We start from the raw sequence: 143,177 nt of genomic DNA, 5'->3' as shown, positions 1-143,177 counted from the left end.
GGAAAAACAGACAGACATCGACCGGAGAACAAAGTCTTGATCATGATCAGCATGCTTCATTGTTATATTGCTCAGGGGAATTCTGATTGCCAAACATGCATCGCGAAGATTGCACTATTGGAAGAAAAAAAAAGATCTCAATCAGCTGACCCATCCGCGAGTGACCTACAACTTTTAAAATATATTATATCCAAAAGGATATATAAAATAATATCATCTTCTCATGATAAGTGTTAATATTCATGTATAACCCCTGTTCGCTTGAACTTATCAGCCATGATATAGTATTTTTTTCTTACAATAAATTAGTTTATGCCGGCTTATCAGTCGCAGAAACCAGCAGCCGAATACCTACGCTATACAAGACTAAAAAAGTAAGTAACTTTGTTTTACTATTATGTTTATCCTGTCCGAATATGGCTGACGTGTGATTTCGCCCAACCACAAAATTGTGATTATAACTCGCCAAAAGATACTCCTGCTTTGCGAAGCTAGATATATGAACCAAACATCCTCAAAGCAGTGTACTTGCCACAATTTTTATCAAGTACTCTAGTGGATGTGGATTCTCGAAATTTGATCATTCGACCTCTTTGCTCCTTCCATTTCTAGTCTAGATTATATATATATATATATATATATATATATACTATGTACTAATATGTAATAATACCGCATATATCCTAATCCAAAGAATGCAGACTGCCTAATGCTGCTTTTAAGCTGCACCACCGATTATTCCCCTTTGAAAAGAAAAGCTCAGTGGCAACTGGCAATAACTTAGCAGCATCTAAAAGCAATCTAGCCACTACGCGTACATTATTTCCATTTCATCTAACGTAACAATCTAACCCTTTCTTTTTCTGAAAAAAAAACAATCTACCCCATGTTCAACACGGCCAGCCAAACTCTGATCTGCGCGTGCAAAACGTGCAGTAACCGAGTCGTAAAAACCTCAGCGCCGTGGCCCTCCTCTTGGACCGGTATATATAGGATGGACCTGTGTGCGTCGCTACTTGCAATTGCAACTCGATCAGCAGTAGACTCAGAGCTCACTCGCAAGCTAAGGAGCGGTCGCCGGCCGGGCATCGGCGTTGAGAGGATGGCGTTCATGCGGTACCGCGCGCTGCCGCAGGGGGAGCTGACGGTGGAGGAGTTCCGGGCGTGGCTGGCGCAGTTCGACGCGGACCGCGACGGGCGGATCAGCAGGGAGGAGCTGCAGCACGGGCTGCGGAGCCTCAACGTGTGGTTCGCGTGGTGGAAGGCGCGGGACGGCGTGCGCGCCGCCGACGCCAACCGCGACGGCGGCGTGCAGGGGGAGGACGAGGTGGCCCGGCTCTTCGCCTTCGCGCAGAGGCACCTCCACGTCAAGATCACCCAGCTCGGCTACTACTGATCTGATGAGTGATGACCCATCGGCCAATAAGCATCGTACCATCGATCGATGTGAGTCTCTGTATTTGTCAGGATGGATTGGACATGTGTGTTGTTATTTTTTTCCATCCTGATATGATGGATGTGTGTTGTTACTTAAACGTTGTACGGGTGCTTCATTTGGCTTTTTATTACATGTCTTGTGGTAACTTTGTGGATGGTTTGAAAAGAGTCTGCGTACTCGTATTTCCAGTCCAGCGCCAAGAACTTAATTTGTCGAGGAATGGTTTATGGTTAAGAAATGTATGTGCCATGCCATGGCCTTCGTGCAGTGTTCGTACGTTTCTCTTGAGAGTTCGAGCTATATATGAGGATTGATTTTCCTGTAAGAAGAATCAACTATTCAGCGTGATAGATCCGATAACAATACGCAGTGAATGTGGTGAAATATTAACACTAGCACCGGTGCAAGTTCAAAGAAAGATCAGATATTGCATAACAAATATACGCATGGTTTGTGTTGGCATAGATACAATCAGTGGCAGCATGGAGAAAGGCACCGAGGGAGAGGGAACCAGACTAAGATAAAGAGAGAATTTCGTGTGTGTGCCATTGAATCGAATGATCAAAAAATTGACGTTGAATCATTCTACGTCACACACAGAATTCTCTCTAAGATAAACATAAGGGCCTCTTTGGCACGGCTTATGTCGGCTTCGGCTTCATCTATTTTGCGCAAATCGAGGCACGGTAGCGTGAAGCTGTTTTGTAAGCCGGGGTTAAAATAAACTAGAAGCCGGGAAAAGCTAGTTTTTCTGGCTTCATCGGCTTTGGCTTCACCGGTGAAGCCATTTTGAATAAGCCGTGCCAAAGGGGCTTAAATATTCTAGTATTTTTTTTCAACTATGTGACTAGTAGTTTAATAAGGTAATAGAAAAAGAAGGGGCCACGGTCAGCTTGGGTCTCAAAGAAGCTTCACACCTGTGTGCAGTCCATATCAGAGAGGTACGCCATGCATCCGTCCCGTCCCAAAATAATAAGCATGTTTGGATAAATAGTAATCAAATTTTATCAATTTTGATCAATAATTATTCAAATTATATATAACAACAAGACATAAAAGGTGCTTCAAAAGATTTATGTTCACCCAGTTGGTGTGGTTTCTTTAGCAAATGGTAACGTGTTATAGTAAAAAAATATTTTATATGACTTTTCTTGATCAAACTATGCTTATTATTTCGTGTACCAACAATTTCACATTCAAGTTTGGGAGATTATTTCGGTCCTTCAGTTTTTAGTTAGCCATAGAATAAGAAAGTGAGGGAGATGGATGATTTGGGGTGGGAGGTGGCAGATGACGAAGGCATAGACGCTGTACTATGCTCAGTGTTGTTAAAGAGTGCCGGGAGATAGAGCAGGAGACAAGAGCTCGTGTGTTGCTCGTCGGGTGGTATCACAACCTAGAAAGAGTAGGGAGAGGGAGGCAACAAATGAACATGCATGCAAGCATGGTCACTTAAGCCTATGTAATGAGATACGGTGTCAAAATGCCCCAACAAAAACATATGGGGGGTTCATTTAAACATTATTAGATATTTTAAGGGTTACAATATCGGGTTTCATAGTTGATGAATTATTTTGTCAACCCTTGATATAGTAGGTAGGGGTTATATAGACCTTTTCTAGTGTTTGCTAACTCACTGTCATGTCAACACCCATATCAGCGAAACCTTCTTCAAAACTACTCCCTCCATCCCAATTTGTAAGTCGTTCAGGAGGTTTTAGCAAAGATTAATGTAAGGTGTAGATAGTCACTTCAGCCCCTCTGCCAATGAAGTTAATGTAGGCAACTTGCGGGTGACAGCTAGCATATGAAGACAATTTCAAATAAAGTACACGAAGCAATTACACATACGCACGTCAACAATTTCAAATCTCTCTCTCTCTCTCTCTCTCTCTGAAACGAAACCTCTGATCTCTCTCTCTCTCTCTCTCTCTCTCTCTCTCTCTCTCTCTCTCTCTCTCTCTCTCTCTCTCTCTCTGAAACGCGACCTCCGATTTCAAATTTCTCTCAGTGCATCTTCCAGCCAGTGCCAGGAAGCCATCGCGCTGGCGCGAGATCCACTTCTTCACGTCTAGCCACTCGCCGGTGAGCCTAGCTCACTAGCGCTGGCCACCTAGCCTCACTAGATTTGTAGCAGAATTAGAGCTACGTGATCACCAGGTGAGCTCCCAAGCCTGATCACCCCCGTCCAGCTGACCTCCCTATAGTTCTCTGCATCCAAGCCAACTCATCAAATGTTGCATCATCTACATCAACAGGTGTGAAATTGAGTGGTTCGATCTGCAATTCATCTCAGATGGCAGAAATTATTTTGCTACACCTTAATTGTACACCTCCAGAAGACTCGGACATCAGAATCATACCTGGAGAAGGCAATTTTGCAGCCCACGAGGATGCCAACACTCTAGCTCAAGATCAAGGTGGTGACTCTGTTGCTGCAGGTATAAGTTCTGCATCTACCTCTTCCTCGCTCCTCTGTTGGCAGGCTTGATGTGTTAAAAATATACTAGAATGTGACTAATGAGTTAGAAATGTTGATCTAGCCAACAAATACAAATCCAATATGCTTGTGGCTAAATAACATCATCATGTTGTCCATTTTCTTGTGCTCTTATAAAAATAACAAGTTGGCTTATCCATGAGTGAGTTCTGAATAGCATGTTGGCATGTTGTTGATTAAATCTTTTAGTTGTTCAATGTCATGAATTAAAAAAACCATTAATCTGAATCAACCTAATTTTTAGACAGCTGAATCATACCTGGAGAAGGCGATTCTGCAGCCCACGAGGATGCCAACACTCTAGCTGAAGATCAAGGTGGTGACTCTGTTGCTGCAGGTATAAGTTCTGCATATGCCTCTTCCTCGCTCCTCTATTGGCAGGCTTGATGTGTTAAAAATATGCTGGAATGTGACTGATGAGTTAGAAATGTTGATCTAGCCAACAAATACAAATCCAATATGCTCGTGGCTAAATAACATCATCATGTTGTCCATTTTCTTGTGCTCTTATAAAAATAGCAAGTTGGCTTATCCATGAGTGAGTTCTATATAGCTTGTTGGCATGTTGTTGATTAAATCTTTTAGTTGTTCAATGTCATTTATTAAAAAAACCATTAATCTGAATCAACCTAATTTTCAAACAGCAGAATCATACCCGGAGAAGGCAATTATGCAGCCCACGAGGATGTCAACACTCTAGCTGAAGATGAAGGTGGTGACTCTATTGCTGCAGGTATAAGTTCTGCATCTGCCTCTTCCTCGCTCCTATGTTAGCAGGCTTGATTAGTTAAAAATATGCTGGAATGTGACTGATGAGTTAGAAATTTTGATCTAGCCAACAAATACAAATCCAATATGCTCGTGGCTAAATAACATCATCATGTTGTCCATTTTCTTGTGTTCTTACAAAAATAGCATGTTGGCTTATCCATAAGTGAGTTCTGAATAACATGTTGGCATGTTGTTGATTTATAATCTTTTAGTTGTTCAATGCCATGAATTAAAAAAACCATTAATCTGAATCAACCTAATTTTCTTCTCTTATTATTACACTTGCAGATGTGGTACCACAAATGAGGTTAAGGAGATGGTTAACTGATGCTCAGAGATACGCTGTGTACACATCTTTGCATGCAAGAGCAGAAATGAGAAACTACCAAAGAATGCAACAAAGGAGGTTGCTACTTTCTTTCATGCTCATATTCGAGTTATCCAAAGGATCTGGAAATGTGCATGTGAGCAGATTGCACTAGGACAAGAGGTTGATGTTTCTAACAGAAGAACAGGTCAAGTGGGTCGCAAGAAAGTTCAACTTGATCTCTCTCAATTGGCCACAATTCCACTAAATAGAAGATCCACCTTAAAGTCACTATCCAAATCCTTAGACGTCAGTGTTTCGACATTGCATAGGAAATTCAAGCTGGGTGAGATAAGACGCCACTCCAGTACATTGAAGCCACACTTGAGAGAGAGCAACAAAAGGGATAGACTGCAGTTCTACATTTTAATGTTGGATCAGAAAACTCTAGGGCATGCAGAACCTAAATTCATTAATATGCAGAATATAGTGCATATTGATGAGAAATGGTATTTTATGACCAAAAAGGGGAAAAATACTACCTGACGTCTGAAGAAGATGATCCTGAACGCACTATTCAGAACAAGAACAACATTAGTAAAGTCATGTTCCTGACTGCTGTAGGTAGGCCAAAATATGATGAGGAAGGAAATTTGACATTTTCTGGAAAGCTCGGAGTATGGCCATTTGTGAAAGAGGTGCCTCCGGCAAGGAGGAGCCAGAGAAAGAGGGACCTTAAAAACTAAATCTATCATAGTCAACAGGGAGGTGATGAGGCAATATTTGCTTGAAAAGGTTATCCCAGCCATCAAAGATAAGTGGCCACAAGAAGACGCAGACAAGACTATTTTCATTCAACAAGACAATGCTAGAACCCATGTTCATCCAAATGACCCAGCTTTTCTTGAAACTGTGGTGGTTACTGGTCTAGACATTAGACTAATGCAACAACCAGCAAACTCCCCAGACATGAATGTTTTGGATCTTGGTTTCTTCAACTCTATACAATCCTTAACTGATTGTGGAAGTCCAGAAACTATTGAAGATCTAATTCATAATGTGGAGGAAGAGTTTGAAGAATATGATGAGGCAATTCTGAACCGAGTATTCCTAGGTCTACAATTGTGCATGAAAGAGGTCATGAAAATTGGAGGAGGAAATAGGTACAAACTCCCACATATGAATAAGCAACGCCTACAAAGAGAAGGGAGGCTACCTCATCGGTTGTCATGCGAGAATGGTCTCTATGCTACTGCACTAGCCCATCTAGCATAATTCGGTTGAGTATCTTAGTGTGTTGCTATAAGAGATTTTGTAAAGATTATGCTAGCACATTTTCAGAGATTATTTTTAATTTATAGAGAGAAACAAAATATTGATTCAGAACCTATGTATGAGTGTCAATACTTATCTGCAAGATTACTCCAAGGTGGCCTCATTCTCTCACTAATCTTTTAGCCTGCACATGCAAGAAAGCAACATTCCACCATTATTTTTCAATCATCAATAGTTTCTCAGCTCAGTTTTCAGTCATAAATAGTTTCTCAGCTCAGAGTTAATTCATGTATTTTTTCTTACTTTTTCTGCTCTTGCGGATATCATAAATGAGCTTCTCAAACAATCTGCTACAGTATCATACTGAACTAACAACAGTGTACGTAGATTGGTAAACTAAGCATCATTGACAGGAATAAAATAATAACATGGGGGCTGCAGACTAAGAATAGTTGTTTTGCTGTCAAGATGAAACTCTAGACTGCTATAGAGTATCATAATTCTACTTCACACAGACCAGTATGAAGCACCAAGGACTATCGACAGTCATAAGCCATAAAAAGCACCAAGGATCACCTCTAATTTTTAATGTCGTTTTATTGCCTACTTTGACACTTTGAGCATGGATAATGCAGGAATCATTTTATGGCAGTCATAAGCCAGTTGTTCGCATTATTAGATTGAATTGGAAGTCACAAAACTTTAACGGCAGAGCGGAGTTGCTTAATTAGCGCAAGATATTCTTGCTGCAGACAGAATAACCAGAGTTCTAGACATTCATTCAGACATGTCTCTACTTCTTCAGGTCTGAATCGTCTGATGTACTGAAAACTGAATGTGTCAGGTTCATAAACCCGGGGTCCCTCGCGGACCGGCTTCCCCGCAAAGGCTTGGCCTAAGCAGACAGCATGCAACTCATGGGCCGGCCCAAGTGTCTAAAACAACATGCCAGGGGGACGGTCCAGTCACTGATCGGTAGGTCAGGCCAAGGAGGAACAGCGCCCGCTTGTCGACTCCAGCCCACGTCTCCGACCGGAGCGCTCACTTCGGTCTCCAGCGCCTCTAGACGGTCTCTCCGACCGGAAGGCCTGGCAAAGCACTACCTCCGACTTTGACCCCATGTCTCCGACCGGGGTATGCAAATACCCTGCTCACTGCTCTTCTTCGACTGGCGCAACCAGAGCCGACTGAGACCAACAGACGACGTCGGTCCAGAAGGGACCAGGGAACGAACGGAGAAAGCAAGGCAAGGCGCTCAAGTCAAACCAGGATACCAGGGACCGTACCCTGTCACCTACTGGAACAGTACTCTATAACCACCCTAACAAAAATAGTATTGTAGGCGCCAACTTTTTCCTCTACAGTATTGTGGGCGCCGTTAAACTCCCATACGGTAAGGCCCCCCACATGTCTTTGGGCATCGATAGTGTTGCGGGCACCAGGATTTACCATACCAAGTGAACATGGTGAGACTCCTCACATGCCTCTAGGCATCAACAATATATGCAGGTGCCGACATCTGCCATACCCAAAATAAGACGACGTAACCTCCCACATACAACCGACATCCAACAGTGTTGTGGGTGCCTACCATCCTCCTGTACCCGCCAGCGTGGGCAACAAGACTTAGAAGCATACGAACTCTCTCCCTCTCACTTGTAAGGCCATCCCCTTCATCTATAAAGGGGATGCGCTCTCTCTCAAGAGACTAAGTGGATTCAAGTTAATACAAGTTAATCCAGATCGATCAAGTTCACTAGCTCACAATCATAGAACCGCCAGGTTCAGACCTCAAGCACATGCTTGAACACTTAGCACATAGAGGAGCTCCTGTCGCTCTTAGCCCTTCCGACCGGAGCCGACCGGACCTCTCGTGCACCCCATCTTTCTCCTTCTCATTTGTAACCCCACTGCAAACTTCGAGCACCTGGGCTTAGGAATAAAGTCATCAACCGACTCAAACTGGACGTAGGGCACATTGCCTGAACTAGTATAAAGCCTGCGTCATTGAGTGCTAGGCCACCTCCGATCACAACGTACGACAAAACTACAAATATTTACTTGTTGGTCACTTTCTGCACCGACAATTGACGCCGTCCATGGGGAAGACGTTGTACGTTCAACACTTTTTGGTCATCGGATGGCCCACTTTTCCGCCACCCTCGCCATGGCGGGCTCTGGCGATTTGATTCGCTTCGGCTCACTGGAGTTTCCCGTGCTTCCACCTATTAGGATGTGGGTTCCACCCATCTTCGAGCCATCCCAGGCCTTCCTCCTCAAAAGTCTAGACTTCGTCGCCGACTGGCTCAGCGTACTACACCTCCGCGAGGAGGCACTCGTCCCAGCACCCGTCGGAGGGGCACCCTCCATCGACTCTGGGACGCACGACTTCAACGACGCAGCATCTGCGCGCCATTCCAAGCACACTCTCTGCTCAAACCCCACTGTAAATAATATGCGTACTGTTATTTACTCTTTATCTACTATCTCCCGCCGATCATCCGAAGGGACCGTACTGCCCGCGCCACGAACACCGTACGTTCGGTTTCCCCACGGCCTCGTGCCCCCCGTGGATGCGTACGCTCGGGGGCTCCAAAGGATGCTGGCACCATCCCCCCTCACATCCAAATTCATGGGAATGGCGAGCTACGCTCCTGCCATTCTCCACGAACTCCCGGATGATGAGGTTGAGAGCAACGGCTCCAACATCGATGACATGGCACCTCGCCACTGTCCGTCCTAGGAGTGCGCTATGGCGGACGCTCTGGGACAGCCGCCAGTGGTTGTGGGATCTACGCAGACTCACACCCCTCTGGACCCGTGTGTGGGGGCCCTCACGTCTGCGCAAGCGCACGCCGAGGAATTATGACAATGGCGGTAGAAGCAGCCACCACCCGCGGTGGCGCATTCGGTACAACACGTTGCGCCCCATGCACATGGCCCAGCGGGTGGCGCCCGGGGTCACGCCCATCGGGTCCAACACGACATCATGAATGAGGGGAATGATCTTCCACAGTTCGCTCGGGCTGGCCAGAACATCGCCGTTGCAGCAATGCTTCTGTGTGGCATTCCTGAGCCCGTCGACCCCTAGGAGCGGGCAGTCTATCGGAACCTCTAGGTTCTAGTAGAAGCCATCGCTGTTCAACAGGCGGAAAGCTCTGCATCACGACTCTGACACGCGCCCTCTCTCCCCACTGGGGGAACGGGGACCCCCTAGACGGATCGCTCCATCCGCTCACCGCTATAGCCGCCAGGTGCGGCTCAGAGGGCGGTAGCCGCGCCACGGTATGACCTGGTGCCTGCTCCCCACCGACCGCTGGTACACGAGTGGCCCGGTCCACACCAGGACACCCGCAACATCATCAGCAACCGGCATCGGGCCTGGCATGATGATGATGTCCACCGGGCGGTGGCAAGAGCAGGCGACACGAATAGCGGCCGAACCATCAAGGGGAGCGGTGAAACTCACCCCAGGCATGGTCGCCGACCGGACGACCGGAGTCCCAGCCTTAGGGTCCGGGGCCACGGGACTTTGACCGGCGTATCCAGAGAGCGCCGTTCCCATAGCGCTTTCGACCACCCACCAACATCACCAAGTACACCAGAGAGACAAACCCTGGTATTTGGGTTGAAGATTTTTGGCTCACCTGCCGAGCCGGAGGGGTGGATGATGACTATTTCATCATTTAGTATCTCGCTATCTCTATGGGGCAACATGTGAAAGCTCTAGTTTGGTTTTGGTGAATTGATGAAACCCTAAGTGCTAACCTAGTTTATCAAGTGATCATGAGATAGTTAGCACACTCCAAGTGATAAAGCAAATGAAGATCATAGCATGATGATGATGATGATCAAGTGCTTGGACTTGGAAAGAAGAAAGAGAAAAACAAAAAGCTCAAGGCAAAGGTATAAACTATAGGAGCTATTTTGTTTTGGTGATCAAGACACTTAGAGAGTGTGATCACATTTAGGATTGATAGCCGTACTATTAAGAGGGGTGAAACTCGTATCGGAATGCGGTTATCAAAGTGCCACTAGATGCTCTAACTCATTGCATATGCATTTAGGATCTAGTGGAGTGCTAACACCTTTGAAAATGTTTGTGAAAATATGCTAACACATGTGCACAAGGTGATACACTTGGTGGTTGGCACATTTGATCAAGGGTGGTGAAGTTTGGGAGCAAGGGTAAGAAACTCCACCGGCGGAGTGTCCGCCCGTAGAGTGCGGACAGTCCGACGGTGCCACCGACGCCCTAGACAGAAAAGATAGAGGTCACTGTGAGTGACCGGACGCTGGCCATGGTTGGACCAACATGTCCGGTTAGGTGTAACAGCGAAGATGCTGGCGTCGGTCAAATGACTGGACGCTAGGTTGCTCTGCGACTGGACGCTGGCAGGGTGCGTCCGGTCAGTGCTGACGTACGCTGACGTGAGGCGCACAGAGGAGACGTCGTCTGACCGGACGCTGACAGGGTCCGGTCAAGCATGACCGGACGAGTCCGGTTGGCAAAATACGTGTTTGGAACCTTACTAGAAACGAACGGACGCTGAGGTCCAGCGTCCGGTCACTTTCTAACTGACGCGTTCGGTCAACTAATGACCGTTGAAATCTGACAAACAGTATTTGAAGCAGGGGACATGTGGCATGAATCACATGACCGGACGCTGAGGGCCAACGTCCGGTCGATTATACCGAAGCGTCCGGTCACCCTGCGTTGTACCCAATGAAAGGATACAACGGCTCTATTTCATGGGGGCTTCTATTTAAGCCCCATGGCTGGTTGAAGCTCATACTTTTGGCCATTTTCATTGACATAGCAACCTTGTGAGCTTAGCCAAAGCCCTCCCACTCATCTCCATCATTGATTCATCATCTTTGTGAGATTGGGAGAGAATCCAAGTGCATTGCTTGAGTGTTTGCATCTAGAGGCACTTGTTGTTCATGTTTTGCTGTAGGTTTTGCTTGTTACTCTTGGTGGTTACCGCCACCTAGATGGCTTGGAGCAGCGAGGATCATTGAGCGGAGGGTGGTGATTGTCTTCGGCTCCGATCGTGGTGATTGTGAGGGGTTCTTGACCTTTCCCCGGTGGAGAGCCAAAAGGTACTCTAGTGGATTGCTCATGGCTTGTGTGATCCTCATCTTGTGTTGGTTGTGTGGCACCCTATTGAGGGTTTGGCGTGTGAAGCCAATTAGCGCGTGAACCTCCAAGTGAGTGAATCACCACAACGAGGACTAGCTTGCCGGCAAGCAAGTGAACCTCGATAAAAAATCATTGTGTTCATCATTGATTCCGAGGTGATTTGTCTTCATTGTTATTCATCCTTGTGATTGATTGGTTCCTTCATCTACACGGCGGTGTAACCTTCTTGATCACTCTCTTTACATTACCGCAAATTAGTTGTCAAGCTCTTTAGTGTAGCTAGTTGTGAGAGCTTGCTTGCTTGCTTGGTGTGGCTCTTTAGTTAGCCTTTGAGAGCACACTAACATAGGGTAGTGTCATAGCTATTGTGTGAATAGATGCTACCTAAACTAGAATTGTGATAGATGGCTTGCTTTTTGAGTAGGCTAGCGCAACACTTGCTTCGCCTCATAATTGTCTAACCATTTTGTTAAGTGTTGATGTAGAAATTTTTGTTAGGCTATTCACCCCCCCTCTAGCCATTAGGACCTTTTAAGTGGTATCGGAGCCGAGGTCACCGTGATTTGAGGCTTAACAACCTTCGGTGTAAAAATGGCTCAAATCAACAACACCAAGAAGCCACCCCAATTTGATGGCTCAAATTATCCTTATTGGAAGGCTAAGATGACAACATATATCAAGTCAATCAATAGGAAGATTTGGAAGGTGGTAGAAACAAAAATTGAGATTGAAGATGAATATGCTCCCACCGCCACCGAAGAAATACTTCTCCAAAACAATGACATTGCTCTTAGTGCCATCCATGATGCTTTGGATGAGAGAACCTTTGAGCAAATCAAGAACATTGAGAGAGCTCATGAGGCTTGGAAGAAATTAGAGGAATCATTTGAGGGCACTCAAGCCATGAAGGGTGCAAAGGCATATATTCTCAAAGAGAAGTTTGCAAGCTTCAAGATGAAGGAGGATGAAAGTGTGCCGGACATGTTCCATCGGATGGAGGTGATTGTCAATGATCTTAAAGAACTTGGTGAGAAGATAGAGGACAAGGATTTCTCTAATAAGTTCTTGAGATGTTTACCCGCAAGATTTGGCATGTTGGTCACCTTGCTAGTAAGGACCGGGTTAGACACAATGACACCAAACCAAATCTTAGGAGATATTATGACCGATGATGCTTATAGAGATGATGATGAGAAGGAAGAAAAGAGGGAGAAGAAAGATGAGAAGAAGGATGACAAGAAGAAGAGCGTGGCATTCAAGGTCACATCATCCAAGGGCAAAGCCAAGCAAGAAACATCAAGTGAAGAAGATGATTCATGGGATGATGATGACGATGAGAAGATGACCCTCTTTGTCAAGAGATTTGGCAAGTTCATGGTGAAGAAGGGCTATTATGCTAGAAGAAAGAAGTCTTCATCCAAGAACAAAGAAGAGTCAAGAAGGTGCTTCAAGTGTGGAAGCAAAGATCATCTTGTTGCTCAATGTCCATACAATAGCGACAATGATGATGACAACAAGAAGAACAAGAAGAAGGACAAGAAGGAAAAGAAAGAGAAGAAGGACAAGATGGCCTTCAAGAAGAAGGGTGGTTCATATGTAGTCACTTGGGATAGCGATGCTTCATCAAGTGATGATGATGATGATGATAGTGATAATGTCAAGACCACCAAGAAGAAAGTTCTTGCAAGCATTGCTATCAATGAGAAGCCTTCTCTCTTCGAATCTTCATCATGCTTCATGTCTAAGGCCACCAAGGTACAATCTTGTGATGATGAAAGTGATGAAGAACATGATGATGAAAAAGAACATGAAAATGATAGTGATAGTGATGATGATGAGCCTACCAAAGATGAATTATTCGACATGCTAGAAGATGCTAAAGAACATTTTGACATTAAGAGAAGAGAATGCAAGAGCTTGAATAAGGAGGTAAAATCCCTTAAGCAAGCCCTTGATGAGCTCAAAGCATCTCATGAGAGGCTAGAGGAAGCCAATGAGAAGCTTGGCAAAGCTCACAAAAAGCTTGAAAAGGCTCATTCCTCTTTGCTTAATGAGCAAAATAAAAAGAAGCATGTTAAAACTTGCAATGTAGGTTTAACTTGTGATATAATTGATGAATCATTATCTATGCCTATCATTGTTGCTCCCACTAACCCTTCTTGTAGTACTTCTACTTCCACCTCATCTAGTAGTGATGGTCTCACTTGTGATGCCTCACTAATGGTTGAGAATGAGAACCTCAAGAAGGAGGTCGATAAGCTCACTCACACCTTGGCTAAGGCCTATGGTGGTGAGGACCGCTTGCTTATGTGCTTGGGTAGCCAAAGAGCTTCTCTCTATAAAGAGAGATTGGGCTATACCCCCAAGAAAGGCAAGGCGGTCTTTGCTCCTCACAAGACTAGTTTTGTGAAGAATAATGGTTGGTTTTGCACTAGTTGTAAGCAAGTTGGTCATAAAGAGCATGAATGCAAAAACAAGAGCAAAAATGCTAATGTATCCTCAATTAAGATTAATTCTTTCTATATGTTTACTAAGGGTACAAATGGTGTAAAGGCTAAGGTCATTGGTAAACCATGGATGGGCTCAAAGAAGAAAGCTATTTGGGTACCAAAGAGCTTAGTAACTAACCTTCAAGGACCCAAGCAAGTTTGGGTACCTAAAAAGAATTGATCTTCTTTTGTAGGTCAATTACAAAGCTGGAGGAAGGCATTGGGTTCTTGATAGTGGGTGCACTCAACACATGACCGGTGATGCAAGAATATTCAACTCAATCAACACCAATGGCAATGATGGTTATGATAGTATCATATTTGGTGACAATGGCAAAGGCAAGGTCAAAGGGCTTGATAAGATTGCAATATCAAATGACATGAGCATATCCAATGTGTTGCTAGTAGAGAGCTTGAACTTCAATTTGCTATCCGTGGCATAATTGTGTGATCTTGGATTCAAATGCATATTTGGGGTAGATGATGTAGAAATCATAAGTGTAGATGGCTCTAATTTGATCTTCAAAGGTTTTAGATATGAGAATCTATACTTGGTTGATTTCAATGCTAGTGAAGCTAGATTATCTACATGCTTGTTCACTAAGTCTAGCATGGGTTGGTTATGGCATAGAAGGCTTGGTCATGTTGGAATGAAACAATTGAATAGATTGGTTAAGCATGACTTAGTTAAAGGCTTGAAAAATGTTGTGTTTGAAAAGGATAAGCTTTGTAGCTCTTGTCAAGCCGGCAAACAAGTTGGAAACACCCATCCCAAGAAAAGCATGATGAGCACTAGTAAAGCATTTGAGTTATTACACATGGATTTGTTTAGGCCAACACAATATACTAGTATCGATGGAAACAAATATGGCTTTGTGATAGTGGATGACTACACTAGATACACATGGATATTCTTTTTAGTGGACAAAAGTGATGTGTTTGCAACATTCAAATCATTTGTCAAGGGCATTCACAATAAGTTTGAAACAACCATCAAGAGAGTTAGAAGTGATAATGGTAGTGAGTTCAAGAACACTAGAATTGATGAATTTGGAATTAGACATCAATTCTCAGCCAAGTACACACCTCAATCAAATGGCCTTGTTGAGAGAAAGAATAGAACACTCATTGATATGATAAGGTCTATGCTTAGTGAGTACAATGTGAGTCAATCTTTTTGGGCCAAAGCTATCAACATGGCTTATTATTGTAGCAACCACCTCTATTGTCACCGATTGAAAGAGAAGACACCATATGAGCTCTTGAATGGTAGAAAGCCAAACATTGCATATTTTTGGATCTTTGGTTGCAAAGCTATATCTTGAAGAAATGCACTAGATTGGACAAGTTTGACAAGAAATGTGATGAAGGATTCCTACTTGGATATTCCACTACAAGCAAAGCATATAGAGTTTGGAATTTGGATAGTGGTACTCTTGAGGAAGTTCATGATGTTGAATTTGATGAAACCAAGGGTTCACAAGTAGAGAATGAGAACTTGGAAGATGTTAGAGGCATTCAACTTTCAAATGCCATGAAGAACATGGATATTGGTGAATTGAGGCCTAGGCAAGTGAATGATGATGAAGATGATCAAGTGCAAGTGCTCTCTAACTCAAATGTGCAAGATGATACAAATCAAGTTATTGCAAGTGGCTCTCATGATAATGAACAAGATCAAGTGGCTAGTACATCATCTCAACCAAATGATCAAGCAAGTGCAAGCAATCAAGTCCCAATACTCCAACCAACCAATATTACAAGAGATCATCCATTGGACACTATCATTGGTGATATTTCAAGAGGTGTGCAAACTAGATCAAGATTGGCTTCATTTTGTGAGCATTTCTCATTTGTGTCATCCATTGAACCTAAAAAGATAGATGAAGCTTTGAAGGATATTGATTGGGTCAATGCTATGCATGAAGAGCTAAACAACTTCACAAGAAACCAAGTATAGGAGTTAGTTGAGAGGCCTAAGGGTCATAATGTGATTGGAACCAAGTGGGTCTTTCGGAACAAGCAAGATCAAGATGGGATAGTAATAAGGAACAAAGCAAGATTAGTGGCTCAAGGTTACACTCAAGTTGAAGGTCTTGACTTTGGAGAAACATATGCCCCGGTTGCAAGATTGGAAGCAATTAGGATCTTGCTAGCCTATGCTTGTGCCCACAACATCAAGTTGTACCAAATGGATGTGAAAAGTGCATTTCTAAATAGGTACATCAATGAGCTTGTGTATGTTGAGCAACCTCCTGGTTTTGAGGATGAAAAGAAACCCAACCATGTGTATAAGTTGAGAAAGGCTTTGTATGGATTAAAACAAGCACCTAGAGCATGGTATGAGAGATTGAGGGACTTCCTACTCTCTAAGGGATTCAAGATGGGAAAGGTTGACACCACTCTCTTCACCAAGAAGCTTGGAAATGACTTGTTTGTGGTGCAAATCTATGTTGATGACATCATATTTGGATCAACAAATAAAGACTTTTGTGATGAGTTTGGAAAGATGATGGCTAATGAGTTTGAGATGTCCATGATTGGAGAGTTGAGTTACTTCCTTGGTCTTCAAATCAAGCAATTGAAGAATGGTACCTTTGTAAGTTAAGGCAAGTACATCAAGGACATGATCAAGAAGTTTGGAATGATTGATAGTAAAGCCATTAGCACACTAATGGGAACCAGTGGCAACTTGGATAGTGATGCAAGTGGAAATATGGTGGATCAAAAATTGTATCAGTCTATGATTGGAAGCCTACTCTATGTGACTGCATCAAGGCCGGATGTCATGTTTAGTGTATGCATGTGTGCAAGATTTCAAGCCTCACCAAGAGAAAGTCATTTGAAGGCTACAAAGAGAATATTGAGGTACTTGAAGCATACACCAAATGTTGGTTTGTGGTATCCCAAAGGAGCAAAGTTTGAGCTAGTTGGTTACTCCGACTCGGATTATGCGGGATGCAAGGTTGAAAGGAAGAGCACCTTAGGCACATGTCAATTGTTGGGAAGATCACTTGTCTCATGGTCATCAAAGAAGCAAAATAGTATTGCATTATCAACCGCCGAAGCCAAATACATATCCGCCGGTAGTTGTTGTGCACAAATACTTTGGATGAAGGCCACTTTGAGTGACTTTGGAATCAAGTTCAAGAAAGTGCCATTGCTATGTGACAATGAGAGTGCAATCAAGTTGACAAACAATCTGGTTCAACATGCAAGAACAAAGCACATTGATGTCCGCCATCATTTCATAAGAGATCACCAACAAAAAGGGGACATTTGCATTGAGAGTGTAGGCACTGAAGATCAACTTGCTGATATATTCACCAAGCCATTGGATGAGAAAAGGTTTTGCAAGCTAAGGAATGAGTTGAACATATTAGATTTCTCAAATATGTGTTGATGCACCCTCCACTCATATGACATGCCTCTCCTTCGAGCAATTCAAGGTAAAAGTTGATTGGCATGACATACATCTTTGCTAAGGACATGATTAGTGCATCTAGTCACATTTTCAATTATTTTTAGGACCTTTCAAGTGGTTCTATTTTATTAGGCTCATTCATGAAAATCAAATGATTTTGATGTCTATATGGTATCACTATTGCTTCTATGCTTGACTTGATCTAGTGGTAGCATATGACATGTTTATGGGCTTGTAAACCTAGTGTTTAATCTAGAATATGAGCTCTAAGTGTTTAACTCAACATGGTAGAAGATAACCCTTATTTAGAGGTGTGAAGAAGCTTGTCCTTGGATCAAACCGAGTTAAATATCTTTGGCAAATAATCTAGATTGGACCAAATTTGGGAAAATGATCCTCACCCCATTGATTGACATTGATAATCTCTACCTATCTATATTTTGAACCTTTGTGGTCATTGATGACAAAGGGGGATATAAACAAAGATATAAGTAATAGGGGGAGAGTTTGACATAGGGGGAGAGATATGACAAAGGAAATGGATCAATTAAAATTTTGAGCACACAAGTAGGGGGAGCAAGCTCATGAACTTGTATGGTGCATTTGAATGTGCATTTCATATGTTTGCTTGCATGGTATAAGTTTTAAATTCAAAATATCCATGCTTGTGTGATATATGCTAGTTGTAAGATTGAATGATGAAATAAAATCACTATATAACTTTCTTTTTCAAGTAAGTTTTTACAAGTGGTATCTTTTCAAAGTATGTTTCCAAGTGGTATAGAACTAACCATGATGCTAAGGATGGTATATTGGTGCACTCCGATTGGTATCACGCTTCAAAGGTCCATCTTTTATACCTTAGCATCATTTGGTAGACATTGTCTCCTATATTTCCTATCTAAGCATATGTGCAAGCTACAATCCAAACTCTTAGCACATATGTAGGGGGAGCAATTGCTACCATTTGGGGTTCATGAAACTTGTCCATATCCTTTTACACATGGTAAATATGCTTGGGCAAGCAACATGGATTCAATTGAATTTCAATTCATATCTTTGTAAAAGGGTTGTCATCAATTACCAAAAAGGGGGAGATTGAAAGCTCTAGTTTGGTTTTGGTGAATTGATGAAACCCTAAATGCTAACCTAGTTTATCAAGTGATCATGAGATAGGTAGCACACTCCAAGTGATGAAGCAAATGAAGATCATAGCATGATGATGATGATACCATGATGATGATCAAGTGCTTGGACTTGGAAAGAAGAAAGAGAAAAATAAAAAGCTCAAGGCAAAGGTATAAACCATATGAGCTATTTTGTTTTAGTGATCAAGACACTTAGAGAGTGTGATCACATTTAGGATTGATAGCCGTACTATTAAGAGGGGTGAAACTTGTATCGGAATACGGTTATCAAAGTGCCACTAGATGCTCTAACTCATTGCATATGCATTTAGGATCTAGTGGAGTGCTAACACCTTTGAAAATGTTTGTGAAAATATGCTAACACATGTGCATAAGGTGATACACTTGGTGGTTGGCACATTTGATCAAGGGTGGTGAAGTTTGGGAGCAAGGGTAAGAAACTCGACCGGTGGAGTGTCCGCCCGTAGAGTGCGGACAGTCCGACGGTGCCACCGATGCCCTAGACAGAAAAGATGGAGGTCACTATGAGTGACCGGACGTAGGCCACGGTTGGACCAGCACGTCCGGTCAGGTGTAACAGCAAAGATGCTGGCATCGGTCAAATGACCGGACGCTGGGTCACTCTACGACCGGACGCTGGCAGGGTGCGTCCGGTCAGTGCTGACGTACGCTGACGTGAGGCACACAGAGGAGACGTCGTCTGACCGGACGATGATAGTGTCCGGTCAAGCATGACCGGACGAGTCCGGTCGGTAAAATACTTATTTGGAACCTTACTGGAAACGAACGGACGCTGAGGTCCAGCGTCCGGTCACTTTCTAACTGATGCGTCTGGTCAACTGATGACCGTTGAAATATGATGAACAGTATTTGAAGCAGGGGACACGTGGCGTGAATCACGTGATCGGACACTGAGGGCCAGCATCCGGTCGATTAGACCGAAGCGTCCGGTCACCCCACGCTGTACCCAGTGAAAGGGTACAACATCTCTATTTCGTGGGGGCTTCTATTTAAGCCCCATGGCTGGTTGAAGCTCATACTTTTGGCCATTTTCATTGACATAGCAACCTTGTGAGCTTAGCCAAAGCCCTCCCACTCATCTCCATCATTGATTCATCATCTTTGTGAGATTGGGAGAGAATCCAAGTGCATTGCTTGAGTATTTGCATCTAGAGGCACTTGTTGTTCATGTTTCATTGCGGGTTTCGCTTGTTACTCTTGGTGGTTGCTGCCACCTAGACGGCTTGGAGCAGTGAGGATCGTTGAGCGGAGGGTGGTGATTGTCTCCGGCTCCGATCGTGGTGATTGTGAGGGGTTCTTGACCTTTCTCCAGTGGAGAGCCAAAAGGTACTCTAGTGGATTGCTCGTGGCTTGTGTGATCCTCATCTTGTGTTGGTTGTGTGGCACCCTATTGAGGGTTTGGCGTGTGAAGCCAATTAGCGCGTGAACCTCCAAGTGAGTGAATCGCCACAATGAGGACTAGCTTGCTGGCAAGCAAGTGAACCTCAGTAAAAAATCATTGTGTTCATCATTGATTCTGAGGTGATTGGTCTTCATTGTTATTCATCCTTGTGATTGATTGGTTCCTTCATCTATACGGCGGTATAACCTTCTTGATCACTCTCTTTACATTACCGTAAATTAGTTGTCAAGCTCTTTAGTGTAGCTAGTTGTGAGAGCTTGCTTGCTTGCTTAGTGTGGATCTTTAGTTAGCCTTTGAGAGCACACTAACATAGGGTAGTGTCATAGCTATTGTGTGAATAGATACTACCTAAACTAGAATTGTGGTAGGTGGCTTGCTTTTTGAGTAGGCTAGCACAACACTTGCTTCGCCTCATAATTGTCTAACCATTTTGTTAAGTGTTGTTGTAGAAATTTTTATTAGGCTATTCACCCCCCTCTAGCCATTAGGACCTTTCGACATGTTTGGGCATGGCTTGAATTTCTCCCATACGACAGCATCCGCAACTGGGCGGACCTCAAGAGGGTCTTCGTTGGGAATTTCTAGGGGACGTATGTCTGCCCTAGGAACTCCTGGGACCTCAAGAGTTACCAATAGGAGCCCAGCGAGTCCTTGCGGGACTACATCCATAGGTTCTCACAACGATGCAACTCCCTCCCTAATGTCATCGACGCGAACATCATCAACGCGTTCCTCTCTAGGACAACATGTGAGTCCCTAATCCACAAGCTTGGATGCCTGAAGCCCCGTACCACCCGCGACCTGCTCGACGTCGCCATTAACCACACCTCTGGGGAGGAAGCGGTCAGAGCGGTCTTCAACGGAGGCTGAGACAAAGGCAAGACCAAGCGCATGGACCAAGACGAGGGCCCCTCCACATAGAGGGGCAAGAAGAACAAGAAGGACTAGCGCCGATCGGACAACACCACGTTGGTTGCCACAACTGATCACATGGGCAAGCAGCCCCAACAGGGCCTACCTGACCTTTTCAACAAGCTCATGGATAGCTCGTGCACCAACCACGCCTACCCCATCAAACACCTCTACAAGGATTACGAGCTCCTCAAACGTTTCCTATGATAGGCCGGCGGGCCGAAAGAAGAGGACGGCAAAGAGGCGACAGCCAAGAAAGGAGGCATGGCGGGCAAGGATGGAGATGGTTTCCTCGACGCTGATGAATGCATCATGATCTTTGCCGGATCCAACGCCATCTGGTCCAAGCACCAGCACAAGGTACGCTATAGGGAAGCATGAGCCACCGAGACGGCCGTCCCCTCCTTCCTCAGCTGGTCAGAATCTCCGATCACCTTTGATCAGAGGGACCATCCCTCTCACATCGTGAGACCAGGATGCTACCCGCTCGTCGTTGATCCCATCATCTGTAAGAAGCGCCTCACAAAGGTGCTGATGGACAGAGGCAGCGGCCTCAACATCCTCTACGTCGAAACCCTCAACGCCATGCGCATCCCCCGATCGGAGCTCCGCCTAGCGAGCTCTCCTTTCCATGGAGTGATCCAAGGAGCATAGACATACCCGCTCGGGCAGATCGACCTGCCCGTCACGTTCGGCAGCCGAGCCAACTTTCGCTCGGAGGTTCTCACCTTTGAAGTGGTGGACTTTCCAGGATCCTACCATGCCATCTTGGGGCGGCCATGCTATGCCAAATTCATGGCAATCCCTAACTACACCTACCTCAAGCTGAAGATGCCAGGACCGAATGACATCATCACCATGAGTAGTGCCTTCTCGCACTCCTTCACGTGCGACCGCGAGCACTACAAGCTCACCACTACGGTCGTCAACTCGTCCGAGCTCCCGCGGCTTGGGGAATCATCAATCCTGGCAGTCTCAGACTGTAACCAACCAACCTCCTCGATGGCCTTCCAACCGCTCGACGAAACCAAGGTGGTGGGAATCGACCCCATCGACCCAACCAAGACGGTTCGGATCAGGACCCAGCTCCCGGCCAAATAGGAACATGAGCTCGTCGACTTCCTGCGTGACAACCGCGATGTCTTCGCATGGTAGCCTTCTGACATGCCGGGCATACCATGAGGGGTCACCAAGCACGCACTGTGCCTCATCCTGGGCTCGAAGCCCGCCAAGCAGCGCCTGCATCGCTTCGACGATGAGAGGCACAGGGCCATAGGCGAAGAGATCGCCAAACTCCTTGCAGCCAGATTCATCAGAGAGGTATTCCACTTTGACTAGTTGCCAATCATGTTCTTATTAAAAAGAAGACCGAGAAGTGGAGAATGTGCATTGACTATACGGGCCTCAACAAAGCATGTCTGAAGGATCACTTTCCTTTGTCGCACATAGACCAAATAGTTGACTCCACCTTGGGTTGCGAGATCCTCTCCTTTCTAGATGCCTACTCAGGCTATCACCAGATCACGATGAAAGAGTTTGATCAGCTTGCAACCTCGTTCATCACCCCATATGGTTCGTACTGCTATGTAACCATGCCATTTGGCTTGAAGAACATTGGCACCACCTACCAGAGGTGCATGCAGCAATGCTTCGCCGACCAAATTGACCCACTTGATCAGCCTGACCAAACCAAGCGGCCAAGACCAACGATCACCATCTATGTTGATGACATAGTGGTCAAAATAGCTCAAGCCTGTGACTTGATCGCAAACTTGGCCATGACGTTCACGAACCTCTGAAGGTTCAACATCAGGATGAATCCCGAAAAATATGTTTTCGGGGTTCTAAAGGGGAAGCTGCTAGGATACATGTGTCCAAGCGTGGCATCGAGGCCAACCTCGAAAAAATCATGGCCATCTCCAACATGGGTCCCATACGTCAAGGGCGTGCAAAGGCTCACAAGCTGTCTGGCTACCCTTTACAAGCTCCTAAAAAAGACGGACACTTTCGTCTAGACTAAGGAAGCCCAGCAAGCCCTGGAGAGCCTCAAAGCATCCCTAACGTCAGCCCCGATCCTTGTCACTCCCGAACGAGGAGAACCCCTTCTCCTCTACATAGCGGCCAGCAACCATGTGGTAAGCGCCATGCTGGTCATCGAAAGGGAGGACCCAAGACACTAGTTTAAGGTCTAGCGGCCCATATACTTCATTGGCGAAGTACTCATCGACCCCAAGGTCTGGAACCCCCAGGTGCAGAAACTCCTATATGTCGTGCTGATGGCAACCCGGAAGCTCCTGCACTAGTTCACCGACCACGAAGTCATGGTTGTCACTTCATACCGACTCGGGGACATCATCTAGAACCGCGATGCCGCGGGACGGATCTCTAAGTGGGCACTAGAACTCATAGGTCACGACATGAGGTACATCCCCCGTACCACCATTAAATCTCAGGCTCTCATGGATTTTATCGCCGAATGGACAGAGGTACAGCTACCGACCCCGGACGTCACCCATGAGTACTAGACAATGTACTTCGACATGTCCGTAATGGCGCCCGGCTCGGGGGCTAGAGTGGTTCTGATCTCCCTGGATGGGAGTAGGCTCCGCTATGCCATCCGCCTCCACTTTTCAGCCTCAAACAACACCATGGAGTATGAGGCCCTCATCAATGGACTACGCATCGCCATCGAGCTCGGTGCTACGCGACTCTACGTTCACGGTGACTCAGAGCTAGTCATTGATCAGGTCATGAAGGAGTCCTCCTGCAAAACCCCACTCATGGTAGCATACTGCCAAGAGGTGCGCAAGCTCGAGAACAAATTCTAGGGGATCGAGCTACATCACGTCCCTCGAAGGGACAACGATGCCGCCGATTTTCTTGCGAAATTGGCTACCAGGAGGGATCCATCCCCAAGTGGGGTCTTCATCAACGACATCCACGAGCCATCCGCCCGCATCCTGGAAGGTCCAATTCAGACACACCCTGACACCCAGCCGACGCTCAGGGGCTCCGACCCCAACGCCAAGCCAGCACCTAGAGGCTTCGACCCCAACGCCAAGCCAGCGCTCGGGGGCTCCGATCCCATAACCTCCATGACAACATCGCCCGCAAACATCGTCATATTGGCACTCAGTCAAACCGACTGTTGAGCGCTACTACTCGCCTACCTCCTCGAGGAGGTTCTCCCGCCCAAAAGGACTGAAGCCCGATGAATCGCTCGACGCGCCAAGACCTTCATCGCGCTCGATGATGAGCTCTACAAATGGAGTCCATTAGGAGTGCTCATGAAGTGCGTCCCCACCACCCAGGGGAAGCAGCCTCCTTGAGGTCCATGTCGGGATTTGTGGACATCACGTGGCCCCAAGGTCGCTGGTCGGAAAAGCCTTTCGCGAAGGTTTTTACTAGCCCACCGCGCTACGAGATGCAGAGGAGGTCGTCCGTAAGTGTGAATGGTGCCAGTTCTACACTCAGCAAACCCATTTGCTGGCACAGGAGCTCCGAACCATCCCCATCACCTGGCCATTCGTGGTCTAGGGCCTTGACATGGTGGGGCCCCTCAAAAAGGGCCCAGGTGGCTTCACTCACCTACTCATAGCAGTCGATAAGTTCACCAAATGGATAGAGGCCAAGCCCATTACCAACATCCGCTCAAGAGGAGGCTGTCAAAATCTTCCTCGACATCATCTACCGGTTCGGCGTTCCTAACTGTATCATCATTGACCACGGGACTAACTTTCCCGGAAAGAAGTTCCTAGACTTCAGTGATGGATACGACATCAGGATCGACTAGGTCTCGGTCGGACATCCACGAACTAATGGTTAGGTCGAACGTGCCAATGACATGGTCCTCCAAGGACTTAAGTCATGCATCTTCGACCGGCTCAACAAGTACGCTGAGCGATGGGTTACAGAGGTCCTAGCGATCCTCTGGAGCCTAAGAACGACCCCAAACCAATCCACAGGGTTCACACCCTTCTTCCTGGCCTACGGAGTTGAGGCAGTGCTATGCTCCGACCTCAACCACGGTGCCCCAAGAGTGAAGGCTTTCGACCGTGACCGAGCCATGGAGGTTCAACAAGACACAATCGACCTACTCAAAGAGGCCCGCGAGACGATCGTCATCCACTCCGCTCGCTACCAACAAACCCTCCACAGGTACCACGAAAGGAAGATCAGAGGGAGGATACTCGAAGTCGGCGATCTCATGCTCCGGAGGACCCAATCAACGAAGGAAAAACACAAGCTCTCTCCACCATGGGAAGGGCCCTATACGGTGACCAAAGTAATCCGACTGGGCACCTACCGACTTGTCGATGGGGAACCCTACGGGCCCCCATGGACCATACTACAGGGAGGTAGACCTTGGTAACAAGGCCTATAGCCCAATCGCCAAGAAGAACGCGGAGCAAAGCAACATGCAAAACTGAAACTCCAACGCAAACTATACAAGGAAAGGCGCCCGAAGCGTAGCTTAGGACTCTGACCTTGTATCCGAATAGGACACAAACAACGCCTCTCAGCGCCTGGACTATAAAGGGCTGTGAGGGTACCCATTGTAAGGAGAGAACGCATACCCGATACTCAAAGCAATACAACGCAAACAGGCTAACGCCAAAACTGGACGTAAGGTTATTCCTCGACCAAGTCGAGGGCCTGAACCAGTATAAATCGTGAGTCTCTTTGCGTAACCGCCGAATTCCGCTATTCGTCGAAGCCCGAACAACTGTCCCGGGTACCCCCATGGTAGGCTATCGGTGGTAAAACATCGACAGCTGGCGCGCCAGGTAGGGGCTTTTCGACGAATTTTTTCTCGAGAGTTCGACGAACCTCAACCTCAAGATGACCTTTTCGGCGGGAACAACCTTTGTCTTCGGATCCTGGATCTACAAGGCTGACGGCGACGACAAGCTTCGTACCCATCTCCAAGAAGAAAAAGAATTCAATGACAAAGTTCAATACAAACTCACCGAGAAGATGACGAAACTCTCAACTTCGGATACAACTCGGAATAAGGAAGAAAGCGGATACGAAACCGACTCTGAAAAAGAGATACAACCCGATTCCAAGACAATCTTCACGGCACAAGAGCCAAGCCTAATTGGACTCGGAGACACAACAACGACCGCGAAGGGATACGACCCGCACAACTCAAAGAAGAACTTGGGAACTTATGGACTGCGCAACGCGGCATCAGTCTATCAACACTTTACCCAAAACAAGATGAACTCAGCAAGAAGAGTACTCCTGGAGGGAGCACAAGAAGGGATGATCATGACAGTGACCCCGCAAGATTATGTGGTGCATTGGCCAGGTTCTTTCACCTCAAGCAAAGTCCAGACTGGCACGCGCATTGAAGAACTACCTTATCAAGAGGGAAAAGAACTCAGATCCAGTTTAGAAGCTACAGACAGCTCAACCAAACGAAGGATGGAATACCGTACAAGAAGAGCTCGGAAGAGGTATACTGTATACATGGCAGAGTAGTTAGAACAACCTTTGGAACCACCACAGATACCAGATATAAAATCTTCAGACAAATCAGAAGGCAATATCTCGCCAGATGAGAAAAGCGACAGCAACGAAAATGATGAGCAAAGACTAGCAAGGCTAAAGAAGAACAAATTGAAAGCTAGAAGGAGGAACCGGGCTAAACAAAGGAAGCAAGTCTGGAATAAATACAAAGCAGAGCTAACGGAATACAACAGAAAAAGGCGGAAAAAGAAGCCACAAAAAATACAAAAAGGGAAAGAATTGAAGAATTAACAAAGGAGTTGTACACCCTCACGAATAACGGGAAAGCAAAGGAAGACCAGAAGAAAGAAGTCAGGGGATCAGAAAAACAACCCAGCGAAGAAATTCCACAGGGGCCACAAAGGGAGCAGCCACCCAAAAAATCGAATTTTCAAAGGATAGGACCAGTAGAAAGTGCTGATATCAATGGAAGGAAGGAACACTACTCAAAGCAACAAGAAAGAGACAAACCAGAATTGAGCCAACACTACCAAGAAATATCAAGAAGATTTGACAAAGAAGATGACTACGGAGAGTCTAAGTTAAAAGAAGATAGGTCTTATTACAGAAGGGCAAGATCGCCAGATTACGGAAGAACGGAACCATACGATAGATTCCCTTGTTTCGCAGGAAGACTACAAACTTTAAAGCTACCGCACAAGTTTAAACCAGCAAATCATTCCAAGTATGATGGCAAAGTCGAACCAAGACAATGGCTAAGGGTTTACTCCCAATCTATTAAATTAGCTGGAGGAGACGACGACATCAAGGCTCTATTCTCCCCAATGGCCCTCGAAGCAATGCCGCTACAATGGTTTGACAAATTGAGGCCAAGATCAATCAGGTATTGGGAAGACTTGCAAGAAGCTTTCTGCAACAACTTCGCAGGCATTATTACCCATCCAATGACTACAGTCGAATTGAAAGGAGTCAAGCAAAGGAGAGGAGAAAGTCTAAGGGAATACTATAGAAGATTTGGAGAATTCAGGGCTCAAGTCCATGACATTACTGATAGGGAGGTAATAGAGGCCTTTGCAGAAGGAATCTGGGCAAACTGGCAATACAAGGACTATTTCAATGAGAACCCAAGAACAAATGAAGACTTCAAGAGGGTTGTTGAGAAGCTAATTTCGTCAGAAGAAAGAACTCGGCATAGATTTGCTACGGACAACCTAGAAAATAGAAGACCCGATTATAGACAGCAAGACAAAAGACCAAGGCATGACAATATGGTGGCAACCACAGACAACAAAAGAAGATACAATGGCAACGGCAATGATAGCAATGGTAGCAATCACAATGGCAACTACAACAATAGCAACAACCGTAACAACAGCGGTTACAACAGTAATAGCAACTATCAGAGTAACAACTACCGAGGAAGAGCACCGAAAAACATAGAAAACATGCCGTGTCACATACACCTAGGGGCCAGAAACAAGTTAGTTGAATGCAGCACTTTTCAGCGGCAATTCATGAAGAGAGAAAACAGGAATCAAAACAACTCGGAGTCAAAGCAAGAAGAATCCAAGAAGGAGGAAAAGAGAGATGAAGGAGATTATCAAGAACCCCAACGCCAATTAGCGGTGATATTTTCAGGTGTTCCTAACACATGAAGCAAAAGACAAGAGAAACTAGCTCACCGAGCCATCATGGCAACTGAACCATCCATCCCAAGATATCTAGATTGGTCAGAGTACCCCATCCACTTCACAAGAGAAGACCAATGGACCAGTGCAGCAAACGCAGGATGCTACCCGCTGATACTCTCAAAAGGATGAATCTGGATTGTGAAGGTCTAATGACACCCACAAGCACACCATTCTATGGAATAGTACCCGGCAGAGCAGCTATGCCCCTCAGACAGATAACCCTACCCATCACCTTTGGCACACCAGACAAATACCGGATGGAATTCATCAAATTCGAAGTTGCAGACTTTGAATCATGCTACCACACAATACTTGGGAGACCAGCTTTAACAAAATACATGGCAGTACCACATTATCCATACCTACTGCTCAAGATGCTAACAATAAAGGGCGTATTATCATTGAAAGGAGATCTAAAGAAAGCACATGATTGCGATGTACAAGCAGTACAAATATCCGAAAGATTACAAGATATAAAGGAAGGAAAGGAGATTGCAATGCTGGCCAACGAAATGAACCCAGATGAGATCAAGATACCGGCTAAGAAGCCAAGCAACTTCGCACCACCAAAAGAAGCCGCTACCAAGACTATTGACCTACTGACTGGTGATCCGGAGAAGACGGCAATCATCAGTGCAAATCTCGACCCCAAATAGGAACTCGTGCTCACCAACTTTCTTCGGGACAACAAAGATATTTTCGCTTGGAAGCCAGCAGACATGCCAGGGGTCCCAAGGGAGTTGGCTGAGCACATAATTGATGTGAACCCATTAAGCAGAAGTTACAAAGATTCGCTCTAGACAGAAAAGCAGCAATCAAAAAAGAGATCACCAAGCTCATGGCAGCAGGATTCATCAGAGAAATAATCAACCCAGATTGGCTTGCCAACCCGGTCCTAGTAGAGAAGAAGAATTCAAAAGAATGGCGCATGCGCATCGACTACACAGACCTCAACAAAAATTTCTCAAAAGATCCATATGTCCCACCAAGGATTGATAAAATCATCGACTCAACAGCAGGATCAGCTCTGTTATCCTTTCTAGACTGCTATTCAGGCTATCATCAAATATCCTTAAGAGAAGAAGACCAAAGCAAGACTTCATTCATTACACCCTTTGGGGCATATTGCTATAAATCAATTCCTTTTGGGCTAAAAAATGCAGGGGCAACATATCAAAGAGCAATTCAAACTTGCTTGGGAAGTCAAGTCAAAAGAAATGCAGAAGCATACATTGATGATGTAGTAATCAAGATAAAAGAACCCGGATCATTGATAGAAGACCTCGAGGAGACTTTCAAGAATCTAAAAGCATGGCAGTGGAAGCTAAACCCCACAAAGTGTGTTTTTGGGGGTACCATCAGGACAACTACTCGGGTTTCTAGTTAGTAACCGAGGAATTGAAGCAAGTACAAAGTAGGTTAAAGCCATCATGGATATGAAACCTCCAAAGAAAGTTAAAGACATACAGAAGCTTACAGGATGCATGACAGCACTCAACAGATTCATCTCCCGACTAGGAGAAAAAGGGCTACCTTTCTTCAAATTATTAAAAAAGGCAGGAAATTTTGAATGGACAGAAGAGGCAGAAGAAGCATTCCAAAAGTTAAAAGAATACTTGGCATCATCACCAGTAATGACACCACCAAAAGACAAAGAGGACATGATGCTATACATTATAGCAACCAAGAATGTTGTCAGCACAGCAATTGTGGTTCAGAGAGAAGAACCCAGACACGCATACAAAATGCAAAGACCAGTCTATTACATAAGCGAAGTACTAATAGAATCAAAAGTGAGGTACCCACATGTGCAAAAACTACTTTATGCAGTGTTGATATCATCAAGAAAGCTGAGACATTATTTCCATGAACACAAGATTATAGTGGTAACCAATTTTCCACTTCAAGACATTCTACGCAACAAAGATGCAACATGTCGGATATCAAAATGGACAGTAGAACTCGGTGCTCTCAACCTAGACTTCAAACCAAGAACAGCAATCAAATCTCAAGCATTATCCGACTTCATTGCTGAATGGATAGAAATCAGTCAAAAAGAACCCGAACCAATACTTGATCATTGGAAAATGTATTTTGACGGTTCCCTAAAGTTAGGAGGAGCTGAAGCAGGAGTACTATTTATATCACCAGAAGGGAGATAGTTAAAATATGTACTACAAATACTTTGGCAGGCAACTAAGAATGAGGCAGAATACGAAACATTAATACACGGTCTAAGAGTTGCAAGCTCGCTTGGGATCAAAAGACCACTTGTCTATGGTGATTCAGCTGTAGTAATCAATCAAGTCAACAAGGATTGGGATTGTACAAAAGATAATATGGATGCGTACTGTGCAGAAGTCAGAAAATTGGAGAAAAAATTCCAAGGGCTCGAAATCCATCATGTACTAAGAGATTCCAACGTTGCAGCAGATGTGCTAGCCAAATTAGGATCAGATAGAGCAAAAGTACCACTCGGTATATCTGTGGAAGAACTCATAGCCCCATCCATCAAACAACTCGAAAACACAGAAAAAGAGGAGACAACAAATCCAATGGAAATAGATCAAGCAGAAGAACCAGACCAGTCAAGACAAATCATGGTCATACAAAGCGATTGGAGACAAACATACATTGATTTTATCAAAGAGAAGAAACTACCCGAAGACAAAGCAGAAGCAACTCGGGTTATACGAAGAAGCAAAAACTACGTTCTGGTGGGGGATAAACTATACAAAAGAGCAGCATCATCAGGAGTACTGCTTAAATGTGTTCCGACAGATAAAGGAAAGGAAATCTTGAACGAAATCCACTCAGGATGCTGTGGAAATCATGCAGCTTCTAGGACACTAGTCGGCAAAGCATTCAGAATCAGTTTCTATTGGCCAACAGCACTCAAAGATGCAGAAGAGCTCATCAGAACATGCAAGAATTGCCAAATGTTTGCTAGGCAATCACATGTGCCGGCTCACAACTTAATATGCATACCGCCGGCTTGGCCGTTCTCATGCTAGGGGCTGGATCAAGTCGGACCACTCAAAAAAGCAAAAGGAGGCTTCGAATACATATTTGTCGCAATCGACAAATTTACAAAGTGGATTGAATACAAACCTTTGGTAAAATACAGTGCAGAAAAGGCAGTGGAATTCATACAAGACATCATGCATAGGTTCGGCATGCCCAACAGAATAATCACAGATCTTGGTTCACCATTTACAGCAAGAGAATTCCAATACTGGGCAAGAGATTGTGGAATAGAAATCGACTTTGCATCAGTAGCACACCCGCAGGCCAATGGACAAGTTGAAAGAGCAAATGGACTCATATTACAAGGTTTAAAACCAAGATTATATGAAGATTTGAAAGATTATGGTGGAAAATGGATCGACGAATTACCAAAAGTAGTATGGGGTCTAAGAACCCAGATCAGCAGAGCAACTGGATACTCACCATTCTTTCTGGTCTACGGATTAGAGGTAGTACTACCAGCCGACTTAATATGGCTATCTCCAAGAATAGAACAATATGAAGAAGGCGAAGCAGAAGAAACAAGGTGGTTAGAAATTGATTCAATAGAAGAAATAAGAGACAGTGCAATCATACAAAATGCAAGATATCAGCAAGGGTTACGAAGACATTATGACAAAAGTACTCAACCCCGATCACTAAAGCCAGGGGACTCAGTACTACGACTAATCCAGAAGAAAGATGGACGACACAAACTACTCAGTCCATGGGAACGACCCTTCATCGTGAAGATAGCAACAGGACCCGACACATACGAGTTGATGACTCTAGATGAAATACCTATAAAGAACACTTGGCATATTAGCCAGCTCAAAAGATTCTACAATTAAGTACAACAGATTATACTCAAGTTTCAAGAGAAATAAAATAGGGATTATTCAAGAAGAACAGCTTCAAATATGAGCCTTGTCCAACGGACAGAACCAACCCGTAATTAGGTTGGGGAAAAAGGGGCTTCCCTGTTAATAGCCAATCCAGAAACGGTTGCGCTACATGGGCAATCTTATCACTCAACCATATGGAGATGGTCTGACTGAGGGCCAACGGCCAAATAGCTTCTTGGGTAAGGAGACCCAAGCTAGCATTTGTCACTCTACCATAAAGAGATGGTACGACTGATAGCCATGTCCAACGGACAGAACCAACCCGTAATCAGGTTGGGGAAAAAGGGGCAGCCCTGCAAATAGCTCAACCCGGAAACGGTTGTTGCTATACGAGCGCAATCGCTTACCCCAAGAGCTGGTACGATTGCTTACTTACCCTGCAAACAGCCAACCCAGAAACGGTTGTGCTATATGGGTCCGGTCGCCTACCCCAAGAGTGGTACGATCGAATACTTCGCCCAAGAAGCAGCACAAGCACTCCAATAACTCGGTCGCCTACCCCAAGAGTGGTACGACCGACTACTTCGCCCAAGAAGCGGCACAAACACTCTGATAACTCGGTCGCCTAACCCAAGAGTGGTACGATCGACTACTTCGCCCAAGAAGCGGCACAAACACTCCAACAACTCGGTCGCCTACCCCAAGAGTGGTACGATCGACTACTTCGCCCAAGAAGTGGCACAAGCACTCCAACAGCTCGGTCGCCTACCCCAAGAGTGGTACGATCGACTACTTCGCCCAAGAAGCGGCACAAGCACTCCAACAACTCGGTCGCCTACCCCAAGAGTGATACGATCGACTACTTTGCCCAAGAAGCGGCACAAGCACTCCAACAGCTCGGTCGCCTACCCCAAGAGTGGTACGATCGGCTACTTCGCCCAAGAAGCGGCACAAGCACTCCAACAACTAGGTCGCCTACCCCAAGAGTGGTACAATCGACGACTTCGCCCAAGAAGCAACACAAGCACTCCAGCAGCTCGGTCGCCTACCCCAAGAGTGGTACGATCAACTACTTCGCCCAGAAAGGGGCACAAGCACTCTAACAGCTCGGTCGCCTACCCCAAGAGCGGTACGATCGGCTACTTCGCCCAAGGAGGGGCACAAGCACTCCAACAACTAGGTCGTCTACCCCAAGAGCGGTATAATCGACTACTTCGACCAAAGAGCGGCACAAACACTCCAAACAACTCGGTCGTCGACCAAAAGAGCGAAACAAGCTATGGCAAAGTAGAAAAAAGCCACAAGGAAAGACAGGGCGAAACTTGTCCATATTATTCAAAGACATCTAAGAAGAAAAGAAAGACAGGACGAAGCCTGCTCACATCTTAAAAATTCAGAGACAAAGTATATTACAAGGACATCAAAAGAAGGTTGACTTTTCACATCTATTCAAGAAGACGGAAGAGAAGGAGGAAGTACATTCATTTGATCAAGAATTTGGTCTGATAGACCACTAAGCTATACTTTGGCCTCCTCCCAGTGTCTTGAAAACTCAGCCATTACAGAAGCTTCAGTAATCCGCTCAAAAGGAGCATCAGGGACAACAACTTGGACATACGAAACCACATTATTGATGCACCTGTAAAAGCCACCCTTCACAAAAATCATAAAATCAGGAAAAAAGCACCGGTAATCCCTGTTTGGCAAAGACCTGAAGGAACAAGAAGAAGTTCCTAGAACTCCACCATGAAGTACTCAGAGGCTTATCAATCTCAAGATCACCGATCCTAAGTCTTTTCAGTACTAGCAAGAACATGAAGTCTAACAAAACAACAATTTATACCGAGTTGTTTGCATGAGAGCCAGACAAAGCACTCGAAAACAATTTGTCAGGACAACAATCTACAAATACCGAGTTGTTTGCACGAGAGCCAGACAAAGCACTCGAAGACAGTCTCTCAAGACGACGTTCTACACATACCGAGTTGTTTACATGGCGCAAACAAAAGCCAGACAAAGCACTCCACCTATCAAAGAGTCATTTCACGACAAATGGAAACAACTCGTCTACTCAAAGCTACGAATATGTACCACGAAGCAACTGCTCGGAAGAAATCCTGATCACTCACACAATTTGTCTGATGAATAAGTAAAGCAGAGACATCCACATAGAGAAACAAAAGAAGCCACATCAAAAGAAAAGGAAAAGAGAAATTGGGGAAACAAAGTTTATGATAATCATAGAAGAACACGACTACTACATACATCAAATCACCAAGATAAATCTACGATCGGACAATCTGCCCTTCGATATCCTTTACGCCAACATCAAAGCGAGGGCTAATGACAACGCATCCAGCCATCATCAGTTCCTCACCGGAGACCCGCTACCCACAGATTCGACATCATCGTCATCTTCGACAGCAAGGGCGCCCCAGTCGACTTCGTCTTCGGCGGCGAGCGCCTCCCAATCAACCTCATCTTCACTGTCACTACTAAGGACGATCAAATCCGCCCTTGTCGAAGTAGCGCCAGCAGCAGAGAGGGGGACAAGAGTGACCACAGGAGCAGCCGAGGGATCCTCCTTCTTCTGCAGAGGGACAACCAGCGTTGATGTCCCAACAAGGGGAGCCTTCCCCACCACCGGAGGGGCTGGCAATGAAGGCGACGACGAAGACCTTCCGCTCGATGACTCCACCACGGCCGTCCTCGGAGAGCGAACAAGCGAAGAACGCGACACCTTACGGACACTCTGCCTATGGATGAACTTCTTCTTCATCATTATGGCTATGGTGAAACAATTGTGGAGTGGCCAGTTAAATAGAGACCAAATCGCCATCCCAGGCAGTTCAACAGCCTCCTCGGGATAAGGATGGAGTTAAAACTTTCTTCATAAAAGGTTAAGGGCGGAGTTAATTCCTTCATCAAAACCAATATGGCGATTCGGCTTCTACCGTCAACCACGCGACGGTCCATTTACTGACACAACTAAAATGATGGAAGGCACAAATCTACACAATGGTACAATCCAACGGGCAGATTTCAGACTTATCCATCCAGCACCATGGCAGAGTTTTCAGATTACTACAAGAACAACCTGTCAACCATGAAGAAACGAAGGGCCACCTCGCAAGGAACAAAAGAACCCAGTTATTAAAGAAAGAACTCGGGAGCCTCATGAATAACCAGGATTATAGCAGAAAAATGAATGACAACTCTGAAGACAAGATTCTTTCCATTACAAATGGCTTCAAAAATAGAAGATTACACATCTTACAAGACCCAATGAACTCGGCACTACGACAAGCAAGGTAGCAAAAAGGAGGCCGGACACAACTAGGCTCTGGAACGACTACGTGCTCCAATTTGCTACTCGGTAGAACAAACCGCGCTCGGCTACACTATTTTCTTCAAAGGACGGACGTAGTGCATCCAAGGCGGAAATCAGTAGCACGATGGGACAACATAGACCAGGGGAAGTTGACAGGCATCTGTCTACCCAAGCCCAACGTGATGTAGGATCAGGTGTTGATCTGCATCAGACAGTCTCAAGACAGACGACGAGGATCAACCCAGAACTGCCGGATGAAAGAACGAAGCCCACATCACAAGACTTCCTCCAACTGCCACCACGTACTTCCAAGTACAATGCCGCTGCGGGATTAGTCTACCTCTAATCCCTATCACAAGACTTCCTCCAGCTACAACAAAATGTACAAGAACTACAAAATACGCCTGGGGGCTGCTCTACTTCACACACTATCATATTCATAACTATAGAGACTTCAGAATAGGCAACAAAAGGCTCGATGAATTAAAACAGCACTCCGGAAGGGCATTTATAGGCAAAAGAAGCGGTGCACATGGACTAGGAGCACCAACAGAAGAAACCTAACAAAGGACACAATGAAAAGATAGAATTCAATGAAAGAGGACTCTGGCGTGAAAGAACGGCACTCAAGGACAAGCATATCTAAGAGAATATTCCACAAGCAACAATACAACCCGTGAAAACATGCATTGAATTCTCCAACAACTAGAATGACAATAGCAATAAGTAACCGAACAAACAACTCGGAGACGTATGAATGATCACATACAAAATTACAATGTCAAAGGATTACAGTCAAAAAAGAACTCGGATAGAGAAAAAATATACATCTCATTGATCGAAGACAAATACAAAGGTTACAGACGGCCAAACAGGACCGGATAAACTCAGACATAAGATAGACACAAGATTCTTAAATATTGCAACAAGGAACCTAGTGGTGGCAGCAGCGGCTGCCCGGACGCAGAAGAACAGATAGAGCAGCATGTTCATTACCAAGCAAGCATAAGCCCGGGGGCTGCTCAACCTCACACACCAGCATATCTACGAATGAAGAAAGAATTGAAGAAGAAATTTTCTACTCAAGGAAGAACCACAACCAACAAAGAAGGTATTTATAGCAAACCAGAGGTAAATAAGGCTAAAGATCACAAGAAAGAAAGAGGAAAAGAACAAAAGAACAAAGCAACAAAGGCGAATAGTACCCAAAAGCAAGATTCCTGACAAAAATTAAAAGAAGACGCTCACTCATGGCTATACAAGACCCATCCGTGACCAGCAAAAGACAAAGATCAAAGGAGTATAAATCGAGACCCTTCTTCCGGCTTCTTTTCAACAGAAAAGAACCCAAAGAAGGCTCGGGGGCTGCAAGTACCTACCACAGAAAAACATATTTTCAAATTTTATGATCCTCCAGCTTTTTGTACCAAAAAACAGAAGGCTCGGGGGCTACACTCAATGAGTGCAATGCAAAATTGCACTCGCTGCACTCAAAGGAAAAAGAACCCGGAGGACATCAAGCAAAAGTGCACATCAGCCAAAAGAAGAATCAAAGAAGACCATCTCAAGATTTCACTTCAAGAAGGACCCAAATCAAGACTACAACAACTCGGCCCTTGAAGCTCAATCATGAAATGCTCGGGGGCTTGTCGATGGGGAACCCTACGGGCCCCCCATGGACCATACTGCAGGGAGGTAGACCTTGGTAACAAGGCCTATAGCCCAATCGCCGAGAAGAACACGGAGCAAAGCAATGTGCAAAATCGAAACTCTAATGCAAACTATACAAGGAAAGGCGCCCGAAGCGTAGCTTAGGACTCTGACCTTGTATCCGAATAGGACACAAACAACGCCTCTCAGCGCCTGGACTATAAAGGGCTGGTGAGGGTACCCATTGTAAGGAGAGAACGCATACCCGATACTCAAAGCAATACAACGCAAACAGGCTAATGCCAAAACTGGACGTAAGGTTATTACTCGACCAAGTCAAGGGCCTGAACCAGTATAAATCGTGAGTCTCTTTGCGTAACCGCCGAATTCCGCTATTCACCGAAGCCCGAACAACTGTCCCGGGTACCCCCATGGCAGGCTATCGGTGGTAAAACATCGACACGACTAGAGGACAACAACGGCAATGTTCTCACCAACACTTGGAACATTGAACAGCTACGTCATTTTCCCCTAAATTTGGTCTTACTGCTTTTTTAGTCAACACTTGCCCCTATAAAGCACCCCAGCCTGAACGCTTTTGGCCCGGGTTGCTCAGGGGTACAATACTGAATACTACCTCTCATTTTTACTCCCTTTTTTTACTGACACACGGTAAACAACTTTGTCCCCGAAACGGAAGCGCATTCCTTTTCCTTTGATTACCCTACGTAACTTTTGTTCTTACTCCTAACCGATCGCACCCCGCCTTTTCCTACGATTATGAGCAGCTAAGCCTCACGGGACACGCCCTGGGCTCCCAAAGCTGTAGCCTATGGAACTAATGGGCAGGTATGAAAAAGAAAGGACAAAAAAAACAAAAGATATGCTAGGTTAAAAACAAGGAATGGATAGTGATTTCTATCAAAGGAAAAACAGTACTCATGTATTCATTGATACAAGGAACACACCAAGAGATAGGTAGGGAGTGAAGGGATGCCCCATGTAGGCCATGCTAACTCTGTCACGAACGACGAGCATGGGTCCCGGTCGAACATTTCTGACTGGAGCTCTCCAAACCCCGTCACTCGAGTCATGAAGGTAACACTACCACACCCCCTCTATTTCTTTATAAATCATTTCATACATCCATATGCGCATTCATTCCATATGCCCATACCTCCCGGATGATTCGGGCCCTAAACCGCCCGAGGGCTCGGGAACTAAGCATCGCACATGCAGCGAAATGCATCACAACGCTCCATGTTGCGTCACGAAGCGGCAGCTGCCTCATTCGACATGAGCAGCCAACAGAGCCAGGGGAGAAAAACATAGATGAGCCCCGTGCGGCCCTCACCCAGTCTGGCAGACAGGGTCATCTCAACCTTCTCATTCAATCCTGAACCTCTCGCCAAGCCCACATAATCTCTATCGAGGGGAGGCCATTAGGCCACCCGGGTTGGTCTCTGGAATGACCTAGGCATCTACCGGGTTATAGGTAAAGGAGCAATGGAATGTCATAAGAGGGCTGTGTTGACCCCGTCATGAACGACGGACCCAGATTCCACTCAATCATACCCGTTAGCGAACTCACCGAGCGCGTTACTCGAGCCCGAGCGATCGAGACAAGCGACAAAACTCAGCCCCTCTAATTATGAGGAACCGAGGACGGAGTAACGCACACAACTCACACCGACCCCTACTAAGGCCCAATAGAGCTCAGGGGCTCAAGACACAAAACGCCTGGGTTTACGACCCCAAACTCGCCCCATCCGGCTACGCTCCGACTACACTCCAAACACCTAGGTCTACAACCCCGAACTCGCCCCATCTGGCTACGCTTCGACTGCACTCCAAACACCTAGGTCTACGACCCCAAACTTGTCCCATCCGGCTACGCTTCGACTGCACTCCAAACACCTAGGTCTGCGACCCCGAACTCGCTCCATCCAGCTACGCTTCGACTGCGCTCAAAAAAACCCAGGTCTGCGACCCCAAACTCGCCCCATCAGGATCTACGAGCTCTGCCTTGCCCGATCTCTAAACTAACTAACTAACTGCCTCGGCTATGTGGGCTGCATCGATGCTAGGATCCGCGAGCATCGCCTTGCTGCCTCGCCCGATCCCTAAACTAACTAACTAACTGCCTCGGATCCCATGGCGCGCACCGACGCCAGGATCAATGAGCTCTACCTTGTTCGATCCCTAAGACTAACTGCCTCGCCCGGTCCCACGGCACGCACCGACGCCATGACTCGCAAGCTCCGTCTCACCTAATCCCTTGAAACTAACCACCTCAGCTGCGCAACGACGCCTTGGTCGACGACTCCGTCTCAACTGAAAAACACGCACACACGCCTGCTAAACAAACACCCCGACACGATTCTGCCCAAACCCTCAGGGGCTCGAGGGCTACACCCACGTGTGCACTCGCGTGCACCCGCCGTCGAGACAAAAAACCCCTGATGATTCTGCCCAAATCACCCAGGGGCTCCTATTGGGTTCATAAACCTAGGGTCCCTCACGGACCGGCTTCCCCGCAAAGGCTCGGTCCAAGCAGACAGCGCACAACTCATGGGCCGGCCCAAGTGTCTAAAACAACAGGCTAGGGGACGGTCCAGTCACCGATCGGAAGGTCAGGCCGAGGAGGAACAGCGCCCGCTTGTCGACTCTGGCCCACCTCTCTGACCGAAACGCTCACTTCGGTCTCCAGCGCCTCCAGACGGTCTCTCCGACCGGAAGGCCTAGCAAAGCACTACCTCTGACTCTGACCCCACATCTCCGACCAGGGTATGCAAAGACCCTGCTCACTGCTCTTCTCCGACTAGCGCAACCAGAGCCGATTGGGACCAACCGACCGGGGACGCCCGCCTAGAAGGGACCAAGGAACGAACGGAGAAAGCAAGGTAAGGCGCTCAAGTCAAACCAGGATATCAGGGACCGTACCCTGTCACCTATAGGAACAATACTCTGTAACCGCCCTGACACAAACAATATTGTAGGCGTCAACTTTTTCCTCTACAGTATTGTGGGTGCCGTTAAACTCCCATATGGTAAGGCCCCCCACATGCCTCTAGGCATCGACAGTGTTGCGGGCGCTGGGATTTACCATACCAAGTGAACATGGTGAGACTCCTCACATGCCTCTAGGCATCAACAATATATGCAGGTATCGACATCTGCCATACCCGAAATAAGACGACGTAACCTCCCACATACAACCGACATCCAACAGTGTTGTGGGCGCCTACCATCCTCCTGTACCCGCCGGCGTGGGCAACAAGACTTAGAAGCATATGAACTCTCTCCCTCTCACTTGTAAGGCTGCCCCCTTCATCTATAAAAGGGGATGCGCTCTCTCCCAAGAGACTAAGTGGATTCAAGTTCATACAAGTTAATCCAGATCGATCAAGTCCACTAGCTCACAACCACAGAACCGCCAGGTTCGGACCTCAAGCACATGCTTGAACACTTAGCGCATAGAGGAGCTCTTGTCGCTCTCGGCCCTTCCGACCGGAGCCAACCGGACCTCTCGTGCACCCCATCTTTCTCATTATCGTTTGTAACCCCACTGCAAACTTCGAGCACCTAGGCTCAGGAATAAAGTCACCAACTGACTCAAACTGGACGTAGGGCACGTTGTCTGAATCAGTATAAACCATGTGTCATTGAGTGTTAGGCCACCTTCGATCACAACGTACGGCAAAACTACAAATATTTACTTATTGGTCACTTTCTGCACCGACAGAATGTGACCAAGTTTTGAAATGGAAAGTGACCTCGGTGAGCTAGGTGAGGAAGTTGGGCGTCACTGGCGTGTCGGGTCGATCTGGTACTTCAGATTTTCTGTCCAGAGAGGACTCTACCTCAACGTGCAGCGAGCAACGTACACAGCAGAAGCAACGGCCATCAAAGGATAGTAGATTATCGTCATGCAGTAGTCCATCAGCGCAAGCTCTCCGAAGAAGAGTACCATCATATAATGAAGCTGCATCCACATCCATACCATATGAACAGAACACATAATTTAGCATCAAGGCACACCAATGACCATCTAATCCGAAACGCACAAATTCAGCATACATACCGAAAGTGTGCGCAAACGTGTCCCAGATTCTCTGTCCTCTGCCATCCGTCTTGACGGCTCCCTCATACTGCAAAGCATTTGTTCATATACTCCATACCCAAGGCCAACTAGCTCCTAGTAAAGCAACCCCAAGCACATCTAAGGCGTCAGTTTAGAAACTGGGACTGTACTAATCTTTTTTTTTGTTGAGATAATGGGACTTCTGAGGGGAGTATGCAGTTAAACAAGTTTGCACGGGAGACTGGAGAAGCTTACGGTGCTGAAGACCGCGCTCGTCCGATCCATAGTCTGCTGCAAGAGCACGAAACGTGCATGGTTAGAGGATTAGAATCAAAAGGAAGGGGAGATGTCAGATCCGAGGCACGGACTGACGCACGCACTGGTGGGGCAGTGGTGGTCGAGGAGGAAAACGAGCGTGAGCAGACGACGAGCGCCGGCACAGCCGCCGCTAGCGCGTTGCAGTGACGCTTGCCGGGCGGCGGCGGCGCACCAGTGGAGAACGCTGCCGATGGCGCGCCACAGGGACTCGTTGAACGCCGTGGCACGGTTGATGACGAGGCGAAAGCTGATGGCGCCGGACACCACCTCGCCGAACCACACGCCACCCGGGCCGACGCCGTGGAGAGCCTCCCCCGATGAGGGTAACTCCTTGAGCAGCAACTTGATGACGCCAAACAAGTCCGACGCATCGCATATTAACCAACCAAATCAGTGAAAATATGAAGTTTTTATCAAACAATACAAGATTCCTAATGAAGATTTGGAGGGGAGGAGGTACGCACACTAAATCTAGATGGGCGGCGGCACCACCGCCTTCTGCCCTTCTTCTTGCACCGCCCAGATCCAGCTCCCAAGCTGCGACCGCATGAGGCATTTGTGGATTCCAGTTTTTAAGGCACATCGAAGCGCTCGCTAGATTAGAGGGGACCAAAGACGCCGGCGATTTTGGGGGAAGGCGGACCAAGATGCCGACGATTTTGGGAAGGCTCGATTTGGATCTGGGGCGAAGGGAGCTAGGCAGTCGACCGGGCGAAAGGCAGGAGCCAACTGAGCGAGCGGAGACGACGGTAATTTTGGAATAGACCGAAGCTGAATGAATACGGGAGCGGTACGACGACTTATAATTTGGAAAAAGTGAACACGGCCAAAACGACTTACACATTGGGATGGAAGGAGTATCTCAAGAAGTTATTTAAATGGTTTTTAGTAGTTTTTGAGTAAAAATATCTAATTTTATAGGTCAGGTGAAGTAGAACAACCACAAATTATGTAGTCTTTTCTGAAAAATAAAAAAACCAGATTTTTCTGATTTTAAGTAGACTTTTCTGAAAAAGAAAAAAAACCCACAAATGTCTGATTTTCTAGTGTTTGCTGATTTTATAGAAGGTCGGGATGAAGAAGGACCGGTTGATGGTGGACCGAACAAGAAACCTCCCAACCCATCTAACCGGGCCGTAACCCGCAAGGCCGCAACTCCCGCACCAGAGGGGCTGGGCTCAAGCTGAACCGAACCGGCCCCGCGCCCGGCGCTTCTCGTCGACGCCGCCGACCAACAAGACGCCACGCCACCACCGAAGCGCCTCTCACCGCTGCAACCGCAACCCACGCGATGGCGCCGCCCGACTCCATCTCCACGCGCCCCTCCCTCCCCCTCGCCGCTGCGCCCATGTCCGACCCGGCCCCCTTCCCCTCCGCTGCGTCGCCGCCTCCAAACCCGCTCGCAGCCGCCGCCTCCTTCCTCCAGCACCATCTCTCCCGCTTGGCTTCCCACCTGAACGCCCCGCGCCCCGCCCTCGCCGCCGCGGCCGCGCGCACGCCGGCCCCCCAGGGCGCCTCCTTATCTCTCGCGCTCGCGCCCGATGAGGTCGCGCGCGCTCTCACCGGCACTCCCGTCTTCACTGTCTGCAATTCCAGCAACGAGTTCGTGCTCGTCTCCGACCCTGCCACCGGCCTCCGCTCCCTCGGCCTCCTCTGCTTCCGTTCGGAGGACGCCGACGCCCTCCTGTCGTATGTATTCCCTGCTCTCTAGCCACCTGTTTTCTTTGGGCTTTGGTTTTGGATTATTCACTGGTTGTTCGGGGGTTTGTGTGGTTTAGGTGAGGACGCGGCAACCGGTGTTAGGGAAGGGGGCAAAAGTGGTGTCTATTACACTTGATCAGGTTGGTTTCATTCTGTATGTCTTGTGGTTGATCATGTCAAGACTTGATGGGCCAATTTTTCATTGAATAGTGGGTTTTGTAAGGTTTTTTGTGTTTTATTTGAAGTATGAAAGCCATTCCAGTAATTGGAGGCATCTTAACTTATTAGCAACGTGAGAGGTAAGACTTCTAACTTTGAGTAGTTCTATCTGGCTTATCGACGAGGAATTGTGGACGCTCTCCTGATTTAGGTAGCCAATTCTTTATTAGCTTATCTTGTTCATGCTTTTAAGGTGCGTTAAGCTTGGTTGACGCCACTGCAGCTTTGGTCATTCTAGTGCATGCATAGACATTATGTTTACCTTGAACCTGACTGATACTCTATTATATGTTTCATAATGCAAACATATACCTCATAACTTTGCTCTTTTATGCAGGTCTATATGCTGAAGGCTGAAGGTATCGCATTTCGGTTCTTACCCATCCCTCTTCAAATAAAGAATGCACTGGAGGTCTGCTCTTTAATAGATTTTTCACTCATTGCTCTATTATCTTATTATATACCTGGACCTATTTATAATCTACTCCCTCCCCTCTCCCTACGATCTGAGTAGAATTTAGATCCATCAGGCAGATTGCAATTGCTCTTGAAAGTAGCAATACAATGATTATTGTTTCAATTATTATTACTTTACTTTCTTGTTATTTTATTACAACTATAGGGATGGAATATGTATGTCCATTTCTCCATATCTTGTAATTAAATGCCGTAATATTTGACTTCCTTGGCTATCATTGGCCAACAGTGGTTGGACTGTGGCCAATCATGTAATTACTAGTGTACTAGCAATATTCCCATAGCACATGCAGAAACTCTACATAATAAGTATGACTTGGCAAAATGCATAACCATAGCTATTGGTTTAACATGTTCCAACATTTCAAAGAAAACATATGTTTGAAAAGATTTTGTTACTTTGAGCAATCCCAATAAATGGGTAAGAAGCCTGTACATTTGTGGATTGTATGTCTTCAACATAATGCATGAATCCTAGACATATGGACATAGAACATGTGAAGTGTTAGTTTTTACCATAGTGCTAAGTGTCGAATCTTTCTGTGTTTTTTTTTCCTGGATGGACTTGTTGACCTAATGACCTGCAATGATTCTCCATAGCGCACATTTGTAAATCTAAGTTAAGTTTAGGTAACACATACTTTTGGCTTTAGAACAAGTTAAGTCTTCATCCTTGTGACATGTATTACCCTTTTTATTTTCCAGATGAAATCGGGCTTAACTGCTTTTGATGGTGTTCCTGTTTTTCAGGTAATATCCTCCATATTGACCTATTCGATTTTAGTTTCTTGTGAGTCGTGTCAATTTGATGCCATGAGTAGCTCTTGTTATACATGCTAAACTCAGTCAAATACTCGCATGTATTAATTCACTAGGATGCCCACAAGGAAACCCTTCATTTGTACCACAAATTAAGTGTAACCTTGGGTAGCTACCTCCATACCTTTGTAACCGGAAACACATCCTAGCAATTAGTAAACATTTTCTTGATTAAGCAAATAACAGTAATTCCTCTCTTGGGAAAATTAAAGACCACTAGCAAATTGTTGATTGATGCCTTGGCTCTAATAATTGCTAGTGCATTTAGCTATTGCTAAATCTAATGGATATTGGTAGAGAAGAAAAGGTGTGAAAAAATTTGAAGCTGTTTAGTTGTTTCTATGATTTACTTGCCCATCCCTATTTATTGAGAATTATTAATTGTACGCCCATTCTGTTCTTAGTCAACTAGTCATGCTGTGCTGTCTCCAATCAAATTCCTTTCTTTTTTTCCTTTCCGAGTTTATTATATTTATTCTCATCTGGAGCTTTTATGCAAAGGGACAGCATAACCCTTTTTCTTCATTAAGATAAATTGTATGTGGTTTCTGGCATGAAAGAGTGACCACACAGCAAAAAAACTACCTATAGAAAGTGAAAATGCATACAAAACACAATCAACCAAACAGCAATTGTTGCATTAGTGTAGATAAAATAACTGCCCGGATGTTTAGAGTTTCATACATTGTCGCTTGAGCTTCATCAGAATGGTGTCTATCTTTTTCCGGGAGATGCTCCACTCCACACTTTACTTTTGAGATTGTTGTGCAGTTCCTTTTAGTTTTATACTATTCTGATATTTGTGCCACTAGACTTCTGTTTTGGGGGTTCATGATCCTCACTGCTACTATGAACCATTAATTGCTGCAATGAAAATGTTCCAATTGCATGTGCAGTCAGATCTTCTGGTTGTGAAGAAGCAGAAGAAGCGCTACTGTCCAATATATTTTCAAAAGGTTCGCCAGGCTGCATTTTATATCATGTTGTGTTCCTTAGACCTTGATTAGGTTTTTAACACTTACCTCGTGGTTCAGGAAGACATAGAAAGAGAACTTACAAGGGCTTCCAAAGGTTCAAGAGGGTCAGCCTTGTCTAAGCAAATTATGGTATGTAGTTATGTTCAGTTATAGCTCGCGTAAATCTCTCATGACAGCTACTTTAACTCTTCTGTGTTTTTCTTCCAGGTTGGGAGTTTGGAGGATGTCCTGAAGAAAATGGAGGTATGATGGAGATAAAATGGCACAATGGATTGCCTGTACAGTTGTGCTAGTTCAACAGTTCTTACCATTCTGCTATTTGATTCTGCAGATAAATGAGAGAAATTCTGGCTGGGATGATTTAATCTTTATACCCCCTGGGAAGAGCCTCAACCAACATATCAATGAGGTATCAGCGTGATTTTGTTCCACGGTGATAGCCCAGAGTTTGAACAGACCATTCACTTTAAATGCTATGATGGTCAGCCAAACAAAATATCAAATTACTGCCTGAGCTTTTTCTTTGGACAGCAATTTTCATGGTTAGCTTGGTGAGGGAAAATTAACTTAGTGATAGAATATGGCTGTGAAACAATTTTGTTGTTGCATCTATTCACAAAAACTAACACAGGTTACACAAGAAGATTTGATGAAGAGTAAGATGCAACATTGGTAAATCACCTAGCAATATAGTTTCATGAAAGTATTCTCAGGATTATACAATAGAAAAAGAGATGAATGCTTAAAGGTCCTATTTGGATGCAGAGTATTTTCGGAGCAGTTGGAAAAGTACCATGATTTTTGAAATGTTTTGGTTTTGGAATGCCAAGGTGTTTGGACGTCACAAACCTTGTAGTTTTGAAAACCATGCTTTTGCTAAAACTATAGTCTTTCTGTTTTTTTAGAAACTCCATTCCAGACCTTTTTCTTCTATGTAAGCCATAGTACGACATCCATAGGCCCTAAACTGTTACTACTCCGTAGACCTTTTCTATGTAAGACGTAGACCTTTTTGGGATAGTTTTTAGCCGAGTGCTTAAGCTGTTGTGTTACAATCTCTGTTTTTGGTAGGCGTAATATATTTTTTTAGAAAGGACAGCAGGCGTGATATATATTTTTTTAAGAGTTAAATGCAAAAGCGGTCCTCGAACTTGTAAGCGTGTGCCACATAGGTCCATGAACTTTAAAAATACATTTCTGGATCCCTAAACTTAGTTAGGTGGTGCATCGTAGGTCCATATCAGCCACGTAGACCTGTTTTTTTGCCGACATGGCATGCTAACGTGGCATGATTTTTTCACTTAACCTCTTATATTTATTTTTCTCTTAAAAAATAAATCCTCCCTAGTCCCTAGACCCGTGCGGCTGGGGCAGCTAGTGGGCGCGCGCCGTGGTGGCGCACGGCACCGAGTGCGTGGAGCAGCACCTCCATGGCATCCTCTCGTGCGTCACCATCGCGATCAAGGCCGCCGTGGAGGTCGCCGGTTTCGACGCCGACGAGATCGCGTGGAAATCGCCGGTTCCGACGCCGATGAGATCGCGTGGGAGAGGCTGTTAATGCTTGCCAACAAGTACAATAGGAGCATGCTCGAGCCTAGGCTCCTGTTCCAGCACGCCTACGACAAGCTATATTTAGTGTCCCAGGAACTCACTACGCGGACGGACACAGTGTGGAAAGAGGACAGGTGGTTGCTGTCACCTGCTCGATGAGATGAAGTTGTTGGGCGGTGCCAAAGCCACTGACGAAGGGCGAGGGAGAGCGCGGCTCGCCGACGTCCTGACCCCGCCGCGGGGAAAGCTGCACCTGGTATCTATCCTGTTAACCGGTGACTACAACATGCGGATTGCGGAGGCGCCTCGGCAGCCACGTGAAGGAGGAGCATTGGATGGAGGAGAGCTTCACAGTGAAGCATTTCAACGGGGACGCCGAGGACGAGGTCTTGATGCTCTCGTCAGTGGCGCACAATGCGTACTGCTTGATTGCTTCCACGATGAGGAGAGCTACGTTGAGGAGATGAGCTCCCTGCGGCGAGCTCAACCCGTCCAACGTGCTCGTGAAGCTGCGGTACTCCGATGGGTACGTGCACGTCAAGGTCGCCGGGTTTGAGCGGCCGGGCATGCATCATCACAAACGACGCAAAGGCATCTGCTAATGGCAATGCAGCCGGTGGCGACGACGGCAACTGCATCTGGTACGCGTGTTCTCAAGGAGAGCCGTGACATGCACATGGAGAAGGTGGACGTGTACAGCTTCGTGATGATCTGCTTCGAGCTGCTGATGGGGGCAAGGTCCCATTCGAGGACAACCACTTGAAGGGAGACAAGAAAGACGAGCAAGAACGTCCACGCTGGCGAGTGGCCGCTTTGTTCCTGTTCTCGACGCCCAAGTACCTGGTCGCCATGACGAAGCGGTGCTGGCACGCCGACCCAGCGCAACACCCGTCGTTCGCCACTTCGCCTCCATTTGCCGCGTCCTTCGGTACCTGAAGCAGTTCCTCGCTAGCAGCAGGGCCAGGCCGACGCCCGGCCGGCCTCTGACTACCTCGACACATCAAGGTGCAGCTGCTGAGGGAGAAGACCGCCGCTAGCACGCGCGCCAGTAAAGACACGGCCACAGACTCCAGCAGCGAGGAGATCATGCTATGTGCCAACGAGAACAGGGTCGGGGCAAGCACACCGGACGACGACGCGTCCACCATGTCGAGCGGCACCGTGAGGTTGCGCTCCGACAGCACCGTGAGGATTTATTTTTCAAGAGAAAAATAAATATAAGGGGTTAAATGGAAAATACGTGCCATGCTAGCAATGCCATGTCAGCCAGAAATATTCACATGGCAAGCATGATCCTGCGGTGCAACACCTAACAAATTTACGGACCCAAAAATACATTTTCAAAGTTCATGGACCTATGTGACACACGCTTATAAGTTTGAGGGCCGCTGGTGCATTTAACTCTTTTTTTAACACTAGGCGTGATATATTTGCATTCCCCAAAATCTGTATTTCACTGCTTCTGGCTGCTATTTGTCACGAGGAGTTGCACTTGGTACCTACACCTTTTGGATCTGGATCCAAAAGTGAACTCAAACCATTTGCTGGGTTGGTTCCTCGTTCTGCATTGAGTGCAATTTATGTTTGTGGCACGGAAGGATAGACGGGGATACGAACGGCACAGGTTTCATTACTTCTTGGTACTAGTACTCTACGTTGTTTTCACACGCTTTTAGATCTTAGAAGATTCAGGAGACAACTGGAAGTCAACATACAGAATTTCTTGGGCCTCTACTGGTTTGTAAAGTGTAGCACGTTCAAATTCGAGTAGTTTCCTTCATGGACTTCGTTTTAAGCTGAATACATTCCATGCTTCAATTCTAGAGTGAGCTGTGAGGCATTACCCGAGTGTCAGCTTTGGTAAATTTCTAAGAAACAATCTACTTATCCTGTTATCCAGCTCCTGGTTTATGGGTACCAAGCTTGGTCATTTTTTTTCTACCACGAATTGGAGTTCCTTGCTGGACTTGTTAATTAGGAGCTTCATATTCTTACGGGGTAGTAATGGTTCAGGCCAGAGCAACTTCATCAAATGTCCTATCTCCTCTCCCTTATAATCAGGCCAGAGCAACTTAAGGAGATGGAGTGCAGGCTGATGGTTTCTCCTCTCCCTTATAATCAGTTGTAGAAGATCTCGTAAAAGCAATTTAAGGAGATGGAGTGCAGAGCTATAACCGATTACTCAAAAACCATCCCTTATATCCATCATGACATTGTGATGACCCATAGGCAGATTACTTTTCTTCTCCCCTCTCTCACCTAGTTCATCTCACTCTTGCATGGCCACACGTAGGGGTAGAGCACGAAAGGCGCACCTCCATGGCCATGTGCAAGGGTCAGCAGGCGGCACGGACAAGCGGGGCGGGCTTGGCAAGCCGCATGCCTTGGTTGTGGGATGGCCAACGACCGACGGGCAGCAGCCATTGAAACATGAGGGGAAGGGTCGAAGAAGCCTCGAAGGCCGAAGGGTGAGGAAGAGGTGGGGCCATAGATAGGGCAGTCGCACCCATGATACCATTTCTATAATCTATATGCAAGGATCTCACAGCTAAGAAAGTAATTCCTTACCATGGTTGACCTCTCGATAACTGGCCGGTGTCCAAAACAAAAGAAACCTGCACTGGACTTCCGCGGGGGTAGCTAGCGTTGGCGTGCCATATGGATTCCGCCAAGGCGACCAAAGGAGAGCGAGATCTGCCGGAGACAGAGAAACGCCGGCCAACCGGTCTGGGCACTGTCACTGCCGTCTTCTTGCTCTCGTTGCCACTGCTGATCCTGTTCTTCCTCTTCGGCGACCGAGCTGTCGCCTCCATCGCCGGCGACTCCCTGGTTTGGCAGCGCACGGGGGTGCAGAGTACTTGCTCCTTTCGATCTCTTGCCTACACGCATCTGATGCATGGTAATGGCCCGGCTCTCACTCTTCCATTCGTTTGCATCGCAGGCTCCGGCAATGCGTCCTCGTCCCCAGTGAACGCTCACCACGACCTGCTCCTCGGTGGGCTTCTCTCGCCAGACTTCGACGCAGCGACGTGCCTCAGCCGGTACGAGGCGTCCAAGCGATGGAAGACGCCGCCGCCGTTCCCGGTCTCCCCTTACCTCGTCCAGAAGCTGAGGCAGTACGAGTCGAACCATCGGCGGTGCGGACCGGGCACCGCGAACTACCGCGAGGCCATGGCGCAGCTCACGTCCGGCCGCAACGGCGACCGCGCCGAATGCAGGTACGTGGTGTGGATCCCCATCCAGGGCCTGGGCAACCGGATGCTCAGCGTCGTCTCGACCTTCCTCTACGCGCTGCTCACCGGCCGCGTCCTCCTCGTTCACGAACCCCCCGAGATGGAGGGGCTCTTCTGCGAGCCGTTCCCGGGGACCTCGTGGATCCTGCCGCCGGACTTCCCCTACAAGGACGGCTTTTGGGTCGGCTCAAATGACAGCTACCTGCGCATGCTTGAGAACAACGTCGTCCGCTACGACGGCGGTGGCGGCGGCGACGCTAGCGCGCTGCCGCCCTACGTCTACTTCCACCTGGAGCAGACACAGCTCCGGCTCCAGAATCACACGTTCTGCGAGGAGGACCACCGCGTGCTCGACAGGTTCAACTGGATGGTGCTCCGGTCAGACAGCTACTTCGCCGTGGCGTTGTTCCTCATGCCCATGTACCGGGCCGAGCTGGACCTGATGTTCCCGGCGAAGGCGTCCGTGTTCCACCACCTCGGCAGGTATCTCCTCCACCCGGGGAACCGAGCGTGGGGGATTGTGGAGAGGTTCTACGACGGGTACCTCGCCGGCGCCGACGAGCGTCTCGGCATACAGGTCCGCCTCGCGCCGTTCCTTCCGCTCACGTTTGAGATCATGTACGAGCAGATCATCCGATGCACGCGGGAGCACGACCTCCTGCCACAAGTGACCGACACCAGCGAGCCGGGTGCCCGGCCGTCCAAAGCCACGGCGGCCAAGGTGAAGGCCGTGCTGGTGGTCTCCCTGAAGCCGGAGTACTACGACAAGCTGCACAGCGTGTACTACACCAACGCGACGGCGACCGGCGAGGTTGTCACGGTGTACCAGCCGAGCCACGACCAGGACCAGCACTCGGAGGCGCGGGCGCACAACGAGCGCGCCCTGGCCGAGATCTTCCTGCTCAGCTACTCCGACAGGTTGGTGACCACGGGGTTCTCGACGTTCGGCTACGTCGCGCACTCGCTGGCTGGGCAGCGACCTTGGCTGCTGATGCTGCCGGACCGGACTACGAAGAGGGCCGCCGTGGCTTGCGTGAGGCCAGCGTCGGTGGAGCCATGCCTGCACTCGCCGCCGTCGCTCGTCTGCCGGGCGGCACAGGATCTTGACCCGGTGGCGCATCTGCCCTTCATGCGACACTGCGAAGATGTGGACGCCGGCGGCGGCCTCAAGCTGTTCGATTGATTTTGCTCCTGCATAGATGCTTGCTTCTGCGCAATGGTGCTATCTATCTGTACATTAGTGGAAATGAACAAATCCGCAGAAATAGCACACGAATTGGAGTCATAAAAAATATCCTTTTCATTATTGCTGTCTCACTCGGGGTGAACTAGTTTGAGCCCCCAGCTCATGTCTTCACAGTGCTGGACATGCGGCACCAGCTTTCCCGTATCAGCGCCGTGCTTCGCCCTGCAGTCGTAGAAGGGCGGCCCGTGCATGCACGGCTCCATCGACTTGGCCCGCCGGCACGGCGGGTAAGGCGTGGTGTGGTTTTCGGGCCTGAACATGATCCATGGCGTGAGCCCGCCGAGACCGTGGCCGACGTAGCCGAACGTCGACCAGCCGCTGGTGACGATCTTGTCGGTCATGCCTAGGAGGTACATCTCCGCCACCGCCTTCATGTCGTGCGTCGTGTAGCCGGAGAGCTGGTGCTCCTCGTGGCTCGGCTGGTACACGCTCACGACCTCGCCGGTGGCCGTCGCCGACTGCCAGTACTTCCACCGGATGTTCTCGTAGTACCACGAGCTCAGCCCGGTCATCAGAACAGCCTTCGACCACGCACCGGCCGTCGACGGACGGGGCGGTTCCTGCGTCACCACATCGGGGAGCAGGTGTTCTTGCGACGTGCAGGCGAGGATCTGATCCAAGATGTGCTGGAAAGGGGTGTCCCCGTCGAACACCCTGACCTGGATGCCCAGTCTTTCGTCTGAGTCCCTCAGGTACGAGCTGTGGAACCTCGTGATCAGTCCCCACACTTTGTTCGTCGGGTGGAACAGGTAGTGCGCCAGCAGGTAGAACACCGAGTCTTTCCGAGGGAACATCCTGTCGAGCTCGTCTTGGTGCACCGGGTTCAGGAACAGCGCCGGCACGAAGTAGCCGTCCGTCCTCATCACCAGCCACGGCGCGCGGCGGAGGAACTGCCGCTCGTCGTCGCAGAAGAAGAGCTTGTCGTGGTACGTGCAGGAATGGTCGAGGTCCACGAACACGTATGGGAGCCTGGACACCAGCGACGCCGCGCTATCGTTCTGCACCAGGTTCCTGTAGCTCTCCCGCACGTCGCCCGTCAGGTTCTGGAGGTTACTGATCGGGAAGTGCGACGGCAGCAGCCATGAGGTCCCCGGGAACGGCTCGCAGAAGATGTCGCCCAGCGACGTGTTCCCGTCGAGGAGCAGGACGCGGTCGGTGAGCACGGCGTAGAGGAACGCCGACGCCACGGCCAGGATCCTGTTCCCGAGGCCCCTGTACGGCACCAGCACGAGGTACCTGCAGACGCCGTCGTTGGTGCCGTCGCGGCGCCAGGGCCTGAGCCGCGCGGCCGCGGCCCTGTACGCCTCGGTGCCCGGGCCGCACCGGCGCTGCAGCGCCTCGTGCTGGCGCAGCCGCTTGATAAGGTGCGCGGACGGCGACCGCGTCAGGTTCTTGCGGTAGAACGCGGACTGGTACCGGCTGAGGCACGACCGCTCGTCGAACCCCGGCACGAGCAGGCCGCCGAGGAGCTTCTCTGCATCGAATTCCGCACGCGGGAAAGTAGATTAGATCTCCTTTCGATCGGAACCGTTCCAAAGCACGCGATTCAGAAGATCCAACACCACGTCACACGGCGGCAGAGGATCGAGAGAGATCAAGAGTGCGTGGATTACTACGTTACCTTGCCGCGCGAATGTCGCCAACGGCCAAAAGGACGCGGGCGTCCACGGCGAGTCCCGCCGGCTAACCGTGGTCATCAGGACGGGCAACGCGACGAGGCAGATGGCAAGCGCTGTGACCTTCTTCCTCGCGATCCATGGCGTTGTATTCTGCTCCACCGTACCCTCTTCTGCCTCGGCACGTCGGGCCGCGTTCTCCACGGCGTCCAGGCATTGCAGCGACGGTTGCTTGGTTATGCCAATGCCGACCACGCCCTCCAGGGCCATTGTTATCGGGCCTGGCGGGCGATGCATTCTTCTCGGGGTCCCGAGATCCCATTCTAAAATAAGACTTCCAAGAGACTACGCACGCATGGGCAATGGCCTCTTTTATTTGGAAGGAACTAATAAAAGGAAAATGAATAAACAAAACAAAGGAAATGTGTCGCGCACATAGACTGATGGATTGATAGCGACATCATGTTTGCTACCGGTGGTAGTACGAAGGTTTTGTTTAAATTCAGCGACTACAAGTATCACGTCGAGGCGTTAGGAGAGTAATAATAAAATAAATTATAGGAGTCCTCGGTACTTAGCGAGACGAATTTATTAAGCCTGATTAATTCATCATTAGCACATGGTTATTGTATATTTACTGTAGCACCACGTTGTCAAATCATGGCATAATTAGGCTTAAAAATTCATCTCACAAATTAGTTGTTGTTGACGGTTGTTAGTGTCAATTATAAACCATTAATATACTCTACATATACACTTAATTCCATCACCAAACATAAGTATAGGGTTTTAAACTCATGAATTCCACAAGTTTTGATGAATATTTGGATGCAGAAAGATTTATCCAGAAAACAGCTCCCGGGACCACTATCATACACTCCAAATAGGCAAACCGACATCAACAAGTGATTCCACTCACAAAACCTGCAAAAGTCGACTCAAAACGGAGCCCAGGACCCACCACCCGAAGGGGAGGCCCATCTGCCACACTAGCAAGCCGCCCGGCCCAGTGGTGAGGCCGATCGGCCCATTACAGAGCCCCTCACCCTTCGCCGCCTCGTACGTCTTCATAAGATCTGGACCCTTGATTTTAAGGCAGTTATATGTCGGTTTATCCAACGGTGATTGAGGGAGTTGACGTGGATCGATGACGTGGCGATTCCTTGCCCCCCTACTTCACCTCGATTCCTTGTCCCCTACTCCACCCCGGCCTATATAAGGACGCCCAGACCCCCTTCAGGAGACACACATCTACACACCCTACGCTCCAGAGCTTCATTATTTTATACCCTAATTGTAGTAGTGTCCCTCTAGATGATTCTCATCTAGTTGAATTATAGAAAATAGGGAGAGGAGAGGAGAGAGATCTGAGGAGAAGCCGGATCTGTCTGATTCTTCTCGACTTTGTACCTCTACAGATCTAATTCATCTTTAAGTTACATCCAGGTTCTTCTATTGGTACTTCTTAGTTCTCTATTTAATTAAATTCAGTTCTTACTATATTTTATTTATAGGAACTCCGCTTGCATTGAGTGCTCTAGTCTTAAGATCTAGATTAGAGTAGTAACCATTAGCGTAAACGTGGTGTCTAGGCTAGTGTTTACCTGAGTTTGCGCCCAATCTCACGGTTAGTTGTGGTAGTCCCAGAGGTGACAGCTCTGTCAGGCCGTTGCAATCCACCACGTTCGGATTGGTGTTTCATAGAGCTTAGGCAGCCTTCCCTCGACTACCTTTTTCTCACCTCCTTCGAGAGTTGAAAAGGTACTATTGCTCGAAAGTAAGTAAAGTATTGTAGGCTTGATCATTAGTTATCTAGTTTGAGCCTAGAAAATCCCTCTCTACCCACAAAAACAGTTTTCTATCTTTATCTTTAGATGACCTTGATTCTTACTAGAGCACTTCGCGTTCCTCATGAAAATCGATACTCTGGAATACTCCCGGGTGAAAGCTACATCGATATCTGTGCGCTTGCGGATTTTTCTGTGTGTGTTAACAAATATCAACAAGCTTTCTGGCGCCGCTGCCGGAAAACTATAGTTGTGCTAGTTTTGAACCAAGTTCGTCCGTATATCCCTTTACCTCTTTCAACCACCCCTACCACATGGATTCCACACCTATCATTCAACTTTCGGTTCCGAAGGGCGAATTATTGGAGCCTCCACCATCGTCGCACCCCATTCTTACTGACGGCTCTGAGCTTCGTCCTACTTTCATAGCCATGGTTCAGGAGCAATCCTTCTCTGGCATAGAAAACAAAAATTCTTACACCCACCTTCGTGAATTTGAGCAATTGTGTTCTTGCCTACCTATTGCTGGCATGACACAAGAGACCATTAAATGGAAATTGTTTTCGTTCTCCATTTTGGGTAGAGCAAAACAATGGTATGCTCATACCGTAAGAGGAGTGAATGGAAGTTGGGATGAACTTCGAGACAAATTTTGTCTTGCTTTCTTCCCCCTTTCTCGAATTGCCGCTCTACGAATACAAGTTCTTACCTTTCAACAGAAGGAGAAGAAGACATTAGGAGCGGCTTAGGCTAGGTTCATGAGCCTTATTAACTCTGGTCCAAACCACTTTTTGTCTAATCATGTCCTTTTACATCACTTCCATCTTGGTCTTAGCAAGGAAGCTGCTCTCCACCTCGACATATCTTCAGGAGGTTCGTTCTCGCACAAAACCATTAGTGAAGGGAAAGCCATTCTAGAGAAAATCCTTAAAAACACCCCCTACACTGGCGTTTTTGACGAGTTTCCCAAAGAAGAAGTCAAGCCAAGCCCCGACCAACAAGAGGAGGCACATGTAACCGAATCGAAAATTCCTTTAAATTCTATTCATGATTTGGTTGCTGAAGAACCTCCCACTATGGGAACACACCACACTTTAGAGGATGATGAACCCCATCCTTCCATGTTCCCCTTTGAAATCGAGGAAGATCTCTTTGAAGATTTTGGTAACACCTCGAATTTACCAGTTCAAGTGAAGCCTCTGGTGCACTCTGCACCATTTGAGGATAACGATGGTCCACACAATGATTCCTTTTTAATGGAGCACATCAAAGGAATCTTAGCCATCATGAACCTTGAGTGGTTGGTAGAAACAAAGTTATCCACTGAGGTAGCCCAAATCATTGCCCCCTCAGATGTTCTAACTTGCATCCTAAAAAACAACCATAGAGGCTCACTGTAGTTCTACCATTGGGATGAATATTATTTCAAAGGCTTTGGCTGAAAAACATTGCCCCAAGGAGTCCTTGATCCCATCTCATAGGCTTTTGAGAATTCCTTCAGGAGTTACTCTTGAAAGTTATGGGGTCATGAGATATATTCCCTTGCGCATAAGAAGATCTGAGTACCATCTAGATTTTCATATCTATGATATATCGGACATGTCCCTCTTGATTGGTGTACCTTTAGGGACACTCTTTCAAGAGAGACCAAAACAAGGTCTCTTGAATTTTAAGTTGGGAAAGTCTCCTATCGTTATCTCGCTTGCACGCTCGAATAACGCGATAGTAGAACCCAAGCCCAAATAAGACCCTATTGAGAATGTCTTAATGGCATCTTTAGAAGACATGGGCCAACCAGCTCTCGATGATGAACATTTCATTCAAGAAGAGGAAGAGCTGGCTGAACCTGTTAAGCTAGACCCAATGGAGGTGCCATCACAACCTACAATTGAGCTAAAACCCCTTCCTTCTGGCTTGAAATATGTTTTTCTCAACAACAATTGAGAAACTCCTGTCATCATAAGAGACAAGCTTTCCCAAGAAGAAACCTATAAACTTGTCATTGTCGTAGAAAGACATAAATCAGCCATAGGCTACTCACTCCAAGACCTCAAGGGGATTAGTCCCACTCTTTACACTCATCGTATCCCTATCGATCCCAATTCTTCGCCATCGAGGGAACCACAACGGAGGCTTAACAACGCTATGCGAGAAGTTGTTAAAAAGGAGGTCCTTAAGCTTTTGCATGTCGGGATTATCTATCCCATACCTCATATTGAGTGGGTTAGCCCTGTCCAAGTTGTGCCAAAAAAGGAGGGATGACAGTCGTAAGGAATGAAAAGAATGAATTCGTTCCTCAACGAACTGTCACCGGGTGGCATATGTGCATTGACTACCGAAAACTTAATAAGACCATTAAGAAGGATCACTTCCCGTTGCCATTCATTGATGAAATGTTAAAACGCCTCGTGAACTATTCCTTCTTTTGTTTCCTTAACGGGTATTCCCGATATCACCAAATCCCGATCCACCTTGATGACCAAAGTAAGACCACTTTTACATGCTCGTATGGAACATATTCATACCGATGAATGTCATTCGGATTATGCAATGCTCCAGCTTCTTTCCAATGGTGCATGATGTCTATTTTCTCCGATATGATTGAGAAAATCATGGAGGTATGCATGGATGACTTTACCGTCTATGGCAAAACCTTCAATGATTGTCTGGAGAATTTAGACAAAGTCTTACAACGGTGTGAAGAAAAAACACTTAGTCCTGAGCTATGAGAAATGCCATTTTATGGTTTGGGAAGGATTAGTGCTAGGACACAAGGTGTCCGAACATGGGATAGAGGTGGATAGAGCAAAAATTAAAGTCATTGAACAACTTCCACCTCCCATGAATGTGAAAGGCATTCGTAGCTTTCTTGGCCATGCAGGGTTCTATAGGCGTTTCATCAAAAACTTTTCCCGCTAGACCCCTGACTAGCCTCCTAGCTAAAGATGCACCTTTCATTTTCAACAATGAGTGCCATGAAGCCTTTCAAATACTCAAGAAGGCACTCATTTTAGCTTCAATCATCCAACCACATGATTGGAAGCTATCCTTTGAGATCATGTGTGATGCTAGCGACTTTGCTGTAGGAGTCGTTCATGGCCAAACCAAGGATAAAAAGCACTATGCTATATCCTATGCTAGCAACACCTTGTTCGGGCCACAACTCAATTATGCTACCAATGAAAAAGAGTTGTTGGATGTTGTCTTTGCAATAGACAAGTTTAGATCTTACTTAGTGGGGGAAAAGATAATTATTTATACAGACCATGCTGCTCTTAAATACCTCATCACTAAGAAAGATGCTAAGCCTCAGTTGATCCGATGGATTCTTCTGCTCCAAGAATTTGACATAGAAATAAGAGATAAGAAAGGAGTAGAGAACTCGGTCACCGATCACTTGTCGTGGCTTCAATATAAGGAAACACATGAGTCACATATTAATGACTATCTGAGGGACGACACACTCCTTAAGGTAACAGACTCTGACCCATGGTATGCAAATATTATGAACTATATGGTTGCAGGTTATGTTCCACCAGGGGAAGATAAGAGGAAATTTAAACATGAAAGCCGTTTCTACTTGTGGGATGATCCATATCTTTTTTGGGTCTATCAAGATGGATTGCTACGGAGATGTGTCCCCATGTTTGAAGCCAAGAAAATCACAGAGAGATGTTATGCATCACCCTATTGAGGACATTATGGAGCATTCCGTACAAATGCTAAGATTTGGCAAAGTGGATTCTTCTGGCCAACGATGTATCAAGATATAAAGGAGTTTGTCAGAAGATGTGCCAGATGCTAGAAATATAAAAAACATCAATGCTCGGGATGCAATGCCACTCATGAACAACCTTCAAGTGGAGTTGTTTGATGTCTGGGGGATTGACTACATGGGACCATTCCCAAAGTCTAGAGACGCTGAATACATCTTGGTGGCAGTAGGCTATGTGTCCAAATGGGTAGAAGCATTACCATGTCGAGCCACTGACTCCAAGCACGCTAAGAAGATGTTCCATGAAGTGATATTCCCATGATTTGGAACACCTCGATTGGTTATTAGTGATGGAGGGCCACATTTTATCAACAAGACCTTCCATCAGTTCATAGCAGAATATGGAGTCAAGCACAATATTGCAACTCCATACCATACCCAAACAAGCAGTCAAGCTAAAACATCAAATAAGCAAATCAAGAATATTCTACAAAAGACCATGGATGAGATGGGGAAGAAATGGAAGTACAAGCTTCATGATGCACTTTGGGCGTATCGAACAACATATAAGACACCCATAGGTATGTCACCTTATCAGCTTGTATATGGAAAAACATGCCATTTGCCTGTTGAATTGGAATTCAAGGCCCATTGGGCAATCAAGAGATGGGACATGGATCTTCACCTAGCTGGCAAGAATCGTCAGATGCAAATATCTAAGCTAGAAGAATGGAGAGAGAAGGCTTATCATAGCTCTAAGATTTACAAAGAGAGAACCAAAAGATGGCATGACAAGAGAATCAAGCACAAGGAGTTCAAGCCTGGAAATAAGGTTCTACTATTCAACTCAAGAGTAAAGCTTTTCGGTTATGGAAAACTTTGAAGCAAATGAGAAGGGCCATTTAAGGTGATTGAAGCCTCATCACATGGTGCTGTCATGCTCCAAGATGATACAGGTAACACCTTCAAGGTAAATGGTCAATGTTTGAAGTTTTTTCTTGAACCTAAAAAATTAGAAGAAATTGACTTGATTGAATTTTTGCAATTTAATGATCCAATTTAGAAAGTTTAATTTTATTCTTATTTCCTTCTAGATCTTAGGCTAATTCAATAGTTTAATAAAATTTTGACTCTCTGGTGTCTCTCACCAGAAGAGTCCCTTGTGTTTTCACCATTTTCTGTCTATGAATAAAAGCTAGGTATAGTCTCGAAGAAGTGGGGGGGTGTGCAACACTCCTACTGTGAACAAAAGCGTTGAAGCACATCATGAACTAGTGAAGGAGCCTGCACACAACTGCTGGAATTCAGTTTGATCCTCTCTCTCACTCATTCATATGCTTCCTGTTTAGCATTTGTTTAAACATGCAAATTAAAAAGAACCAAGTTTCACATGTAAAGTTAAAATTTTGGAAGTGAATATGAATATAGCTCTTTAAGATTGGCCTGCATTATGTTTATTCCTCACATATACTTGGTGCTTGTGGGAAAAAAAATATCATATAGGAAAATCATATTGACTAAGTTGTTGTGGAGTGTGATATAGTTCTGGCTTAGAAATCCTACCGGTTCGAATCAAAGTACTTGGAGAATTTGTTTTTGATAAAATATTATAAAACTATAGTGTCACATACTCAATGGTGATAAATTCCTACCAGAGCTATATACGTACTTGTAGGATACAAACCTTCCACATAAGCTACTTGCTTTGTATTGAGTTTTGTCAAGTCTTGTTGACCCTTGTTGAGAGATTTATCATGCTCCCAAGATCAAGATCACGTACACACCACATATATGTGATGCTTCTATACTGGGAGTACACAAAAACATGCTTTTCATCCTCCTCAAAATGTTTTACTCCTACATTGGGGGTGAACGCAAAAATATGTTTGTTAGGATTCCACCAAATAAATGCTCCAAGTTCTTGTGAATATCTCTCTTGAAAAATTTTGTTGAAGAAAGAGACATGGGCTATGCAAAAGAAGAAAAAATGGACACAAAAGTGTCCGAGATATTAAAAACAATGGGTAGTTAGATGCCCACCTAAAAAAAGAGAAAAAAGAAGAAAGCAAAAATAGCCCCTGATCTCTTGCAAAATTATTTCCAAGTTTCAAGAGAGAGAGAGAGATATGTTTTCAAGAAGCATAGTAGAATTAGGTTAGCCACCAAATATTCCACACGTATGCATATCTTGATCTAAGAGTATGGCATTTCCCTTCTTGGATCCAGGATTTGACTTTACAATATATTCATGGTAAGTATGCTACATATTTTATCCCTACCTAAAACTCCACACAAGCTTTTTAGAAGTAGGATGACACAAAAGAAGGCAACACAATGTTATGCCTTGGTAAGGAATCATACACCATTAAGCGATTTGAGAGTACCATTTGAGGAGTATAAAGTGAACTATGTCTTTCTTGTGAAAATTTTAAAAACTCAAAGTTACTGAGATGAGAATTTGGGAAGATGACTTCGCTTTGAGAGCTGTTCCACTTTTCAACCGCTCAAGGAGATATGTTAGCCACTCCACATATCCCATAGGTACAAGGAATATTTTGGAATAATCCGTATGCTAGTCCTATATCTTGAAAAGCTATGTTTATGTTTATTCTAACCTTTACTCGAGGACGAGCAAAGAACAAGTGTGGGGAACTTGTTGACGGTTGTTAATGTCAATTATAAACCATTAATATACTCTACATATACACTTAATTCCATCACCATACATAGGTATAGGGTTTTAAACTAATGAATTCCACAAGTTTTGGTGAATATTTGGATGCTGGAAGATTTATCCAGAAAAAACAGCTCCCAAGACCACTGTCATACACTCCAAATAGGTAAACCGACATCAACAAGTGATTCCACTCACGAAACCTTCAGAAGTCGACTCAAGACGGAGCCTAGGACCCACCACCCGAAGGGGAGGCCCATCTGCCATAGTAGCAAGCCGGGCGGCCCAGTGGTGAGACCGGTCGGCCCATTACATAGGCCCCTCGCCCTCCGCCGCCTCGTACACCTTCCTAAGATCTGGACCCTTGATTTTAAGGTGGTTATAAGTTGGTTTATCAAATGGTAGAGGGGGTGAATAGGCCTGTCAAAACAAACACCTAAACTTTTATCAATTTCACCCTGTGGCACTACCGCTTCGATGGGCGGCACTACTGGACTGCGGCACTCCTGGGCCAGAACAGCGGCACTGCCGCACCTGTAGACAACTTTGACTCACAGTTCAAAATCAGTGAACGGAAACTTAGATCAGAGAAATTTCTTAGCTTACTACAGGTATGATAGTCACAGATCGAGAGCTAGAAGTAGTAGGAACACCACACATAAGTAGATTGACCAGAAACCCTAGAAATCACCTCAACAACAATATAACATGCAAGTAATGTAAATCAAGAACAAGACACACAATGATTTATCCCGTGGTTCAGCTCGCCACCAAGGCTTTCCTACATCCACGTTGTTGAGGTTAGCCACTAAGGCTTAGGGCTTTCTAACCCTTCCTTATTCTCAAGTCAAGAGACTTAACTCTTGAGATGAGGGATGAGTTTACTATCTTCAAGAGATGGTTACAATCTCTCGGGGCTGCCACACAAGTTGGCAAGCTCCACGGGTGACGCTCTAGCTGGCTAGGAGCCAAGCTCCAAAAGTAACTGAAAGCATCTAGGCCCCAAGTTGGGTTTCGGTGATTAATGACAATACGTGATTACTGTGACTAACATGTATTTTGCAGAGGCAATTAAGTTAGGTCATAGTAATGGAGATCGATTGGGCTATCATGGTGGTCATGCCCCTATGATGGAAATTGTTTCAGTTTTCAAAGGATGGACGACAAGGTTAAGGATGGACTAGTTCTAAGTGTCGTTTGGTGTTGAGGAGACATTTAGAGTAGTTTAGGACTTTGTTTTTCCTTTGGCCATACTATTAAGGGGGGTATGGACAGATAGCTTGACCTAGGTGAGTCTAGTGAGTTAGGTGTGGTGCACACTTGCTAAATCTAGCACTAGGTAGCTCCTAAAAAGCCCTTAGATCCATTGGAGCAAACTTCATTCACATATGATCGAGGGTTGGAAGTGAATGGAGGGTCAAATGCTGACCGGACGCTGGTTCCAAAGTGACCAGACGTTGGCGCAGAGTCCGGTCAGTTCATTTGATCAAGGTGATTTCGTCTGGTGCAACCGGATGCTGAGAGGTGAGTGACCGGACGCTGAGTCCCAGCGTCCGGTCAACTCCAGTAAGGTTCCAGAGAGGAAAAATCATGAACGGACGCGTTCGGTCACAACTTAAAAACTGGAGTTCGAGGAGAACTGACCGGAGCGTCCGATCACCCCGCAGAGGCACATAACGGTTCGTTTTGAACACGGGTGTATAAATACTTCCTCCATTCGTGTGTGGGGGTACTTTTACTCATTCTAACAGCTGAGAAACACCCTTGAAAGTGCCAAGAAGAGCAATGTTCTAGTGAGGTGATTGAGATTTGAGAATCCCAAAGAGAGCCCTCATTAGTGAAAGCAAGAGTAGCAAAGTGTGCATCCACCCTTCTCATTAGGCTTGTCGTGGTCAAGTGAGAGTTCGTGCTTGTTACTCTTGGTGATCACCATCACCTAGATGGCTTGGTGGTGATTGGGAGCTTGGTGATCATTCGGCGAAGCTTGTGGATGACCCAACTCAAGTTGTGAGCGGTTGTGGGTGATTCATCGTGACGAAGTGTTAAAGAATCAACCCGTAGATAGCACTTGATCCTTGCACGGATCAAGGGGGAGCTACACCCTTGCGCGGGTGCTCCAACGAGGACTAGTGGGGAGTGGCATCTCTGCGATACCTCAGCAAAACATCACCGCGTTCCTCCTTCTCTTTTTACTTTGAGCAATTCAATTCTTGTCATTTACATTCATAGAATTGCCATGCTAGAGTAGGATTGAAACAAATGTTGCTAAACTTTTGCGTGGTAGATCAATAGAAACACTTTCTAGGCATAAGGGGTTAATTGGGCTAACCGTAGGACTTGTTTTTTGCAAAGAAATTTAGAATTAGCCTAATTCACCCCCCCTCTTGGGTATCTTGATCCTTTCAAGTAACAAACACATCCGTCGGCTAAAAGGTGAACCTAGTGCTCTTTTGAGTTGAGGAATCAATGGAGCTACTCTCTAATCGAGTTTTGGACCCTTTTCTCTCAAGGATTAATGGGGAAATCAATGGATTTGCTTGAGGGCTCAAGGTCACTAATGGAGGGAGAGAGAGAGAGAGAGAGCTCCTATTCTATTTTTGGACGAGTTGGAATGAGCAAAAGGAAAAAGATAGCTGTTGGGGAGGAAGAGGATGGGTATAAATACCCCCTCAGCCCAAACGGTCACTTAAGTGCGGCAGTGCCGCAACAGTCAAGATAGCAAGGGTAAGAGTGAAGTTTAGGTTGTCTTGGCTGTGAATCTAAGGATGCATGTGTATGTTTGAGCACTTGGTAACACATGTTAGCTTAAGCATTGTGTCCCCCTTTATAGTACGGCTTTTCCTATACTCAAAATCAAAATATAAAAGAATTTAAATCTCCTTTGAGTTTGAAGCCATCAACATTTATAATTGGGGGCTCCTCTCTTTCGTGTAGCATCATCGAATACAAATTCCCTGCTTATCATCTTGATAAATCTTATTAGTTCTCTAATTGCGTGGTCATTATCACCAAAACCCACAATTAGGGCTTGATTATACTTTCAATCTCCCTCTTTTTAGTGATTGATGACAACCCAATTAAAGCTTACAAAAGATATGAAATGAATACTAAGATTTTTCAAGCCATGGGTGTAGAGCCTCCCCCTAAATGTGTGAATAGAGAATTGAATTCTCAAATTGGCATAAGAAGCCAAGATTCACATTTTAGTGAAAGTGATGGGGCTCCCCCTACATCCATGCTCCTGTGGGGTGCCGCATACTATATCAGGTATGTAAAACATGATGCAAATGACAGTTTATGCACAACATATTTTGCTGTTATAGTTGGGTGCGGCACTGCCGCACTAGAGTGTGGCACTGCCGCACTTGCTGTAACAACACAGATCAGAACAGACACCATACAACATGTGATATATATAAAGATATATATTCTAGCACAATTGTATCACAAGCAACAACATAGATTAATATATGTCCATATCCTACACATATATAAAGTACTTAAGTAGCATTATTACATAAATAGAGTTTCTAATGGACTCTCAAACTCTCACCTAACAAAGACTACTCTAAACGGATATGAACATGACTCTAGCTGCAGCAACCTCCTCTCTATGGCATCAAAAAAGTTGTTGACCCCTCTAATTTTCTCCCCCTTTGGCATAAAGCACCAAAAAGAGAAGAAAGGAAGAAAGACCAACACTCACTCCTCATCCTCTTGGATATTGTCCCAATCGACATCATCCCCACTAGCAGCTCCACTAGCACCCACAACGTCCTCCTCTCCATCATCATCATTGTCGAAGGAGGAGGAGGAGGAGGAAGAAGAAGACACCATCGCCCTCCCTTGATGATGACTGGTCGAAGTGTGGCGCTCATGCCTGGTGCTCCTCCTCATAGACTGCAAGGTAGACCTCAAACTCATGTGAGGATCAAGCTCTGGCTGCTCCTGCTCCTCCTCCTCCTCATCCTCTGAATCTATCTCAGAAAGGCTAGGGAGGTCATCAAACCTCGGCGGTGACTGAACTAGAGAAAGAGGTGGCAGCCCTACACGCTCTCTAGCCTCCCGATTGGCTTCACGGTTCTCCAACCAGTCCTGATATGCGATCCTCGCTACATAGGTGCATGTGGTGAAAATAGCCTTGATCCACTTCCCAAACTTCCCCATCTTCTTTTCCTAGCAAGGCCTAGAGCAGGACGACTCCGACACATCCACAACTGATGGAGAGCATCTCACTGCCATGTAGCATCAGGTACATCAGCGGAAATAGGTGCAGCAGCAACTTGAGAAACCACCACTTCAGTGACTTTATCTTCTTATGGTCTAATATCATCAATAACCAATTGGTTGATTGCTTCACATAGTGGATCCTCCTTTCCTACAACATTTGAACCAACTTGCTCCACTTGAGAGCCATTAGATTCATCAAATGTCACGTCTACTGCAATCTCAACTCTCTCGAAGGTTTTGTTGAAGACACGGTAGGCATGTTCATTTGATCCATAACCAAGAAGAAAACCTTCATCAACTTTAGGTGCAAACTTAGAGGTTTTGGGTTTTTTATAAGTATGAAACACTTGCACCCAAACACTTTAAAGTAAGACACCTTAGGCTTGTTATCAGTTAGAAGCTCATATGAAGTTTTCTTCAACTTCTTATGTAGGTAGAGGCGGTTGATGGCATGGAAAGCGGTGTTGACGGCGTCACACCAAAAGATGTCTGGCATCTTGTGCTCATCTAGCATTGTCCTTGCCATGTCAATGAGTGTAAGGTTCTTCCTCTCTACTACACTATTTTGTTGAGGGGTGTATGGAGTTGAAAACTCATGCTTGATGCCCTCTTCATTAAGAAACTCCTCGACTAGAGTATTCTTGAATTCGGTCCCACTGTCACTTCTCACTTTCTTGATGGGAAGACCGAACTCCTTTTGAGCTCTTCTAACAAATATCTTCACCTTCTCTTGAACTTGGCACTTGTCATGCAAGAAAAATACCCAAGTGAAACGAAAATAGTCATCAATAATAACAAGACCATATTTGTTACCCCCGATACTTAGGTAGGCGATCGGTCTAAAGAGATCCATATGTATTAGCTCCAATGGTTGCTTGGTGGTCATGATGCTGTTTGGTGGGTGAGGTACGCCAACTTGCTTTTCGGCTTGACAAGCGCTACAAATCCTATCTTTCTCAAAGTGAACATTTGTTAATCCAAGAATGTGTTCATCTTTTAGAAGTTTGGCCAAGTTCCTCATCCCAACATGGGCTAGTCGGCAATGCCAAAGCCAACCCATGCTAGATTTTGCCATTAAATAAGTCTCAAGCTTAGCTTTACTTTTGTTGAAATCAACTAAGTAAAGCTTGTTCTTTAATTGACCCGTAAAGACAATAGAAGAATCCTCCCTTCTAAAGACTTCCACGCCCTTATCCGTAAAGAGACAATTGTAACCCATCTCACACAATTGAGAAACGGACAACAAATTATAACTCAACGAATCAATATATAATACATTTGTAATTGAATGCTCAAGAGTTATGGCAACTTTACTGAGATCAATCACATCCCCCTTTGAATTGTCTCTAAAGACAATATTTTCATTTGAGTACATCATCGGTGAATATGATGAGAACATACTCCTTTCTTTGGTCATATGATTTGTACATCCACTATCAAGCACCCAGCTTGATCCAACGGAGGAGTATGCCTACAAAATAAGTTTAGTTGCTACATTTAGGTCCCCAATTTGACTTGGGGCCTTGCATGTTAGTCACAAGGATCTTAGGAACCCAAATAGAAGTATTCCTATATATATTGGTTTCATTTCCAACATATTTTGCAACCATTTTCCCACTACTGTTGTTCTTCAAAACAAAGCATGTTGTCAAGCTTTGTCGAGGTGCATAAGTCTTTGGTTGATAGGCATACTTGTTCTTGGTGGCCCACAATGATTCCTTAGGCTTCTGGAAAATATATTTCTACTGGTACACCTTCTTCTTGGGCTTAGTTTGATCAGGAGCAGAATTGGTAGCCTTCCCATTTTGCGGGGCGTGGCATTGCCGCCCTTCACTGTGGCACTACCGCTGTGCGACACTGCCGCTCTGGGACGCTGCACTACCACGGTCTGTGCAGGCTGATCTGTACCAATTTTGCCATTCCTCTCAAACTGCACACACTCATAGCCATTCACTATCCTTCTTCCATTTGTCTTGGCTCCTTTTGTGTGGCCGAGCCCATGCCTGATTAAGGGATGCCTTCCTTGCTTAAATTGTGGCCCTTTTGATTTATCATTCTTCTTGTCATTGAATGGGGTCACACTCACCCACCCTTTTCCAATGATTTCATTGAGCCTAGCAATCTCCTTTCTCATAGCCTCCATGTTTGTAAGGTTAGTGGAATAGGCATTCAAATCAAGATTAAAACATTTTTCACAACCTTGACTGGTGGAGGAAGTAGAGGTTTCCTTTACATTAGAGAGATGTGAGTTGCTATCCCAAAGAATGCCATATTGCATCTCAAGTTCTTTGTGCTTAGCATCCAAGTCACAATACTTTTTCTTGAGAGCTTTATTTGCTTTCTTTGTGATAGCATGGTCCTCTTGCTCTTTGGCCAAGGCCTTACACAAGGATTCCACCTCACTTCTCTCTAATGCAAGAGCTTCTTTGCTAGCAATGTAGAGATCCTCTTGTTCGATAAGAGTCTCTTCTCTATATTTTAGCTCGGCTTGGACACTCTCTAGATCCTCCATTAGCTTAGTGATGAATAATTTGGTCTTTCCATCCAAATTTTTAGTTATCATATTTATTTCTTCATCACTAGATTAATCATCACTAGAGTTATTACTAATATCACTACTAGAGATATCACTAGGAGGTGGAGAATTTTACCTTCTCACGCTTTGCCATGAGACAAATATGAGTGGAGTAGTTGTCATCATCTGACATGTTGTTGAAGAGCCTTGGTGTAGAGGATGACTTGTGAATGGCAACGGTTGCAATCTTCTCATCCTCTTCACTTGTGCTCTCTTTAGTTGAGTCCCATTCATGCCCAATGTGAGCCTCTCCCATGTTCTTCTTGCTCTTCCTCCGGTCAGCCTTGTCCTCTTTCTTGTATTTGTTGTCCTTGATCTCATATGGATACTTGGCAATGAAGTGATCGGTGCTACCACAATTGTAGCATGTCCTCTTTTTATTGTTTGGAAAGTTTCTCTTCACTACCTTGTAGCCTTGCTTCTTTAGCCCCTTGTGAAATCTCTTCATAAAGAGAGCAACATCATCAATCTTCTCATATTGATCATCATCATTTTTACTTTCACTTGAAGATGATATGGTCTCCACTCTTTCTTGAACTTTCTTGCTTGCTTTAGGCTTGCTAGTTGAAGCTTGTTGGTTGATCTTGGACTTGCTTGTAGAGCCTTGCTTGCTTGATTTGTTGGCCTTGAGAGCTACATCTTTGATCTTGATGCCCTCTAGCTTTGCTTGCAATTCTCCAAGTTTCTTCCTCTCATTTGCTTCTTCTCTTTACATGTCAAAGGTCAAGATCCTCCCAAGTACATCATTTGGTGTGAAGTACTCAAACTTCTTCTTGTCTCTAATTAGAGTGACTACAGTCTCATTTCTAGGTGAATAAGCTTCCAACATAATCTTGACAACTTTGTGATCATCTAGCTCATCACAACCATAGCCTCTAATCTTGCCCACCATTGTCATCAACCTATCAAACATCTCTTGTGGCACCTTTCCATCTAAGATTACAAACCGGTTGAGCGTTGACATCAACAAATCAATCCTTACCTTTCTCACTTTGTCAACCCCTTCATGTGCTAGGTGCAAAGTGTCCCACATTTGCATAGTAACATCAACTCTAATCACTCTATTATACTCATCACCATCCAAGGCACTAAGCAACACACTTGTGGCTTGACCATTGAGGTGAATGATTCTCATCTCTTCTAGTGATGGGTTCTTGGGATCAACCGGAGACTCAAATTCATTGCAAACAATCTCCCAAATGCTGGGATGAAGACCTATAAGACATGCTCTCATCAAGTGCTTCCACTTAGCAAAGTTAGTCCCATTGAAATGAGGTAACTTGTCCGTGGGCACATTGATGAAAGACCTCCGATCATGGTTAGTCATAGGAATAAAAGAGTAGTTAAAGGATACTACGATATATTTGTTGTTGTTGGCCTTGCCCTTTCCTTTCTTCTCCTTCTTGTTCCCCTTCGACACTTGGTATGACTCATCATCATCTTCATCTTCAGAACTACTTGATATGCTTGATGATGTACTTGTTGCCTTCTCTTCTTCTTCCTTCTTCCTAGCTTCTCTTCTTTTTCTTCTTGCTTCTCTCTTGAGCCTTCTTTCTTCTTTCCTTTGCTTCTTCTCCTCTAACTGTTGCTCCTCCTCCTTCTCTCTTGCTTCTCTTTTTAGCTTTCTTGTCTCCTTCCTTCTTCTTCTCTCATTATCATTGGGAGCTCTTTCGGCATCGGTAGCCTCAAGATGTGGTAGTATGGTGTTGCTTGCTGTCGATGTGCTCAGCTCGCTGCTGTCCGTGTCGACATCCACCGGCTTCACGCCACTAACTCCTCCTCCGGGCTCCATACCTCACGCGGTGAAGCGTATATGAGGTAACCTCGCTTTGATACCACTTGTAGGATCTCTGGTTGGCCTAGAGGGGGATGAATAGGTCTGTCAAAACAAACACTCAAACTTTTTATCAATTTCACCCTACAGCACTGCCGCTCTGATGGGCGGCACTGCCGGACTACGGCACTACCGGACTGCGGCACTGCCGGGCCAGAATAGCGGCACTGCCGCACATGCAGACAACTTCGAGTTATAGTTCAAAATCAGTGAACGGAAACTTAGATCGAAAAAATTTCTTAGCTTACTGCATGTTTGATAGTCACAAATCAAGAGCTAGAAGTAGTAGGAACACCACACACAAGTAGATCGACTAGAAACCCTAGAAATCACCTCAACAATAATATGACATGCAAGTAATGTAAATCAAGCACAAGAGATACAATGATTTATCCCGTGGTTTGGCTCGCCACCAAGGCTTGCCTACATCCACTTGTTGAGTTTAGCCACTAAGGCTTAGGGCTCTCCAACCCTTTCTCGTTCTCAAGTCAAGAGACTTAACTCTTGAGATGAGGGGCGAGTTTACTAGCTTCAAGAGATGGTTACAAACCTCTCGGGGCTACCATACAAGTTGGCAAGCTCCACGGGCGACGCTCTAGCTGGCTAGGAGCCAAACTCCAAGAGTAACAAACACAACCATCGGTCAAAACGTGAACCAAGTGCTCTTTTGAGTTGAGAAATCAATAGAGCTGCTCTCTAATCGAGTTTTGGATCCTTTTCTCTCAAGGATTGATGGGAAAATCAATGGATTTGCTTGAGGGCTCAAGGTCACTAATGGAGGGAGAGAGAGAGAGCTCCTATTCTATTTTTGGATGAGCTGGAATGAGCAGAAGGAAGAAGATAGCCATTGGGGAGGAAGAGGATGGGTATAAATAACCCCTCAGCCCCAACGGTCACTTAAGTCGCGGCAGTGCCGTACCAGTCAAGACAACAAGGGTAAGAGTGAAGTTTAGGCTATCTTGGCTGTGAATCTAAGGATGCATGTGTATGTTTGAGCACTTGGTAACACATGTTAGCTTAAGCATCGTGTCCTCCTTTATAGTATGACTTTTCCTATACTCAAATTCAAAATATAAAAGAATTTAAACCTCCTTTGAGTTGAAGCCATCAACATTTGTAATTGGGGGCTCCTCCGTTTCGTGTAGCATCCTCAAATATAAATTCCCTGCTTATCATCTCGATAAATCTCATTAGTTCTCTAATTACGTGTTCATTATCATAAAAACCCACAATTAGAGCTTGATTACACTTTCAAAATCCATTGATCAAAACACGATCTACGATGTTTGCCTCTGTGACGAAGAATCACTGGCTGATGTCCTCTTCAGTTGCCCCTGGGCCGGGTGTTTCTAGGATGCGTTGGGCATCTCCACTTCCAGCGACTGGCACGTGAATGATTTGATGAATATACGACATCCTGATCACATTCCAGAGAACCAGTTTGGCACTTTCCTTTTGCTGTGTTGCTGGCATATCTAGAAGCGCCGAAATGCATTTGTTTTTAGAAACGAGCAAATCAGTCTGTTAGGGACACTGGGCGCGTGCAAGACTGAGGCCAATCTATGGGCGGCAAGGCTACCTGAGAAGGACGAACATGTCGCAACTACCTGGTGTAATCTACTCACAAATGCAATGTAAACTCTAGGAGAGTGTGTGAGTCTTTGTGAAGCGCGGTGGCGTGAAAACAACCATGTATTTTGAACCATCTAGCCCCTTGGGAAACAAATTTGAATGAAGTCAGGTCGAGGACCCTCTCCCCCTCCGTTGAATTCTATCCTACTACTTGCCATTTTGCAGCAGTAATCTCTCTATGCTTCCTTTTGCTTGATTTGACACATCTCTATTTTCGTCGAGTTCAAAGTCTCCAAATCAAGGTTCATATTTGAAGAGTTGATGTACTATGTTGTGAAGACTTGAGGTATTTGCTAAAGTACGTGTTGTGAAGGCAATAGCCTCTTGTGGAGGAGATCATTTTCTACATCGACAATGTTCAAGAGTTGTACGCTTCGACGACATCTTCTATTTTGGATTTTTGGATGTAATTCGTCTTTTTTTTCAAGTCTAGTGTGTAGTGCCAACTCTTCAAATGCAACGACATGCATTCACGTTGCATTTGAGAGGGGGTGTTGTTAAGGTATAAGAGTCAAGGGTATTAGTGTAATATCTCTAGTCTAGGGTTTCCCTCTTGTGTCTCCATGTACTCTATATATATCCCCCATTGGGCCTCAATAGAATCATCTAGTTGAGTCTTTCATTATTCGTAACAATCCAAAGAAAACTCGGTGTGAGCTTGTTAGATTGATAGTTCTTCATGAACTCCCTTTCTCCTTTGTTGAGTATGAAGGATTTCATAGTTATTCAGCCAGTTTAGATCCACTTGTTGAGTTTGTTTATAGGACTACAATTAAGGAGAACTGTATAGAAGCTTTTAAGAACCAAAGGTCAACATTCAGAGATGAATTTCGGTATTCCAACTATAGATTCTCATTAACGGCTGATATCTGGACTTGTAATCATACTAGCTATATTTGTGTAACTTACCATTACATCGATGCCGATTGGAAGGTCCAAAAGAAAATAATTAGATTTTGTGTGATCAAAACACCGCATGATGATTTCAATATTTATAGTGTAATGATAAAGACTATACGGTTTTTACAATATTGAGGACAAACTGTGTAGTGTTACACTAGATAATGCGAGTGTTAACAAATCATCGATGGACTTCCTATAAGGACATTTGGTAAAGATGCATACGCTGCATTCTAGTGATAACCACTTTCATGTGAGATGTGCTGCTCACATAATTAATCCCATTCTAAAAGATGGACTACAATAAATTGATGGTGTCATCGAGAATATAAGGAAGAGTGTCAAATACATCAGGGTTCAACATCTAGGAATGAGAAGTTTGAGGAAATAATTGGAGAGTTAAGGATAAATTGTGGAGGCGCCCTTCACTTGATGTTGCCACACGTTGGAACTCGACTTGTGACATGTTAGAGTCAGCTTTGTCGTTTAAGGATGGTTTTCATGAGTTAGGCAGCGATCCCAACTACATTTACTCTCCCTCAGCTGAAGAGTGGCAAAGAGCGGCTGTGATATGCAAGTTGTTGAAGGTTTTAAAAAAAGCTACCGAAATTGTTTCATGTTCAAAGTACCCAACCGCCAATCTTTATTTTCATGAGATTTGGAGTATGAAACAAGTATTAGATGAATAATAATTAAAATAAAAAACACCCCTTTTATCTATGGTTTTAGAAGTGCAAAACAAGTTTGAAAAGTATTGGGACATTTCATACTTGACCAACTGTATTCCTGTTATCTTGGATCCTCGCTTCAAGTTTAGCTTTATTGAATTTCATTTGAAGCAAGCATATGGTGAATTTGCGGGTGATCATATTGCTAAAGTGGATAAAACCCTCGGAAACCTGTTCAATGGATATTCTTCTGAGATGGGAAACACCACTTCTGCTGCACAAGGAAATGAGACATCAACTGCAGCGCCCGAAATAATCAAGTATCAGGTGAGCTCGATAGATATCTTCATGCTGATCTATTTCTATGCGATGATGAGAGCTTCGATATTTTACACTGGTGGAAGATACAGGCATCACAGTACCCAGTAGTGGCATGTAGTCTGCTTTCAGCACAAGTGAACGCATCGTCAATGATCATAGGACTAGGCTAGCAAGCAACGCTGTTGAGGCTTTACTTTGCTTCCAGGATTGGCTTCGGTCAGCAGATAATTTCTTATTTTTTCTGTGAATTCAGTCCGCTTTCAAACATTTAGATTTGTTAAAATATGTTCATTTTTAACTTTGTAAGCTCTTCTTACTTGGATATAATATCAATTACCACTCGAGATGGCAACATTGAAGATTTTTTATAAGAATCAACTACATGGGTATGCTGCCTCTCTCTCTCTCTCCATGTTTTGTCATGTTTTCTGGAAAAAAATAGTGTGTGTCAGTGTAGAAACCAAGTGAAACAGTTTAGTTGTTCTTCAGTAGCCTGTTATCGTCCTAAATTTCAAGCATATGTAGTAGACTCTAATCCAATTTGCAGTTCTAAAATGCAAGCATCTGTAGTAGTAGAATGCAGTTTTGTACATTTGTATTTATTCATCTGGACTGAAATTGAAAGTAGAATAATAAGATAAACATGTAGTAGTAGAATATTTCTTTATGCGTGACACTGATGGATAGTTTTCGTTGTTGGAAAGAATAATGTACTGTTATCACTATATGCAGCATGCTTTGACAATGATGTTGCATTCTTGCAGAAATTCAAGATTGAAATTGTGCCCATTCTACCATGACATTCTCACTTGTCCTGCTTATGCCTCCTCTTTGAAGACCTTCATCCAGTGCTCAGTTCTTATGGTAGTTTACTACCCTGCAGTCCTGATATTTAGTTTAGTAGCTGCCAATGCTCCAAAAATCGCATGTATGCTCATATGGCTATCCATCAAATCTATTGTTAATGCTTTATCTATGTGTACCTACCTCTTCAGTGCTTAGCTTGTTCATGTAAATTATGTCAAAGTAGAATCTCGTGGTGGTTGTGACAGGTTGTGACACCAATCTATGGCTTCTTGGGGTTGGGGGGTGCCCCTTTGAAGAATGGTGAATTTCAGAAGATGTTGGAAATGGAATCATAGAAAACTCTAGTGATAAGCTGCAGTGGTGTGAGTATTCCTGTAGTAGAAGACAAAGCCACTTATATATTGAAGAATATTTGAAATCATGTAATCTTTGTGGTTGATTGTGGTGAATATCTGAAATGATCACGTGAATGACTATTGAGGTATGTTCATGTTTGAGTTGTATGGAGAAGTCTAAATGGTTGGAATAACTAATGAATTAGCCAAAAGGAACAATAAGTTGTATTTAGCATGCAGACGCCTGTAGATGTCTGCAACCTGCTGCTTTTTTCTTCTTCTTTTTTGCCGCAAAGCCCAGCAGAACGTTGCAGGAACTAGTGCAGGCATTAGCAGGCTCTACAGGTATAGTTAAAAGAAATCTTGGGCGGATGATGCGGCGGCCCGCGTGCATCCATAATTGGACATGCACGTATCCAAACGCACGGGTCGCACAATGATTTGTGCTACACTGTCGCTGGCCTTCGATGGCTATTCATATGTGCCAAATCTTAATGACCCATCGCTCTATGTATGTAATGCTAACATGTTCCAAAAAAATGTGGAGTGCATTATTCTTCGCACGTCGCTGCATGCACCTACGACGATTCTCCGAGAGCAGACGTACTGTAGTGCTGAGCACGAAGGCACATCAAGCAGAGCTTCCTACAACGCAGTTGACCTGTACCGAAACCTTTCCCTGTGAATTCGTTGCTGCTCATCAGCCTTGCTCGCGCCGGTGGGACTGATTGCCGATTGGGCGACATTTCGCAGACATGGCGAAGCGCGAGGGACGACCCGTCGTTGTCGGGGTTGTGTTGCTGCGTGCTCTCCGTTCCCTTGCTTCTGTTGCTCCTCCTCTCCGGCGATCGACGGCCGCTGACGTCGTCGGACTCTGAATTGCTGGGCCTAAGAAACACAAGAGGTGGTGAGTTCTGTTTTGTTTTCCCAACAAAAGCATTGATCCTGCATATGTTTATTCCGGTCAATAAGCCGAGCATCGATGTAGTACAATCAAAGCCCAAACGTGCGTGCAACGGTATTTGATCGTTTTGCGGTTTTGCCGCTCAGCTCCCAACGTTGGCATGTGCGTGGTAATAACGAAGATGGTCAAACACTAAACGCGCCAGTTAAAAATATGTCTGCAAGCTGCCAAGCTCGATTTCAGATCGTCACCTAGTACGAGTTAAGTGCAAGTACAGTGCAAAAAGTGCTTTGACACGCATTAAAGAGAGAACATTGTTGTATCACTAAGCATATGTACAATAGACTGATAGAGATGCATGAAGGACTTTGAGCTAATATCCTAGGAGATACAGCAGTCACTTTGAGCTAATATCCTAGGAGCAGGAGCTAGACTTAGTACCACCCATTACAATAGTGTTATTACCTTGTTTGATGATTTTGAGCTGAACCATTTGTCGATGTAATAAATTGAAAGCCAGATAAAAAAAATCAGTACTAGAAACATTTAAAGTTTTGTTTTATAAACATCTGCTGTCTAATCAAATCACTATTATTCCTTCTCCGACATTTACTTCTGACATATGCAGAGGAGATATAGGGGGTGTTTGGTTCTTTAGTAGCTCCTAAAATTCATGTCACATCAAATGTTTAGATATTAATAAAGAGCATTAAATATAAATTAATTACAAAATCAATTACATAGATAGAGGCTAATTTAAGAGACAAATTTTTTAAGCCTAATTAATCTATCATTAGCACATGTTTACTGTAGTATCACGTTGTCAAATCATGGACTAATTAGGCTTAAAAGATTCGTCTCGCAAATTAGTCGCTAGTTGTGTAATTAGTTTCGTAATTAGTCTATATTTAATACTCCATACATGTGTCTAAATATTCGATGTGACAGAAATTTTAGTAGAGCACGTATAAACCAAACACCCCAATACTCTGAATCTAGAGTGTGTGGATATTGTTACAGTGATATTCATATGGTAACTAGAGAATGCCCTTTTTTATACACTGCTGCTAACTCAGGCCCTTTTCTACTGCATCTCACTTTTTGATTTGTTAACCAACCTAGTCCGGTTAGCCAATTCTTACAGGGAAACAAAGCCACATGTGCTAAATATGTTTGACTAGACAACAGTGCAAACTAACTTGATCGGACAATCGAGGATGAGGTGGATCAAGTTGGGCTGTTAATGGGCCAATTTTGTGTGTTGAGCTTGAGCTAGGCTAACATGAATTGTACTGCCTATTTGAACAATTATTATTTGTTTCTCAAAATTTTGAACAATTATTTTAGGGAGTTGCTATATTTCAGGTGCCTGAAATATAACAACTTTTCAGGCGATGGCTAACAGCCTTTAGATGTACATCCATTGGTCAGAATCTGTTGTAGTCGTTTCTGTCACCCAGCCACTTATCGGGTTCGCGAATCAACCCGCCAAACATTAACGGGCGCATGATCTGATACCCGCTAACTGAAGTTGGTGCTCATTTGGGCCAAAATGAAACTATCGGCCCAATAAACACACGTACATGCATACACAGAAAATTACAACTCTGCCACTGCACCCTCCAGCATGCCGATCAAATCTGGATCCAGAAAGAGCACGAGAGTGGAGAAAAGGGTGAAAATTAGTAAATAAATGCACAGAAAAAACACCAAAACATGAAGAAGAAGAAAGGATACGAAGATCAGTCAAGGGAAAAGGTCCTAACCTGCAGAATTTTGTATTTTTTGCCTTCATGTCCTTTGTTCTGTAATGCTCTATAATCTGCTATTGGAGATCACATTGACACACAACACTTTGCACAAAATCAGGCATGGCCCCTCCTCTCTCTTGTCACTAAAGTAGGATTAGTATTTCATGATGATTTGTTGAATACACACTCAAGTATAGATAGAAGACATTACGAACTGCGTAACAATGAAAGCATAATCATTTCTACTGAGTAAAGAATGAACCATCTAAATGATGCTGAAAAACTCAGACCACGCATAAGAAAATTGCACATATGTATTAGTGCAACGGTTACTATTTGATAATGCAAACTTGGTTTTGGCGGACACAAATAAAAAAATAGAGAAAAAGGTGAGTTAGCACAATAAATCAGGATCTACTGACAAGCTCACAGCTTCAGATGACATCCTAGTACTTGAGCGTCATGCTTACAAGCTTATCTCATTTGGTAAGCTGACTTCCAAGAAGTACAAGCTGTCAATCACAAAAAACATGAATTAGGATTGTAACAGAATAGTATGTACCGATGTTAAAAGGCGTGTAGAACAATACAAGCTCTACTGTATTAAATATCAAGTTCAGCGCCTTCGCAACCCTATAGGGCCATACTGTAACTGCTCCATTATATGCACTTTAGAAATGCGAATATTGATGACAGGTGTAACTGTTGGCAATTCCTTGCTGTAATTTAAATAGGTCAACAAAGCTAAATTAGTATCTACTTATAGAAAGGCACTCCAAGTAAAGCTCAAGAAGACTTACATAAAGGTTCTCTAATGCATCTGAACTATTCAGGATAGACATCTACATGGGTAATTGAACAGATACCAGACATTAAAGTGAAAGCATGGAGGTCCTGATGCCAAGTACTTCTTTCTAAATATCACAGAAAATTAGAATGGAAGGAATGTGCCATGTCCTTCATTCTGACCTCTGTTGCTCCAGAAATGTAAATTCCTTGGGTTTTACTTTCCTTGATCAGCAGGTCGTCTTTGGACAAGTCAAGAAGGTCCCTGAGATATGAACAGATAAAAATTGATCCTCTCCATAGCAGCACTTTAAACAACATTTCTAGAGAGGAAGTATGAGAAATTCTCTACCAAATACTCACCTCACTTTTTCCAAATATATCTCCACCTGAGACATGGTAAATAACTTATTTTACTATTCAGCTTCAGCAAACCTAACAACTAAGGGGGGAAAACTAGCAATAAAGGGGCGTACCCAGTGCAGAGAGCTCCCGCTCTGTGCGGGGTCTGAGGAAGGGTGTTAGTGGCAAGCCTTACCCTCGCCTGTGCAATGCGAGGAGACCACGACTCGAACCCGGGACCTTCCGGTCACAGGCGGTAAGTCTCTACCGCTTGCACTAGGCCCGCCCTTAGCAATGTGGATTCTAAATCAGCATGAGGCTGGTATGTTACCATTGACAACTTCACAGTCCACGTGCTTCCTGATGATCCTAAACATACAAAAAGCTCATCCACAACTCACTGTACTAGTCCAGTTTTCTGTTCACAGCAATGCAAGATGCTTGGTCCCTATGTTACATTCAAAATTACATAAATGTGTAAGGTCAGGATAGAAGAGACACGATCAGTAATTATTCCATAAATTAAAGCTCAAGGACATTTAATTTACAAAAATTACAAAACAGGAATATGACAATTGCACGTTTCAGATAGTATAAAAACTACATGTTGTTAATGCAATTATACTGTATGTGTATATAAATACAGAATTCAGCTCATGAAAGAATGACAAACTGGAAGACAACCTCACATATGAGAGAACAATTTACATATCTCATACTGCCAGATTCCAAAGGTTCACACAATGAGATAATACAATTTCCAGAAGCACAAAAGAGGTAGAAAGAACCTTAACATGAGCCTCCAGTAGCAGCCATATTTGGATGACACCCTAATTCCTCAACCAAGTACTTGCACACCTCTAGATGGCCCTGGCATGCTGCTCGATCACCATTTCCTATGCCAAGGTTCCTTATGATACCTTACGCACAAATCACAAGAGACAATTTTTTTCTATAGAAGGACAAGGACAAAAACTTGGTGTGAACAGGCACAAATCACAATAAACAGATGAAAATGAGTGTTAGCACAAAACACAAGAAACAATTTTTTTCTATGAAAGGACAAGGACAAAAATGTGGTTTGTGCTAGCACCTTAACAAGATCAAATGATGACCAAACCGAAAAGGTTGCGTCCCTGTACAAATCAGTCAAGCCAAGCTCTCAAAAACTGAAAAAAATAAGATGCCGTTGAAGCTCTATACTGAAACTTTGAAACACATTGCAGCAGAGCTATTGCTGCTATGGATTATAGGAGTTTTAGAAACAGAATAGCTACATGAACTAGGAAAACAAGGCAACAAGAGCTAAGTCACAAGCTGATAACTTACTCTAAAAACTGTCAACTAGCTACAACAGTTTGACTGAACTGCTGTAGAAACCAAATGGATGCCCAAAACAAGAGGAAACTGTCACTGAACAATTATTGCCTATTTTCAGTGAATAAGTCTGCAATTTAGCAAATTAGTAAGATAGCAATTAGTGTGAAATATTCTTACTAAATCTATAATCATCCATTAACCTACAAATAGTTACTGATTTGTTAACAAACAGCCATTGACCACAAGATCATGTTACTTGTAAGATAGACAAGTCAAATAGCAATTTAGCCTTCTAGTTCTAATGTCAACAAAAGTAGCAGTGACTGGCAAATTTAGTTGCAATTTCGCCTTTGCACCTGAGGTAGGGTGAGAGCATAAAGCACTGGTAGGTAATGAGCAAATGCCTGCCACAAGTAATGCCTTCGCACCAATCTGCAACCATATAAACACACAGCCATAACTCGGAAGGTACTTTGCCAAAGGGGCTTTCATCATTGACATACCTGGACAAACTCAAATGCATTAAGACAATTCGGTTACAGATCAAGCAGGAGCATGATTCTTTAAAGCAGTTTGAATGTAAATATTAGTTCTGGAGGTTGAACATCTTAAATTATAAATGAAATATCTGGAGGGCTGCATGGCTCCCACGCACAACTCTTTTTAGTAGCATAGCAAGTTCACGTTCATTCTTGTATGTATTAAACTAGTTGGCAAAGAGACCAAATTTAGACATGACACTGTACTACCAAAATTCTGGGGTTTTTTTGAGGCTCAACAGAGAACCGTACTCTGATGGAAGCTCACTACCATACAAAAAGAAAAATTAAAATTGATCAAGTTATCGAATAACTCACTGTAAATCAGAACTAGTATCTGAATCTGAAATGAACAAAAAAGAATGGAACACACAGTTAAAAGACTGGATATTACACATGCTAAACACCATAATTACAGTAATTTAAGTGTGCAATTTACTACTTATAAATGTGCAATCAAGAAATGGATACTACACACATATTTATTGTACAGTATATGCAGGAGCTGCATTTTCAACCAATTGATTTTCTTTTGAATGACTACATGACAAAAATATATTTAGATAATGGCAAACTGTGGATTAGCAGCTGCTATGAACCTATGAACGATTCACTCAGCAAATCATAATTGGAATTTCCGAAAAACAAGCAAACAAACAAAACAACTATTGTCCAGTATGAGCACGAACTCAGTATTTTATTGCTTACAATTATTTTTAATCTTAGTCTCCTACCAGGAAATAAGTTTATTGGCCTATAGTTAGTTTGTTGCACATAATTTTTCACTCTATACTGATGGCTTCGCCTTATTATTTCTACTCGACTATCTATTTGGTGGCTGCAATATGAAGGCAGAGTGCAACAGATAGTAGGAAATGCACCAGTAGCGTCCAAAGTCAAATTGGATAGCACCCCTAGAATGCCAACAGGGAGAGGAGGAGAGTGACAAGCAGGCAATGACTGGTGTTGGAGAAAAAGACAAGCCATGACAGAATGAGGTGAGTGACAGGTAATGGGTGAATGAAGCATTGAAGCTTGTTCGGGTAACTGAATGAAGCGAAGCTCCCATGTCCTCCAACAAATCCATGGACTGACAGAATGTGGATCCCTCCCATGTCCTTCTACCTTCAGAAAATACTTTCCTGCACCAAACACTAACAGAAACAGAGCTACACTTGAGTCTTGCTTTAAGCTTACCGCTGAGACCTCCTGGTTTGCCCAATCCATGCTCGCGCCCTTGATGCACTATTGTTCCATTTCCCAAATCAATGCGCGCACTGCCACAACCTGGGCTCTAGATTTGCTCAACCCGAAATTGACTCGGAAATTGATTCTGCAGCAGAGGGTGAACTCCTCTCCTTGCTCACAAATCTCATCCTAGGACAACAAAACAAGCTCCTAGCACCCAGAGGGAGAATCACGCACCATATCAGGAAAGGGGATCGAGCAATCGAGCAAATCCACACCACATCAGGAAAGGGGATTGGATAAATAAAGCAACACATGAGGACCACAGAAACGAAGAGGAAGAATAGGGACAAATCACACACCAGAGGTCCCGGCCGCCGTTGTCCTGCATGGCGTGGAGGAGCGTCTGGAGGAGCTCGTTGGCGATGCGGACGCGGGCGTGGAGGCCCACGAGGTCGGCGCGGCCTGCGTGGCGTTGAGCCGCGTGGAGCGCTGCGTAGCCGTCCCAGAGGTGGACAATGGTAGCCGCAGGCTTGCTGTAGCTTCCATAGCGGCGGAGGAGGGAGGGCCCAGCGCCGGAGGAGACGGCAGCGACGGAGACGGCATTGGTGAATAGGAACAGGAGCAGCGTGGCCACCGTGGTGCCGCTACAGCAGTAGCAATGGAGCTGCCTCGCCGGAGCTCCTCGAAGACCACCGACAATGTCAGCGACAAGGACCCGTGGCTCCACCGGAGGAATCGCCGCGCCGCGATGAGCTCGAGGAAATAGCCCCCAATCCTCTTCCCTGGACGTGCTTGAAGGAATACGAACAGTGTCCGAATACGATGGATTAACGGGTAATGGATAGCAGCTGATTGGATAAAAAACCCAATAGATAGCTTCCATGGCGCACAAATCATCAAGCACGATCGACGATCCACACGTCGCCTAAACAAAAGTTGCATTTTAGGCGACTGTAGTATAGGAAAAGTGATTATTTTAATAACTGATGGTTTTCTGACCAATGCTGTACTCCATGTCGCTGCAAACTTTGTCGTGAGTTGCAATGCAAGGCCTTGTTTAGATTGGGGTTAGGAATCAGTATTTGGCACTGTAGCACTTTCGTTTATATTTGACAATTATTGTCCAATCATGGCCTAACTAGGCTCAAAAGATTCGTCTCGTAATTTACAATCAAACTGTGTAATTAGTTATTTTTTTATCTATATTTAATACTCCATGCATGTGTCCAAAGATTTGATGTGATGGAGAGAGAGTGAAAAAACTTGCAATCTAAACAAGGCCCAACTGCAGTGGATGGGGTTCACTACTGAATGATGCATCTGACGATTTTCTTTTGTTGTGTCAATTTCAGGTGATAGATCATACGACAAGCTCCTTGGCGGCCTCTTGGCAGACGGATTCGATGAGAGATCCTGCCATAGCAAGTACCAGTCCGCCATGTACCGTCGCAGGCCTGGCAAACAGCCTTCGGCATACCTCGTCTCCAAGCTTCAGCAGTAGGAAGCCCTACAGAGGTGGTGCGGGCCGGGCACCGTCTCCTACAGCGACGCGCTGGAGCAGCTCAGGTCGGGTAGGAGCGGCGGCGGCGACATCATCGCCTCGCCCGAGTGCAAGTACCTGGTCTCCATCTCGTACCGGGGCCTCGGGAACAGGATCCTCGCCGCTGCGCCGGCGTTCCTGTACGCGCTGCTCACCGAGCGCGTGCTCCTCGTCGACCCCAGCAACGAGATGGGCAAGATGTTCTGCGAGCCCTTCCCGGGCACGACGTGGCTCCTGCCGTCGGCGGGCTTACCACTGGCGAGCTACACCAACTTCAGCATCAGCACGGCCGAGAGCTACGGGAACATGCTGCGGAACAAGGTTCTCAGGACCGGCGGACACCAGCGGCGGCGCAGCAGCGGCTGGTGTTCTTGTTAGAGTAAATAGGCAATCCATAAATAAAACATCAGCATGTCTCTGACGACATATATATACATGTGTATATCACTAACAAACGCTACAGCATACAAGTATGACATATAGATCGATACAGTAAGAACGCAAAGTGTGGTAATCACAGAGTTAAGATCGTACCTAGTGGAGGGTCCCATGCCGAGGGCATCGGAGGTTCCATTCGCACTAGTCGACATAGTGCGTTGCTCGAAGTCGTAGACCATAGTCGACGCAGGAAAGTGTTCGCAGTGTAGTCCCACGAACGATCACCAGGAAGAAGACGGGTTCCATGATCGATCACGAGAAAGAAGACAGGTTCCGCGAGCGATCACCAGGAAGAAGACGTCGGACGAGCAGTCGTGGAATCGCTGCTCAAAAACCTAATCACCGCACACCCCGTGCAAGGTTCGTAGGTGGATGAGGGTTCCGGAGGCACCTGCTCTCCCGCTACTCCATGCGGCTGAGATGTGGTCTCTCGGAAGCGAAACGGAAGAATTGGACTGACGGAGGACTTTAGATTTATGGCTGCGATGGGGGAGACGGTAACTGGCGCAATCAGTTCGTCTCCATCATAAAGGAGAGAAACTCCTGTGATTATGTGAATTAAGTGGCAAAACCTGGCCACGCCCGCTCGCTCGCCGCCCGCCTGCCTGCAAAACCTGGCCACGCCCGCTCGCTCGCCGCTTGCCTGTCTGCCACGCCCAAGCCCGGGCCCGGCCCGGCCGATGGCGGCAGCGGCACATGCGTGGCACTCCTTTGTCCTTTTCTCAGGTTCTCAATTAAGATGGATAATTTTCAACCAAATAAGCTGAGTTAACATTCAGTCAAAAATTCCATACGGTATTAAACCATACAACGCTTAATGTTACGTACCATAGAGTTTTATTTGATTTATTAAATATTATACGGGCCAAGCCCATAATATTTTCAACAATCCCCACCAAACTCTAGGGTTTGTAATAAAATTGTCTCAGAACCATATTTCTTTTATATACCAGTGTTTCGATAGAGACTGTTAAGTTGAACATTCATCTAGAGCAATAGTTTCACTCAGTCACAACTGAACAATGGACTAAGCCTTGAATTAATAGTTTTGTGTGAGATAAATGACACTAAAGTCCTTAGCTGATACTAGGCTGCAAAATGCATCCCCTCTGTTTGAAGCATATAAGTCATACTCCAGTGCCTTTCATGAATATTTAGAGATCACCCAAATCTCATAGACTGTGACCAGCAGTCTGACTCATATAGGTATGTTCCTCAAAAGATGTTATGTAGGACATCTTTGCTTTAGCAAGCCACTTGGAACACATTAAGGTAAAAACCAACCTGACTTACAGAAAGAAAAGATATGCATCAGAAATGAGTCTTACTAAAGATCTTTCCTCACAATTTACTACTACCTTGTTTCACCATCCTACTTCACGGGATCTCCGATCATATAGAACAGGTTACCACTATAGTAAATTGCATGTGGGTCTCAAACCCATCTCTCTCGATGTACTTTCTATCACATTGCGTGACAGACCCTTAGTGAACTGATTTGCCAAATTATTAGACGTGTGAACATAGTCCAACGCTATTACTCCAGAGTTTCTCAAATTTTTGATAGATTTTAGTTGTCTCTTAACATGCCTTGTGGACTTCATGTTATCCTTAGAACTGTCGACCTTCATAATCACAGTCTGGTTATCACAGTTCATAGAAATAGTCGGTATGGGTTTTTCAACAACCGATAAATCCATAAGGAGAACACGAAGCCACTCGGCCTCAGATCCAGCGGTGTCTAATGATGTGAGTTCTGCTTCTATTGTAGACTTCGTTAAGATAGTCTGCTTGCAAGACTTCCAGGAAACAACACCACCTCCAAGCGAAAACACATATCCACTTGTGGCATAAAGCTCATCAACATCAGAAATCCAGTTGGCATCAGCCTTCTAGCATCTTCGGATGTCCGGTATAATGAATACCATAGCTCATAGTGCCTTTTAGATAGCGCATCACTCTCTCAAGAGCACGCTAGTGATCATCTCCTGGGTTTGACACAAACCGGCTCAGCTTGCACACAGCAAATGAGATGTCAGGCCTTGTTGCACTTGCAAGATACACGAGCGAACTAATAATCTGGGAATATCTCAATTGATCCCTTGCTATTCTCTGATTTTCCTCAATAACACACTAGGGTCATAAGGTGTAGGAGCAGGTTCACAGTCACTAAACCCAAAGCGACTTAGCACATTTTTCACATAGTGGGATTGTAACAGAGTTACCCCACCATAACCTTCTCTCAGAAGCTTGATATTAAGAATAAGATCAGCCTCTCCCAAATCTTTCATTTCAAAATTATTAGATAAAAATTACTTCACCTCCTCAATTACTTTGAGGCTAGATCCAAAGATCAGTATGTCATCAACATATGAGCACAAAATAACTCCTTCACCCCCACCATACCGATAATACACATATTTGTCAGCTTCATTCACAATAAAGCCAGCAGATGTTAAAGTTCTATCGAACTTCTCATGCCCACTGCTTAGGAGCTTGTTTTAGGCCATATAATGACTTTAATAATTTACACACCTTGCTTTCTTGACCATTTGCTACAAACGTATACGGCCGATCCATATAGATCTCCTCCTCTAACTCTCCGTTTAGGAAAGTTGTCTTAACGTCCATTTGATGAACGATATGACCATAAGAGGCTGCCAGGGAAAGCAAAACTCGAATTGTAGTCAATCGGGCAACCGGTGAATAAGTATCAAAGAAATCCTCACCTTCTTTTTGAGTATAACCCTTGACCACAAGTCTTGCCTTGTACTTCTCGGTAGTACCATCAGGCCTAAGCTTTTTCCTAAACACCCATTTGCACCCTATAGGCTTACACCCATAGGGACGATCAACTATTTCCCAAGTTCCATTAGACATAATGGGATCCATCTCACTCCGTACTGCTTCCTTCCACAAGTTAGCATCAGGAGAGGAATATGCCTCTTCAAGGGTCGTTGGTGTGTCATCCACAAGGTACATAATATAGTCATCACCAAAAGACTTTACAGTCCTCTGTCTCTTACTTTTTCTAGTGACTATAGTGTCATCCTCCTCAAGATTTTGCATATAGGGTTCCTCAATTTGTTCTATCGGAGTAAAAGTTTCATGATCATGGAGAATTATAAATTCATGACCAGTCGTTCTAGGTGCATTTTTCATAGGAAATTCATTCTAAAAAATATAGCATCTCTAGATTCCATGATTGTATCAACAGTCATCTCAGGGACACTAGAATTTATAATTAAAAATCTATAACCCACGCTGTGGATAGCATAACAAAAAAAACACAATCAACAATCTTTGGTCCAAGCTTTCACTTTTTGTTTATTGGCACATTCACCTTTGCCAAACAACCCCAAGTTCGCAGATAAGAGAGATTTAATCTCTTCTTCTCCCATTCCTCGAATGGTGTAATTTCTTTGTTCTTTGTGGGCACCATATTCAGGACATGACACGCTGTCAATATAGCCTCACCCCACCATTCCCTAGATAGTCCTGCAGTCTCTAACATGGCATTAACCAAATCAGTTAGAGTGTAGTTCTTTCTCTCTGCAATCCCATTAGACTATGGTGAGTATGGTGGCGTCCTCTCATGAATAATTTCATGCATCGCGCAAAACTTAGAAAATTCATTTGAGAAATATTCTCCCCCACGATCGGACCGCAAACGCTTGATTTTCTTCTCAAGTTGATTTTCTACCTTAGCTTTATAGACTTTAAAATAATGCAACGCTTCATCTTTAGTTTTCAATAAATACACATAGCAAAATCTAGTACAATCATCTATAAATGTCATGAAGTATCGTTTATCGCCTTTAGTGAATTCACCATTCATTTCGCATAAATCAGAATGAACGAGTTCTAATGGTGCCACCTCGCCTCAGCAGCCTTGTGAGGTTTGCGCGGTTGCTTTGATTGCACACACACCTGACACTTAGAATCTTTGACTAAGTTAAATTTCGGGATTAAATTCAGATTTGCAAGCCGCGTGAGACAACCAAAATTAATGTGACAAAGTCATGAATACCATATATTCGACTCATCCAAAATATTAACATTGTTCACTACTTTATTACACACATCATCAAGCAAAGATAAGCGGAACAAACCTCCACAATCATAACATTTTCCAATAAATGTTTCATGTCTCGACACAATACACTTATTGGACTCAAGCACAATTTTAAAGCCATCGCGACACATTTGAGAATCGCTAACAAGATTCTTCTTAATAGAGGGGACATGCTGCATGTTCTTTAATAGCACCGTCTTTCCCAAAGTAAACTTTAAAATGACCGTACCAGCACCAAGAACACGCGCATGCGAACCGTTTCCCATCAGCAAGGCTCCAATCCTGCTGGCCTAATAGGAAGTAAACAAAGAAACATCAGCACACACATGAATATTAGCACCACTATCCATCCACCACTCAGGTGAAAGACAAACTGAAAGAACAAAAGGTAAAGAATTACTATACCCAGATGTTCCTCCTCCAGTCTCGCTAATCACCACGTTTGCTATTTCTTTTCTTGCTTATATTTGCGGTCTGGGCACGCACTTGCCCAATGCTCATCACTCCCGCAAACAAAGAAACCTCTACCTTTCTTGTTGTTTTTCTTCTTAAACTGATCAGTTTGCTTAGGCTTTGTATTGTTGTTCTTTTGCATGTTCTTCTTCTTTTTATTACAGGATGCAAATGAGTTTTTCTTCTGCACCATATTGGCAGCGGAAGACTCAACTCCTTTTTCATAGTTGTCTTTTGCTCTCGCCCTCTCCTCAACATCAAGAGATCCAACAAATTCAGCCACGCTAAACTCTTGTCTCTTGTGTTTTATAGAAGTAGCAAAATCCCTCTAATAAGGTGGCAGCTTAGCGATTATACCGCTGGCCACAAACTTGTCAGGCAACAGACATGGAAAATGTTCTAGTTCCTTTGCTAGCGCCTGTATCTCATGAGCCTGTTCCACTACAGAACGGTTTTTAACTATTTTGTAGTTATACGGCTGCTCCATAAGGTACAGCTCACTACCAGCATCAGAAACTCCAAACTTTGCCTCAAGAGCATCCCATAACTCTTTGCCTGATGTGCAAGATATGTAGTTTTTCTCATAGTTAGAATGAAGTGCACTAATCACGGCGTCTCAAAACAGGTTATCGGCAGCCAAGAACTTTTGCTCCTCCTTAGGAGTAAATTGTTTAGGCTTCCCCTGTGTGGCGTGATAGCAGTTCATAGCAGTTAACCACAAAACCATCTTGGCACGCCATATCATGAAATTCTTGCCATCAAAATTATTTGGCTTCAAAGCAGCAGCAAAACCACTAACAGAAAATTGCCTAACATTAGGTTTTTGGATTGTTAGAGAAATAGGCATTTTTATGGTCAATTTAATCCAGAAATAAAACATAAGCAGGTTTGTGACGACATATATGTGCATGTATATATCACTAACAAATGCTACAGCATGCAAGTATGACATTCAGATCGATATAGTAAGAACGCAAAGTGTGGTAATCACAGAGTTAAGATTGTACCCAGCGGAGGGTCCTATGTTGAGGGCATCAGAGACACCATTCGCACTAGTCGACATAGTGCGTTGCTCGAAGTCATAGACCATAGTCGCTGCAGGAAGGTGTTCGTAGTGCAGTCCCATGAACGATCACCAGGAAGGCGATCGATCACCAGAAAGAAGACAGGTTCCATGAGTGATCACCACGAAGAAGATGTCGGACGAGCAATCATGGAATCGCTCCCCAAAAACCTAATCGCCGCACACCCCGTGCAAGGTTCGTAGGCGGACGAGGGTTCTAGAGGTACCTACTCTCCCGCTACTCCGTGCGCGTAGAGGTACGGGATGGGGAAACCCAAAGGGCAGCAGAGATGTGGTCTCTCAGAAGCGAAGCGGAAGAATTGGACTGACGGATGACTTCAGATTTATGGCTACGACGGGGAGGGAGAAAGGCAGCGGAGGAACCTAGGAGACGGAGATATGAAGAGACGGTAATTGACGCAATCAGTTTGCCTCCACCATAAAGGAGAGAACCTCCCATAATTATGTGGATTAAGTGGCAAAACCTGGCCACGCCCACTGGCGCAATCAGTTCGCCTCCACCATAAAGAAGAGAATCTCCCGTGATTATGTGGATTAAGTGGCAAAACCTAGCCACGCCCGCCCGTTCACCGCACGCCTGCCTCGCCTCGCCACGGCTGAGGCCGCGCCCACGCCCATGGCCCGGCCTGGCCCGGCCCAACCAGCGGCGGCGGCGGCACGCGCGCGTGTAGCACTCCTTTGTCCTTTTCTCAGCTTCTCAATTAAGATGGATAATTTCCAACCAAATAAGCTGAGTTAACGTTCAGTCAAAATCCCATACGGTATTAAACCATACAACGCTTAATGTTATATACCATAGAGTTTTATTTAATTTATTAAATATTATGCGGGCCAAGCCCATAACATATCCAATAGTTCTCATATGTCCACCTCCACCACGACGCCACCGAGCAGGATAGGTTCTTCTTCTGTGATGATGACCAGAGGGTGCTCCGGAACATCCTATGGCTGGTGATGAGGATGGACTGCTACATCGTGCCAGGCTGTTCCTGGTCATGGGGTTCTAGGAGGAGCTCAGCAGGCTATTCCTGGAGCCGGACACGGTGTTCCACCATGTCGGCCGATACCTGTTCCACCCGAACAACCACGTCTAGGGCCTCGTCACGTGCTACTATGACACCTACCTCACGACGGCGCAGCAGCAGATGGACATCCAGGTGCGCGTCTTCGGCACCCAGCCCAACTCGCTGGAGCTCCTTGAGTAGATCACCAAGTGCACGCAGAAGGAGAAGCTGCTCCTAGAACTACCCACCATGGCAGAGGCAGAGCCCCTGGTGCTGGAACCTACCCGAAAAACTAAAGTCGTCCTCGTCACCTCTTCGAAGTCCCGGTACTACGAGAAGCTCAAGGGCATGTACTGGGAGCACGCGGTAGCCACCAGCGGCGATGGCGAGGCGGTGAGCACGCACCAGCCGAGCCATGAGGAGTTCCAACATTTTGGCGCCAAGTCACACGACGCTAAGGTGTGGGCCGAGATATACCTGCTGAGCCTGATGGATGTGCTGGTGACCACGATGTGGTCGACGTTCGGGTATGTCATGTAGGGGCTCAGCAGCATGAGGCCGTGGGTGATGTACAGGCCGGACAACGACACCCACGTGCCGGATTCGCTGTGTGGAGGGGACTTATCAATGGAGCCGTGCTTCCACGCGCCGCCGCGGTATGACTACAGGCTAAAGCGGGGGGGGGGGGGGGGCGACACTGAAATGATTATGGCTCAGGTCCAGCACTGCAATGACACGAGTTGGGGTTTGAAGATTGTTCATTGTAGCTAATACAGGCTGATTTTTTTATTTTTTTAGTTTTTTTTAAATGTTTTCACAAATATGCTCCTGGAGGTAAGATTTCAAAATATGGACCCTTAGTTGGCGCCATCGTTGCTGGCACCGAGCTTACACTTCTCAGCGCCAGTGTTGATGGCGCTGAGCTCTTGGGCTCGAAGCAGACATGGCGATCACATGGCAGGCTGCTTAGTGCCAGTAACCCTGGCGCCAAGCTCGGCGCCATAGTTCCTGGCGCCAAGCTCGGCGCCGTAGTTCCTAGCGCCGAGCTCAGCGCCGTAGATCTTAGCACCGAGATTGGCGTCATGATCTATGGCGCTGAGGTGGTGTTTTAACCCTGGCCCCAACATTCCTGCCCGAGCCTTCTTCCTCTTCTTTCTCCTCCCTCTTGGGTTTTCTTCTCTCCCCACTTCGTCCTACCTCACGAATTGTCATATTGGACCTTGGAAACTTTGATTTGATCCGTAGATCTTCGAGAGCAAGGTATCCTCGCTGCCCTCCTAGTTTTTTTTGCATCAATTTGGTATATATTAGTCAAATTTTTGAACCTAAGAATCGTCATTACTTAGGGTTTCATGCAATTTTTAATATTTGTATTTTACCTAGGTAACCGCAGCGCATGTTGTTATGTTATGGGTTTATTGTTGTGCATAATATTAGAAACCCTAGGTTTAGGATTTAATGTTAATTGCTTTTGGTTCTTAGAACAAAATTGGTTGTATTGTAGTTATGGTTCTCATTGACATTAATTTGTGATGTTTTGATTTTTGTTTGTTAAATTACATCCATTTTGTTAGATGCAAGAAATGTATCGGGAGGAGTTTTGGTGAAAACGGGGTCGTCCTTGAGAATTATACCCCGACACGTCTAGCAAAGATGCCCCCGTCCCACCTAACCTCCCTATCCCTAACTGTGACTGTGGTTTCCCAACCCACGTGTTTCAATAGAAACATCCGAACACAGCGACGCATTGCTTCTACATATGCAGTCGTTTTAATGTAAGAAATTGTTTTCACTATCTTTTTTTCTTTATTTGTGTAAGTATACTACTAATATTTTGTTGGAATATTGTTGTGTAGGACCATGAGAGGTGCTTTTTCTTTCAGTGGATCGACGGTGCAGACAAGTTTGACCCTAGGTACCTCTTTTTCGACGATTGGTTTAGAGGGAGACATCCACATGAGCACTTCAAGCAGTGGGTTTTACCCCCTAACCCCCACCAATGACAGCTAAGGAGAAGCACCTAGCCACAGTTAGACGATTCGAGGAACCTCCTCTGTGCGAATGCGAAGATCGAGCTGTAATAAACCCTGAGAATACGTTGGAGTTTGTGTGTTCGAACAAACACGAAGTAAGTGGAAAGTGTATCTGTTTAAATGTTTAGCTCTATGTGTGCGTGTACTAATGTCTCCTCTTTTAGGTGTACGGATTTGCGAAGTGTTGTTTCAAGGAGTGGCTCTATGGTCCTAAGAATCAATGGTCGGAGCCATCAAAGGCAAAGGAAAAGAAGAAAAAAGGTTAATTTACAAAGCACCTCCAGTCAAGTGTGAATGTGGTGTTAAATCCAACTACGGTCTAGTCCCTTTAGAGCTTGGAATAGGCCATTATTGCGGCCATATGGTTGACTATGATGATGTTGGTTATTTTTGTGGTAAACATGAAATCGTATTTTGTTTCTTTTACTAAGACATATATGATATAATTTTTTGTTTGAACAGAGCACTAGGAAATGCAGATGGGAATGTTATGATGGTTAAGCTAAGCTCTTGGATAAACTAAAGGGGAGGCAAGTAATTGCACGAAAGAGGGGATATGGACCTGACTACGTCAACCTATTCGTTAAACATCACAAAGACAAGATGCGTGAGTTTGCTAGACAGCGCGGTATTCGTAACCCGATCGATGTTGGGCTTGACAAATGGGGATTGGAGAGACGGAAGGTGTTAGAGGAGGAGAGAGCAAGGAAGGAGGCAAGGAGGAGACAAGAGTACAGATGCAGGTCTTGAACGAGCAAGTTGTTGCATTATGTGCCAGTGAGTGCTTCAAAGCCATTTTTTTCGTTGCCTGATTTTAAATGTAATATAATCGCGTTGCTAACTGATTGCATTTTATATATGAAGGAATTGGATGCAACGAGGACCATGATGGAGAGGTGGCTCATGCAAGGTATGAGGAAAAGAAGTTTGATGAGCACAGAATGCGAGCTGGTCGCACCGTTCAATCATCGATTGTGTTGTCTGATGAGGGGGAGGAGGATGAGGACGACACTACCAGACTGAGTGAGCTCATCGCTCTAGCAGAGGTGGACTTGCAGGCGGAGGAGGCTAAGGATCACACTAGCAGACTGAGTGAGCTCAGCACTCTAGCAGAGGCAGGCTTGCAGGCGGAGGAGGCCGAGGACGACACTGGCAGACTGAGCGAGCTCATCGCTCTAGCAGAGGCAGGCTTGCAGGCGGAGGAGGATGACGACACGTTCTTCACTCAGGCTACAGGGGCCGTAGATGAAGTGGAGGCCGCATACTATAGGCGATAGACAGGTCCGAGCAATGCAGGTGAGCCTAGCCACAACAATAAGGTTGTTGTAGAGGACTAGTACTTGGATGATGAGTTGCTTACTCAGTATGTTTTAGACTGACGATTTGAAAGTGCATTTGCCCCCTATGTCTACTATCGGCACGTACTTCTAGTATTATTATGTTATTTAATGTGGCATAGTATTGGACTTTTCGTTATATGGTTGTTTTCATTATTTGTGGTCATAATATTCAGCTTAATATTACTGACGTAGTGAAATTTGATCACGTGTTGCAAACAAAACCTAACGAAGTAGGGCATTATATAATTCAACACACAAAACACATGAAATGGCATGTGAGAACATGTACCAAACTAGGGTATAGAGTTCCTTTGACTAAACCTAACATACCTTAGGTAATTAAACCAAACAACAAACATGTAGATGTGGCATGTGAATAAGATAAAGTCATCCTAGTAGTGTGGCCACATAGCAAATTGTGTTGCACCTTCTCCATAGTAGCCTCCCATTGTTGGTGGTGATGGTGGCGGGGGTGATGGGGGAGGCCCCTTGTTCTTGTAGTTAGGGCAGGTGCAATATGGATCATTGCAGAGTGCCTCCTATGAATTGGCACCATTGTTGTTGTCGTCCTGTTAGTCGTCCTTGTAACCGCTGCTAACTTCCCTTTCTTGATCGAAGATATGGTCCTGCAGGTAGTAGATGTACTCCGCATGCGGATAAATAGGTCGATGATCGACCCACCTAGTGAACCCACAGTTTTCTTTGGCCAAGGACAACTACAATAAGTATGTCATGTAAGTTGTATAGAAGAGGAACATATTGAAGAAATAAATAGTAATAGCAATTACCCATGCTCGTGGGCATTTGAAGAAACGACGACCTCCATCTATTCCTTCGGTGAACATATGCACTAGGCAGTCCTCACCATGCATGCATTTTGGCCACTCTTCTTTCTGTTCATCGTATCCTCTCAGTGGTGCCTCTTTGGTGAAATCTCTTTTTCTCTCAACTGGGAACCTCTCATAAAGAGCTTCCTTAAAGAAATCGGGACCAAGAGAACCCTCCCACACAATGGTAGTTCCCTTTCCCTTTTCTCTCCCTCTGGATGACCCTCTAGATATTGGTACTGCAACAAAAGAAAATACTAAGGAGTGTTCTTCTTCCTTGTTGTGTATGTGAATGAGAGGAAGTGAGGGGTTATTTATAGGTTGAGAGGAGGAATGGAGGCCTCTCAATGTGCCATGTCAGCGATCCGTGTGCCTCTTCACCTTAGCCCTTGGATCAAATAGTCATAAGATGGATAGTGGAGATGGAGTGGAGTTGTGCTTCCTTGCATGTCAGTACTATGTAAGTGAAGTGATAAATCGCTGTTGTCATCGTACTCCTTGTCCTTGTAACTGAAAAGTCTATTTTCATTGTCTGAAAAGCCTAGATTCGTTCACTGTTACTTCAAAAGCCTAGATTCATCTGTAAAGCGTCTATATGATACGATTGGACTATACATGTTCTAATGAATTTATATTTAATCTGTGTACTACATTTGTGCCTTTTTAGCAGTGTAGTATGATTAATGATTCACAGAAAAAATTCGCAAGAGTTTCCCTTATTTCAGGAGCATCCACAGTTATAAACAGAGACATCATTATATAATCCAAATATTTAATCATCCAAAGAGCACAATGCAACCACAATGAACATCACAATCAACATAACATGTCCTACATAGTCCAAATAGTCCACAATGTCCATACAGTCCCAAGTAGTTATAGGAAAGTAAATACAAAATGTATAATAGTACATACTAACATCTACCACAACCCACACTGCCTCCTAGTCTTACCCTTACCCTTGTGACCGAGAGTGCTCGTACCTGGAGTGTAAGGGTCAGGTGGACGGCGTCGCCTAGTGCCTGGAGGCTGTGTAGGCTGAGTTGAGGGAGCGTCATAGAGCTGAGAGGGGCCAAGCTCCTTGTGCCTCTAGTCCACGTCGTCGTCGTCCTCGTCCTAGTCCCCTATAGCTGCTTGGCTAGAGGAACCTAAGCCTCCTCTACCTACAGAAGCAATGTACATGTCTTGCATCGTGTCTGTCCTGCAACCACAATGACCAGCCGCACGGCATAGCCGACGTGACAGCCTCTGTTGTACAAAATTATGTTAACTGAAAGAATCTAACGTATTAATAATATGTTTGAAAGAATATTTTGAATCTTACATCTAGGAAGCTACGCATGTCATCGTCCCTGACTCTCGGATAAAAGCCCTCAATGTCTTCAACAGAGCATTTTAGTGTATTGCCCTATAACAAAGTTCTCAGTAATAATACTTTTGAACAGATAGCAATAGGTTTTGTTTTCTTTTGTACAAGAATCTAACGTATTATAAGGATGCTGCGGCTCGAAGGTGGCACTAACTAAAATAGATACCTCTAACACCTAATGTATTGGTACACAACTTAATGTAGAAAAATAAGACAATTGACTTACCACTCTATCCAAGATCGGTCCTGCCTCCACCTGCCTTCCTGCACAAGTAGATTGGTCATACGTCGTGTCTTCATCGTCGGAGGACTTGATGTCGGCGTAGTCATCTTCTGTCCACTGTACCCTTAGCCTACAACGTGTCGCATGTTGGTACCAAGCTTGGTACCGCCTGAACTCATGGTTCATGTGCGGCTCGTTGTTCTCATCCACGTTGTCATGCATCTCCTCCCATTGCTCAATGTAGAACTAGTGGTGCTTCTCCCAGTCAAAAATCTTTCTGTTCTTCTGATGATCCAACCTGCACATATGTCATCGTTACTTGAATCCATGTACATGTCACCATATTAATGGAAATGGACCATCACAAGACATTTGAAATAGCAAAACACTTACTTGTGTAAGTCAACGCTAGTCGAGAACGGAGCCGTTGGCCAAAACTGTCTCACTCTAAATTGGCGTGCAACTCTATCTGGTAGGTGGAACTCGACAGCATAGAAGCAGATTAGAGGGCACCTCATCCAATAAAAGTCATCGTCGAACCCACACATGTTGCTCAACTGAAAAGGAAGTGCCCCCTCTCCATCGTACGGCTCCCACTCCACCCGCAACATGTCCAAACAAGATGTTAGATGCTATACTAATCCATTTCAAACCAGCATGGAAAATAAAATTTACTTACACTAAATGCCATGAGCATGTCTAGCTCGTTCGTGAACTCAATGTATGCCCGCTCTAACCTCACATGTGGAACCCTGACGTGGTCCCAAAGGTACGCCCACATCGGCTGCCGACGTGGAGGCTGACCTGGGAACCACTCACGACGAGCCAGAACCTTAGGACGGCCAGCTAGTAGACGAGCCCACATCCACAACTAGAGTAGGTACACGCATCCACCAAGTGATGTTGTGGATGAAGTCCGACGACACCCCTCGCAAAGCTATCGGTAAAGGAAACCCAAGACTGCAGAGCCCCAGCTGTACTGACCCGCCTGGTCCCAGTCACTGAGGCAGTGGACCCACATCCACGACGTAGTGTCACCCGTGGCATTGGGGAAGAGAACGTAGGCAAACATGTGTAGGATCCATGCCCTGCAGTAGTACCCAACTGTCTCCTCATCTGCCTCCTTGGGGCACTGTGTGAACTCTTGTCGGAGCCAGGAGATGAGAACTCCAGAAGTGCGAGCCCCTTGCTCACCAACCTCACGCCCAAGGAAGGCATCTACTCGTGCTCTCCAACCTTCTAACATGCACTGCCCGGTGACTGTGTTGCCATGAATCCTCAGGCCTAGCATCTTCTGACAGTCCTGGAGTGTGACTGTGATCTCCCCGAAAGGTTGGTGGAAGCTGTGAGTCTCTGGCCGGCACCTATATTTTAGACAAAGCAAAATTACATGTCAAAAAGGCAAGCGCATGAATAAAAGGCCATGAATGGAGGCAATGATTGAATATAATACATGTCAACCAACGCAGTTATGGCCGCTGAGTTGAACTTGGGCAACCCACGATGAACCTAAAAAGAGATGACATCCAGGCCAGCTCTTTGTAGGAAAGGAGTGTACCTGTCATCGTACTACATGTCCAAGAACCCATTATGGGTTCTAGGACGAAGGAGCAGAAGGTCCTGCATGGAATAAAACATAGTCTCCTGTTACTTCACGAACACATGTACGCTCACCAAAATTTGAACAAAACGTATAGGTTATTACCTGCCCCTGCGCTATGAGACATCCTCGGTGGGTCACCTCGTACGTCGAGTCGAGCAGGTGGAATTGCGCCATCCTACAAAAAAGTCAATGAATTAGAAATTCAATATACAATGAAACATGAACTTAGAAATGTACAAGTAATTGACACAATTACATGCATAAATTGAGACATGCATAATTAATTAAATGAATACGGCAAATATGAAATAATGAAATCAACCAATAGTCGCACCTCACTAATCTGCCAATGGCAACTTCGTGAATTGTGGCCAAGTCTACCATACTTGCTGCACTCGTACTGCTCGGGTTCAGTAACAAATGGGGTTCCTCTCCCATGCCCCATTCTTCTAGGTATCTGATCCATAACCATCCTATGCCTCGTCCTCTTCCTTGATCCACGCTTGTTCCAACGGTAAGCTAGATCCGCAATGTGCTTCAGCCCATCATATGGAGGCCACTCTCCAGGGTCTTGGAAAGGCACAAAGCGGGGGCTCCATGTGTGCACAAGCGTGTCGACACTGAACTCGTGAGGTATCCTACTCTCGATATTATAGTTGCGATGCCTTGCTGCTGCCACCAAATGGGAACATAGAAAGTGGTACTGCTTTGGTTTACCACAAGTGCATTTGAAATCTTAAAGGATAACCACATGCATCCTCAACTCTCGGACCTCGCCATCAGACGTTGTACCGCCCCTATGCTCCACCTGATAAGTCCCTATGGCGTGGTCAAAGCATGTAACCTCATGTGTGCTAGCCCTTTCATTTTCCTTCTCTAGGTGTGCTTTTGGTTTCGGAGACCATATCTCTCCATCACTCCGCAACTTCAATGCATGGGCGTGCCTATCGTTGAACCAGACAACAAGCTTGTAGAAGGTGAATTGAATTATTGCATTCATGGGCATACCACGTATCCCCAATAGCAACTTATTGAATGACTCCATCATGTTGCTACACTAAAACTCGTACCTCCATCCACCGGCGTTGTGAGCTCTTGTCCATTTCTCTAAATCCCTCATCAAACATGTGAGCCATTGTCTACCTTCTACATTTGATGCGGTTCTGACCTGCTCCAACTTTTTCTGAAAGTACTTGTCCTCAAGCTGTCGAGCAGCATCTTAGAACAGATCAAAGTTACCCTTCACACTATCCTTCCGGAGTAGATTCTCGACAAGATGCTGAGTACACCAACGATGGTGCAAAGGTGCATACCCCTCTATCTGCTCTCGCATGGCATTAAGTATGCCCTGGTGCCTATCAGATATGACACCAACCTCCCTGCCAGGCCCAACCACATGTATCCGGACTAGCCTCAAGAACCATCCCCAACTATCATTGTTCTCCTTCTCAACCAAAGCAAATGCCAAAGGAACCAACTTGTTCGCGTCACAGGATATGGCTATAAGAAGTGTGCCCTGGTATTTGCCAATCAAGAACGTACCATCAATGGAGAAGATGGGACGACAGTGCCTAAAGGCCTCGACACACTGAGGGAAGCACCAGAAAGCATAGAAGAATATCTACGTCACATCCTTCCATGCATTTGGTTTTGGGATGTACTCATAATGCTTGCCTGGATTCACCACTTTGATTGCATTGAAGAGTACTGGCAGCTGCTCATACCCATCCTCCCAGTCCCCATATATCATCTTCCACGCTCGCTGCTTAGCCCTCTAAGCTTTACCATAAGTTATCACATGACCTCCATACAACTCCTCAACGGTCCTGATAATTGTCCTAACGTTCATGTTGGGTTCTCCCTGCAATATTCCCATCAACCGCTTAGTAATGAGGGTAGATGTCAACTGCCGATGCCTCAGTGTCAGCACATGGTCAGCACAATTGTGTGGCCCAACAACTTTTCGGTGACCTTTTGCTTCCTTGCACAAACCCTCCATGGGCAGCGTTCCTTGTCACACACAACTATGTAACGGCACTCCGCATATGAATGTAAGACCTTGTAAGCTCTCTTTAGTATCACTACAAACGCCTACAACCACCTCTTCAATGCAGGGAGGTCCTTGAACACCCTCCCATTCTCAATTACCATGTTAGGGCCAGCCTCAGGAGCTTCTAGGAGCTCATCATCAGTACCTTCTGCACATGCCTAATCAAAATAAGCAAGATCGCTGAACTCGTGAACTCTTGGATCACGGCGGCCGGGAAAGATACGCCTCAGCATCTCAACATCACTCTCTATCAGCACTCCAATAGGGCGATCATCATCAAAATCAAGAGCCCTTGCCATCTCATATGGCTTCGAATCATGCATAATTTCAACACTATTGGAGCCACAGAATCCATCTTCATAGTGCACTTGCGCAGCAACAGGGGGCACATCCACATTCTCAGAAATGTCTCCTGCAACATAAGTAGAGAAATGAGGAAAGAATGAAAGAAATGGATGTAAGGAAGGAGGTAAGCTCCCAATAACCATGCGGTTAAGACACTTACTCAGATGATTCTGTGTCAAAGGGATCTCATGAGGAGGATATGCCACAACAACATGAGTCTGACAAGCATCTCCAACTACCGCATTAGGGCAGATTGAGCATCGAGAACCGTAGGTGCAACCTCCACATCCATATCAGGTTCCGGGATGGGAGGGTCGATGTGTGCCTGCTGACCCATTAGTGGGGAAAACCCATGAGGGATGGGATCGACTAACACCTGACGCACAACCACGTCCAAACATTGCAGCTGGCTCTTCATAGCCGATCTCACATAGTTCTCCCACTGATCCGCACAACCAATTAGGATCATTCGCCTGAGGATATTGGGAGAACCTAGGTGCAGTACACCCTCAACTTCAATGCCATCATCTCCAAGGCAATACAGCTCCTCCTGAGCCCTTGAAACCATCTCACTAAATGAAGGCATATCATTCAATAGCACATGCATGCTTTGCATGTCAACAAACTCAACATATCCATAGCGATCGTATTCAACGGTGCCTCCATGATATATGGTCACTAGGTTGTTTATCTAGTTCAAACACATAACGAAACACATATTCTTTAGTCCAAATTAGACGATAGATAGTACCTAACAAGTACTTTCTAACTATAAACTAAGTAAATAAGATAATAACTACATACATAGATACAGTGTACTAACTAAATAGCTAGATCCTATTTAGTTAACTAAATATGTAACTACCTATCTAAGTAGCTATCTAACTATATCTATGTACCTATGTATCTATGTTTATATCTATCTACATATCTATCTCACTAGATCAATAACTAAATCAACTACTTGAGTCATCACATTAACTAGTAAATAACAAATGCCAAAACTACTACACTACAATTAACTAAGTACGCACATTGCAAATTCACAGTTTTTACCTGTCCGACGATGGAGTCGCAGACGTCGACGGAGTCACAGCGGACGCCGGGAGTGGGTCAGGCCGACGAGCCGGGCCGGCGGTGGCACAGCCAGGCGCTGCAGGTGCTGGGGCTGGTGGGGGCACGACCGAGGACGGCGGTGGCACGTGGCGGGCGTGGGATGCCTGGCGCTCCGCGTGGCAAGGCCGGCTCGACGGGCCCGGCCGAGGCCAGTGGTGGCGGGCGGCACGGTCACGGTCAAGGCACCGGCGCAGCGGGGCGCGGCCAAGGCGGCCGCGGGCGCGGGCGGCACGTCGGGCGAGGTGAGGGCGCGGCGCGGGCATGGGGACCGGCGCGGCCACGGGGTCCAGCGTGGCCTCGGGGCACGGCAGTCCGGCGAAGGCGTCGGGCGCGGCGCGGGCGGCCGGGCGCGGGGACCGGCGCGACCACGGGGTCCAGCGTGGCCTCGGGGCACGGAGGTCCGGCGAAGGCGCGAGGCGCGGCGCGGGCGGCCGGGCGCGTGGTGCGGCGAGGCGCGGGCGCAGGTGGCGGCGGCGGTGCGCTGCTCGGGCGAGGGAGGTGCGAGAGAGAGAGGGAGAGGAAGAGAGAAAGGATTGTGGCCCATACGTAAGACAGGCTCGGCGTCAGTAACCCTGGCGCCGAGCTCAGCGTCGGTAACCCTGGCGTCGAGCTCGGCGTCAAGATCTACAGCGCCGAGCTCGGCGCCAGGGTTACTGGCGCCGAGCTGCCTGTCATGTCACCGCCACGTCTGCTTCGAGCCCAAGAGCTCGGGGCCAGCAACGCTGGCGTCTGGCGCCGAGACGTGTAAGCTCGGCGCCAGCAACGATGGCGTCGAGCTAAGGGTCCAGATTTTGAAATCTTACCTCCAGGGGCATATTTGTGAAAAAAATTCAAAAAAGGGCTAAAAAATGGTAATACAGGTTGTGTACCTGGTAGTAGAAAATATACATTGGTGGCTTCAGGGCAAAGATAGAAGATTTATCATTGGAAAGCACAGATTGCTGTCATCACATGCGTCTAACACCTGAAGACACGTGGTGAAGAAGAAGAAGAAGAAGAAGAAGAAGAAGAAGAAGAAGAAGAAGAAGAGGAGGAGGAGGAGGAGGAGGAGAAGGTGTTAAGCTAAGCCAAGGAATTAGTTGATGATGGCTCTATGAAGTTCATGGTGATGGATGCAGTGAAGGGCACACCGAACACGAAAAGAGAACAATTAGTTGATGATGGCTCTGTTCGGCTGATCTATAAGCCGCTTGTGCTGATTTATACGGCTGATTTGTTGGGAGAGAAAAATATTGTACCATAGTTGATAAGCCGACTTATAATGGCAGCCGAACAGAGCCATAATCAATCAATCAAACAAAAGTATTTTGAAGATTATTTTTCAAGTAAAAAACAACAACTTTAGAATCCGTTCAAGCTAGAATTGAAAGCATGATAGCATCGATCCTCATCGAGCTTCGGTGACAAACTTTATAAATTAGAATGTCATTCTTAGCTTGTTTATTAAAATAATTGGTACTATTAGTTGATAGTAGTCAAATGATAAGAAATCTTAAATTTGATAAATATATTAACAAGTATTATTATTAGTTGAATCATGAAATTATTTTCTTAATAAATTTACTTAGAGACACAAATATTAATAATATTATCTATATATCTAAATAAACTTACAAAAATCAACTTAATCTAAATCTAGGATGCTAATTTTTTTTGAACGGAGGTAGTAGTCAAATGATAAATTGAACAAGTTGTGTAAACTACATTTCTCTAGGTTCCATTTATTTCACAGCCCAACTTGCCGCGCAACGTCGACGCGCAATCGAGCCCCAAAAGGCACGAACCTCAACACCAAGAAAAAGACCAAGTTATTACTGTGGAGCGTTTACTTTGAACATTATTAGAGTTAATAATAAAGACACTTACCTCTAGCATAGGGATGCGTGATGCCCTCAAATATTTTGCAGCAATTCCAAAATTCATGCGCGCCAGTCTAACTAAGGACTCCGAGCACGTCAGGGCAGCTCCAACCATCGACTTTTAAGTTAGCTCTAAACATTTTTCTCATATTTTAATAGAGGAGAGGGAAAAACTAGCTATTGGCCAAGAACTAAGCTCTTACACACATTTCAAAATTGTGCGAGAATGTTATTAGGGGTTTCTTGTTAAAAAATATCTGCTAAAAGTTTATATTATTGGAGAAGTTGGCTTACAGCTAACTAGCTCTAACCATTGCCCTTACAGAGGCGCAGTTGACTTGCGTTGCAATTTGCAATACGACCGTACTTACGCAGCTGATCACACCGGCGGTCAGAAAGCAAAGCATATATGTGATGTGTGCCAAGCAACGGGCGCAGACGGCGGCACTGGCGCCTGCAGAGTGAAGAGACGCTCTGCTCTGCTCGCGGTTTATCGACGCGAGTAAGATGCAGGAGGTGATGGATTCCAAGCGACGGAGCTGGATGGTTAGCGCCGTGCTCACCGCTGTCGTCGTGACCACCATGCTCATCCTGGGTGGGCGCAACGTTGGAGCGCCGGGGGTGTGGACTGCAGTAGCCAGCTTCCGCCAAGGTATGTATATCTATCAATCTGTGTTTTTTCTTTGCACTAGATTTTTTTCGCCATGGTGTTGTAGCACGTTTTTTCATTAAGGCGAGGAGAAGAATAGCTAGTTCATCAGCTCTAAAATTCTAAAATTATCTGTTGTTTCGGCTTTCACATAGATTATTATGTATCTGAACATAAGATATATAGAAAAAAAAAACTATAAAGCCAAAACAACGTACTCATTTAGCATGAAAGGAGTACGAGACTTTTTTGAGAATTGGAGTATAAGAGACTTGTAAGCTAGCCAAGACAACCTATAAGTCAGATATTTTATTAACAAACATTTCATAGAGATGCTAATGCCAATGTTAGAACTAGCAACATAATTCTATTGGGGCTTTTATGTTCATATAGGAGAAAGTTCCTTATGCCTTTTAGGCATCCACGTATTCTTGTATTTCAAGTGCCCTTCATATACTCGAGTCATCTGAAACTTTCAATGCTTGGTCGATGTGATTTTGAACTTCTGATGGTGAGGTATGGAATCGCCATTTTGGATTGAAAATTAGAAAGTTCGTCGAAGAGATGCAATGCAATTCAATGACAATAGTAACACATAGACAGCTGAAAGTCTAAAAAGTCAATTGTTATCCTTTTAAGAGCCACCGATATGAGTAGGCCGGGCAGGGATTAATAGAGAAGAGTCAATTGTTATAAATAGTAGAGTTAAATGCACCAGAGATCCATTAACTTGTGTGGAGATTTCAGTTGGGTCCATCAACTTCTAAAGTGTCTTTTTGGATCCATAAACTTTTAAAATGGTTCACTCCAGTCCATACCTATTTATTTAATCTTAAATTCAAAGCACATTTGTAGAAACCCCCTTCCCGCACAACGTAAGTACGCGGACGGCTCCGTGGCGCCCGTCGTCGCTGCTGCGGGCGCGCTGGCCAGGCCCATGCCGGAGCAGGCGCGGCGGCCGCTCCCGAACGGCATGAGCTGCATGTGCTGCCCCTTGGGGTCGATGCCGGCCCCCGCGCCGCCGGGCATGAAGCGCTCGGGCAAAAACTGGAGCGGCTCCTCCCAGCACCACGGCGTCCAGCTCCGCGCGCAGCTTCTCCATGCAGTCCGGGTGGTTGAGCGCCAGCGCCAGCGCCCACTCCACGCTGGTGGCCGTGGTGTCGGAGCCGGCCGTGAAGATGTCCAGCACGAACGCGCGCTGTGGAGCCCGCGCTGCGCGAGCTGTGGGAGGAATCCCGGGACCTGCTGGGCCTCCCTTCCCCTTCTCTGGACGACACCGCCGTGCCGCGCGTCGACCTGCCCCGACGTCGCTCGCGTTCCTCCGCGACCATGTCTCCCCGGGCCGCCCGTTCCTCGTCTCTGCCGCGGCCACCCGCCACTGGCCCGCTGCATCGCTCTGGCCCACCGCCTCCTACCTCACCGACGCGCTCCGCTCCACCGTCGTCTCCCTCCACCTCACCCCCGACGGCCGCGCCGGCGCGCTTGCCTCGCACCCGCACCCACGGCGCCCCGGACCCTCGAGGTGCTTTGCGCCTGCGCACGTCCACCGCGTCGACTTCCCTACCACGGTCCGACTCATCAGGGGATCCGACCCGGCCGCCGGCCTGGTAGCGTACGCGCAGCAGCAGGACGATTGCCTCCGCGGGGAGTACGCGGCAGTCGCCGGTGACGAGGATGCGCACGTGCCCTGGGCCAGTGAGGCGCTCGGCTGCCTCCCCAAGGCCGTCAACCTCTGGATCGGCAACGCCCACTCCGTCACCTCCTTCCACAAGGACCACTACGACAACATTTACGTCGTCCTCTCCGGCGAGAAGCACTTCCTCCTGCTGCCACCGACCGAGCACCACCGCCTCTACCTCCGCGACTACCCCGCCGCCCACTACGTTGCCACAGAGCAGGATACCGAAGGGGAGCATTAGTTCAGGCTTAAGCTGGAGATGGAAGAGCCCGAGAGGATCGTGCCGTGGAGCAGCGTTGACCCGTGCCCTCCGTCGCCGGAGGAGATGGCCGTGCAGGCGTCGTCGTTTCCGCTCTACTTCGACGGGCCGGCGCCGATACGGTGCACGGTCCGGGCCGGCGAGATGCTCTACCTGCCAAGCATGTGGTTTCACCATGTCAGCCAGAGCCCAGGGCCGAACGGACTCACCATTGCCGTGAACTACTGGTACGACATGCAGTTTGACATCAAGTATGCCTACTTAAGCGCGCAGCTTCTCCATGCAGTCCGGGTGGTGCGGGGTCTCCTTAAGCGCGCACTGACGGCGCCGGCCGTCATGGTGCGGGCGTGAGCCGTGCGCGCGGCGCACAGGACGGCGGCAACCACGTGGCCGAAAACCACGGCGATGGTCGGTCCCGACGTGTGCGCCCCATGACGCCACAGCGCGGACACTACCGAACAGCCGAGCTCCGATCGCCGACCTCCATGCCTACCCCAAACCACACCGCCGTTTTGGCAGACGCCTACTACTTCCAACACTGGCCGCGGCGACTTCGGATGTGCCCACGACGCCGCGCCATCTTCCTCAGCCTCGCAGGCCCCGAACGCCGCCGCAGACCGCCCGCGACGTCATCCAGGAGCTGGTGCCGAACCTCACCACCGGACACCTACCTCCTTGCCGTCGTACTCTGCCGGCTGCGCCACTCGGACTGGGACCACGCGCCGACGCGAAGAAAGCAGGGCGGGGCAACTGAACTGGTGCTGGCCTAGCCATCAACGTCAGCCGCCACCTCATCAGCATGTCCAACAACACCATCATGCGCATGGTGGCCAGCGCGCTGCCGGGCCACATGACGGAGGCGGCCAGGGACCGCGCCAAGCACGTCGCCGAGCTCGTGGGGGCCTTCAACGTCGAGGACTACGTGGGGCTCTGCCGGGGATGGGACCTGCAGGGGCTCACGCGGAGGACGCGCGAGGTGCGGGACAAGTTCGACGCGCTGCTGGAGATCATGATCACGGGCAAGGAGGAGACGCGGCGGAGGACGTGAACGCCGAGGTGAAGCTGACCAGGGAGAACATCAAGGCGTTCGTGCTGGACATCTTCACGGTCGGCTCCGACACCACGGCCACCAGCGTGGAGTGGGCGCTGGCGCTGGCGCTCAACCACCTGGACTGCATGGAGAAGCTGCGCGCGGAGCTGGACGCCGTGGTGCTGGGAGGAGCCTCTCCAGTTTCTGCCCGAGCGCTTCATGCCCGGCGGCGCGGGGGCCGGCGTCGACCCCAAGGGGCAGCACATGCAGCTCATGCCGTTCGGGAGCGGCCGCCGCGCCTGCCCCAGCATGGGCCTGGCCAGCGCGCCCGCAGCAGCGACAGCGGGCGCCACAGAGCCGTCCGCGTACGTGACGTGGTGCGGGAAGGGGTTTTCTATAAATATGCTTTGAATTTAAGGTTAAATAAATAGGTATGGACTGCAGTGAACCATTTTAAAAGTTTATGGACCCAAAAAGACACTTTGAAAGTTGATGTACCCAACTGAAACCTTCACATAAGTTAATGGATCCCTGGTGCATTTAACTCTAAATAGTATATAATATTTGATTGGTGGTCAAGAAATAGGGGTGAGATACTCGTAGTCACGAGTGGTATCAGATTTGATAATGGAGACACAACTGGGATGTGGTGGGGAAGAGGAGTGGGAGGGAGGAAGGGAGAGAGAAAGACTACACTACAAAAAAATATATAGAGAGAGGTCGGAAGGATCATGATGTGGCAGCGGAGATACGTCCACTAAAAAAAAAGTTTAATGTGGACAGAGAAACTACTCGTGTGGTTCAGTCTGATATTGATTGTTATTTGGAATGAATGTATCACTGTTCATAAATTGTTTTGAAATCAAATCATGCGAAGCTTATTGATATTTTGCCAAGAGAAGTTTCATCCATATTATTCTACGAACTGTAACTAGTGAACAAATAGTAATATAACAGCATGTAGGCGCTTCCCACCATTTCCCGCTTTTGACATGACCTGTGACAGGTTCCTTGCATCCGACGGCCGCGCACCGCGATAGGCTGTACAACGGCCTAGTCATCGACAGCTTCGACGAGGAATCCTGCCACAGCAGGTACCAATCCGCCATGTACCGCGGGAACCCCGGGAGGCGACCCTCCGCGTACCTCATCTCCAAGCTGCGACGGCACGAGGCTCTCCAACGACGGTGCGGCCCAGGCACCGCCGCCTACAGCAACGCCCTGGAGCAGCTCAAGTCAGGCAAGAGGAACGCGTCACCGGAGTGCGCGTACATCGTCTCCATTTCCTACAGCGGCCTCGGGAACCGGATCCTCGCCGCCGCGTCGGCGTTCCTGTACGCGGTGCTAACCCACCGCGTCCTCCTCGTCGACCCCAGCAACGAGATGGACGACCTCTTCTGTGAGCCGTTCCCCGACACGACGTGGCTGCTGCCGCGGGGCTTCCCGATGACGAACTACACCAGCTTCGGCGTGGACACCGCCGAGAGCTACGGGAACATGGTGAGGAACAAGGTGATCGGGAGCGGCGGCGTCGCCGCCGATGCTTCGACGGCGCGACCGCCTGCGTTCGCGTACGTCCATCTCCACAACGACGCCACCGTCGAGGACAACTACTTCTTCTGCGACGACGACCAGAGGCTGCTCCGGCGCATTCAGTGGCTGGCGATGAGGACGGACAGCTACATCGTGCCGGGGCTGTTTCTAGTGCAGGCGTTCCAGGACGAGCTCGACCTGATGTTCCCGGAGCGCGACGCCGTGTTCCACCACATCGGGCGGTACCTGTTCCACCCGAACAACCACGTCTGGGGCCTCGTCACGCGCTACTACGACGCCTACCTCGCGGCGGCGCAGCAGCGAGTTGGCATCCAGGTGCGTGTCTTCGGCGTCCAGCCGAACTCGCCGGAGCTGCTGGAGCAGATCACCTCGTGCACGCAGAAGCAGAAGCTGCTCCCGGAGGTGCTGGCCACGGGAGCGCCGACAACGTCGCCAGCGTCCCGTGCCAGGTCCAAAGCCGTTCTCGTCACCTCGCTCAAGTCATGGTACTACGAGAAACTGAAGAGCATGTACTGGGAGCACGCGGCGGTCACCGGCGAGGCGGTGAGCGTGCACCAGCCGAGCCACGAGGAGTACCAGCGCTCCGGCGCCAGGTCACACGAGCACAAGGCGTGGGCCGAGATATACCTGCTGAGCCTGACTGATGTGCTGGTGACCACCGGCATGTCGACGTTCGGTTACGTGGCGCAGGGGCTCGGCGGCGTGCGGCCGTGGGTGCTGTACAAGTCTACCAACAGCTCTGCCGTGCCCGATCCGCCGTGCGGCTGGGACGTGTCCATCGAGCCGTGCTTCCACAAACCACCGAGCTATGATTGCCGTCTGAAGCAGTGGGCAGCAGACATCTCAAAGGATGTGCCGTACATCCAGCACTGTGACGACTTGAGCTGGGGGCTGAAACTTGTTGGTCGGAACAAATAGGATGTCCCAAGGGGACTCAATATAAGGCTAATCTGAATAGTAAGTTTTATCCTGTTATTTCTAAACGTGTGATATCATGTAGAGTCAATTGTGAGGATGAACCAAACAAGATCCTGTAATGCATAGTTAAACTTTTTTGTTTCATAAACTACTCATAACATTTAATTTGGGGATTGTCTGCTCAGCACTCGGGTGTTCTAGGGGCATGTGACACCCTAGCGTGGATGGCACCTAAAACACCCGAATGACAATAGAAACAAAAAATTGAGTGTTTTTCATCCATACAACACTCAGATTATCATGACCATTGGATCCAGATCAAATGAACCAAAAAAATTATTCAAATAGTACAAAAATATTAAACAAACAAAAAGAAAAAATTAGCCGGATTATAGAAGCTAAATTGAAAATTTTCAAAAGGGAACCAAATAAAACATACATAAAATAAAAAAGCTAAATAATAATCAGATGTTCGAGTAATTCTGACCATACTCATCTACGAATAATCAATTTACACAATTGAACACAGAATTTACAACTGTTCGTACTAAACGATTGAATCTGCATGCATGGGTGGCAAGAGAACAGGTGATGTGACCGTGACCTGGTCACTGCAACTGCTGCAAAGCAGCATGCTCTGCATCGGCCACGCAGCATGCACTCCACCGGCCGCGCATGGTCGCAGCAGCATGCACTTGCGTCTCCACCGACCGCGCGCGGTCCCAGGAAGGCGCCCGACCGCGACCACCTTGCCACCCCGGGCCCCGCAACCGCTTGGTGCGTTTCACCGGTACCATCACGTCCATTCACAGCGCAGGATCGACGGCCACCGGATCAAGCGCGCTGAGCAACTCAAACACACCGAGTGTGATAAAGATTTACCGTTAATTTGTGATGCAGGATAGGAGGAAATGAAACTTTTGTCCCTCGATGTGTATTGGAGTGGATTATGATAGAACTTAAACTAAGTTTCACCTCAAACCCACTCTAGCACATACGGATTAAGTGGATAAATGCACATCCAAACATGGTCTAATATGGAACTTAAACTAAGTTTCACCTTAACCTATTCTAACACATATCAGGTTAGTCGTGGTCGATGGATCATCCAGTGGTGTCTATGCCAGTTAATTTTTTTTGCAATTGCTCGTAGCCTCTTCACCGTCCATATAAGTGTTATCCCTGGTGCGTATAAACGGTCATCCAAGCAAAGAAGTTAAGATTGAGAGTTGCCCTAGAGTGTTTTCGGTGTGTTTTTGGTTGAGTTTTTTCTTTAAGTTGAAGTTGAATACTTGTTACTCTTGATGATTGTCAATACCTAGACGGACCAGTGGAGGACTTAGTGAAGTTTCTCGGTGGAGTTCTGGTAGAGGAGGCTCTAACACATGGTCCTGAAGCCTACCATTCCATGGTAGAGATTGGGCATTCACTAGTGAACGAAAGCTAAACTGAGTCTTGGTGACTCTTCAATGCTGCAACGTGATTAGAGTGTTATGACAACACAACCCGATACCACGGAAAAAAAATTCAGTTGTCTCTTTGCCTTTCTCTAGTTCTTGCATTACTTCTTGTTTACCTCTTTCTTACCTTGTTGTATGCAGGTTCTCTTGTTGAGTGTCAACTAGGATTGCTTTGGTAGAATGCTTAGCAATTTTTCCTAAGTTTCTTGTTTTTAAGGATAATATCTCTTTGTGTGATCATGGTCTTTGATCTTAGCAAGATTGTGATGATCAACCCGTGAAAGATTAAATCTGTTGTTAAAAAAATGTCAAGCTAGGTTGCGAAATCTAAAAAAAATGAACTGGTTGTTTGTTTCACCTAAGTACTATAAGTCCATAGACCATGATCCCTAATCCCTAGCAGAAATTGGATCTAAGGCCTCCGAGTCAAATTAGAGGAGCCAAAACTTATATAGTAACGTCCATTGACCATTATGCACTGCAATTAAAGGTCTGATGACAGAATCGAAGTACTAACAATCTCCCGTTGATTTGTAGTGCATCCCAACGCTAAGGAGACAAAGCCACCGACCAAAATAAAGGACAAAAAACAGCGACCAGAGGGGGTGAATGGGAGCCTCAAATTTCTTTCGAAACTTTAAGCCACTGTCCCAAAATCATGATCCAAGAGCAAAGGCACTAGAGAACGGATGATCAGAAGCCAACGGATGGCTCGGGACCTTTGGCGATGACCAACGATACAACGGATCAACCAAGAACAGATAGAAACAAGTGCTCGAAAGAACGAGAGAAAACAACACAATCTACACAGGCCCAGACTGTCTGCCGTAGGGAGCCCGGACTGTCCGTGGGTCAGGTCCTGGATTGTCCGGAGTTGAGGGCCGGACTGTCCGGCGTTCAACTCCCGAAAACTGAACGATGAGAAACAGTTTTGACCTGGGCAGAAAGAAGAACGGCGGACTATTCGCGGTTGAATCCCAGACTGTCCGCAAGTCAAACACCAGAAAACGAACTTGCTGAAATAGTTCTGGACATGCTTCAGCAGCCGCCTCGGACTGTCTGCTGGAAGGCCCGGACTATCCAGCGTTCAGAGCAGCAAAACACGACCAAAAGAAGACCTTCTGCTCGTGAAGTGAACAGTAACAACGGGCTGTCCGGGGGTCAGGGGCAGACTGTCCGCGAGTCACGAAATCAGCACAAACAAAGTCGCCCGAAAAACGCCTGAAGCAAGGAAAATCCCGATTTACGACCAAATCAAAACCAATTGCAACCAAATTTTAACCACATGGGGCAATAGGTGAGCTAACTCTAGGAGATCATCGCCCAACTTGAAGCCAAAAAACAACGGTTTTCCAACACTAGAGCTTGATTCACCCTAATCTATGAACTCGTGAGGAATTAGATAAAACCCCTCGGTGGAAAGGCTCAACTCACGTCCTAGTTCATCTCAGTGCAAAAGGAACGAATCAAAACGGTCTCAAAACGACGAATCGAACCACATAAGAGAAGGGAGAAAGGAAGAACGCGAAGAACACAAACGCGACTCACAAGAACAACTCACAAATCGAATCCCGGAGGACACGAGGAGGTTAGGCCTCCATTCCCTCTGCAATCTTTGGTTCTTACACAAATTATTCAATTTGTGGACCTCTCACAAGAAAACCTAAGGAGAGGGGAAAACCTAGAGAAGGATGAAGCAAAATGAAAGAGGTGAGGGAGATGGGAGCTCACCCATCCTATTTAACAGGGCTATTACACAATCCCAGTTTTGCCCTAAGATATTTTTGAGTCGAACCACTTAACCCGAGGGCACTATGGTCCAACCCGAGATAATCTTCGTCCGACGGCCACCGCGCCCTTCATGAGATAGCTTCGCCTCGACGCGTACTCCTCGATGCCACCACGTGTCGTTCGTTCCTCCTCGGAACCTCCGCTCGGGTTTTGAGGCCCAAACCCGTGAAACTGGCCACCGATGGTTTTGAGGCCCAAACCCCCAAACCGCCCGCGAGTAGTGTACTCTATACGCGTCCCCCGCCGCTCGACACATGTCACCGCCGTCCTTGATTGGTCGTCCGCCAAGTCCTCCTGAGCCCCGCTCAACTCACACGTCCGCCGTATTGACTCGGTCAACACGGTCACTCCCATGTACACTTGCGCTTGTCGATGTCCCAGATGTCAGTCACCGTGGCTGGTCACCTGGCCTTTTGGTCCCTCAGTCCAAGCCTCACGTTCGTCCTTCACCACTCCCGGTCCATCGGCACGGTACGTCCCTACTTGATCTTCACCTCACCGCGATCACCGCCTTTGAGTTCCACACTTGCACACCACAAACCAAGATACACGTCGCACAACCCAACTCATGCCATGGTTAGCTCATAAACTCAACCTAGGTCGTGGATCACGTTGACAATCACTCATCACAAAACGAACTACAAGGGCACATATCAACCTTGTGTTCGCACAAAATACTGTAAAAAAAAATCGCGACTTGTTACTAGGAGTTCAATATTTTTTTTCAGAGTTAGTGGTAACGAAGACATTTCACATGTAGCTTTTGCATAGACTCCATGTTGAAGTGTAGCAGCATTCTCAAAGTCCATATTAAACTGTTATAGTGTTATATATAGGACTCCAAACGTAAAATGAGAGTATACTAGTCCTTGAGATTCGAGGTTGCTGCATCATGCAGATTGCTATTGCAGACTTGTGGTTGATCTGCTTCGCAATAATATACTACGTACACAACATTCGTGGCCAATCCGGCAGCCAAGAAGCATTTTGGTATGGCGTAGCACGGTGTCCGAAGGGAACAGCAGAGCACGTACTTGCAGTAGTTTGAAGAGGCTCCAGTGTCCGTCGAAAAGCGGAGATGGCGAAGCTGCTGGTCGACGTTAACGTCAAACGGCGGAGCTGGGCGGTCAGTGCCGTGCTCGCTGCCGTCGTGATGACCGTGCCTCTCCTCGTCATCATCCTCAGTGGGAGCAATTTTGGAGCACCGGGGATTTGGATTCAGACTGCCGTGGCCGGCTTACGCAAAGGTCAAATTAATTCGATGCGTTCGCACGTATGTAAACTGAGTTGTCTGGCCTTTATCCTTAGTCCTGTTTGTTTCTGAGATCACTTGTTTGCAGGTTCGAACGATCTCGCCATGCAGCCGAGGTCGTCAGCGCGGCGCCACGATTGGCTTCTCGGCGGCCTACTGGTTGACGGCTTCGACGAAGAATCCTGCCACAGCCGGTACCAATCCGCCACGTACCGTCGAAACCCCGGCAGGCAACCCTCGACGTACCTCATCTCCAAGCTGCGGCGGCACGAGTCCCTGCAAATGCGGTGCGGCCCGGGCACCGCCGCCTACAGCAACGCCCTTGCGCAGCTGAAATCCGGCAAGAGCGTCGCGTCGCCGGAGTGCAGGTACATAGTCACCGTGCCCATCGAAGGCCTCGGAAACAGGATCCTCGCCGCAGCGTCGGCTTTCCTGTACGCGCTGCTCACGGACCGCGTCGTCCTCGTCGACCCCAGCAACGACATGGACAACCTGTTCTGCGAGCCGTTCCTCGGAGCCACGTGGCTGCTGCCGCCGGAGGGCTTCCCGCTGGCAAGCTACGCCAACTTCAGCATCGACACCGCCGAGACCTACGGGAACATGCTGAAGAACAAGGTGATCGGCGGCGGCGCAGACGCCGCCGCCGCCGATGTGCAGCTGCCCGCGTTCGCGTACGTCTACCTCCACAGCGACGCCGGCATCCACGACAGGAACTTCTTCTGGGACGAAGACCAGAGGCTGCTCCGGCACGTCCAGTGGCTGGTGATGAGCACGGACAACTACATCGTGCCGGGGCTGTTTCTTACGAAAGCGTTCCGAGGGGAGCTCGGCAAGATGTTCCCGGAGCGCGACGCCGTGCTCCACCATCTCGGCAGGTACCTGTTCCACCCCAACAACCACGTCTGGGGCCTCGTCACGCGCTACTACGACGCCTACCTCGCGGGCGCCACGCAGCGCGTCGGCATCCAGGTGCGCGTCTTCGGTGGCCAGCCGAATTCGCCGGAGATCCTGGAGCAGATCACCTCGTGCACGCAGAAGCACAAGCTGCTCCCGGAAGTGCTCGCCGCGGGAGAGCCGGCGACGTTGCCAGCGTCGCGTGCCAAGAAGAAGTCTAAAGCCGTTCTCGTCACGTCCCTGAAGCCCTGGTACCAGGAGAAGATCAGGAGCATGTACTGGGAGCACGCGACGGCCACGGGGGAGGTGGTGAGCGTGCACCAGCCGAGCCACGAGGAGTACCAGCGCTTCGGCGTCAAGTCGCACGACACCAAGGCGTGGGCCGAGATCTACCTGCTGAGCCTGACCGACGTGCTGGTGACCACCAGCCAGTCCACGTTCGGGTACGTCGCCCAGGGGCTCGGTGGCCTGAGGCCGTGGGTGATGTACAAGCCGGCCAACGGCACAGTGGTGCCGGATCCGCCGTGCCGCCGGGACGTGTCAATGGAGCCGTGCTTTTTCCAGCCGCCGAACTACAACCTCTGGCAGGACCAATGGCTGGATGCCAGTAAGATTGTGCCACACGTCCAGCGCTGCCCCGACTTCCCCTTGGGGGTGGGGGGGGGGGGGGGGGGGGGGGGGGGGGGGGGGGGGGGGCCTGAAACTTGTTGGTGCGAATGAATAGCTTCGGACACGTCTGAGATATACCAAGTGACAGCACGATGTAGTCTGATGTTTTTTTCACTTTCACATTTTTTTAAAGTAACAGTACATGAGTTTGATGTTCTTTTTTCCACATCGGAGCTATTTCTTTTCAATTTCATTACTGAACAAGGTTCGGAGCATGTTTGGAGGGGCTTCTCCTGGCTCCGGCTCCAACTCTGGCACTGTAGCACTACTTTGGCGGAGGCCGGGAGAAGCTCCAAATGTGAGCTCCTCTTCTTTCTAGTTAATTTCTAGGGGAGATGGAGCCATTTTTTTGCCAGCTACAGTACAAACATTGTTGCACAGTGTATTGGGAACCGGAGCTAGAGCACCGAGAGCCGCACCAAACGCGGCCTCACTTTCACACTTTTTTTTTGAGATATGCTAAAAGTCAACCGGTTATTTTTCCGGCTGTGGACAACCGATTTCTGGGCCGTCCGATTTGGGCACGGTTCGGCGCTGAGCTGCTTGACGACGACGACGTGCGTACTGCGCGCAGCGGATCGCAGCGGCCGGTGGTGAAGAAGGCAACCTGTTGCGGCTGGGTCACGCCATCGCATCTGTCCACCAGCCTCAGGAACTCGTCCCAGTACTCCACGATGGAGCCGGTGTACTGAAGTTGGATGAGCTCGTCGAACGCATTGTTCCCGGCCCGCACGTCGGGGCACCGAAGCGGCGGCGCACCGAGTCGGCGAGCTGCGGCCAGGTAGGGACGCCGCGGTTGTGCGCTCGAGCCTGCAATACCAGATCTGCACCGCAATTTCACGGAAGGGAAGGGAAGGGAAGGAAAGGAATGTTGGCAAGGGTGGGTCCCATCGCAATATGCGAACAATTTGTAATTTGTTCTAAAATTGTGAACAATTTGACATATACTTATTTCATATCTGCAATCTATAGAAATAATTTATAATTTTTCTAAAAAAATTGACATATATTTGTATTATCCTCAAATTACACCTCCAATAAATTACTCTGCAGAAATCATTGTAAATATAGTAATAAGACAGTGTAAATATAGCTACGAGATAGTAAAGTGCATGAAAAAATTTAGTTGACAGGAGGGTCAAAACAACAGAATATCACCTAGACAGATTTTTTTCCCCCTACATCTTCTAATTACATGCGCAAGAAATCGATGCTCTCCTCGTGCCAATGATGCTCACCTTGTTCAGGAGTGGTTGCGCCCTGTGGCGTTAGAAGGTGGCTTGGAAGTGGCATGCCGGCCAAACAAAGGAGGTTAATGCAGGGGCAGAGCAGCCAGTTGGCGGGCCGCCGTTGGCCGCGTGCAAATGAAGATGACGGTCAGGCTAGGGAAGTAGGGAGGTCAAGCTTTAGGATTTTTTTTATTTTTAATCCTTTTTTAATTAATATTTTAATAATAACCGCTTCTAAAAAAAATTGCACAAGGTAGCGCTTTTGGTCGCGCCAGCGCAGACAGCGTGACTGCACCACGTTGTCGCGCCACGTGCACCGGCGCGACAAGGTAAGCCACGGTGGCGTGCATGTTTGACCGGAGCTGGCGTGGCTTGGCGTGGCGGTGCGTGGGGCCCACCCTATCGCACTAGCGACTCCAGCGCGACAGGATGTTATAAGGCCGCGTGGCCTATCTGCTTTCTCCTCTCTTTCCCTCACTCCCTCAGTCATGTGAGAAGGGCGTGAACCTCGGTTCTCCTCTTTCTCTCTCTTCTTTTTCTTCTCATTGTCTACCTCTCTTTGATCAAGTTTGGTTTTGGATTTTTGGTTCCTTTGGTCTAGTGCATGAGGTATGCCTCTCTCATCCTCTTTTGTTTTTTTGTGTGGTTGATGGTTCTAGACTGCTATGGTTTTGACTGCTGTGTGCAATACTGGCTTTTGCTTTGTTAGTTGATACATTGTTGCCCTAATCACGCGTATTATTAGGATTCCATTGTTAGATGTTAGACGGTTGGTAGTGGTTGGCACTGCTCTAGGGTTTGAATGCAATATTTGGACAGTGTCTAGCTTGGCCTATGCTAAATAAAGTTACCTCTAAGTTTGTGATTTGAAGTTAATTTGTATTGATTAGATGTATGGATGGGTTGGACTGTGTATATACAGAGATGGTTTGAAGTCCATGAGGTTGTGTCTAGGGTTTCATATCATGTTTTGATAACTTTGCTTTGTTCAACTACTCTGTAATAGGTTCAATGGCGGTTCCAAATAACAACCAATTCGTGTACCATCCAAAGGATCATGGTACTATCGGTCCTTTCTTACCAGCAGAGCCAACACCGTTGTGTTACTATGGTTTACCGGCATTTGTGAAGCAGTCAAGGCATCCCGCGTCAGCTGGGCATGCTTTCTACTGTTGCCAACTTAAGCGTCGTCCCCCGACACTTGATACCTACCTAGAGGGATGCAGCTTCTATCAGTGGATCGACGGCGATGAAATGTTCGATCCGTCGATTATGTTGTTTCCTTATGACCTCTGGAAGAGCGTTCCATATTCTGAATTTGTTTGTTGGGTTCCACCGCCACCGAACCCTCCGGAAATGACAGAGGCAGAGAAGGTTGTCGCTGCTTTGTGCCGTCTAGCCAATCCTCCTAAATGCAACTATGGAGTGTCGGTGCTACTAACTACTCCCAGCCAACATGGAGCATTCGCTGCCTTCTATCGCTATGGATTGCCAGATTATGTACGTTGTCATGAAAGCAATCTATCTCTAAGCTTGTATGTGTTTTGCACATACAATGTTACACTTGAAACATTTGTTTTTTGCAGAGAGGGTTCCCATCTTGTGACTTTGAGGAGTACAACTATGGACCTAAATCGCACTGGCCTTCTGACTATGAATTTGCGGAGTTTGAAGCGGGCATTAAGCCATGGCCATGCATAAAGATGCCGGAGTGTAAGTGCAAGTGTGGCAGCAAGGCTCGCGAAGGAGTTGTTCCGTCTGAGCTAGGATACGTATACTACTGTGGCAATGCTTATGGAGGGTCGTCTGAGTTATGGGTGAGTTGACTGAACCGTTGAAGTTACTACATTAACATAGGCCACTTGTTTGTTTGCTCATTGCTTTGTGTTTGCTTAGGTGGGGAGGACATGCAATTGGGAGAACTTCCCTGGTCGTGGAGAGTTACTAGAGAGGCTGAAGATACATTCACCTCTCAAAAAAGATTGGAAGCGTTGGATGCAGGAGGAGAAGCAGATAGAGGTGAGGACGAGGTACGGGGTAAAGATGCCATCATGGAAGACCCGTAACAGGATTTTAGAGGACTTTCCTCAAGTGACCGGTCGACAGCTGAATTATTACAATAATGAGGCCGAGTTGATGAGCTTTTGGTGACAAAACAAGGAGGCCAACGACTTTAAGGAGGCCGAGGATGCGAGGGAGATGGCCTTTTTCCACAGGCATATCCGTCGCTTATGTGAGTAATTGATTTCAAAATTTGTTTTGACTTGTGCATCTTCTTACAATTGTTGGCAATGAGACATTATTTCCTTCTTGTAGTCCCCGATGTTGCAACGAACGATGGCCATATCCCCGCACCCATGGAGGAGGACGATGACAACATGATGATGAGGACAATGAGTAGTGTTTCCTCTCAACCGATGCTGACAAGGTGCACTACATATTTTGCAAATGCCAATAGGTTTGGCATTACGTAGGTCTTGTATATGGTAGATGGAGGACTGGTACGATAGCGCTGCTTCTTTTGTGCAAAGGCAGCAGGATCTGTACATATTTTGCAAATGGCCATGGGTTGCCATTTGGTAGTACTTGTTCATGGTAGATGGAAGACTAGTGTTAGTAGTAGTGGTTGTATATGCTAGATGGAACACTTATGTAAGTGATGATGATGATGATGACCTTGAGTTGTACGAACAATGGTTCAAACTCCTGATCGTGTGTAATGCTTCGAACTTGTTATGGTCTGACTCCTTATGGTGTGTAATACTATATGAATAAAATTCACTTTTAATGACGTAGAGAGAGAGAGCGCACCACAGTGTTTGTTGGCTGCTGCTGCTGGCTATGCACTACTCCTACAGTACGCTTGATGCACTCTACTTATCTCTATCTCTTTGCAAACAAAAAGTTTAATACTACCTCAAAGATTTTGAAAGGAGAGAGTGTGTGTACATGTGTGTGGCTTGTGACCTATGTGGATGCATGAGACGAGAGAGTGCAGCAGGTTGGTAGGGCATGTTATTTCTAGGACTGTCGCGCTAGGCTAAGTGGCGCGACAAGCCTATCGCACCGGAGTCGGTGGCGCGATAAGGCTATCATGCCAGGCATGTTGGCGCGACGAGGAGACGCCGGCCAGGCCAAACCACTCTGGTGCTGAGGGCTCACTGGTGTGACACTGCCACACCACTCTCAGTGGCATGACGCTGTCACACCACTACAGCTGGCGCGACACTGTCGCGCTAGTGAGCCCCCGTTACCAGTTTGGTTTTGCCTAGGGGGTGCCTCCTCATCGCGCCACTGCGTCTAGTGTGACAGCCTTGTCACGCCACCAACTCTGGTGGGACAGGTTTGTCATGCCGCCTAGCCTAGCGTGACAGTCATTTGCACAGTGCTACATCATGGCAGTCGCACCAGCATGTCTAGTGCAATAGGCCTGCAAACATTTTTTTTGTTTTCTTCCACACTTCTTAACACAGAAATACAATTGACACGTGATACATACCATATAATAGTTCATAGATGCCCAACATGGGTCACAAGTTGACAAATAATACACAACCAACGTAGCATATAACATCAAGTTCACATAGTTCATACACGACGAACTTAGTCCACATAGTTGACACAGTCCACACGACAAACATAGTCCACCAAATGAGCACATAGTCCACATAGTTGTACCATGACCAACATAGGCAACAAAAGAAGCACATAGTTCACAAAACATGCTTGAGATTAAGGGTTAGGCATGAAAGGCTCTCGAGGACGACGTCGGTAGCCTGGATTTGTTGGTTGGAGATTAGGACTGTCGATGTCAGAGCGGTCATGGGCACATCGTCGCACATTTTGTCCTTGACCTCATCGCGGGCGTTGGGATGAACTCTACACAAAACATATACAACATTGGGAGTTTGTATCGCCAGAGGACCATCAGAAATCATGTAGTACTTGATGATGACACACGCACCTGAGTTTGTGTACCTCGAGGAGCATCAACAAGTTGGGAACCTGTCAGCTCATCTTGCTCATAAGTTGGATCATCGATGTCATCATCACCTCCATCGTCGTCGTCTTCCTCATCCCTATGTCTTGCACGGGAGCTCTCCGGTCTGTCAATCGCCACCCTTTGGCTTGTACGGGTTTGTCATCCTTGGTGGGATCCAGGAGGTGGCACTTGTACATCTTCGGCTCACATGCAACTCAACTTGCGAGCCATCCATTGACAGGATGTCAACACCTTCTGCAACCATGGTCATGTGAAATGAGAAGTGGTTACATGTCATTCCAGGTGAGTAGGAAAATACATAGGCATAGGGGCATTACCTTCGCAAATTCTTCAAGGTATGAATTCTCAATCCCTCCTACACATCCAAGGTAAACTCCGGCCTCATTGGAAAGGTGAGCTAGCTGATTTGCCTAGAGTACATGCATAATCATCATTACCATGTACTTTTCAAGTGAAGCTGCGTGAAGGCATAGTTGAAATGAAATGCTTACCATGTAGTGCGGGGGTAGTGTGGGTGCACCATGCTGCAATTGTGAAAAACATAAGACAGCGTTACAAAATGGAAAAAGTAGATGAAACATGCTAAATGGTATAAAAGAAAGGAACAAATGCATGGAATATATAAGCAACACATATTTGAATGTATGTACCTTTCTAACCTTAGAACCACTAGTACTCCCGTTCTGTGTTTTTAATTTCTTTGAATTCTTACGCTTGTTATGTGTGGCAGCGGTATGACCGATTTTGTGGCATTTGGAGCAACGAACCTTCCCCGGTGCCTCATCAAAGTCGCCAAAACCATACATATCTTCACCATACCCGTTTGATGCATCCATAACTCCTTGGAGCCACTTTTTCTTCCTTCTACCCTTCTTTGTCTTCAAAAGTTCCGGGTCGGGAACATAATCCAACCCATAGTACTCGGGCCATTGTGTCGGATCTAGGTAAGGCTCGAAGCTCGACTCCCACACTTTGAGAGTGTTTGACATGAGATAAAAAGGAGACGTGAACTTTTCACTTTCGTGGTCTAGACCCCTACATCTGCAAGTTGTGATGTCATGCGAGCAAGGCACATGGAAGAGTTGCTAAATGTTACAAGAGCATTCCGCTTTGTCAAGGTCGACCCTATAATTCCTACCACCGTACTTCTCGCCCCTAAGTTTGTTCCTCCGGCTGACCTGATATTGTAGAATAACCTTGATGGCCCAAAGGCCTCCCCCACTTGGTTGGAAGCTATCGTCTCCGAGAGATCCAAGTGTTTTCTACTGGCTCTACCCCATTTGTTTTTGGATGACTTTGCTATGTTCCATCGATTCACAAAGTATTTGTAGCACTTCCTAAATGAGTACTCCACAATACCTGACACGGGAACTGCACAAATACCCTTAAACACCTTATTGAATGATTCTGAAGAATTAGTAGTCATCACGCCATACCGAAGACCTCCGGCATCGAATGCAAGAGCCCACTTGTCCCTTTGAGGCATCTGATCCTCTAGCCAACTCTTTGCCCTAGCATTGAGGACCTTATGTAACTCCACAAGCATGTCTTCGAACTTTTCCTTCGTTCGACACCCACACAATGACTTCAACTTCTACACTACCTCCTTTTTCTTCTGCATCCTCCATATGTTGGCAGCAAAGTGCTTCATGCACCATCGATGCTCAAGAGGAGGGCATCCATCTACATGCTCTTTCACAGCTGTCAGGAGACCATGATGCCGATCTAAGATCATGCATATGTTCCGAGATGAACGGAGGACATTTAGTCTCACAAGCTTCATGAACCAATCCCAGCTGTCGTCGTTCTCACCCTCAGCCAAAGTGAACGCTAAAGGGACAAGTTGATTGTCCGGGTCCACTCCAACGACAATCATCAATACACCCCTATACTTGCCTTTTAGGAAGGTACCATCAACAAGTACTAAGGGATGACAATGCTTGAAGGTCTCCATGGACTGAGCAAAACACCAAAAAACTCTCTGCAGAACATGCTTCGGAACGCCATCCACATCCGTGACAATGTGACCCACATAAGGATACCACCTAAGGCCTGGATTGAAGTGTTTCATGGCACTTAGAATCTTAGGAACTTGGTTGTACGCCTCTTTCCAATCGCCCCATAGCAACTCTATAGCATGCTGCTTTGCACGCCATGCCTTTGAGTACTTCACTCTATAACCAGTGAACCCAAATATTGTCTCAATCAAGCTTGAAACAGATGTGTCACTATCGGCCCTAACCGAGCCAACAAGACGACGACCAAGGTAACGGGCTGTATTTTGGGCGTGCACACCCTTCGGCTTCGAAGATCGACATGTGTGAGGTTGCCTCACATTATGAATCTTTCACTTTTCATTTCTCAGCCTCCGAGCCCATAGACCCCATTGACATCCATGCTTGCAAAGCACCATGTACCTCTTGTTCTTATTGAAGTGGCTCACATAATACGGCCTGTGAAACCTAACGGCATAATCTATCAGGAAATACTTGAGATGCTCCAACGTATCAAATACCATTCCCTTCTTAATCTCCACCTCCTCACTATCTAGTACCTCATCGGCCAACAACGTCAAACCGGTGTCACATATTGCCTCATCAACCGTACTAATGTCCATGAAATTTGGTACCGAGGGTACCTCCACATGGATAGCCTTAAATTGCCTCAATTCGACGTCATTGTACTCCATTCTCAATGACCCATCAGCTAGGACACCTATTGCATCTGGAAACCCTCCCTCACAACAATCACTTTCGTCCTCGCTGCTAGGCTCAGACCTATACTCGTCCTCCAACACATCATCCAAAGTACTTGGCCCCGAAGTCAAGTCATCTTCGTCCGCGGTGGCAACATCAACTTTGTCATCCTCCAATCCTTAGGATATGTCATCCATATCATGTGTTCCATCTCCGTTGCCATCGTCCTCATCAAACGTTTCTTCATCGAAATCATCATTCAAGGCAATGGGCTCAAATGACCTATCAACTTCTCTAACGACAACTACCTGTAACTCTTCATCTTGAGTAAGGTTCTCTACGGGCTTCACATCCACACTATTGTCCATAGCCACCACAATTTGGCTAGACCCCTTCTCCACAACAACTTCCAAGCACCTAACACTGCTACTCTTGACAACCTCTATGTAATTCTTCCATTCGTCCTCACATGACAAAGACATCAACACATAATGTGCCCGTTCCTTCCCACAGTCAAATCTGCCTCTCAAACTTAGTGTCCACCCAAATTTATCCCGACACTTGCTAACCAAAGCATCAAAGGTAGGAGGTCCACTAAAGAACTCAACATGTTTGTGCATGCTTTCGAACTCCCCATTTCCTTTCACTTTGCCACCATGAAATAATCGCACTAACCAATCCATCTACAAAATACGTACAAACACATCAACAACACATGAACTACGTGTTTCGAAAATAAATCATATCAGTTCAGTAATGCAGTTAAATAACACAAACTTCACAGTGATGTCAACAAAGGCAACAAACATACCGATCTAAATCCTCCATGCATCAACTACCTACGTCCATGCAACATGTAGTTTATGTCCAATCCACGGGCAGAGTATATCCTAAACCTAATCTACGCATCATATACTAACAACCAACACTAAAAACATTCATAATGTCCCAAATTTCCTAACCCTAGTCATGCAACTAATGAGGCAAGAAATCAAGAAAAGAGGGGGGAAGATCAACCTGGCAGTGTACTTGAATCCATAGAGCAGGGAGGTCACGGACCGCACTGGGGGAAGCCTTGATGGCGGCGCCGCCACGGCAAGGCTCCGAGGAACCCGGGAGCCGGCTTGCTCTCCTTGGCGCCGCTCCCCTGCCGCACAAAGGGACAGGGAGAGAGGGTAGTAGGAGCAGCCCCTCAACTCACCGGCGGCGTGGGCAGAGACGGCGCAGGCAGCTGGGGTCGCAGGGTGGCGGTGGCGGCGGCGGTGCCTAGGCATGCGGTGGAAAGGAGAGGGAGAGCGAGAGAAAGAAAAGTGGGCCGGGTTGGCCAAATCCTATATGTTCGTGCCGCGCCAGGCGGGCTGGCACGACAGGGCTGGCGCTCCAGAGTCACTAGCGCGACAGGGTAGGCCCCATGCACCGCCATGCCAGCTCTAGTCAAACATGCACGCCACCGTGGCTCCCTTTGTTGCACTGGTGCATGTGGCACGACAATGTGGTGCAGTCACGCCAGCCACGCTGGCGCAACCAAAAGGGCTACCTTGTGCAATTTCTTTTTAGGAGTGGTTATTATTAAAATATTGATTAAAAAGGATTAAAAATAAAAACTCCCAAGCTCTACGGTTGCAAGTGTTTGCCCTATTTTGAAAGATGGATTGACTCAGTCCTCTCCCCTAAACTATTTGAACCTCTTGATTGTTGGCTCTCCATCATCTCAATGAGGTAATTGTAGCCATTATTCATCTGTTGACAATTTTTCATCATCCTTGTGCTTCAAACTCAGAATGTTGTCCCTTCAGCCTGCTGGCTCTTGCTTTCTTATACTTGTGCATCTTCATGCCCATAGAAGCTCCTTCATCCAAAACATCGCATCAACATTGTCAGCAAATAGGTCATCAACCCCATAATCCATCTCATAATCACTATCCACAAAGTTAGAGTCATCTTCATGATTGGTTCTACACTATTATATAATACCCTCACTACCATCTACACATTGGTCATGCACATCATTAGTCTTAGTCTTTAGATTAGTGTAAAAGATATACAAATTTTCTCTTCCTTTGTTCTCCACAATGGACACCTTCTATTGGACTCATCACCTTAGGCAGCTCTACAATAGGGCTCATCATAATGTCAACCTAGTTATTCCAGTGATATGATGATCATGATCAATATAAATCACCAAGTTATGGACCTTATAAATCACAACCATGACCATCGTGTCATTGTCACAAACCACAATTCTTAGACCATCAGTTCTTTTTTGCCTAGCAGCTAGGGATGAAAACGATCGGAAATGATTGGTTACAATATTTAGTATGCAGATAAACGATTCCCGGTCGATCAGAAACTCACCATATTTGCATTTGAACTATTTACTAACGACATAAATACGGTACTGAAAGAAATTTAAAAAAAATCAAAAGTAGAAATATGGTAATGGTCGAAAACGGTCATAAACGATATCACTATTACGGAAACGAGCCCTAGTAAACGGAATCTTCCATTCTCACCTTCTTCCCAATAATAGCAACTAATATATATTCAATGTTGATGAGTTCTCCTCATAACCTAGTTGGCCCACAAAATCACCAATCCATAAATGTGACCGGTATTTCTCATCATTTTAGGCTATGTTTTCTCCAATTCCAATACACACCCCTCCCGTGATGCTCCTCCAAACTAAACAAATCGAAACCATCTCCTACATTACAAAAAATGATTTTGAAGAACTTTACTGCAATTATTCACTATTTTACACAATAACAATGGAATTTCAACCAAACTCCAACCCAAATGCAAATAAATGCACCTACCAAAACAAACATACCTAAATTGACTTCCCTACTCTAATCCACAACCTAACGATACAATTCCATTGATCAAAGAGGGGATTTTGGGTAGTCAATATTTTAAGGCACCGCCTGTCCTTTGCGCGGGCATCCACCCTGCTATCTGTCTGCGCAAACAACTCTTCTGGCATCACTATTGCTAGCAATCACCGCCTTTCTCCATCTGCTTCACTTCCCTCTTCCACCTCTATGAAATAGAAGAGATGTGAGAAGGACGAGGAAATGAGGATGGAAGGATCCTATTCGCTCTCTTCCTCTCATGTTGTTAGTTTGAGATGAGGCATGGTGGGTGCCATCTATTGAGGAATTACCACAGGCAAAGAGAGGATATGGGAACATATAGAGTATGTGAGCCAGCAAGTGCGTAATGACAAATGAGCCAAAAGTCCTCTCTAGACCATAGGAGGTTGTATTTGGCGAGATCCAAGGGTTCATAGAAGCCCAAAATAAAAACCAACTAGAAGTCCAAGGCCCTTAGTACAATACGAATCAACATCCTTTATGCAAAGCGATGACCGTGCTTGTCCTTTTCTTTTTTTCCATTTGGATCTACGGAAACGGATTGAATTGGAATTGGTTTCCTGAGTTGGCTTGTTTAATTTGGCTGCCTACTGAATCAGAAAATGACATTCCAACTATTTTCACAGGCCAAATTGAACACCTAGAATAGATTCTCGGGCTCTCAGACAGAAAAGGATTCTGAGCACCTCCTCGTGACTCGGCTCCCTCACCAGTCCTGATGCCTCTCTACTCTAGCCTCCCTCGACAATGCCATGGCGGCTAGGGTTTCCAAGTCTCATGACTACATCGTCCCCATCCTCCACCTCCCATCCCGTATGCTCCTTGCCCCTTGCAGACTCATCCTCCACCTCCCATCTCGTCTCCTTGTTGTCTCCTGCTCCACATGGTCTATTTTCTGGCTAGATCCGCATTGTCTTGTTGCCAACCAGCCCTTCTGCCTCGGTTCTCCATCTAGCAAGTATTGGGCTCCTCAGATATTCTCGTTATTTGTAGGGATCCATTTGGTGAGTTAGGGCTAGAAGCATCCATGCACTGATTTGGGGATATTTTGCTTATGGGAGGGTGTTTGATTGATCTGATGGAGATTTGGTTTGTGGATGCAATGCCTACTCGCGTTGCATGTCGATATGGTTTTGGACAATGAGAAGGGCAGAGGTCATCCTATGAGGTGGGACACCATCAGTCTAGTGTTCAGTCTGTTCCTGGCTATAGATCTTGAAGTCTATATGTTGAATTTTTTCCCCATAGATTCTGCTCATGCTTGCTAGTCCTATGTCTGAAATGCAGTGTTTTGATATGCATGCTTCTGCGTTAGATTCTCCAAACTTTTATGTAGCTAGCAGGGTCTCTAACATAGTAGAAAATGGCTCATTGTGTGCTATCGAAAATAGAATTCATTATGGATTCGAGTCAAGTTCATGACATTATTGACTTTCTTTTTTCTTCAGAAGATATATATGAAAGCATGCATGGTCTCTAATGTATTATAATATAACTCACTGATGGACTGACATGCTTGTTCCACTAGCATTTGCATACATATGCATGTCTTGGTATGCATTATAATATAACATTTGAATTTAATAGCTAGGCATATGAATTATCAGTCACAAATTATTTTTAGAACCAAAAAGGGCCTAGGAATACACACCAAGACATATAAATAAAAATAGAGTAGCAGAGATTATATTTCTAGAGAGATCGCTAGATTTATTTGGAGATCCCATTCTGTCCTTTTGGTGTTCTTGGGCATGCAGCATCTGCTCTTTCTATTTTATTCAGTTTTATCGCATTTTGCAGCTTCTATTAAGTTCTGTCAGAGAACTCTAGGACCTTACATACTCTCTAGTGCGTGTGGGTTGCTTTTTTTCTTTCTTTCGCATTGCTTCTAGATTAATAACTTTTTGTAAGATGTCAATGGAATCTGCTTTGTTCGGCTGATTAGGACAACCCATTTTTGGGAAGAATGCATTGAGGTTAGCTCTTTTCTCTCAAGTGATGAACTGTACTTCTGTGTTACATTGTTGTTAAGTGATGCACCTAAGTGTATGTTTTGGTAGCTATATATCTCAGCTTGTGCTAATTTATATTATGTTTGTTGTATTATTTTGTGATGAGAGAGGTGTTTGTAGTATGGAGAGAGGTGGGGTGGTGTTTCCTGTGTCAATAGAGAGAGAAAGAGTTGTGTTTCTACCGAGGCGGAAGGAGAGAGGAACGAAAGACAACAATTTAATTATAGGATCCAAACGACCCCTTAGTCTTGAAAATAGATTCTATGTACATCGAAACAAGAATGCTAGAATCCAATCAAATTCTAGACAATTTAATTCTAGGATCCAAACGACCCAGTCTATTTTTTAGCTTACATCCAAATGAGTGTTTGTTATAGGAGATATGATCCATATGCTCTCTCGCCCCTCTTATAAGGAGGAGGGAGGTGTCGATTTATATATTTTCCTATAGTGGGGCTGTGGTTTACATTTAGGTCCCTACAAATTACATATAGACCTCATGGATGCCATATTTTGGTCCTTGGGCCTCTATGAACCGGGCCTTTTAACTACAACTCAGAGCAAGCCATGAAGCACGATCCCAGAAAGCAACTTTTTTTTTAGCAAACCCCAGAAAGCAACATGTTGCTCATTATAGTAACATTATGAGTAATATGTAAGCTCTCTTTTATAAATAAAGGGCCACGATGAAAAGTTGTGTCCTGACAAATTTGTCTACAAAATTATATAAAAAATGTACTGAAAAGATTACCATAAGAAGATGTGATGATAACTTTTCCGCAACATATTATTATTATAAATAAAAATTGTAAGTTTATAAAAATAGAACGTTGCAGAAACAAATATTTCCATAAAAAAGTCACGGGGTTGGTCAGATTGTTCACTGGTTTCCAATTCAGTGAATGTTCGCCGATTAGCAGGGCCGTTAGATGACTCTTCTTTTGTACTCAATCCAGCAACAAAGGAGATTTAGGTTAAGCCCAAAGGATCGAGATCGGTAGCTACAGCTTCCTTTTCATTTGATTTGACGCTCTCTGTGTTTCAGCTAGCTACTTCCCTCTTTCAACAAATCAACAGAGAGAAAATTCTTGTTTATTATAGAAACACCCGTACTATAACAGGTCTATCAATATTTCATCGTTTGAAAGAGCAGAAAAGTTATTTGGCGTAAGGTAACTGCTAACTTCAAGGTTTCTAGATCTTCTGCCCCATCTTTTCATTTCTTTTCTCTTCATTCACAGTCTAACTAAATATTTTGGTACCGGGGTGGGATTGGTAGTATGTTAGAGCCAATGTTACCCCAGAAACGACAAAGTTCTTGGAGTTCTTCCAAAGGAAACAAAGGGATCGGAGTAATCAAATGGAGTAAGTTTCGGGTAGATGCCAGGACATCCAGCGGCAAACATTGACCCACGATTTCTTCTTCTGTTCTTGGGCAGTTAACTACGCTAGCTGCAAATGGAACGGACCAGTCAATTGATTTACTCCTACATTGTTATACCCTGATCCCAAGGACATGGAATTGGAATCACGAAGTATAGTTGGCGTTGATGTAAACCCGGCCGATTACATACAGTGCTAACGTATAGCTCTACTATGGTAGCTGCTGTCTGCAGGTATATTTTACGCCCAAAACAGAAACCCATTGTATGTCAGAGGATTATAAAACCAACTCATCAAGATCTCTACTGCGGAGTCGCATACTGAAACGGGCAGCAGCACAAACGCGGATAGACTAGGCCCCGTTCGCTTGAGCTTATCAGCCAGAATCAACTCTGCTTTTTTAGCTATGGAACAGTGTTTTTATCTCACAACAAATCAGTCCTACAAATCAGACACAGTAGTAATAAGTCCTGTCGAACAGGGCCTATAATAGAGTTGACCTGCACTAAATGCATGGCATATCGTGCCCATGCCCATTGGCGGCACACTTGTCAAGCCGCGAGGCCGAAGCTAGCTCCAGATCACGAAGTCGTCGCAGCAGGCAGCACTACAAGAGAATCGGGACACTGCGAGGGCGCTGCACGAAATAAGGATTAGGAGGAGACCCGAGGAAGCTTCCCCCAGCTCAGTCAATGAACGGCATGCTCACTGCCCACGGCAAGCGATGGAACTGGGGGGCTAGCGCTTTGCTCACCGCCTTCGTGATGACCGTGCCCACGCTCGTCATCCTCCTCGGCGGCAGCACTGGCACGCCGGTGGTCTGGGTTAGGACAGCCATGGCCGGCTTACGGCAAGGTAACCAACTTTTCCCTCAACGCAAGTTCCTTCAGGCGGCCTTCTAAGCGCGAGAGACTACTATAATTTTTACTTCCCTGCATTTTGGAAAGCAGAGATTTTTATACTCAGTAACTTTTGCATGCAACGGTCTGCAGGTCCGGACGATTTCTCCTTCCCGTACACGAGGACAACGCACGACAGGCTTCACGGCGGGCTCTTGGTGGCAGGATTCGACCAGGAGTCGTGCCACAGCCGGTACCAATCGGCCATGTACCGCCGGAACCCCGGCAGGCAGCCTTCCGAGTACCTCGTCTCCAAGCTGCGGCGGCACGAAGCCCTGCAAAGGCGGTGCGGCCCGGGCACCGCCGCCTACTCCAGCGCAGTGGAGCAGCTCAAGTCCGGCAAGAACGCCGCGTCCTCCCCGGAGTGCAGGTACCTGGTGTCCGTCTCCTACCGCGGGCTGGGGAACCGGATCCTCGCCGCCGCGTCGGCGTTCCTGTACGCGCTCCTCACCGACCGCGTGCTCCTCGTCGACCCCAGCAACGAGATGGGCGAGCTGTTCTGCGAGCCATTCCCCGACACGACGTGGCTGCTGCCCTGGAGCTTCCCGCTCTGGAACTTCGGCTTCGACACGCCGGAGCGGTACGGCAAGATGCGCGAGAACGGAGTGCTCAGGACGTCCCCGGTGGCGGCGGCGGAGATGCCGGCGTTCGCGTACATTCACCTCGACTACAACCACACCGACTACGACCAGCTGTTCTTCTGCGACGACGACCAGCGGCTGCTATCGAGCTTCCAGTGGCTGGTGATGAGGACGGACAGCTACATCGTGCCGGGGCTGTTCTTCGTGAAGTCGTTCCAGGAGGAGCTCGACATGCTGTTCCCGGAGCGCGAGGCCGTGTTCCACCACCTTGGCCGGTACCTGTTCCACCCCACGAACCATGTCTGGGGCCTGATCACGCGCTACTACCGCGCGAACCTGGCATGGGCTCAGCGCCGGGTCGGCATCCAGGTCCGCGTCTTTCCCTGGGAGCCGGAGTCTCCGGAGCTCCTGGACAGGATCACCAAGTGCACGCAGGAGGAGGGGCTGCTCCCGGGACTGATGGGAACGGAAGAACCAGCCGTGACAGTGACAACGACGGCGGCGGCGGCGGCAACCGCGCCTGGTGCCAAGTCAAGCGCCGTCGTGATCACCTCTCTCAAGGCCTGGTACTACGAGCAGATGAAGGGCATGTACTGGGAGAACGCTACGGCGAACGGCGAGGTGGTGGTTGTGAACCAGCCGAGCCACGAGGAGTACCAGCACTACGGCGTGAAGTCGCACGAGTACAAGGCCTGGGCGGAGATCTACTTGCTAAGCCTGACGGACATGCTGGTCACCACCGGCAAGTCGACGTTCGGCTATGTGGCGCAGGGACTCGCCGGGTTGAGGCCGTGGGTCCTGCTCAAACAGGCCAACGGCACAGCGGGGCACAGGCACGGCTGGTGCCGCAGGGACTTGTCCCTGGAGCCGTGTTTTCACATCGCGCCGTCGTACGACTGCAAGCGACGACATGACTCCGGCGAGATCGTGCCGCATGTGCGGCACTGCGAGGACGTGCCCACGGGGTTGAAGCTTGTTGACTGACGCAAGTGAAGGGTGAAAACGGCACTGTAGGACACCACCGCATGGAAACATTAGATTGAGGCACTGTATTTTCAGTTGCTGCTGCATATCGTATTGAGAACAGTGAAATTTTTAGAATGATGAGTATTAATGAAGCCATTATCTAATCGAAATATGTTCCAAACTTAAAAATGTGTCGAACCGACAAAAAAGGATTAGAGACCCCGCATTGCTCCTAGCCTGGGCGAGACCCGTTTGGCTGTGAGGATGGAGACGATAGGACCTTTTAATTTGTTGCTGAGCTCCTGCCCTCCCCCCTCCACCCCCACCATCCACCCACGATGGCGCTCAAGATTCTAACAACCGAGATGTACGGCGGAGGCACAATGGACCAGATTCACAAAAAGAACACGCGGATCTGGTATGTTGCCGCCCGGACCAAGTGTTTCTAGGCAGGGCGGATCTAGCTCAAATCCATTGATGTCACTTCTACTACATCATGGCTTAACTTTACATGTGAGCATCAATGTGCTATAGAAATCACAGGAAATCACTGCTGTCACATGACAGCAGTGAACAGGGCTGGCTCCGCCCCTGGTTTCTGCCCTCTACAGCGGTGGTGGAAGGTGAGCAAGTGGTGTGTGTTGTGTGCTATGGCGCACATGGTGGTGGAGGCGGTGGCCACGAGGACACCAAGCAAGGCCCTACAACACGGAACGAATTGGCTACCACAGTGGAGATCCCGCTGCGTCATCCTTCAGTGACATAGCATGGGCTTGAGTGCGCAACGGTGCCCTTAGGCACTTGCGCCAGCCACCACGGGGGAAGCAAAATAGCTCGGGCTTGGGTGCGCATCTACGATGGCAGTGGTAGCCAAGGCTTGCACAATGATGGTGACTACACATGGATCGCTTGGGGTTGAGATAGCCAAGTGAGGACCGACAACAGTTATGTGGCGGCGTGGAGGATGCTTTGGCATGTAGGCTGAACAGGGTGGTGCAGCAGCGACACAGAGGCAATTTCGTATCAATATATATTCAGGTGGGGAATATCTCCCCCCCCCCCCGTGACAGTTCAAAAAAAAATTAAGGATGCGGTGCAGCATCAATGCGGTGTTCGTTCATGGACGGTGCGTGGACCCATGTGTGCATGATGTAACTACCTTGTAGAGGCTACACATGCATAGCATAGCTGCGGTGCGAAGGAGCGGCGGCACAGCAGAGTAAGGTTGTAGTGTGCTAGGACATAGAATTGTGGTTGCATGGCTGGTGTTGCCATTTGTGTGGCCATGCGTGGTGAGGTGCAAGGCGATGCATGGCGACCGGTGTTTGCCATGTTGGTGCCGAGGGGTGTTGAGTACAAGATGGTGGAGACCCGGTTGAGGATTAGAGGTGTAGGGGTCCTGGGTGGAGGAAGGGAGCCAAAAGAGCGAGTGGGCTTAGTGATGGAGGACAGTGCTTCTGTCTGGCAATTAAGGGCGACGGTACGGAAGTTGTGACTGTGAAGTTGGCATGGAGACCGGTGCAGTAGGAGGTGACCAGGAAATGTGCTTTGGTGATGTGCTCTGCAGGGTGTGGAGACGGGCAGTCCCGCATAGCGATGGCGTTGACATGCAATGAGGCTCTCTAATGACAACCGGAGGATTTAGTGACTCTTCTAGTTTCTACAATGAGGTAGCCAAGTTTCATAGAGCCACGTTCACTACCGCAAAAAAGATTGTTTAGGAGACCAGTCCCTACATTAACAGAGGCGAGCACAAAAGCGGCACTGCCTCTATTAATGGAGGGGGCATCCATGGGGAAATGCCTGCCTCCACAAAGGCTCCATTAACAGAGGTGGGCAACACGCTCGCCTTTGAAAATGGCCGATTAACAGTGACCATTTGCTAGAGACGGATGCCATGCCCGCCTCTGAAAATTTGAAACGGTTACAGTAGTAGTGGTTGTAGGTACCTTGATCTTGGAGGATGAGGTAGGCTTAGCGATGACTAGAGGAAGCTACTCACTTATTAGCTTGACAGCTTGCATTGCATGCGGTGGCTAGACTTGCGTGTCATAGGTTAATCCGGTGCGGGACAACGTCGACAACCAATGCAAGTGGAGGCAACGGCGTGACGGCTACACGACTGTAGGGGGCTACTTGAAGTGGATGGCTCGGTGTAGGTCATTGTCGATAATGAAGACGCAAAGCGACAACGATGGCATGCCGACATGTTGGCATTGTCATCCTGTTATTGTAGTGCATCGTGCTGACTAGCGGAGTAAGGATGCGACGCTTGTGGTTTGGCTGTAGCTATATAGTGTCATCTTGTTGTGGTGGTTGAGGGGAGCAATGTTGCATGAAGGGTTTGTGTGGCCCGTGTTAAGGTCTCAGTCAACCGACCATGTATTCTTAATATATTTGAATTAGTTATTTACATGTGTTAGTTTATAGCTTCATTGTCTCTTGTGTTATTGCCGTCGTTGTATTGCTCAATTTGGGTGTTTCTTCTTTTAATATAACCGGCGGCCTTTCCTTCTTGATTCTTTCAAAAAAAAATGATCCAGCAAACACCATTACTCAGCAATGCCTCAGGGCCCGTATGGCGTGGCTCCCACACCGGCTTCTCCATTGTGGCTCCACGTGCGGAGAAGGCGAAGCCGCGCCATAACACCCTCACGTGGGAGGAGCACTTCTGACCGGTAAAACACAAAGCCAGAACCGTTGTCACGTACGGACATGCAGCCGCAAAAACTAAGCTTGGTCCGAAGGGCTTCGATTAGCTTCTGCAGTAGAACACGCGGGAAGGAGCGGTGTCACACTGGCGGCCAGTCCTTCAGTTACACACTTACACTCCTCGATTGGCTTACTTTGGAAATCACTAGCGACCATCCTTCGGGCCTCCACGGACCCCCGCAATAGCGCCTTGCATGACTCGCGTTCGTTCCTTCTTTCTGGCCCTCAATAAACTGTGGATCGAGTGACCGAGTGAGCAATGAAAATTGTAAATGTACAGGCCTATAAAAATGTCAAGTACTCCGACTTGTCGTAGAGTGAGTAATTGTGCCATCTGACTAATGAGCCAGCTGAGCCTGAACACTGCAGATCCATTGACACTGGTAATGCATATAGTATCTCGGTCGCCGGTTGTTTTTGAACAGATCATCAGGAGCACTGGCTGCACTGCGTGCGGCGTGCCAATATCATATGGTTAACTAGGCACATGTATGGCGCCCTCCTCTCCCGGCACTACTACAGGATCGATTTTAGGGGCGGCTCGTAACTATTTATAGGGGCAGTTTGGCCAGCCGTCCCTACCAAACCGTCTCTACAAATCATGTATTTATAGGGGCGCCCTACAAATTGATTTGTAGGGGCGGCTGTAGTACCAGCCGCCCCTACAAACAGGTATTTGTAGGGGCGGTTCAATCTAGAACCGCCCCTACAGTACGTTTTCCCGTAAAAAAAATTCAAATTTACAATTCAAAATCGCGTTGCCGAACGTCCCGCGACCAACGTTCCGAACCGCGTTCGCGTTGCCAAACGCCCCACGACCAACGTTTCGAACCGCGTTCGCGTTGCCGAACGCCCCGCGACCGCGACTACAAGCACAAGAGTATTCTATAAACTACAATTACAAGTCCAATTCACAAGAATATATACAATCCATCATTAAATATACAAATTCCATACACATTCTTATCAACATCCTAGAGCTAGTCTTTCAGTCTCACGAAGACGTTGGTACTGAGGATTTGTACCTAACTCAGACTCTCGGTCATGGTAGGCGCCTCTGACGTGTACAATTTGGTCCAATATGAAGTTGCAAAGGTCGCTGACGAGCTCTAAGAGTTGGTCATCCTTGTATGGGTCTTTTTTCATTCCTTTCTCTTCTCTCCACTACAAGAGAACAAGTTTTGGTTTAGTATTTCATACCATGTATGAAGTTTTTATACTACGGGTGAAGTGGTTCAAACTTACCCTTAAGGGGTGTCTCCTGTAGGCACCGGTGTTACTCATCATAGACATATATAGTATCCACAATGTACATTCCCAGGCCTCTGCTTGGGGCACTGTGTGTTTTGCATATGAAAATGTTAAGTAATGTTTTTGACAGCCATGTAACAAAATACTGAAGAAGTAAGTTACACTTACCGCACATAGTGTTTTTATAGCCAGCTTTTTCTTCCTTGCTGGATCATGCCTTCCATGATGATTAGTGACATAGAACCTAAATGTCTTGTTCGAATTATTTTAGCAAATACAACTTGTTAGTATCCAAAAGTAAACGTTACAAGTATGTATACAAACATATAAGCTAACGATGATTGTCGATATGTATACGTCTTGAGAATAGATATGAAGTCTTTGTATGTCACCGTGTCCCTATCTAATGAATCAAAGACCCATGCCATGCTCCTCCCGACATCGACGGCTATACAAATCCAATGGTTGCTGCATGGATTTAATCATAGAACTAGATAAGCTCTTTTGCATCGAATAAAATATATCAAACAAAGCTTTAAGTATAGAGTTGAACTTACTCGAAGTTGTATGGTAGCCATATAGTAGAGTGTTGTTGGAGATTTTTGAAAGCCATGGCAATGTATGCCGCAACCTTAAGGGACTCTTCCCTTAGTTTCGCCGTACAGATGTGCTTTTTCTCCCGAAGAGTCTTTGCAGCAGCTAGCTCTTTGGCATCTAGTGTCCACCGTTTAGGGTAATTAAAATTTGTTTGGGCTATAGCTTGAGGGTCTACATACCTGGCTTTCACACTTGGCATTTGTTTGATAATGTGCACTTGCATTCTATAAATCACGGCGTAGGTTAGTTACAACAAAATTTAAAGATTACATTCATATCATATCGGAAGGACAAGGACTTACAGGCACCATGTGCGAATTAGATTCATCTCCATTTCTCCCTGGTGAAAGCATGTGTGCATGTCATTGAAGTCAAAGATAATTTTCCCGGCTAGGCTTCCAAATGTGCCGGTGGGGAAGCATGCATGCTCATTGGGAGAACACGCAAGTACCAATCATGGAACCTTCTCATTCCAAGTGGTAGGCGCTGGATGTCCCGGTTTGGTAGGAAGGGCTTGCCTCTTTCATATGTTTTCGGGCAATCCTTTGATCATTTGATGGCATCAACATTTGGATACTGCTTTACAATTTGGTGGAGTTTGCTAGTGACAGCCTCCTCAGAACCCCGTGATGGGACTTTTTTAACTTGGTTCTCAGGCTTGAACTGGTCATGGGAATACCACTTGGACACCGACGAGACGTCTTTGATCGGAACATAAACTGGCCTTATGTTGATTAGAATCTTCTTTCGAAGTTCCCATTCAGGCACGTTCTCATCTTCTTGTGCATCACCTTCTTCAGGAGGCACTCGTTGTTCATGTATCGGTTGTGCTTGTTAAGAAGACTGTGGCATCTTATCATGCACTTGCTTGGTACGAGCTAGAGAAGGTTGTGGTATCTCATCAGGCACATGCTCGCTAGGAGGTAGGGAAGAATGTGGCATCTCAGGAATGTGGGGGTCACGAGACGGTGAAAATATCTCTCCGACCTCAACAACTCGCTCCAAATTTGGTAAAGGGGGAGGCAACGAAGAAGCAGTCAATATAATGTCCCATTTGTGCCAGAGGATGAACTGCCCCATAACGTCTCCGAGTAACACCAGCCCCTCGAGAGTTGCGTAGTCTATCCTCCACTGCATGAACTCGGGCTTCACTGTATGCACCTCGACCCTAGTGTAGTCCGGTGGTATCTTATTATTGTGGTGTAAGCCACCGGGAGGATGTGCCACACCCGTTGCCACCTCCATCATAGTGTTTTGTCGGCCGCTGAGAAACACCAAGGTGCAACTAGTTGGTTCCCATATGCGATCGACTGGGGTTGTGGCTGCAGTGGAACCTTGGCTGCTAGGATCTTTCGGAGGGCTGCCAACTAATGCCAGTTCTCCTGGTGGCGTCACTAATATCCGTGGCTCCGTAGACAGTCCTTGCTCCTCTAGCGCCTTCATAACTAGAGCCTTCACTTGGAGCTCAAGACTAGTCTCCCGGTCTTGGCCATGTTTCTTGTACATGCGCCTGTCCTCTTCGAATCCTTGCTTCCAGGTCGTCCTTTTCTTTAGCCCCCTGGTGTGGCCTGTGTGCTCCTTGTTTCCCAAGCCAAGGCTAAGCTTGTCCCTCTCTCTGGAAGGATTGAATGAGCCCTTCTCCTTGTCTTCAGCATATTTCAGTATCCTTGATACCGCCTCTTGGGTCTCCGGCTTATCAAACTTAAGATTACTACTGGATGATTCTGTACTCCTCGCATATATCCAGTTCCTTGAGCGTACCTTCAAATTCGTCACATCGATATTCCCAGCAGATGTGACCTCTTAGTCCATCTTCCTAAACTATTCTTCCTTGGCATAGTAGCCACCGGGGCCTAGATGATGGTGGTGTTTGTTCCTCTTTGCCAGCTCGGTGTTATGGGCACTGAGCTCCAATGCCTCCGGTGAAGTCTTCTGAGCCACGAGCTCCTCCCATTGACTAGGAGTTATTTTGCTGAACTCGTTGAAAGGAGTTAACCCCTTTTGGATATACTTCGTGTTGAGCTCTGACCTCCAACGTCGGAATGACTCCCATAATCCTGATAGCATTTTTTTACCAATTCATGCTTACCCTCCAGAAATCTAAAATTGAGCTTCAGCTGCCTATCTCATAGTGCATTCTTTATGTTCTCTAGTACCTCTTTCCAGTTAGGGATTGCTGGGTTCAATTTATCTCTTACTAGGGCCCCGATCGCATTATGGAATCGTCCTCTTAATTCCTTCGGTTCAAGGATCTCCCCTGCTGGCCCGACCTCCATTATCACATAGCATGCCTTATCTGGATATAGATTTCCTTTTCTATCCCCTCGTTTCCTCTTAGGCTTGGTAGTCATGGTTGTGTCTTGAGGTTGTGGAGCAGAGGCATCATGATCCATCTCTATGGCTGTTGCCTCTGCTCTCCTTTCCTCTACTCCGTCTTGTCTAGCGAGATGTCGCGGACGTCGATGTTGTCTTTTCCGAGTTTCAGGAGGGACCTGTATATACGATAGGTCAAAGTGTTAGCAGAGGTAACACAGCCAAAGCTTTAGCAAAATTTACAAGCTAATGCTTTTTCCCTACCTCCTCGTTCGGGTCAAAATCCTTGTCCAAATCTTCCTCCGTTTGCCTCCTTCTAGCTTCACATGGGAAAGGATCCTCGGGACTTTCATATCCCTCTTCTGAGTCATCATCATCATCATCCTCTTCTTCTTCGCCTTCAGCAGCCTCTCCTACTCTTCCTTCTGCTCTCCCTTCCTCCTCGTCACACTGCTCCTGAGTAAGCATCACTTCTAGATCCTTTTCTAACTCGTTATCGAACTGCTCCTGAGTTAGCTGGTCCTCTGGTGCTTGCTCCTCATAGGTTGGGTGCTCATCATGCTCGGGGCATCGGGCTGCACTGTCTGGTGTCCGCGACATTATTTCACGCTTTGTTCTAATAGATGCAAGAAAGTGTACTTTAGGTACGCGAGAAGGTATAAGAAATCAAAAAGGGCTATAAACCAAAGTAGTCCTATAAAACAACAATATATAAAAAAGAGTAGTAGCAGTGGTAGAGGCCTCAGAAACATGTTAATCATCATCTGATCTTGAACTTGGAGCATCAAGGCATCATAACAGAGAAGAGAGGAGAAGGTAATGTAGGGGCGGCTGCTAATGATGCCAAGTTCCTCACAAGTTCTTGATCATCAACTCATATTCCATATAATGTATGGACTTGGACAATTTCATCATCGGCAAAACAAAGGAGAGGAGAGGAGAGGGGAGATTTGGCAAAAAAACAACAGCTGCTTAGCAAACATAGTGCAGCAGCTGATGGCAAAAGACAGGACAACAAGTCCTAGGCGAGTCCTAGGAGATTTGGCAAAAAAAACAACAGCAACCAACAGTTAGTAGCTAGAAGTAGCGAGTAGTAGTAGTAAGTAGAAAGTAGTTGAGTAGAGTAAGTGTAGCAGTAGAGTGGTAGTAGTAGAGTAAGAGCAGCAGCCACTTAGGAGTAGCGAGTAGTAAGAGGAGTAGTAGGAGTAGTAATAGGAGGAGTAGTAGGAGTAGTAAGAGGAGTAGTAGTAGGAGGAGGAGTAGTAGTAGTAGTGGTAGGAGTAGTAGTAGTAGCAGCAGCAGCCACTACACACCAGCAGTATATAAGCAAAAAAACAGAGAAGGAGTGGTAGTAGTAGAGTAAGAGCAGCAGCCACTTAGGAGTAGCAAGTAGTAGTAGTAAGTAGAAAGTAGTAGAGTAGAGTAAGTGTAGCAGTAGAGTGGTAGTAGTAGAGTAAACGCAGCAGGCACTTAGGAGTAGCGAGTAGTAAGAGGAGTAGTAGGAGTAGTAAGAGGAGGAGTAGTAGGAGTAGTAAGAGGAGTAGTAGGAGGAGGAGGAGGAGGAGTAGTGGTAGGAGGAGGAGGAGTAGTAGTAGTAGTACATGTCTTTTGCAACATTCTTAGTTCCTTGTTTTATGTTACTTGGGCACAGTCAAGAAAGGAATATGAACAACAGGTGGCCAATGAAGAAGCGGAACAGCTCCGCGGTTTCCTCTTCGCTACCTGCAGCATTTCACAGCTCTAGCTACAGACCTGACAGCGAATTTAAGTTGCTACATAGTTGCAGCGGCTGCAAGCTACACTGAACTAAAACCAGGCTGCAGGTAACTTGCATATAACAAAAATAGAAACAAAAAATTACACCAAAGGCTACTGGTGCTAGGTGGCCACCACTACTAATGAGTGACACCATTTTGCATATAACAAAAGTAGTACTAGGTGGTTTGTAGCACTTGAACTTGCAAGGCCCACACCACTCGTGTTACGTGAACCAACAGAGGAAATGCACATGTCTTATATAAAGATGTCTATAATGGTAATGAGGTTATGAACATTATGATAAAATATCAAACTAGATGCCAAAACAAGATGAACTATTTATATGGCTTATTTTGGAACCAGAAAAGGTCCAAATTACTTCCATCAATAAGTTCGGCCAATGTCCAAACAATCTACTAAACTAATGTTTGATTTTATTTACTTCCTCCAACTATTTCAGCTGGTGCAGTTTACCCACAAGATTTTTTATCCAAAGTAGAGAGCATTTTACTACCATATATGTTATTGAGACTTAAGTGATGAGAAAAGCTCAACTGAAGATAGCTTACGTGTGCCCAAACTCATCATTGTAAAAAGACAGTTTTAAATTTGAGTAAGCAGAAGCCCACAGTTAATCGTTTATGTTATGATATATAAACAACATGCAATTTAAGCTCTATTTCATTGGAAAATATGGACAACATAAACCTTAACTACTACTTCATCTGTATATCATTATGCAGATAGAAAAAGAATAACACTAATTAATATTAATAAAATCTGAATCTGTTAGGCAGCGACAGGATAAATCTAGGGACAATGGTTTTTTTCCCCAATCCCAGCTTAGAACAGGCAAGCACCACGAAGCAAGCATATGAGAATATCTAGAAAATGGGGGTAAAACATGACACCCCAAAGACACATAATCGATATCGAAACGACAGTCAAACAATTTTAGTCATTGTTGACAATGGGGAAAGGAACTTATTGGCGAACAAGCAAGAACTTTCTCCTTTGATCAACAGAATGACCGGCAGGAGTTGCTTGATCATACAATGAAATATCGACCATCAAATATCAATCCACATGTGACATGTCGTAGACAAGCTTGGTTCCAGAAAAGGCACAGCGGATCAGCCGCATACCCAAGTTGTTGGAGACAGGGAGACAAGAATCCCCGATCTCAAGAAATAGAGAAATCAGGTTTCTAATTGCAGAATTAACCGATCAATCAATTAAGACGCCCAATTAAAGAAGAACATTAGGGCATCCAGTACCAAGATGTAGGTCTAAGCCTCAAGACGAGATGGCACGGCGCAAGGTCTATATATATCCATTGATAGATAGGTACCTGGAGCTTGAGAAGTGGAAGAGTATTTGTCGGTGGCGGAGAAGACGACGAGGAGGCTGGGCGTAGGGCGCCGGGAGTCTACGTCGTCGGCACGCGGGGGCAGGCGTCGGGGGCCGGGTGCGGGACGCCGAGCGCCGGGGGCTGGTGTGGGCAGGCTCGGGACCGGGACCGGCGGCGGAAACCCTAGGCGCGCGGGGCAGCCTGACGGCGTCGGAGGAAGAAGACAGCCCCCAGACTGGATGACTCCCGTGCGCCCTCCTTTTTATACTCGGGACTATTTGTAGGGGCGGTTCCTAATCCAGCCGCCCCTACAAATGCCTTTGTAAGGGCGATTCCTGATCCAACCGCCCCTACAAATATTTTCTATTTTTTTAAATTATAAATTCTATATTTTTTATATCATAAAAATACAAAGTAATATAAAAAAATTGTGTATATGCACAAATATAATATTTTATATTATTCTATATATGAAGAAATATATATATATAAACAATTTTAGTCAAAACAATATAGAAAAAAACAAAAAATAAAAATTTGAATTTTAAAACTTCGACTACAATTTTATGACATTAAATGAAATAAAATGAAAATATTGTAAACATAAAAGTTGCACAACTCATCAACATGTATAACTTTTATTTTGGTCATCTTATCATGTGACTTTGTTTGAATGATTCAAATTTTGAAATTCAAATAATTTTAAATTGAAACAATATTTTAAAAGAGTAAATGATTTCAGATGAAAAACTCATGAATACCAAAGTTGTAGAACTCGTCAATATGTACAACTTTTATTTTGATCATATTTTCATTTGACCAAATTTGAATAGTTAAAATTTTGAATTTCACTAAATGTCAACTTCAAATAAGATTCTAAAACCTTAAATGATTTCAACAACAAAAGTCGTGAACATAAAAGTTGTTGAACTCCTCACTATCTACAATTTTTATTTTGGTCATTTCTTCACGTGACAAAGTATTAGTAAACATTATTCATAAATTCACATATGACTCATAGTTTCATGAACTATACGAGAAACATGTTGATTTGTGAACAATGTTTACTATCACTTTGTCAGATGAAGAAATGATCAAAATAAAAGTTGTAGATCTTGATGAGTTATACAACTTTGGTATTCATCACTTTTTCAGCTGAAATCATTTAATGGTTGAAAATCTCGTTCGAACTTGACATTTTTTTAAATTTGAAAATTTGAAATGCTCAAACTTTGTTAAATAAAAAGAATGACCAAATCAACACACTAATTTGATAGGGCAAGATTTTAGAAAATTTTAGAAAAAAATCATCACATTTGGAGTTAGTATGAGGGAGAAAGACTAGTTATAAATTTTATCCAGAGATTAAAAAAATCACAACTGTTCATGATGATCAATGATGAACAAGTGTGATTTCTCTTTTTAATCTGTGACTGAAACTTGTAACTAGTTTTTCTCCCTCATACTAACTCCAAATGTGATGGTTTTTTCTCTAAAATTTTCTAAAATCATGCTCTTTCATTTTAGTCTAGTCATCTATCTTTGTCACTAATTTTGAACAATTCAAATTTTAAATTTCAGAAAATAATAGCTTCAAACCTGATTTTTAAACATTAAATGATTTCAGCTGTAAAGGTGATGAATATAAAAGTTGTATAAC

General features: G+C 46.1%; 11 protein-coding genes, 1 long non-coding RNA gene and 3 pseudogenes across 12 annotated transcripts; 11 read left to right on the top strand and 4 right to left on the bottom strand.

The window, feature by feature from the left end:
* The first annotated feature begins 883 nt into the window (after positions 1-883).
* LOC136529606 (uncharacterized) lies at positions 884-1,727 on the top strand. The gene has a single exon (XM_066522681.1). The coding sequence runs from the start codon at positions 887-889 to the stop codon at positions 1,394-1,396; it is 510 nt and encodes a 169-aa protein (XP_066378778.1). The 5' UTR covers positions 884-886; the 3' UTR covers positions 1,397-1,727.
* A 19,898-nt stretch (positions 1,728-21,625) lies between these two features.
* On the top strand, positions 21,626-21,931 carry LOC136525816 (uncharacterized). The gene has a single exon (XM_066518676.1). It carries the CDS (start codon positions 21,626-21,628, stop codon positions 21,929-21,931), a length of 306 nt encoding a protein of 101 aa, XP_066374773.1.
* Positions 21,932-42,393: 20,462 nt separating this feature from the next.
* LOC136527858 (protein TIC 22, chloroplastic-like) lies at positions 42,394-46,100 on the top strand. The gene is made up of 8 exons (XM_066520710.1): positions 42,394-42,923; positions 43,009-43,071; positions 43,488-43,562; positions 44,333-44,377; positions 45,343-45,402; positions 45,481-45,552; positions 45,631-45,666; positions 45,755-46,100. Exons 1-8 carry the CDS (start codon positions 42,522-42,524, stop codon positions 45,842-45,844), a joined length of 843 nt encoding a protein of 280 aa, XP_066376807.1. The 5' UTR covers positions 42,394-42,521; the 3' UTR covers positions 45,845-46,100.
* Positions 45,899-48,189, top strand: LOC136525815 (uncharacterized; annotated as a pseudogene).
* A 1,431-nt stretch (positions 48,190-49,620) lies between these two features.
* Positions 49,621-51,483, top strand: LOC136528896 (putative fucosyltransferase 10). Its single transcript, XM_066521891.1, has 2 exons — positions 49,621-49,828; positions 49,916-51,483. The coding sequence occupies exons 1-2, from the start codon at positions 49,633-49,635 to the stop codon at positions 51,388-51,390; spliced, it is 1,671 nt and encodes a 556-aa protein (XP_066377988.1). The 5' UTR covers positions 49,621-49,632; the 3' UTR covers positions 51,391-51,483.
* A 4-nt stretch (positions 51,484-51,487) lies between these two features.
* Positions 51,488-53,339, bottom strand: LOC136528895 (galactoside 2-alpha-L-fucosyltransferase-like). Its single transcript, XM_066521890.1, has 2 exons — positions 53,075-53,339; positions 51,488-52,927 (listed from the first exon to the last, which is right to left on the bottom strand). The coding sequence occupies exons 1-2, from the start codon at positions 53,337-53,339 to the stop codon at positions 51,522-51,524; spliced, it is 1,671 nt and encodes a 556-aa protein (XP_066377987.1). The 3' UTR covers positions 51,488-51,521.
* Positions 53,340-76,883: 23,544 nt separating this feature from the next.
* On the bottom strand, positions 76,884-82,162 carry LOC136528567 (uncharacterized). Its single transcript, XR_010777106.1, has 12 exons — positions 81,740-82,162; positions 80,007-81,587; positions 79,424-79,777; positions 79,119-79,305; positions 78,465-78,778; positions 78,352-78,377; positions 78,172-78,253; positions 78,003-78,044; positions 77,793-77,921; positions 77,625-77,714; positions 77,218-77,416; positions 76,884-77,091 (listed from the first exon to the last, which is right to left on the bottom strand). It is a non-coding gene; the product is annotated as an uncharacterized lncRNA (long non-coding RNA).
* A 99-nt stretch (positions 82,163-82,261) lies between these two features.
* LOC136525814 (galactoside 2-alpha-L-fucosyltransferase-like) lies at positions 82,262-90,745 on the top strand (annotated as a pseudogene).
* A 5,958-nt stretch (positions 90,746-96,703) lies between these two features.
* On the bottom strand, positions 96,704-99,520 carry LOC136525813 (protein MAIN-LIKE 1-like). The gene is made up of 4 exons (XM_066518674.1): positions 99,471-99,520; positions 97,472-97,544; positions 97,340-97,386; positions 96,704-97,130 (listed from the first exon to the last, which is right to left on the bottom strand). The coding sequence occupies exons 1-4, from the start codon at positions 99,518-99,520 to the stop codon at positions 96,704-96,706; spliced, it is 597 nt and encodes a 198-aa protein (XP_066374771.1).
* Positions 99,521-100,854: 1,334 nt separating this feature from the next.
* On the bottom strand, positions 100,855-101,424 carry LOC136525812 (uncharacterized). Its single transcript, XM_066518673.1, has one exon. It carries the CDS (start codon positions 101,422-101,424, stop codon positions 100,855-100,857), a length of 570 nt encoding a protein of 189 aa, XP_066374770.1.
* A 1,822-nt stretch (positions 101,425-103,246) lies between these two features.
* Positions 103,247-105,800, top strand: LOC136525811 (lysine-specific demethylase JMJ32-like; annotated as a pseudogene).
* A 324-nt stretch (positions 105,801-106,124) lies between these two features.
* On the top strand, positions 106,125-106,766 carry LOC136525810 (cytochrome P450 93G2-like). The gene is made up of 2 exons (XM_066518671.1): positions 106,125-106,369; positions 106,511-106,766. Exons 1-2 carry the CDS (start codon positions 106,125-106,127, stop codon positions 106,764-106,766), a joined length of 501 nt encoding a protein of 166 aa, XP_066374768.1.
* A 609-nt stretch (positions 106,767-107,375) lies between these two features.
* LOC136529178 (galactoside 2-alpha-L-fucosyltransferase-like) lies at positions 107,376-108,924 on the top strand. The gene has a single exon (XM_066522258.1). It carries the CDS (start codon positions 107,463-107,465, stop codon positions 108,825-108,827), a length of 1,365 nt encoding a protein of 454 aa, XP_066378355.1. The 5' UTR covers positions 107,376-107,462; the 3' UTR covers positions 108,828-108,924.
* A 4,232-nt stretch (positions 108,925-113,156) lies between these two features.
* On the top strand, positions 113,157-114,948 carry LOC136525202 (galactoside 2-alpha-L-fucosyltransferase-like). The gene is made up of 3 exons (XM_066518192.1): positions 113,157-113,325; positions 113,419-114,873; positions 114,914-114,948. Exons 1-3 carry the CDS (start codon positions 113,157-113,159, stop codon positions 114,946-114,948), a joined length of 1,659 nt encoding a protein of 552 aa, XP_066374289.1.
* A 14,816-nt stretch (positions 114,949-129,764) lies between these two features.
* Positions 129,765-131,553, top strand: LOC136525204 (galactoside 2-alpha-L-fucosyltransferase-like). Its single transcript, XM_066518195.1, has 2 exons — positions 129,765-129,944; positions 130,082-131,553. Exons 1-2 carry the CDS (start codon positions 129,782-129,784, stop codon positions 131,551-131,553), a joined length of 1,635 nt encoding a protein of 544 aa, XP_066374292.1. The 5' UTR covers positions 129,765-129,781.
* Positions 131,554-143,177: the final 11,624 nt, after the last annotated feature.

This window comes from Miscanthus floridulus, chromosome 19, assembly GCF_019320115.1.
Source record: "Miscanthus floridulus cultivar M001 chromosome 19, ASM1932011v1, whole genome shotgun sequence".
NCBI classification, from domain to species: Eukaryota; Viridiplantae; Streptophyta; class Magnoliopsida; order Poales; family Poaceae; genus Miscanthus; species Miscanthus floridulus.
This window is presented reverse-complemented; position numbering and strand designations above follow the sequence as displayed.

Coding starts and splice junctions, on each gene's coding strand:
- LOC136529606 (XM_066522681.1), top strand. CDS start 887: ATGTTCAACACGGCCAGCCAAACTCTGATCTGCGCGTGCAAAACGTGC.
- LOC136525816 (XM_066518676.1), top strand. CDS start 21,626: ATGGCAATCCCTAACTACACCTACCTCAAGCTGAAGATGCCAGGACCG.
- LOC136527858 (XM_066520710.1), top strand. CDS start 42,522: ATGGCGCCGCCCGACTCCATCTCCACGCGCCCCTCCCTCCCCCTCGCC. Junction 43,072..43,487: donor TGTCTATTACACTTGATCAG/GTTGGTTTCATT, acceptor TCTTTTATGCAG/GTCTATATGCTGAAGGCTGA. Junction 45,553..45,630: donor CCTTGTCTAAGCAAATTATG/GTATGTAGTTAT, acceptor TTTTTCTTCCAG/GTTGGGAGTTTGGAGGATGT.
- LOC136528896 (XM_066521891.1), top strand. CDS start 49,633: ATGGATTCCGCCAAGGCGACCAAAGGAGAGCGAGATCTGCCGGAGACA. Junction 49,829..49,915: donor GCAGCGCACGGGGGTGCAGA/GTACTTGCTCCT, acceptor TTTGCATCGCAG/GCTCCGGCAATGCGTCCTCG.
- LOC136528895 (XM_066521890.1), bottom strand. CDS start 53,339: ATGGCCCTGGAGGGCGTGGTCGGCATTGGCATAACCAAGCAACCGTCG. Junction 52,928..53,074: donor GGCGACATTCGCGCGGCAAG/GTAACGTAGTAA, acceptor AATTCGATGCAG/AGAAGCTCCTCGGCGGCCTG.
- LOC136525813 (XM_066518674.1), bottom strand. CDS start 99,520: ATGGTAATTGAGAATGGGAGGGTGTTCAAGGACCTCCCTGCATTGAAG. Junction 97,545..99,470: donor GACCTCCCTGCATTGAAGAG/GTGGTTGTAGGC, acceptor ACTTTTTTGTAG/GATGGCGCAATTCCACCTGC. Junction 97,131..97,339: donor CATAATGGGTTCTTGGACAT/GTAGTACGATGA, acceptor TCTAAAATATAG/GTGCCGGCCAGAGACTCACA.
- LOC136525812 (XM_066518673.1), bottom strand. CDS start 101,424: ATGGGCCACAATCCTTTCTCTCTTCCTCTCCCTCTCTCTCTCGCACCT.
- LOC136525810 (XM_066518671.1), top strand. CDS start 106,125: ATGTCCAACAACACCATCATGCGCATGGTGGCCAGCGCGCTGCCGGGC. Junction 106,370..106,510: donor GAGGAGACGCGGCGGAGGAC/GTGAACGCCGAG, acceptor TGCATGGAGAAG/CTGCGCGCGGAGCTGGACGC.
- LOC136529178 (XM_066522258.1), top strand. CDS start 107,463: ATGTACCGCGGGAACCCCGGGAGGCGACCCTCCGCGTACCTCATCTCC.
- LOC136525202 (XM_066518192.1), top strand. CDS start 113,157: ATGGCGAAGCTGCTGGTCGACGTTAACGTCAAACGGCGGAGCTGGGCG. Junction 113,326..113,418: donor CGTGGCCGGCTTACGCAAAG/GTCAAATTAATT, acceptor ACTTGTTTGCAG/GTTCGAACGATCTCGCCATG. Junction 114,874..114,913: donor GCGCTGCCCCGACTTCCCCT/TGGGGGTGGGGG, acceptor GGGGGGGGGGGG/GGGGGGGCCTGAAACTTGTT.
- LOC136525204 (XM_066518195.1), top strand. CDS start 129,782: ATGAACGGCATGCTCACTGCCCACGGCAAGCGATGGAACTGGGGGGCT. Junction 129,945..130,081: donor CATGGCCGGCTTACGGCAAG/GTAACCAACTTT, acceptor AACGGTCTGCAG/GTCCGGACGATTTCTCCTTC.